This window comes from Mustela nivalis, assembly GCF_964662115.1.
Source record: "Mustela nivalis genome assembly, chromosome: 2".
Taxonomy (NCBI): Eukaryota; Metazoa; Chordata; class Mammalia; order Carnivora; family Mustelidae; genus Mustela; species Mustela nivalis.
The window spans coordinates 51,788,534-51,901,201 of record NC_139021.1 but is presented as its reverse complement, the minus strand read 5'-3'; the positions used below and the strand labels follow the sequence as shown (position 1 = coordinate 51,901,201).

Here is a 112,668-nt window from a genome sequence, read left to right as displayed (position 1 = left end):
GTTATAAAACAGTTGTTTCAGTTGATTTCCTCTAACCCACTTATTTCTTTCACTTAATGTAACAAGAGGTCAACCAAGCCTGGACTAAAAATGCAATTGTTTTATTTCCTGGGAGCTGATATTATGGCTGTTGACTGATAGTAGGAGTAGCTTGTCTAGGTAAGATAAAATACTAACTTGTTAGTGTGGTGTAAAAGGTTGAGCGCATTTGTTTCTGAGGCGGCGCAAAAGTGGTGTGCCAGGTCACCACGGATAACGGAGTGGTGTGCCAGGTCACCACGGATAACGGAGCTTCAGCATAAGAAATCAAGATAAAACCAGGTAACCTGGGCTCATGTCTTACTTTCTTGTTATAAATTGGCCTTAGGTCCTGATACTTCCATAACTGGGTTGTTCTGTAAGCCTGATGGAAAATTGTAACACTAGTTTTGCACTGTTTTGTTTGTCACCATAGCTTCTGTGATCTGCTTTCCCTGTGTTGTCTATTCCTCCATCCCAAGAGAAAGGATTCATTTGGTTTGTTATCACCTTATATAAAGAATTCTTACTAGGCAGTTTTATTCCAAGCTACTGCAAAAGCCATTGACTACCCGCAAGTTCAAGTTCAATTTGAAATTTAGTGCCTATGGAAATAAACTAATCCCCAACTCTGTTAATTTTGTGCAGAGTCTCAGCATTTCTTTCTGGTACACATGCCATGAATCCTAACAATAAGTTCCCTAAGGAATTATTTGCTCTTTCTGTCCTCGAAGGGGATATTATGAGTGTGGTCGTGGGAACCCAGAAGTTCCCATCTGCTACTTCATCTGATTTCCCTTTGCCCTTCTCCTTTTCTCATGAAAAGTAAATGAATTTCTTTTCTCTGAATATTCTATGCTTCTACTTGCTGCCATGTTTTGTGTATTTACTTCTCATCTATCAGAAAGCCATTCCCTTCCTTTATCACACAATAAATTCCTCTCATATTTCTGGGCTTGGTTAAAGCAGTACCTTTTCTAGGCTATCTTTCATGTTTATTCTGAGGCTCAAAAAAAACTTCATTTGCCATGGGGAAAAAAATTAAGATTAAATATTGAATAGTTAGTGCATTACTTATGATAGAAGTAGCTGCTATAACATATATTCCTCAAAATATATAACTGTTTAAAAATATATGATAAAAGTTTCTCCCTCGGGGCTCATTCATTCCGCGCCAGGCCTGCCAGACACCTGCGCTCTCCTTCAGCCGCTCGCGGTCGCCGCCGGCATGTCAGGCCCCGCCGCCGAGACCCCGTCCGCCATCCAGATCTGCCGGATCATGCGGCCAGATGATGCCAATGTGGCTGGCAACGTCCACGGTGGGACCATCCTGAAGATGATCGAGGAGGCAGGAGCCATCATCAGCACCCGGCACTGCAACAGCCAGAACGGGGAGCGCTGTGTGGCCGCCCTGGCCCGTGTCGAGCGCACCGACTTCCTGTCCCCCATGTGCATTGGCGAGGTGGCGCACGTCAGCGCGGAGATCACCTACACCTCCAAGCACTCCGTGGAGGTCCAGGTCCACGTGATGTCAGAAAACATCCTCACAGGTACTAAAACGCTGACCAATAAGGCTACCCTGTGGTATGTGCCCCTGTCACTGAAGAACGTGGACAAGGTCCTGGAGGTGCCTCCAGTCGTGTATTCCCGGCAGGAGCAGGAGGAGGAGGGCCGGAAGCGGTATGAGGCCCAGAAGCTTGCGCGCATGGAGACCAAGTGGAGGAACGGGGACATCGTCCAGCCTGTCCTGAACCCAGAGCCCAACACGGTCAGCTACAGCCAGTCCAGCCTGATTCACCTGGTGGGGCCTTCCGACTGCACCCTGCGTGGCTTCGTGCACGGAGGTGTCACCATGAAGCTCATGGACGAGGTGGCCGGAATCGTGGCTGCGCGTCATTGCAAGACCAACATAGTCACTGCCTCCGTGGACGCCATCAACTTCCACGACAAGATCAGAAAAGGCTGCGTCATCACCATCTCTGGCCGCATGACCTTCACGAGCAACAAGTCCATGGAGATCGAGGTCCTGGTGGACGCCGACCCCGTGGTGGACAACTCGCAGAAGCGCTACCGGGCGGCCAGTGCCTTCTTCACCTACGTGTCCCTGAGCCAGGAGGGCAAGTCGCTGCCCGTGCCCCAGCTCATGCCCGAGACCGAGGACGAGAAGAAGCGCTTTGAGGAAGGCAAAGGGCGGTACCTGCAGATGAAGGCAAAACGGTAGGGTCAACCAGAGCCCCAGCCCTAGGGGCCGCCCCACGCTGGGCCCGGAGGGGCCCCAGAGTCCAGTCATGTAGAATCCACCCCCTTGGCCAAAAACCCAACCCACACTGAGAGCCGGTGTCGTGTGAAGTGTTCGTCTTGCAGTGTTAACCTGTGCCCTCTCCCGAAAACCTACACACCAAAGCTTTATTTCTATGACTCCGGTGTAAGCGCTCCCGTGTTGTCCCTGCCGCCGAGGCGTCCCTCGGGAAGACGCGCGCGCACTACGGCGTGTGTAGAACCCAGCATCACTAATAAAGCTGCTCTTTGGCTGGAAAAAAAAAAAAAAAAAGTTTCTTCCTCAATCATATTAACTCCCGAAGAGAACGGGAACAATTCTCCTCAAACTAGTGATCCAGGGTGTGAGGCTCATTATGGCTTCTAGATTCACCATCCCTAACACAGCATTATCTGCATCTACTAGCGGAAGAAAAAAAAAAAAAGAGGGTGAAAGAGGTGTGACCACTTCTTAACAACCTTGATCTGGAAGTAATATCCATTACTGTCACTCATTTCTATTTGTAAGCACAGCTCAGATGGCCCAACCTAAATGTCTTGAGCTTGGGAAGCGTGGTTCCTGACTAGGTGGCAGTTTCCTGGTGACAAAACCCAGTGTGGGTAGGAAGCATACATGTTGGCGATGACAGCTATCTCTATTACAGTTAATATTCTTATGTTTGCAAATAACCTAAAACTCAATTTAAGAAAGCTTAGGCAATTAGGTTGTTTAAATGAAGCCATTCAGGGGGCCATTCTGAGACGCCTACGGAGAGCTACTGGGATAGGGCAACCCTGGGGAACTTCAGGTATAGGTCTGGAGACAACAACGCCACCACAATTACCTTTTGTCTTTGTTTTAATTGCTTACTAAATTTGGTGTTTCATAGTGCAGAACAATCACTTCCTACATGTGGTGGGGGAGGGAAATTAGCTCCAGGCTTAGAGTCTCCAAGTTTGGTGACTCCAGGAAAAACTGAGAATGTGTGTGTACCCATTTTGCAATGTAAATATCCAGGAACAGACTGGTCATTTTGGCTCCTGTGTTCCCCCTCTGGACCAATTACTGTGGTTACTGCTAAGAAGTGCTCTGATTGTCTAGGCGAGAGTCATGTGCCCCCCACCCCAATTTTAACAGTGGCAGGCACTATGATGATCGTTCTACACATGCCAGGGCTAAAATCAAACTCTCTAAAGAAAGGTAGGAGCTGATATTACCAAAGAATGAATAAAGATTTTCTGTGTAGGACAAAAAAAAAAAAAAAAAAATCTATTATAGAAAAGCTTTAAAAAAACAAACAAACAAATTAAGAATAATGAATTGAGAATCTGAGATTTTGTTCTAAAAATCAGTTTTCTAAAAAAAATCAGTTTTCTATGTTTCTCTAACTATAATAGTAAAATAACTTAAATTTGATAGTAATCTGAAGAAAACCTTCATTCTTCTCCATATTTATGTTAGTTGCCAAATGTCAAATTTCATTTTATTTGATGTTTCACTTTACCATACCATGAAACTTTTATAAGGGGCCATAATACGAGAATGAGATAAAAAATCTATTGTTCCAACTGCACAAGGGTCAGAATTAGTATAATTATATATTTTGATTTGCTGATGACAGTCATGTTTATATCTGTTGTCTTAGAATGTAAGAAATTTTACAAAAAGTGTATTAGGAAATAATATCACTATTTCATTTAATAGCCACTATTTTAACATTGTGTTCTCTGAATTGCCTTTGTTAAACTATGCCGCTAAGGACTTTGCAAACTTCTATACTGAGAGAAAACAGTGCTCCCTTAGATTCCTTTATTTTATTTAGCCATGTATAGTGGGATCTATGTAATACTTTAGCTTCCTGTTCCTGGAACTTTAGCAAAAGTAAAGGTGAAATGGACCTTTACTTAGACAAGGTAACTGGAAACAATGTATTTCTGGAAATTAAAATTGTGTTGTTTAGTAAATATTTTTCATTAACTAAACTATATATGTATCTATATTCTTGTGCACATTCTTGATTAGATTCTAGTTTTTCTGGTAGGCTAGCTGTATTCCCACCTATGAATCGTGCAAGATAAAATGTAGTTATTCTTTAGTTTTATAATGAGCATTTATTATATATTAGTGCCATTTTCTAATTCCTGGGAATAGTCTTAGTTTGGGTAGCTTAGTTGGTTGAGTGCCTGACTCAAGTCAAGATCTCAGGGTTGTGGGACTGAGCCCCACATCAGGCTCCACACTCAGCAGAGAGTCTGCTTGAAATTTTCTTCTTCTCTCTCTGCCCTTCCCCCTCTTGTTCTCTCTTTCTCAAATAAATAAATCTTTAAAAAAACATATGATCTTCTCCATAGATGAAGAACAAGGACTTAACAAAATTCAACATTTTTTCGTGATAAAAAGGCTCAAACAAACTGGGAACAAAGGCAATGTCCCTCAACCTAGTAAAAGGCTATATATCACAAGCCCACAACTAATATCATACTCAATGATGGAAAGAGAAAAGTTTTTTTCTCCAAGATTTGGAACAAGGCAAAGATGCCCACTCTCACCACTTTGTTCTTCATAGTAGGAGAAGTCCTAGCCAGAGTCATCAGACAAGATAAAGAAATAAAAGACATCTAAATTGAAAAGGAAGAAATAATACTATCTCTGTTTGCAGATGACATATTATACAGAGAAAACCCTAAAGATTCCAGTAAATAACTGATAGAATGAATAAATTCAGTAAAGTTGTAGAATCTAAAATCAATATATAAAAAAATTTGTTGCATTACTGTATACTAACAAATAAGGATCAGAAAAAGAAGTAAGAAAACAATACCATTTATAATTACATAAAAAATTATAAAATAGGAATAAACCAAGGAGGTGAAAGTTCTATACACTGAAAAATATATCGATGAAAGAAATTGAAGAAGACACAAATAAATGAAAAGATATTTCATGTTCATGGATTGAAAGAATTAATAAAATATACACACAATCCAGAGCAATCTACGGATTCAGTGCCATCTCTATAAAAATTCTAATGGCTTTTTTCACAAAAATAGAAAAAAGAATCCTAAGATTGTATGAAACCACAAATGACCCTAAATTGTCAAAGCATATTTGAGAAAGAACAACCTAGAAGCATCACACTTTCTCAATTCAAATTATATTCCAAGGCTATAGTAATGATAACATATGGTATTTTCATAAAAACAGATATGTAGATCAATGTAACAGAATAGAGAGCCCAGAAAAAAATCCATGTATATATAATCCATTGATTTATGACCGAGTATCCAGGAATAAACAATGGTGAGTGGGTAGTCTTTTCAACAAATGGTACTGGGAAAACAGGACAACCACATGTAAAAAAAAATGAAACAGGACCACTATCTTACACCATGCACAAAAATTAACTCAAAATGGATTAAAGACTTGAATTAATTGATTAAAAATTGATTAAAACAAAAATAAACAAGCGGGGCTAAAACCAACTAAAAAGCTTCTGTACAGCAGAAGAAATCATCAAGAAAATTAAAAAGCAACCTATAGAATGGGAGAAAATATTTGCAAACCACCTATTCAGTAATAGGTTAATATCTATAATATACAAAGAACTCTCCAAAATCAGATAACTCCATTCAAAAATGGGCAAAGGAGCTGAAGAGATATTTTTCCAAAGAAGATGTACAAATCGCCAACAAACACATGAATAGGTGATCAACATCATTAATTATCAGAATTACCAGAACCTTAATGAGATATCACCAACCACCTGTTAGCATGGCTATTATCAAAAAGACTAGAGATAACATATTTTGGCAAGGATAGGGAGAAAGGAAACCCTTGGGCATTGTTGGTGAAAACATTAGGGAGTTTCCTCAAAAAATAATAATAAAACTACCATATGCTCCAACAATCCCTCTCCTGATGTACAAAGGAAATAAAACCATTATCTTGAGAAATATCTCTACTCCCACAATTGTTACAGCATTACTCACAATAACCAAAGCATAGAAACAACCTAACTGTCTGTCATTAGGTGAATGGATAAAGTGGATGTAATATATAATATATAGATAAATATAATAATATAGATATGTAATTATTTATATCAGAAAGAATATTATATAGAGAAGAATAGTACATATAACTTAGCCTTAAAAAGAAGCAAATCTTTTCATTTTTGATAACATGAGTCTGAAGGGCATTATACTAAGCCAAATAAGCCAGACAGAGAAACAAATGCTGAGTAATATCATTTATATGTGGAACTGGAAGGAAAGAAGGAAGAAAGGCAAGGGAATGAAAGGAAGGAAGGAAGCAGGAAAAGAAAAAAGACAAGAAATGGAAAAAAAAAAAAAAGAAAGAAAAGGAAAGAAAAGAGAAAGTTAACTCACAAAAACAGAGAGTGAAAAAGTGGTTGCCAGGGGCCAGAGTGGGGGAAATAGAGAGGTAAAAGTGTACAAACTTTCAGTTATGAGTAAGGTCTGAGAATTTAATGTATAACATGGTGACTATCATTGTTATTATTGTATAACTGTATTTGTATTGTATCATTGAAATTTGCTAAGAGTAGAACATGAATGTTCTCACCAAAAAAGGGGTAAATATGTGAGATGATATATGTGTGAATTAACCTGATAAGGAAAATCTTTTACAGTACATATGTGTATCAGATCATCATGTTGTACACTTCAAATATATTCCAGTGATAACGTTAGTAAAGCCGAGAAAAGAAAAGGAAAAAAAAAGTGATGCCAGTTTTTCTCAACCTTCTTTTCATTATCACCCCTAACAAAACATTCTGGACATTTTTTTTTTCCTTCTTACCTGTACCCTCTATGAAATTTTAATATCACAGGTATTCTTTCTATATATTTTTTCATGTTCTGTGGCTCTTCAGAGGGCCATAAACCATTGTACTAACTAACAAACTGTCTTACACCCCCAAGGACTAGTTTTTTGCTAGTGAGCTCTGCCTTCAATGTCCTTATAATTAGTGGAATAGTGAAGAGAACATTTAATTTATAGTCGATTGCAAATTATGAAGGATGAGAATGCCAACTCCACCTTATACTATCACCCTTATTTTAGCAAAAACATTCGAATTCCTTGAATGTTGAATGCTTCATGTGTAAAATAGGGTAAGGTAAAATAATAAGCAAAGAAGGAAACAAGATGGAAAATAAGAATAAAAATAAGATAAGAATCTGCCTAATATCACCCAGTTGTTGGGAGAGCAACTTTTCCTGAGATAAGTTTATTTATCAAGATGGGACTCATCAGAAGATGGCCTATCAGCATTTTCTTAACAAAACCAGAGTCTTGACGTAACTGACATAGGGAGAACCTCAGATATGTGCACACTAGTGACGGGAACGTGGCCAAAAGCTCTGCATTTCAGTTGAGCGTGCAACCAGATGATAAGGGTCTTATGTGGAATTTGTTGAGATATAAAGGAGTACTCATGCCTAATGGAGTAAAAAGTCTCAGAGGGAAATCTTGGAATATTTTCTATTTGGGAACTTTGAAAACAAATCAAACATTGTTTGTCCTCAGTGAATTATTTGCAGTCAAGCACCAGATTGGATGATTGCAAATCATTCCTTCTAATAGCTAATTCATTGCTTTTCTATGACGAGTGTACTTATCTTTTGGCAACCTGAGATATCAATGTAAATTTTTATTTCTAACCATAGTTTGTTAAGTATGACATCTGTTCTTATAAAATTAGTTGAATTGGTCTAAAATAATTAAGTTGGTCTTACAAAGTTTAACTTTTAACTCCACAACTTCTGAAATAAACAATTTGTTGAAAAATAATAATATGGGGGAAGTGCCTATGTCTGCTGTTGGTTGAACAATTGATTCGTGTGGATTTGGCTCAAGCTCGGGTCTCAGGATGGTGAGATCGAGCCTGGCCTCCAACTACGTGCTGAGTGCAGTCTGCTTGAGATTCTCTCTTCTTCTTTGTCTGCCCCTCTCCACCTGCCCTCGCTCTCGCTCACTCACGTGCGCTCTCTCTCTCTCTCAAATAAATAAATAAATAAATAAATCTTTGGAAAAAAAAAAAAAACCAATAAGATGTGTAACATATATTGAGCTCATGGTGTATGCCAGGCCCCGGACTAGGTATGTTACAATCATGGTTTCTGATCCCTGCAGCAACATGAAGAATTAATAATACATGCTGTACCAGTAAGCTACCGTAGCGATAGTTATTTTATTGACTCCCAGTTCTTTGTGTCACCTAGGTTATGCTTGCTTAGGGTCACTCATGTGGACACAGTTGGTGAGCAGGTTGCCTGGGAGCTCTTTGGTCTCGGGTGCCTGGGAGCTCTTTGGTCTAGGGAAGCCCAGCTGGGATGCCTTGTCTCAGCTCCACATGGTCTCTCTTCCTCCAGTAGGTCGGCCTGGGCGATCGTGTCCCAAGAAGGCAAGAATGGAAGCCTGGGGGTTCCTGAGACCCAGACTCAGAATTCCCACCTCACTTCTCTTGCATTCTGCTGGTCATGGCAAGTCACAAGACTAGCCCAGATTCAGGTAATGTGGAACTAGATTCCACCTCTTGGCAGGAGAAATCTAGTAAACGCTTAATCATTTATTATTTATTATTATTTATTATTTATCTTCAACATCATCAACAGAGCATGACAAAGAAGTAGGGTAAAGAAATAAAAACTTGGTAACAATGCTTTGCATGCTGTGACCCAAACAGAAGAAAACAATTCTTAATGCTGAAATCTCCATGAGCTCTGAGTTTTAGAGATAAGTTCAACAAATATATTTGAGGTATGGACACTTCCCCCAAATGTTGCTTCTGTAATGGCTTATCCTATCAGGGGCAGTCAATAAGGCTAGACCCAGGGCCCCATGGAGGTTTAGGCAATGCTGGGTGCTCTGGAGCCTTGCTTGCCCCTGAGCCGGGGCTGTGTAGTGGGCCTACCTATGAACAGGAAACTACTGGGTGAGCCTGTCATGGGCCGATTACTTTGGAACAGTCCCCTTACCTCCTCTTTGTTTCCAGAGCTGGTAAATTATGGGATTTAAACAAGAGCATGGAAGATCAAATGAGCTTGGTACTATAGGGGTGAGGACATCTTCCTTCATAGAGGAAGGACGGAACAGAGAACAGTGGAATCTAAGAACTGCAAAAGTTCATGTGCTTTCTGCTCTTTTTTTTTTTTTTTAATTCTAATTTTGGGACTCTGGAAAAATTGATCCCCCTGATCGTCAGCTTCCTCGTTTTCAGAAATAATACATACTTCATGGGATTTTTGTGACCACTAAATAATGAATGAGATGAAAGTATCAAGCACAGTTCATGGCATTACCTGGTAATTGCTTTGACATGGTAATTATGAGTAGAATTAAATTAAGTTGAATCTTACTTTTCATAGATAGCTTAGACTGTCTCATGGAGCCATGGATGATATTATTATTAGTTCATTTATTCAAAAAATATTTATGATGCCACTTCTGCGTGCTGCAGACACTGTCAGATGTTGGGAAGACCAAGGTCTGTGATCTCAGGTTTGAGTGTGAAGCCTCATTTGCACAAGTTTGGCCACACAATTCCTGTGCGCATTAATATACGAGAAGCACAGCTGTACGGAATGTTAAGTGGCATCTACGGCATTCTACTCCATTCCGTACCTAAAGGTGTCAGGGGAGTGTCCTTGCACTTAAGAAGGTGGTACATCTGGGGCGCCTGGGTGGCTCAGTGGTTTAAGCCTCTGCCTTCAGCTCAGGTCATGATCTCGGAATCCTGGGATCAAGTCCTACATCGGGCTCTCTGCTCAGAGGGGAGTCTGCTTCCTTCTCTCTCTCTCTGCCTGCCTCTCTGCCTACTTGTGATCTCTCTCTCTGTCAAATAAATACTTTGGAAAAAAAAAAAAAAAAAAGGAGGTGGTACATCTGAGATCCAGAACTGAAAATGCAGAGGGAACCAGCTGCAGAGAGTTTGGTTTTAACTTCCTTAATCCAGCAGAAAGAAATTAGGTAAGACGCACAGGCCAAAGTATTGAAGAGAAAATAATGAGAGAAAAGCAATAAAAGCAGGGGCATGCATATTCTTGAATTCTTTCTCTCATCCTCATTTCCTCATTTGTGCAGGATATGGTGCAAGCTTTCACATTACCAACCCTACCCTGTCCTACAGTCCCCACCCCCGAGCCCAGCCTTGCCCTTTTTAGGGGACTTGTTGAATGAGTGATGTGGTTAAACACTTTTCACTGCTGGACATGGGAGGAGCTCTCACTTGCTGAATGTGCCTCTGTGGGTCCTCTTAAAAGATTTTTATCAATGACGTGAATGAAGTCATAGAAAGGAAGCTTTCACATTTGCGAAGAACACAAACCTGGGAGGGGGTGTTAGTTCTCCCTGAGTACCTGTTCCTCACCCTCTTACTTAATAATAGGATGTTTCTTGGGGACACCTGGGTGGCTCAGTTGTTAAGCATCTGCCTTCGGCTCAGGTCATGATCCCAGGGTCCTGGCATTGAGTCCTGCATTGGGTTTCCCGCTCAGCAGAAAGCCCGCTTCTTTCTCCCACTCCCCCTGCTTGTGTTCCCTCTCTCGCTCTCTCTCTCTGTCAAATAAATAAAATCTTTACAAATGATAATGAGAATAGAGAGAACATTTTTTCCAGCCTCTTTTGTAGGTAGTTTTGACCAAATGGCTACATTCTAACCAATGAATAAAAGGTATGAGAGGCAAAATTCTCTCCATAAAAAAATTGTTTCTCAAGCATTTATAAACCAAAGTGTTATATGGAATGGCACTTTGGGGCAGTCATCTTAGGCTGGAAACAAACTTCTTGGCTCTTTCCCACTTCCTGTTGGCTGGAGAGTGGATAGGACAGCCAAATCCTAGCGTTCATCTTGAACTATGAAGTGTTTAAGATGGTAAAACCAAGTTGAAGGGACCAGGGTCCCTGACCATGGTAGGATTATCACTGCAGGGCTGAAGTGTTTATCTGTGGTCTTTATTCACATAAGACAGGATTGTATTTCTCTGTTGTTTACAGTATGGTATCTCAGTGTCCTGTTACTCATAGCCAAATCTAATCCCAGCTAATCCAGAGAGCTTGCTTTCATACTAAACAATGAAATCAAGATCAAAAAGCTCTTGATGGACTGAAATGATAGTCAAAAGTATTGTGAAATAAAATAGAAATGCCAACACTTAAAGAACTAAAAAAACTGAGAAGAACTGGCTCAACAGTAATTCATATATACTAGGCATGAGTGTGTGTTAGGGGAGGGAAGCTGGCGGACACAAAGTCGGTACGAGTGGACAGTGTAATGAGACTTTTAAAGCTAAAGCTGTTAGGCTCAGTTAAATTGTAGAGACCAAGAGAGGTTAAGACTTTATTTTTTTTTAATTAACACATTTATTGATGCAAACATAGATTTAACCTATTCACGAGTAGACAAACATATGGCTCATTTGCATACAGATAAAAACAACTACCTCATTTTTATATTATTTTCCTAATTATATTTTTTATTATATTTTTTAATTTTTAAATTTCTTTTCAGCGTAACAGTATTCATTATTTTTGCACCAGCGTATTATGTCTCCATCAGAAAGGATGAATACCCAACTTTTGTAGCAACATGGACGGGACTGGAAGAGATTATGCTGAGTGAAATAAGTCCAGGTTAAGACTTTCAATCTTCTGTGTTGGCTATAGCATGTCTGGGGTATTGTGCTCACTTCTGAGCCCCACATTGTTCACAGTGATAAACTAGAGAGGGCCTAAAGGACAAACAACTGCATAGGGTCTGACAGTCCTATCACAGCCAATCAAAGGGCTTGCGAAGAATTAGTCCAGAGAATAGGCAGTGTAGGGAAATGGCTTCAGATATTCAAAGGGTTTTCACGGGCAGGACAGAGTATAGTTGTTTGTTTTTTACCCGCAGGACAGAGTACAGTTGTTTGTTTTTTTTTTTCCCAGAAGGCATACTTATGACCAATGAATGAAAAGTACTAGAGGCAAAATTCTGTTCTGTATAAGAAGTAATTTCTCAATAACTAAGGCTGTCTTAAATGAGAATGCACTGCTTTGTGAGGTGTTAAGTGTGATCATTCTAGAATCCTGAGTGCTAACCTTTATTTAGTGCATCCATGAGGCAAAAACCTTTGTATGTGTTATTTCATTTCGTCCTCACAAACCTGTGAGGCAGATGCTACTTTTACCTATGTTTTAAAAATTTGTGAGTTGAGGCTTAGAAAAATCAAGTAACCCACCCAGCGTTATCTGCCTGGTGAAAGGAAGAGGTGGGCTCTGATGTTGGTTTGCCCTCCCCTTCTTGTCCATTTATGGCCATGGTCAGGCAGGCGTGGACTGGGAGAAAAGGAGCTGGCAGGACTATGAAATTCCCGAGTTAAGCCACATCTGGAAAAGTCTCCATTTCTTTATCTTGGAAACATTTTCTTTTCTTTTTTTTTTTTAAGGTTTTATTTATGTATTTGGGAGAGGGAGAGAGATCACAAGCAGTGGGGAGGGGTAGAGAGATCCCCTGAGCAGGAAGCTCTATGTGGGGACCTGAGCTGAAGGCAGATAGATGCTTACCTGACAGAGCCATCCAGGCATCCAGGTGCCCTTTGAAAACATTATCTTAACTTTTAGTAGCAGTAATGAGACTCCATGTGGTATGGCAGAAGGAAACCCCACTGGCTTTGTCTCAGAGCCTATAGGTAAAAAGGGGAAATCATGAAACAAGTAGGGGAATGGATCAATACATGTAAATTTCAGTCCTGACTCTTCTACTATCTAGTTGTATAGTTTTGGATAAGACATGTAATCTCTCTGAACCTTAGTTTCTTCCTGAGTAGAATGCAAGTAATTACACGTGACTTGCAGGGTTGCTGTGATAGTGAAACATAAAGTGATCAGCTCAGGGCATATTGCAGGACAGATTCTCATAACTGGTCCTTTGTTGTCGCTGCCACTGGCATACAGGTGTCAGTATTTGCTGTAACTTGTGGTTAGAAAAAAATCAGATACTGGAGGTCCTCCAAGACTTAAGTTTAAACTCTTTAGACTACATAATATTTATAATGCATTAATCACTACTTGTCTAGAAATTTGGAACTTTATTCTTTTTTTCGAAAGAGAGGGGGAAGCAGACTCCCTGCTGAGCAGGGAGCCCTACATGGGGCTCAACCCCAGGACCTTGAGATCATGACCCGAAGGCAGATGCCTAACTGACTGAGCCACCCAGGTGCCCCTGGAACTTAATTCTTTGGGATGAAACTACATTTCCCAGGTTCACTCAAAATTAGGGTTCTGTTTGCGATTTAGGTTTTGTCTATTAGATGTCCTCATGCAAGACTTGAATTAGTGAGAAAATAAGTGGGGACAGAGACGCAGAGCAAGGACATGTCAGTGTTGTGGAAATATAAAAACAAAACCTCCTGCCAACTCAGAAAACCTCTCCACAAAGTTCTAAAGGAAAGAAGACAGAATTATTATTTTTTTTAAATTTTTATTTTTTATTAACATATAATGTATTATTAGAGACAGTTTTATGATTGAGTAAGCATAAGCCAGGATGTGATGTGAATTATAGACAATCCACTAAGAAATTGCAGACAAAAAGCAATTTTACCCTTCTATTGCCAAGCAGACACAACCCATGCCATCCATGTTTTCAAGGTAAACAGTAACTAGTCCTTAAGTAAAAGGACTGCATAGCACTGTTCATTATAAACAGCTGATCCTAAATTCACCTGGTAATTGGGGCAGCCACCTGGGGTTTGCCCATTGCCTTTACCCAAAGGGAAAGTAATCTCTTATATCCTTAAGACAGGAGGTAAGTTTGCAACTCTGAGCCAGGCGCCACCTGAAATTAGGCTCCTCCCCTTCCCCAGAAACTGGAAGATAGGGACACTGTCTTCCCTGATGATTATATTTCAAAGAATTGGTTTCCAAGTCCTTAAGGAAATAGTCCTGGGTTATAAAATTAACTAGAGAGATATTTTATTTTTAAAAAGAATACATACATTTTATTTTATTTATTTTTTTAAGATTTTATTTATTTGAAAGAGAGAGAATGAGAGAGACAGAGAGAGCACGAGAAGGGGAGTGGGAGAGGGAGAAGCAGACTCCCCCTGAGCAGAGAGCCTGATGCGGGACTCAATCCCAGGACTCCAGGATCATGACCTGAGCCGAAGGCAGTCACTTAACTAACTGAGCCACCCAGGAGTCCCGGATACATACATTTTAAAGAAGCAGAGAAGTTACAAATTTTCTAGAGCAAGGTCTCTAAGAAAAGGGAGAGGGAGAAGTGCTTCACTTTTTTCAATAAGAAGAATTAAATTTGTTTTTTCTTGTTTTTAATTTGCATCTGGCCTAAAACAGGTTGCCATGCAAGCATGGTCAAGTCAACAGTTCAACTAATCTCAGTCAACAGTTGTAGGAAATAGTTGTTCTTGCCCTACAGCATGACCCAAACGGTGGTCGAGTTGAGACTGCAGCTCCCTGACTTGCCGACTTCCTAATTATGACAGCAGAGCTCTGGTGGGCTATTTCTGCAGTGCTGATCTGTAGCATCCCAGATCTTGCCCCGCAAGGAGTTCATATTGCCCCTAACGCACTATATTAACTCCCTTTCTTCTTAAGTACCTGCTGTGTTATCTGTTTTTTTTTCTATAACTGAACTCCATCTAATAAAGCATCTAATAAAAATGATCATCTAAATGAGCCACAACTCTGTTTTAGATGAAGTTTCTTGGACAGTATTAGTATACATAGAAGATGTCTAGAATTTGATACTTCTGATGATTTTGCTAATGAGATAAATATTCTAACAGGCAGAAGTGGAAAAATTAGTATTACTTGTCTGTATTAATACATAAAGTTGTGGCAAATCTTCAGCTTTTAACATATTAGCATCTCCAAATAGGCATAAAATTTCCTTAGTGGCAACCAAGTACAGGCTGATGAGAGTGGTCCATTCTTAGTGCAGGCAATAAATGGGTGTGTGGCTGCAGAGAATTTAAAAATGATCATGAAATCAGCCAAATGGTCTGCTTTTGAAAATCACTATGTACAGGCAATTTGAACAGACTTCATAACAAACTACTCTTCCCAGAAAAACCCGTTTGTTGGTCTAGGTTTAAACAATTGTGGTTATTGGGGAACTATAATAATTTATGTAAGTGTCAGGGTGGCTCATTTTTAAAAAGATTGTGTTTATTTATTTGACAGAGAGAGCACAAGCAGAGGGAGCAGGAAGGAGGAGAACCAGGCTCCTGCTGAGCAGGGAGCCTGCTCTGGGACTTGATCCCAGGACACTGGGATCATGACCTGAGCTGAAGACAGATGCTTAGCCAACGGAGCCACCCAGATGCCCTCAAATTAGCTCATTTTTATTACTTACCCCTTCATAAACATTGAATTCTGGGCAGGAGTGTTTGAAGAATTCCTCGGTTATATACTTGGTCTCCAACACACATGTAGATTCAACTTTGAATCTTGGCGGGAAGGTTGTAACATTTTGAGCTAATTTGAGTACAGTGTCTCGCTCTCCATACCATTGAGTGAATCATGAAAAATGATGTAATTTTTCTTTTATATGTTAAAATCAAGGAAATGCAAATTAAAACTATAAGGAGGTAACAGTAAACCCCACCAGAATATCTAGTTTTTAAAGTAACTTATAGGGGCGCCTGGGTGGCTAAGTGGGTTAAAGCCTCTGCCTTCAGCTCAGGTCATGATCCCAGGATTCTGGGATCGAGCACCGCATCGGGCTCTCTGCTCAGCAGGGAGTCTGCTTTGCTCTCTCTCTCTCTCTCTCTCTCTCTCTGCCTGCCTCTCTGCCTACTTGTGATCTCTGTCTGTCAAATAAATAAAATCTTTAAAAAAAAATAAAGAAATTAGGGTGCCAAGTGTTGACAAAGATGCAGAGCATTGCTGGTGATCTCTACCTATTTGGGAAAATTGTTCTGTATCTACAAAATTTGAATATATTCATTTCTTATGACCCAGCAATTACTTTCCCAAGCAGATATCCAACAGAAACACATGTGTACACCAAACGAGAGTGAAGGATATTCGAAACAATGTCATTTGTGACTGCCTCATACTAGAAACATTTCAAACTTCTGTAAAGAGTTGAATGAATAAATCAATTGATTTATACAATGGAATAGTCCACAGTAATGAAGGAAATACTAGTGTACCCAGCCTGGAGCGATCTCATAAATGCAATGTTGACCCATAGAAGCCTTAATCAAAATGATACCCATTCATTTACATAAAATCCAAAAGCAGGAAAAACCCTTCTGCAGTATTAAAATTCAGGGCCATTCAGGCAGTTAAAATATGGCCTAGGAGGGCATGAAGATGTTTTCTGGGGTGGTTAGAATGCTCAATTTCTTGACCTAGCTGGGGTTTATATAGGTGTGTTCCCTTTGTGATAATTCAATAAACTGTACCTTTATGACTTTTATACCTTTCTGAATGTATAATTCAACAAAATGTTTATTGAAAAAAACATAGCCAACCATTAAGGTATAAATAAAAGATGTCATAGGTATTGCATTTTGGGGCTATATTATACAATCTGATATGGATGGGTTCATGGGTTTAGCTGTGTACATACAGACAGAATTTCCCTTAAGAAAATCTGAAACAAAGAAATCCACATTTACAAGACAAATAAACCAGGAGGAATGTTATTTATGTAGTGGTAAATGCATATTTTAAGAAACATTCTTTTATTGTGCATGAAAATGTAATGTGATTTTTAAATACTTTATTCCAATCCTCAGAAAGAATTCTATTACATTATTTTTCAAGTAAATTAAGTATTCTGCCTTATACCTCACCTCTATTTTTGTTTTACTGGCATATTTATTTTATGAGACTCTAATGAAACATCATCACCATCTTTAGTATCATCGTCATCGTTATCCCACTGCATTTTCATCATGCCCAACAGTAACAAAGAGCTTTCTCTGATTGCACAAGAAGCCTTAGAGGTTAGGGAGGCAAGTATCAGACTCACATGCTGCATTACCAAACAGGCTTGGACTGGCTGAATTTTTTTTTCATATCTCACTGCTTGTATGAGGTGAAATTGTACCCTATCAGGGTAGTCTCTCTTCATTAGCTCTTGAATCTGTTAGGTTTCTTGATTTCAAGCTCAGAGAGCAACTCCAGTCATCTTAAGTCAGGGAAGAAAGGAAGGAAGGAAGGAAGGAAGGAAGGAAGACAGGCCAGAATATATTGGACGCATATCAGGGGCTCAAGTATTAACAAGAGGCTGAAGCACCCATCTTGGAAAACTGGTGGTTCCAGCCAGCTCCAGAGACTTGGCAGCAGGAACCATGATGCAGAAACCATCTTAGTCTTTGGGCTGCTGCTGGGATGACTCCAAGATCCAAAAATATTGCTGTTCAGGATTCCACATCCCAGGAAGGAGACTTGATGGTCTCTTTTGATTTTATGCCTACTCCCTGAATATCCTATGGGACCAGGAAGGATCTGAATCCCTTCATTCCTGAGAGAAGGCAATCAGCATTGGGGAATTTCCCAAAAGGGACATTAGAGTTAAGAGCTTCCCCTAATGGGACATTAGGGTGCTGATGATGATCAAAGTGAAAGGAAGTTTGAGGGATGATGTAGGTAAATCAGACACTAGGTTATAATTAACTTGCCTTCACAGACATAAAAGGTTGCTTTCTGGACTAAGCTGATTTGCAGTTTTAACTAATGAAATACAATATATGTCTATATGTCAATTATTTTCCAGATTTAACAGGCTGAAAAGTAAACAGAACAACAGATAACAACAGAAAAGCTAATGGATATCTAAGAGAATATAAAATAACAATCAATAATTAAGTGGCTACTGGGTGTTTACACAAAGAATACCAAAACACTAATTCAAAAAGATGGATGTGTCCCTATGTTTACTGCAACATTAGTTACAATAGCCAAGATATGGAAGCAACCTAAGTGTCCACTGATAGATGAATGGAGAAAGAAGATGTGGTATATATAGTGGAATACTACTCAGCCATAATAAAGGATGAGATCTTGCCATTTGGGACAACATGGATGGACCAAGAGCATTATGCTAAGTGAAATAAGTCAGATAGAGAAAGACAAATACCAGATGATTTCATTCATATGTGGACTCTAAACAACAACAACAACAAAAAAAACCCAAAAAACAAATGAATAGGCAAACAAAAAAGTGGAATCAGACCTATACACACAGAGAGCAAGAGGGCTTGGGAATGGACAATATAGACTCAGAGGGCTAAGAGCTACAGGCTTCCAGTTACGGAATGAGTAAGTCATGGAAATAAAAGGTACCACTACATAGGGAATACAGTCAATTATGGTGACAGATGGGAGCTATACTTGTCCTGAGCATAGTGTAACATATAGAGATGTTGAATCTCTCTCATACACCTGAAACTAATGTAACATTGTGTGACAACCATATATATTCAAAAAAATTTAAAAATGACAAAGCACATCATAAGAAATTAATGCAGTGGGGCACCTGGGTGGCTCAGTGGGTTAAAGCCTCTACCTTCGGCCCAGGACATGATCCCAGGGTCCTGGGATGCAGCCCCACATTGGGCTCTCTGCTCAGCAGGGAGCCTGCTTCCCTTCCTCTCTCTCTGCCTGCCTCTTTGCCTACTTGTGATCTCTGTCTGTCAAATAAATAAATAAAATCTTAAAAAAAAAAAGGAAATTAATGCAGTGGCTAGGGTGCCTGGGTGACTCAGTGAGTTAAGTGTCTGCCTTTGATTTAGGTCATGATCTCAGGGTCCTGGGATCAAGCCCCATGTCAGGCTCCCTGCTCAGTGGGGAGTCTGCTACTCCCTCTCCCTCTGCCTCTCTCTCCACTCATGCTCTCTCTCTCCCTCAAAAAAATAAAATCTTAAAAATCTTAAAAAAAAAAAAAAAAGAAATTAATGCAGTGGCTACCATAGAGGCCAAGGCTGCTGCAGTGTAGCAGTTACAATGGTTCAAGAAAACAACTGGAATTTTAAAAGTGTGTATTTATTTGTTTGTATTTAGGGCTGGGAATTTGTGAGACTTCAACATAATATTCAATATGATCAAAATAGTTTTCAGTATAATCATGGTTGAGATAATCATGTCTATTATTTTGCTAGGGCTGTCGTGACAAAGTACTTAAACAATGGAAATGTATACGCTCACAGTTCAGGAGACCAGATGTCCAGGATCAAGGTGTTGGCAGTGTTGATTCCTTTCCAGGGCTCCAAGGAAGAATGACTTCCTTGCATCTCTGCTAGCTTTCCTGGCTATCTTTGGCATTCTGTGGCTTGTAGGTATATCACTGGATCTCTGTCTTCGTGTTCATATGGGGTTCTCTATGTATTCATGTCTGTCTCTGTCCAAATTGCCCCTGTATGTAAGTACAAAATTCAGGTACATGGATGGAAACCCTAACGACCTTATTATAATTTATCTTTATAAAGACCCTATTTCCAAATAAGGTCACATCCTGACATACTGGGGGTTAGGGTTTAATCGTATCTTTTAGGGGGATGTTGTTCAACCCTAAACATGGAGGATGCTTGTTATCAATCAAGAGCAATACATCATTTACAGTATCTCTTTCTGGGGACCAAAAAGCATGTTCAGCACTGTTTCATATTTAGGAATAGCTTGGTTTGTGAGAAGGTCAATGATTTTCCTAGGCACAAATGACAATGCTAAGGCTGCAGATAATATGTCCTGAGGTCTGACCTGGGTTGATTCTGCTAAGTTCCTAGTTTCATGTTTACTGGAAAATATGAAGTCCTCCCATAGAAAAATATTGGCTTTGTCACATGCTATTTAACACCTTTATCTTTGTGTCTATGTGTGGCACAAAGAAACCCAACTCATTTTTAAAATTTTTTAATTTAAATTAATTCACATATATTGTATTATTAGCTTAGGAGGTAGAGGTCAGTTGTTCATCATTCTTATATAACCCCCAGTGCTCATTACATCACATACCCTCCTTAACGTCCATCACCCAGGCACTCCACACCCCCACTCCCCTTCCCTCCAGCAACCCTCAGTCTGTTCCCCATGATTAAGTGTCTCTTATGGTTTGTCTCCCTCTCTGATTTCTTCTTGTTTTATTTTTCCCTCTCTTCCTTTGTAATCCTGTTTTGTTTCTTAAATTCCACATATGCATGAGATCATAATTTCTTTTCTCTAATTGACTTAGCTTAGCATAATACCCTCTACTTCCATCAATGTTGCTGCAAATGGCAAGATTTCATTTTTTGATGGCTGAGTAGTATTCCACTGTCTATATATACCACATCTTCTTTATCCTTTCATTTGTCAGTAGACATCTGGGTACTTTCCATAGTTTTAACACCTTTACCTTATTTAGAGACTACATTTCCTCGATATTTTAAAATATTTTATTTATTCATTTGACACAGAGAGAGAGAGAGAGTGAGCACAAGTAGGCAGAGAGGCGGGCAGAGGAAGAGAGAGAGGGAGTAGCAGGCTCCTGGCTGAGCAGGGAGCCAGATGCAGGGCTCAATCTCAAGACCCTGGGATCATGACCTGAGCTAAAGGCAGACACTTAACCAACTGAGCCACCCAGGCTCCCCCATTTCTTCAATTTTAATCTCAGTTGTCCAAGACTTCTTGCGTATTTTGCTCTTGTTAATAATTTTTTGGTCCTTAAATATATTATTGGTAGGAAGGATTCATAGGTTTAGAATTTAACAATGACAACTAGCATGTATTAAACCATTATTATGTGTCAGGAACAGAATAAGATGTTTATACAGATTATCTCATTTAATTCTTGACTTATTCTCAGTTTACACATGAAGAAGCTGAGGCTGTGGAAGGTTCCATGAAAGTCAAGATCTGAGGCTACTAATAGTGAGAGAGAATGTGGACTCAGGCTGATTCTGAAGTCCAGCTGTCATCATGCTACAGGACTGCTAATTAAACAGTTTAAGGAAATTGAGATTAGCCCCAAATTAGTCTTTCAGTTCCTTGCTCACAAAGGAGCAAGTTTTATTTATAGCCAGAAATTATCTGAAATGCTTGCTGGGCAGTAACAGCAATATTGCAATCAACTGTTGTGTGTATCTTCTGGAAAAGAGCTAGAGGAAAGGGAAGAAGGATGGGGAACGGAAGGATGGAGGGAGTCTAGCCTGTCACTGGGAAGTTTTTCAGCATACAAGGGACAGCATTGAGAGCACTCCTTTCCTCTTCTTCCCAGAAACTCAGGCAGAATGGGAGGACTCTTCCTCTCAGAGAGGGATTAGAATACCAAGCCCAGTGGCTAAACCTAACCAGCTGACAGCTGGCTAGAGGAAGTAAGAACAAATAAACCTCGGGGTAGAGTCTAACTATTATGTCAGAAGAACATTCTTGGGGTGCCTGGATGGTTCTGCCTTTGGCTCAGGTCATGGTCTCAGGGTCCTGGGATCGAGCCCCACATTGAGCTCTCTGCTCAGCAGGGAGCCCACTTCCCCCTTTCTTTCTGCCTGCCTCTCTGCCTACTTGTGATCTCTCTCTCTCCTCTCTCTCTGTCAAATAAATAAATAAAATCTAAAAAAAAAAAAGAAAAGGAGAACATTCTTTAGGTGCAGTCATTTTACTGTAAAATGGATTATTTTTTTTCTTTGGACCCAGATTAGCACTTCTCTGGGCTATTTCCTAGATGTTCAATGCTGAGAGATGAAGTTGTCTCTGCCCTACGCCTGCATCTCTCTAAGCTTCTGTTGATTTAAAGGGGGAAGATATGAGTGCCTCAAATAAACTGTTACCTTCTATAGCTGGTAATGGATGGGAGAGAAAAAAAAAAAAAGAAAGAAAAGAAAAGAAACTAAATCCTTTTCTTTCCAAAGGCTGGAGAGGATGGGGGAGGGAAGGCAGGCTATCTATCATAAAGTATTAGGTGAGCTTCAGCTGTGGAGTCAGCCCCAGGCTTTACCCAGGAAATGTGACACATCAAGAATGCAAGGGAATGCAAGAACTTCATCTCTCCATCAGGAGCACTTGGTGTTTGGAAATTCTCTATTTCAAAAAGCATCAGCTTAGGAGAGGCCTGGCTGCTTTCTTCATTATCTTTGCAACACAGCACATAATTTCCCTCCTATCCTTAAGGGAAGGTGACTTGCTCTTTCTCTCTCTTTCTCCCTGATAGTGTGCCAATACTCTGGCCTTCAGTAGATGGGCTTGAGGGCTATACAAAAAAATCCCTAACGAACTTTCAAACTTGTTTTTTTTCTCCTGGAATGTGCTGAGGTGTCCACGGCTGCATGCCATGTCAGATAGTAGAAGTGGTGTGATGATGACCTAGTTGGGTAGTGAATGGAGGATTCTCCACACCAGGTACCTGCCAGCCAACAGGACAGCAGGCTTGTCCCAGGGCAGCAGCAAGTTGCTCTGTAGGCCAATAGCAAGGCTGCAAAGTGGCCTGATGGGAACAGGAGCCAGTCCCAACCGCACCCCAGAGCTGCCAGGCCTGCCTGGCCAGGGAGGCAGAACCCGCCCTCATTGCTGACATTGCAGGGCGGTCCTCACAAAGCCCTGCCTGTTGGCTCTGGCTCCAGGCAGAGACCTCCCACACCTACAGATACAACAGAGGGACATGAATGTGCATTAGAAACTAAGCAAATAACTTAAGGGATTTTTTTTTTTTTTTAACCCTTGTAGATCTAGACCCTGACCTCCTTTTATTCAACTTCAAGGTATGCAAATAGGACAGACACCTTGCAATACTTTTCGGTCCTGGGCAATGTGTGCTAAAATAGCTCCCAGCGTCTGTGGCTTTTGTGGTCTGAATCTTATTCAACTGTCAGTCAGTGAGCAGGAAGTACGCAAAATAACTTTTATGTGGAGTCAGGAGGGGTGTGTGTGTGTGTGTGTGTGTGGCTTTCACTGCCAGGAAGGGCATTATGGATGAGTGCTCGCAGACTGAAGCCTGGGCTTCTCCCTTGCCTCCTGGCGCCCTTGACCTTATGCAAGCCTGAAGCCGGAAGTATCCTCGTAACAACCGCCAAACGGATACAGTGTGGCCCAACAGGGTTTCTTATGAATTGTCATTTTTACATCTTTAATTTGGAAATGCCTCTTAAATCTGTTAGGCTAACTGAAAAGCCATGACACATTCACGTCATGATATCTAAAGCAAGTACTTCGCGGTTGGAGGCAAAGTGCTGAGTACTTACAGCGCGACATTGGTATTCAGTAAGCGCTGTTGAATTTTCCAGCAGATCCTTTTCTTACTCTCACATTCTGACTTTACATTTATTCCCTCCTCCCTCCCAAAAAAAAAGAAAGAAAGAAAAAGAAAAAAAAAAAAAAACGGAAACAAAACCAGGACTGAATGTTTGAGTTACTATCATGTCATACTTCCAAACCTAAACTATTGGAATGGCTGCCTTTGCTGTGAGTGTTAAGAGGGAAGCAAAGGTAGCATCCACGTTCCTGTGTTCTCCCTCGGGGAAAGGGTATTTAACATCTCATCTTAACCAGCTGGTTCCAATCTACTTTGGAAGCCAATTTGTAGAAATAACCTCCACAAGTATTCATATATTCAGAAAACAAGTTTCTCTTTACCTTGGAAAATGAGAGCAGCCAAAAAAGAGTGGCATTTGGATTGTTTCTTTCTCTTCTGTGTTAATGTTTCGATGGAGGAACCACATGACTCCCCAGAAGCTGGTGCAGAAAACAGCACAAGCAAGTGTTGGGACAGGGAAGCATGCAGTGAAGTATGGCTGGGAAAATGCTGGTCACCGACTGCTGTTCTTTGTCCCAGCTCCTGACTCCCTGATCCCTGGTGGGAAGGCACTCTCTCTCTCTAACTTCCTTATTGTTGTTTTGTGTTGTTTAAATCACAGAAAGGGCTTTTTCCATCATGGTTTGCACATGGCATCTCAAAAACACCTTGTCTGGGTTCTCAGTATTCTGAAAGAGTAAGCATTCGGATGCCTTCATTCTCTAAGCAGATGTTCTCCAGTGTCTCCAGTCTCCAGACTCACTTCGTAGAGGTCCTAGATGTTGGACAATCTCTTGTATAGTGTTTAGGTTGAGGGACCACATTACTCTGAGAGGAGTGTCCTGATCACAGCCTTTGGTACACATTGCCCAACACAGTTCGCCTTCGGCATGGCGGGGCCTGAGGCACTGTAGCTGTTGCCCTGGAAGACAGTCACACACATGCCATGTGGACCGAGGAGCTTTCCCAAGGAGTCCTTGTTTCTAGGTTAGAGATCATAACTAAGTACTGAAACCAAAGGCTAGACAGACACAAGGGAAAGAAGCTTCCAGGAAATTTTTTAGAGAATAATTCTTGACAAATTCCTATCAGAGTAGCTGTCAAATTCATAATGGTTTCATCACAAATCTCGTCTCTGGCTCCAAATGTTTCAGAAATGCAACTCCTTTAGCAGCATCAGGGGCCTGGGCACTTGGCAGTGATTTGTTTATTTTTTTAATGTGCTCCCCACCATAAGAATTTGCCTTTGCTAATAATTATAAACCATAAGATATCAGTCACAGAGCAATTATAAGTAATAACCCAGAAGCTAGTTTTTATGTTGTCAGAAGAAGCAAGGAAATGTTAAAGCTTAATCTATCTGTGTGTAAGAAAGTCAGTGGCAGAACACACAAGTAAAAATGACTCAGGTAAAGCAGCAAACCACAAGCACTCAATCATATACAGTGTGTAAAACTCAACCCTAGTGTTTCACTTCTTAGTCTGAGATCAAGTTTCTTAAAGGAAATGTTCAGATACATGAAGGGTAAGAAAGAAAGTCATCCAAGGCAGGAGGGTGGTTTTTATAGGCAAGAGGGTTGCTACCAGTATTATTAAGCAGCTGCTACTTAACAAGTCTTGTTCCTAGCACTTTGCATATCTGATTTGGCACACTCATCTCAGTAACTCTATAAAGTTGGTATAATTATCTCTGGATTTCAGATGCCTACCATGGGGGAAGTTAGGTAAATTTTGCCAAGTTTCACGTGTAGTAAATACCTTTGGAGAGGCCCAGACCATTCTGATTCCAGATCCCAGAGTGCATGCTTCTGTGGCCCCTCTTCTAGGTGAAGGTCAAAGGCACTCAATAAAGGGGAAATGAGATCCATGTAGGACTGCCGGGCAGCTTCTTGAATGAATGGAGGGAAAATCTCACTGCTGGGCTACACATGAATTCTATTCACCTTTAAGCCAAGCCAATCCCCTGCAAAAAAACCACAAAACAAACAAACAAAAAACCCAAAACACCTTACTGCTGAGTATTCATACACCCAGTCCTGAAGTTCATGCAAACGCCAATTTCGTCTTGTTTCACTGACCTTGCTTAGCTTCCTGTCACTGTCTTTTGCTTCCTTCCATTCCACGGCTCCTGTCACACTTTTCCAGTTTCTCCAACCACGCCTTCCCTTATTAGGAGTTTTGTGATTCTGATTTTTGTGTTTCAGCTTCTGCCTTTCATTCTTAGATGTATGGAATCTGTAAGACAGGCCTGCTTACCACACAGATCTCTGTCATGGGAAAGACACTGTACTATGTTCAGAAAAGTATATTTAAGTCATTAGTAACTATCTGTACATTTTCCTAAAAGTTATTAAGCCATTGCTTTTAAACTTAGTAAAATCAAGGGCGCCTGGGGGCTCAGATGGTTAAGTGTCTGCCCTGAGTTCAGGTCATGATCTCTGGGGCTCTGGCCCCACCTGGAGCCCCACATCAAGTTCCAAGTGGAGTCCCACTTGGGGCACTGGCTCAACTGGGAGCCTGCTTCTCCCTCTGCCTCTCCCTCCTGCTCATACTCTCTCTCTGTCTCTCTCTCCCAGATGAATAAATAAAATCTTTTAAAATATTAAAAAATAAATGTGGTAAAATCATCATATTTAATTTTATTGATTTTATTATTATTATTTTTTTGGAAATCAGTAAATTTGATTCCTTGTCAGTTTGATCACTTGGCAACTCAATTCTTTCCTCATTTCCCAGCTAGCAACTGAGAAGTGATGGCTAAACCAGACTCAGCCCCAGTGGCTTCCTTCTAAATGTTAGACTGATTTCCAGGAGGTGGAAGAGGAATTCCTGCCCCTGGGGACACCATGGCAGAGGCAAGGGACATAAAGAGGCATTCCATCAGGTAGCTAGGAAGAGTGGGTCTAATTTTCTACAGGTCAGCAGGCTCTGAATAGTCTTGTTATTTTAGGAGAGCCCTCAGGATGCTTTCATTCAGAAAGAGGCAGAATTTAGAGGCATTTAAATCACTGATTTTCCTTTCCTTACAGGAGTCCTAGATGAATATGCTGGAAAGTAACAGTTTTAAAAGGAATGGTTTAACAACTTTTTTTTTTTCTTCTTTCTTTCTTTCTCTTTTCTTTTTTCTTTTTCTTCTTCTTTTTTTTTTTTTTAGAGGGGTAGAGAGAGAAAGAGAGAGCACAAGCATGGGGAAAGGCAGAGGGAGAAGAAGAGGGAATCTCAAGCCAACTCTGCCTTGATCTCATGACCCTGAGTTCACGATCCGGGCTGAAATCAAGAATAAAACACTCAACAAACTGAGCCACACAGGAGCCCCAGGAATGGCTTAACAATTTTTGAAAAATGTACAAACATAGTTAGGATGATTAAGTCTACTTTTCTGAACACAGTTAATATTTTGCATTTCAAATGGAAAATTTCAGTGTATACTGATTTTTGTTTCAAAATTTTATTAAAATTTTTTTTAAGATTTTATTTATTTGACAGAGAGATAGAGTACACAAGTAGGCAAAGCAGCAGGCAGAGAGAGAGGGAGAAGCAGCTCTCTGCTGAACAGAGAGCCTGATGTGGGGCTCAATCTTGGACAGAAATCATGAACTTAGCAGAAGGTAGACGCTTAACTGACTGAGCCACCCAGGTGCCCCTCAAAATTTTAAATATCTTGTTGGATTACTATATTGTACACCTGAAACAAATGTAACACTGTATGTTAATGACACTGGAATTAAAATGTTTAAAAATTTAAAATGTTTTCAGTTTGTTAACATTTCAGCACCTAAATTTTAATATTCTTCAGATTTCTAACTTGTTTTCTTATCTTTCTTTTATAATTTTACACCATGATTAAATATCAAATTAATTTAAACATAAATTAATCACAAATCATCCAATCCATTAAAGTATTCCCTTCTAAATATCCTTGTTTCCTTCCTGTTGATTCCAGAAGTTTCACATTTTTAAACTGATACTTTCTGCAATTTGCTACCCAAATTTCTGTTTCTGAAATTCTTGTTAGATACCAATATGTCAGCATTTTATCTCTGGTAGGACTCATGGCTAATTCTGAGTTATTTCATATGATCTTTAAATTAAATTTAAAATTTTAATTTAATGAAAATTCAACTTAATTCTAATTGGGAAATCAATTTTAGTTAAACTCAGAATTTTCTGTGTTTTAAAATTTAAACTAGTCAAACTAAAAATCACTTGCTAGAAATGTAAAGGTTGTCATGTCATTTGAGGAATTGGCAGAAAAAATACTAAATGTGCTTAAATTTTCAAAAAATAGTCACATACTGAATGCCAAAAGTGTTGATGGAAAAAGTGGTTCATATTGATACTTCCAGTGAATTCAAGATTTGCCACCCTTTAGCAAAGTATTAGGATTACTTTATCAAGTGGCCAGCCAACTTTAGTTTAACCAATACACAAAAGAATATATTCGATGATAGGCAATCAAAATCAAATATTTTTATTAAAACTGGTAAAAACCGCAGTTTCTAAATTTTGGTCATTCTACAAATTGATTCTTTCAAGAACAGGTTTCTAGTGGGTTTGCGTGCCTTCATCTCCAAGATCCTGTAGTTAAAAATACAAACCAGGGGCACCTGGGTGGTTCAGTGGGTTAAGCCGCTGCCTTCAGCTCAGGTCATGATCTCAGGGTCCTGGGATCGAGTCCCGCATCGGGCTCTCTGCTCAGCAGGAAGCCTGCTTCCCTCTCTCTCTCTGCCTGCCTCTCCATCTACTTGTGATTTCTCTCTGTCAAATAAATAAAAATAAAATCTTTAAAAAAAAAATACAGACCAGAACCTCAATTATAATGGCAACATTCATTATAAATAAACAGCCAACGTTGTGCCAGAAACTCCGCAGTAGTTGTCTTCCTTTGACCCAAACCACATTTTGAATTAGGTATTATCATTATTATTCTCATTTTACACAGAAGGGATCTGAGGTTCGAAGAGATTAGTCACATAAATTGCCCAAGGGAGGCAGGATTCGGACTACTTGTCTCAGAGGGCAGGTTGTGAAGCTGTGAAATGCAGGATGGAAACCATCCACCTCTGCCCTCGATCTGCAAGTTGGAGAGGAGGAAAGAGGCTGCTCCTACGTCACTGCCTATGTAGAAAGAGCTCAGCATCTGTGCAGATGCAGCATTGGGGGCAGATAGCAATGGGGCTGGGAAGATTTTCAGCCACCTGTTGAGGGAGGGGGAGTGGCTATAGAAGTGACACAGGTGATGGGCGAGGCCAAGGCATCCAGCTGGCATGGGTGCAGCTAGGCCCTGAATACAGTCACCTGACTGCTGGCCCCTGCCTCCGTTTCCCTCGTGAGGCCAGTATGTCTACTGGACACACAGGAGTGGGCTATCACTCCCGAGGGCAACCTGAAACTGGTTGCTTTCCGGAATCATGCCTGTTAGCCCTGAATGACTGTCAGGAAAGTAAGAAGTTTTCTTGTCCTATAACCTAACAACATACGATCGAAGGGCGTGTACAGGTCTAGCTCAGGAGATACAGCTCTAGGGGTCATCAGAACAGGAGGGATGTACATGGAATGGTTTTGACTGTCATCTAGCGAGCATTTCTTTGGGTAGAGCAGGATGAGATGTGTACGGGTTAACCTGTTGTGTGAGCCTTAGCACTTAATTTATTTATTTATTATTTATTTATTTATTATTTATTAAAGCTTTCACTCATTTATTTGACAGACAGAGATCACAAGTAGGCAGAGAGGCAGGCAGAGAGAGAGGAGGAAGCAGACTCCCCGCTGAGCAGAGAGCCTGATGCGGGCTCTATCCCAGGACCCTGAGACCATGACCTGAGCCGAAGGCAGAGCCACCCAGGCGCCCCAGCATGTTATTTATACAAACTAGCAAATACCAATCCTTCTCCTCTTCCTGGCACCTTCTATAACTTTCCCTAACCACCCTTGAGTGAATATCCTGAATTTTTCTACTCCAGTGACAGACCTGGGTGTAACCAGGGGGTTGTCACCTACTCTGTCATACTCGCCACACACATACTACTTCCTCTTTCCAATTGCAGCTTCTGGAAGAACAGGTCTGGAGAAGGAAGAGAAAGGGGACTAGGAAGATTTCCTTTTCTTTCTCCTTGAGATGACATGATACCATATCTACCAGATTATTTTTCTTTTCCAATCTTTCATCTCCTATCCTTCTCAGATTGAATGTCTCTCGTTAATGAGATGGCAAGTTTATATAGTTTATTTTTTAAAGTTTACAATTCAGGGGTTTTTAATACATTTACAAAGTTGTATAACCATTGCCACTATCTAAAAACAGAATATTATCACAACCTAAAAAGAAATTCTGTTTCTAGAAGTTCACGTTCTCCTCCCCTCCCAAGCCCCAAGTAATGACTCATCTATTTTCTGTTGCTATATATTTGCCTTATTCTGGACATTTCATAAAAATAGGATCATAACATGTGACCCTTTGTATCTGGCTTCTTTTACTTGGCATGATGTTTTCTATGTTCATCTATGTTGTAGCCTGTGTCAGTATTTCATTCCTTTGTATGGCTAAATGATATTCCACTGTATGAATACACAGTGTACAGTGTTTATCCATTTATCAGTTAATGGAAATTTTAGTTTCCACCTTTTGGCTACTGCTGCTATAATCCTTCATGTACGGGATTGTGTGGATGTGATTTCATCCCTCTTGGGTAGCACCTAGGAGTGGGATCGTTGGGTCATATGGCACTCCATGTTTAAGTTTCTGAGGAACTACAAAATTATTTTCCCCAGAAGCTACACCATCTTGCATTCCCCCTAACAATGGTAACAATGGTAACTAACAATCATTAGTGTGTTATATAAAAAATGAAAAGAAACTCTGTTAGTGACTATAAGACCAAAAATGAGACGGTGTTGCTTAAAAGGTGATGTAAGAAAGCATTTCAATTAATTGCATCTAAGTGTACAAAGTGTGATTTATACAGGCAACACTGAGCTAGGACATCCAAGAACAAAAAACTAAAATAAAGGATATCCTGAAATATTCAAGGAAGCTTCCTATCAACCTGAAAGATGACAATAGGGGGTTGCAAGGAAGAGAGAATTAAAATGCTTGTAAACTATTTTTGTTTTGTCAAAGTTCCTTGGGTTAATAAAGGAAATCTATGTAAATGATGGAGATCTCTGATCCATTTAGGAAATGGAAAACAATGTCCAATGATAAGAGTTGTGCAGATCCAAATTGACACAGAAGTGTTGGAAAATTCCATCACCATCTGAATTTTTACCCTCTCTAAGACTGTGGCAGAACATCTGCTAACATTTAGTCAGTGGAACACTGAATTGGAATGATGTAATCAAATATCATTACTCAAATTTTTACCCCCACACCCAGGAGGAATAGTCTTTCAGAGGTATTTTATTCATAGATAGAATCACCTGGAAAAAAAATGGTTTCTGAGGTAACTATGAAGAGGCTTGTTTTGATTACAATTACTTATTTGGGCAGCTCCGGGGCATTAATCTTGCTCTCAGGATATTCAGCATAAAGTCCCCAGAAGTTTGTAAGAATTAAGTCAGACGTATGATCACCCAGAACAGAATTAGGCCCCCAGTTAAGACCAGGGATGGTCTATAGGATGGCAGTTGGGTTTCTGGCTCTCAACCATGAAGATGAGGAACAACTTGGAAGACTTTCTAGTTATTTTCTGAGCCGGTTTTAGATCTGTCACACCAGCTTTATATAAGACTTTTATAAAAGTCCATTATATTTTGACTCACTACCCACATTTGTTGAGATTGGATTTCACTACATGTTAGGGTCCTAGAATACCAATGGCTTAAACAAGATTGAACTTTCTTTCAAGTAAAGTTCAGAGGTGTGCAATGCAGGGTTCATAAGGCAGCAGTGATCAGGGACACAGCCTTATCCCAGCTCACCAGGTTACCTTCACGTGCGTGTGCCCTTCTCGTCAGGTGCTGATGTCACATCTGTGCTCCAGGAAACAGTAAGGAGGAAGGGTGAAAGACACCAGCAGGTGTGCCGGAGCTCATTCATAAGGAGTATGAGAGAAGCTGTCAGAGGAAATGTCCACTTACATATCATTGGCCAAAACACCATCGTAAGCATATGACCACCCCAAACCACAACGGAGTCTGGGAAATGCAGTTTTGATGTCCTAAACCATTTTCCCAGCAAAGAAATGGATGTTTCCATTTTTGGTAATTTATCTCAATTACCATGAAGTAAAGGGAGAACACATATTGGAGGCAGACTACAATAACTGTCATGCCACATTTTGGAAGTAAAGTGTTAGTCTGGGTTGTGTAATGTAATTCTTCCTCACGTCCCTACATTTGAGCTCCAGTGTTGCCTCCTGCTTCCATTGTAACTGGCTTCATATTGGTTAGGGAGTAACTTGAAGATCCTGAGGGCTCTGGCTGTGGAGTCCGGAACTAGAGAGGGGTGCACTAAATGGAATGATCTCCGTGTAATGAGATTCCTGCTCGGTATCACACTACTAGTTTTGAATGGTTGTGCTCACTACCTGTGTACTCTTCCTGTGATTATGGGCTTTAGTTATTGAACCTTAAACAAATTACAAATCTAACTACTCACAAATCATCTTTCCACATAGATTCCTAACTTTGTTTTTTGTATTTACATGACAGTCATTTTTACATCACTGTTAATACTTGGGCTACTCCGCTCTGGACCTTTTGAAGCAGAAATGGTTCTTTTTTGGTAGATGTTAGAACTGAGTGAATAAGCCTTCCTCAGTGGAGATAGGGAGAGAAACTTTCGATCATTAAAATTCACCAATGGTTTAATGGATCATTAAAAGGAAATCTCTGTAGCCAGAGAGTTGGAAATAGATAATGTCGTTTAAAATAAGGGACTATAGGGGCGCCTGGGTGGCTTGGTGGGTTAAAGCCTCTGCCTTCGGCTCAAGTCATGATCCCAGGGTCCTGGGATTGAGCCCCAAGTCGGGCTCTCTGCTCGGCAGGGAGCCTCCTTCCTCCTCTCTCTCTGCCTGCCTCTCTGCCTACTTGTGATCTCTGTCAAATAGAGAAATACAATCTTTAAAAAAACAAAATATGGGACTATAGCTAAAAATACTGTATGGTATATTTTACAGTTGTTAAAAGAATAGATCTTAAAAGTTCTCATCACAAGAAAAAAGAAGTATATATGGCGATGGATATTAATGATATATTATGGTGGTCATTTTGCAATACATGTACATACCAAATGACTATGTTGTACATCTAAGACTAATGGAGTGTTATATGCCAATTATATCTAAATCAAAAAGAAATGAAATGAAATGTGGGAACATAATTACAGGAAATATGATAGTGAAACATCATAAATGTTGAAAGGAAATCTTGCTTTAGGTGCAGATTAAAGTAGGCCACCAAGCTAAAGAGAAGAAAAATAGTCCATTTAAACTATATAAATGTAAGAAAGATATTTTAGGAGCAGAATTATCCTTAAAAGTTATCCATCCAAATCTTTCTATTTTATCAGGTCACTGAGATGCAGGGAAGTGAGCTGGAAACACTCATGAAATTAATTACAAACCTCTTGAGAAAATGATTTCAATTTTTGCCACTATTGAATAAGAGCCACCTATAAAGGTAAGATTTTGGTCAGATTCTCACAAAGAGATACAAATAATTTAAAGTAATGTAAATTATTCATAAATGGGGAAAGTTATTAATGTAAATCTTGGAGCAAATCCTTAAACTCCTAAAAAGGAGGGGAAAGAATTATTCATCAAAATGACATAGTTCGGAGGATGAAATTAACCTTTAAATATAATATTATCTTATTTGTGTATTCAAAAGAGCCAGTCAGTATTCAAGTATGGCTACCTGACTACTTAAATTTAAATACAAAACAAAACAAAAAAAAATTTTACGTTCATCATTTATTCCTTACACTTTCAGTTTTCCATGTTTTGTTGGGAAAGATATCAATTTTGGGGTTAAAATCAAATGAGGAAACACCAACCTGGCCACCAGGACATCTATATTTAACAATTATAGGTTGTATTTAGTTCCATTTTCTTTCCATTAGCTGCTTCTTTTCAATATATTTTCCCAAAAGAGCACTTTAAAAATATTTCCTCTGCTTCTCGCTTTGATTGGGTGAGAGAAGAAAGCAATCACTGTGATTTACTTAAACAGACCACAGAAAATTTAACCATGAAGGAAAAATAATCGCTGACTTTTTATCATTTCTGCATCTTCCACAAAACGTGGAGAAAGTCAATACTGATTCCTGTCATTGCTTTTTATCCCTGATCATTATGCTCAGAAAACTTAAGCCAGAGCACTGAAGAGGTAGTTCCCGGTTCTTTTGAAAGGCGCCTCTGTCATTTTGCTGCTGTGGATATTGATCTGACCTTTAAATTTCTAAGTTGAAATGGAAGCCTTTATCAAGAGTTATTACTATAAGGTGATATTAAGACATAATAGCCTTTAAAATGCATTACCACTTTCTTAACAAATGTTACCAGGGTGGGAAAATAAAAGAAGAAACAAACACATTAAAAAAAAAAAATAATAAAAAAATAAAAGAACAGAGGGCATTCTCTAGGATTTGTGGCTGGTTCGTTCCCCCCCCCTTTTTTTCCTTCCTTCCTTCTTTCCTTCCTTCCTTGTAATTAATTACTGAAAATGAAAATCTGTTACTTAATTATTTTATAATATCAGTACATGCTCTGGCACCATCTTAAATGCTTGAAAGGATTAACAAGAAGAACGGGCTGGCAACTTGCTTAACTTATTTAAAAGACAGCAAGTGCTATAGGGGAAAAAACCACAAAAATGAACGTTAACTGGTTTTAAAGTTAAATTTCTGCTGGGCTATTATAAATTAGTTGAGCTAATTCTTCAATAGAGAAGGGCCATCCATCTTCATGTGGCTAAGTTCAGAGAGAAAAGTTGAGTTATATTGATTTTTGCAATAGTTGTGTGTAGATGAGGCTTATTTTACTTTGTTTTGAGAACCTTTTCCACAGACTCATCATGAGAACTCAGAATTAAAATCCAGTCTGTCCATTACACAAAGATGAAAAAAAAATCACAAAATCTCTGTTATCAATTAGATTTGGGGTACATATGTTTCATTGTAAGCATCCTGGACCCAGAACCTTTCTAGACACTTTGGGTAAAACCTTCTCAGCTGGCTTACTCATTGACTTTATATACAAAAATGCAAGAAATGCGACATTCTTTGTGGATGGGTTCAACTCCTTTAAACTTGTTCTTTCCCACTGACTCTGTTCTAACAGGTGTTTTTGTCTTTATTATTTATGAATGAGGTTATATGGTGTCATGGATATTGAGTCTCTCTCTCTCCCTCTTTCTGGAGCTTGAATTATTGCCTAATAGGGAATTATGAAATCATATGGATAGTTTCAGGTCTCAGAGATGTTTCTCCCTGAGCTCACTTGCTTCTTCCTCCATCTGTGCCTTACACAAAAGAAGAAACAGCCCAGAGGATTTCAGACTTAAACTGTCTCTCTGAAACATTCCTATGGCAGTCTCTTCAAGTTGGAAAAAATATGAATCTTTTAACTGGAGTTTGCCCTCACTGATAAACACAGGATTCTTCGTTTTTCCTTTGTGGGGGCTGCTGCTCAGATAAATCTTTCTTTGTTGCATTGGTTTTAATGACTAATTTTTGTTTGAATCTTTTTCTCTCTAAAAAGCAATCAATGCATAGCATAAAAACTTCAAGAACTATATAGTTTGCTCCCTTCTATTCCCTGAGATTCAGTCCTTTAGCTCATTCCCTGAGAAGGATGTGTCTAAGTCTTCCTATTACATGGAGAAAAAATTCCATTTCTCTGGAGTGCCTGAGTGACTCAGCTGGCTAAGCATCCGACTCTTGATATCAGCGCAAGTATTGACCTCAGTGTCCTGAGTACAAGCCCTGCGTTGGGCTCCATGCTGGGCAAGGAGCCTACTTAAAAAACAACTCTCATGACCTCTACTCTATCTCTTTTATTTGTTTTTTCTTCCTGCTCCAGGCACACACCCTCTTCTCCAGCCATACCCACTATCTAATTTCTTTCTTTTTAAAAATATATCAGGTATCTTTGACATATAAAAATTAAAAATAATTCAGGTGTACAACTTGATTTTTTTTTAAAGGAAGTTCTACATTCAACATGAGGCTTGAACTCACAACCCTAAGCAAGAGTCCCATGATCTACCAGCTGAGCCAGCCAGATGTCTCTCAGTGCCTTGATATCAAGTATGCATTGTGAAAAGAACACCACAATCAAGCTAAATAACCTATCCATCAGCTCTACATAGTAACCATTTTGTGCACAGGGGGAGGGGGTGTGATTTAATTCAAGATCTACCTTCTTAGCAAATTTCAAGTGTATTATATAGTATTGTTAACTATGGTCACTATGCTGTATGTTGTATCTCCAGTACTCTTTCATCTTGCATAACTGAAACTTTGTACCCTCTGACCAATATCTCCTCATTTCTTTCACTCCTGGCAACAGCCATTCTACTGTCTGCTTCCCTGAATTTGACTACGTTAGACTGCACATAGAAGTGAGATCATGCAGTGCTTGTGTTTCTGTGCTGGCTTATTTTACTTAGCACAATGCTCTCCAACTTCTGGATTGAGTCCTGGGACATTGCTTCTGGGTACTCTGCCCCTTGGGTCTTTGCTCTGGTGGTTGCCTCTGGTGGGAAGCCCTTCATTCTCCTGCAAAGTTTGCTTAGCCTTCCAGGCCCTGCTCAGGTTTTCATTACCACTTCCTTGTATTTGCCTCACCTATCAGTCTCCACCACTAAACTGTAAGATCTATGAAGGAGGAAGTTGAGAAACCCAGGCTCAGCTCAGCCATCAATAGCTGTGTGTAGCAGGGAAAAATGGTAAGCCTCTCAGTGCCTCCATTTTCTCAACTGCTACATTTTTGGGGGAGTCATCATTGTGCAAGGACCATGCTAATCTTCACTGTATCATCCCAGTGTTAGTATATGTGCTGCTGAATGGAGCACTGATTGACTACATTTTTTTTTAATTTTTTAAAAAGATTTTTATTTATTTATTTGACAGAGATGACAAGTAGGCGGAGAAGCAGGCAGAGAGAGAGAGAGGAGGAAGCAGGCTCCCCACCGAGCATAGAGCCCGATGTGGGGCTCGATGCCAGGACACTGGGATCATGATCTGAGCTGAAGGCAGAGGCTTTAACCCACTGAGCCACCCAGGCACCCCTTCACTACATTTTTAAAAACAAGCAGCCACATGTTAAAAGACGGGAAGAAAGAGTAAATCTTTCTAACTCTGTGTTCTTAAAGTAGGGAGATAGATCTCTCTTCCTCTGTAAATGAAAAGAAATATTCCAAGTAAATATGATGATTGTCCCCTAAGAAATGTAAGTTTAGTAGAAAAATAATGTTTATTGAAATATATGAACACTGGGAACTATAGATCTAAGTGATTAATATGAAATCCCAAGTTTCGTGGGCTATTTAGTTAATGGACTAAGACCTTCCATTCAAGCAGATGACTTGTAAGTTGGTTGAATTCATGAACTTTTATTGGTAGTCTTTCAAGTTCAGTAAAATCCTTTAAAATTTCTTTAAATAAAGTCCTTAAAAATATTGTTTATAACATGAGCTAGGTTTCATGCCCTCTTAAGGAGAGATTATAAGGAGCTTGTGACCTTATTTGAACAGTTAAAATACTCAGTATATAATCATCAAGATGCCTTTCTAGGAAAGAATTTCACTTAAATCCAGTTAAAGTAGACTTTAATATTCATAAGAGGATAGAATTATTATCCAGATAAATCTATTATGCAGAGTGTGGTGGCAAGAATTAAATAAAGCCCAGGAGAATAATTTTTAATGGAAAATTTTCCTTCAAGAACTGGAAATAAAAATAGGAATAATTTAACCTTTCAGGTCATGGAAGTGAGTTTATAAAATTCTCAGGCCACAAATGTTAAGGTAATTCACAGAGCAAGATAAAATTAAAAGAATCATTAAAGTTTTTATACAAATAATTTTGAAACCCTAAATAAATTCTGAAAAATATACCACAATTCATCAAAAAGATTAAAAAAAAATTAGCAGACAGATTTCCAATGAAGAAATAGAAAACATACAAAGTTGCTTCTGTTCCTTCTAATGTTTTCCCAGGGGAATTCCACAAAACCTTTAGAGAGCATGTAATTCAATGTTATTTAAATGGTTTTAGATCATAGGGGAAAAAAGTCCCTAAGTACATTTTATGAAACAAATATAATATTCAATATTATAAACTGTTAAGTCATCATTTGATAGATTCAAGGGGAAACAGCATATGATCATTATTAATAATCCCCCCCCCAAAAAACACTGAGCTGGCAGCATATTTTATGGGAAAACTCAAGAAGCATTCCATTGACATCAAGAAAAATTAAATAATGTTCACTGTCGCATTACAGTAGGCTAAAACATCAACCACTGAGCTTTTAAGAAAGTAAAAAGAAATGAGAGGTTTTGACATTAAAAGGCATTGAGAGGCAGAGAGAAAGAGTGAGCGGGAGCAGTGGTAGGGGCAGAGGGAGAATCAGACTCCTTGCTGAGCAGGGAGACAGACTCAGGGCTTCACCAGGACCCTGGGATCATAACCTGAGTTGAAGGCAGATGTTTAACTGGCTGAGCACCCCAGGTGCCCCTATCCGGTTCATTTTGAAAAATGAACATACCTCAAGCATATACTAAGACAAATTATTCCAAATGAATAGTATTTAAATGTAAAAAATAAAACAATAAAAATACAATATAAAAACTTGAGTAAACTCCTATAAAGAAGGGAGATCTAATTACAGACTCAAATCCATAAACCATAAAAGAAGAATATAAAATCCAGCCACATTAAAAAATAACTTCTGCATGAGGTAAAATATTATAAACAAATATTAAAGACAAGTGATAAACTGGGAAAAATTACTTGTAACTCACATTACAAAGGAAAGGCTCGCCTTCCTTTTACATAAAAACATCCTTGAAATAAATAAGAAAAAATAAGAAAAAAAAATAGACCAGGGAGGGGATGAACAGAGTTCAAAATAGGCAATATAAACAACATTTAGATTTGTGAAAAGATACTCATCAGCACTCATAATAAGAAAAATGCTAATTCAAACATTGCCACATTTGTAGTTTCAAAACATGGCCCCAGAATTATCGAGTATTCCTCCCATGAACAGATGCACATTCCTTTGAATCTAATGTCTGTAATTTTCTGACCTACAGACTCTAGCCTATATGAGAAACAGAGCAGACTGTGTAACAGAAGTGTTGCTGTGATAATATGGTGGTTTGTACTACCTGTCTCTTTCTCAGAGAACCCAACCACCATATTCTGAGGAAGGACAAGCCCCCCAGCAGACAGGAAGCAACAGCTAGCACCAAACTGCCAGTCAGTGAGTATGCCAATGTGGAGAGAGACTCTTCAGCTTTAGGTGAGCTGTCCTAGATAACACTGCATGGAGAAGACACGAGTTATCTTTATGAAGTTCTGCCGAGATTAAAAATTTGTGAGCAGATTAAATGATTGTTTCATTTTAAGCCATTAAGGACTAATTCAGGATGGTCTTTTGAAATTGGTAAGGAAGAAGTAAAACTTTCACTATTTGAAGATAACATGATACTATATATAGTAAACCGTAAAGGCTCCACCAGAAAACTACTAGAACTGAATTTAAGAACTTACTAGAACTTACTGAATGAATTCAGTAAGGTCACAGGATACAAAATAAATATACAGAAATATATTGCACTTTATATACAAACAATGGAGTAGCACAAAGATAAATTAAGAAAACAATACCATTTCTAATTTTGCCAAAAATAATAAAATGCTTAGGAATAAGTGTAACCGAGGAGATGAAAGACTTGTACTATGAAACACCAAAACTCTAAAATTATATTGATGAAAGAAATTGAAGATGACACAAACAAATGGAAAGATATCCCCTACTCATGGATTGTAAGAACAAATATAGTTAAAATGTCCATACTACCCAAGGCAATCTACAAATTCAACGCAATCCCTATCAAAATACCAGCAGCATTTTTCACAGAACTAAAACAAATAATGCTATAACTTGTGTGGAAACACAAAAGACTCCCAAATAGCCACAGCAATCTCGAAAAAGAAGAAGAAAACTAGAAATATGATAATCCCAGATTCCAACATATACTATAAAGCTATAGTAATCAAAAGAGTATGCTACTGGCCCCAAAATAGAAACATAGATCAATGGAAAAGAATAGAGATCCCAGAAATAAACCCATGATTATATGGTCAATTAATCTTTGACAAAATAGGCAGGAATATGCAATGGGAAAAAGATGGTCTCTTCAGCAAATGGTGTCAATATCAATATGTCAGTAGATAATATCTATAATATCAATAGAGTCAGATGTCAATAGATAATATATATTATATATTATATATATATAAACAGAGTCAGATGTCAATAGAAAATATCAAAAATTGGAAAATCTAGAACTGACTGCATAAGGCTATTATTTAGAGATAATAGCATTTAGAGAAGTAACTACTACAAGAAATAGGAAAATAATTAAAGGATGATTGTCTGTGGAGACAGGAGAGAGGACAGAAAAGATTAGTGAAGGATCCTCTGTTTTAGATTTCAGTATTTAGGTAGCTCAGTTGATAAAAGGGTCACAATCAGGAAGGAAATTCTCCGGATTTCACTTCAGGAGGCTGAAAGTCTTTCTTGAGGCTTAACGGTGAGAATTACTGCCTCCACCCTGATCAGCAGCTGGGTACTTCCAATCACCTGGTGCAATCAGTCTTCTCTGTGCAGCTGTGAAATGCAGTCTGAGGATCGCTGTGTATGCTGGCTTCCTGGGTCATAAACTGCTGAGTAACTTCCTTCACTGCTAAATTTTTTAATTCTTCTCTCTTTCTTTCCCTGATATCCCTCTCTCCAGGTTCTTGTTCTGTTATCTCTTTACAACTCCCAATTTATAAACCTGAAACTCACTAGCGATTTTTCTTGTGAAAGAGTTTTATGTGTTTCTGAAGGAAAACACTGGAACAATTTGGATTGAATTCTTGGAATTCTTGGAATCTGGTATTGATTCTTGGAACCTCTTGTCCTAGTGTGTAGTGGAATATTTCGCAAAGTCCAGGGGTATCTCCAGAACAGCAAAGTTCTTCAGAGTGGGTTTTGTCTTCTCAAAGGAGACACTAAGTGATGTCCCTACACGATGGACATTCTGGAATGATGATAGTGGACCAGAGACATTCGAGACTCGTATGTTCTATCCAGCTATGTGGGTCCACTGTTTGGATCTACAAGTATCAGCCATCAGCCTGACATATCATGCTGTTCAAGGGGGGAAAGACATAAACTTATTTTGCAGAACATTGTGGCAGTTTTAGTGTGACCAATCATCTTGGTGTTCCTGGGACCATAACAGTTTTAATACTGAGAACCCTACATTCCAGGAGGCCTCTCAGTCCCCCAAACACTGGGGTAGTTGATCACATTATGGTTAAGGGGTCTAGGGTAAAGCCAACTGCCTTGAATAAAATCCCAGCTCCATCACTTACTAGCTGTGTGACTTTGTCAAAATCACTTACTCCCACTTTTTCTTAATTGCCTTATATGAAAATGGGGATAACATTAGTACCTAATTGCTGGGATTGTAATAGTAAATAACTTAAGACATGTAAAGAACTCAAAATGGTGCCCGGCCTGTGGCAAGCATTCAGTAAATATCACCTAGTAGCACTCAATAGATATTTTTTTTATTTTTTTATTTTTTTAACTCTTTATAAAAGATTTTATTTATTTATCAGAGAGAGAGAAGAGAGCACAAGCAGGGGGGAGCAGCAGGCAGAGGGAGGGGGAGAAGCAGACTCCCCACTGAGCCAGGAGCCCAATGCAAGACTCAATCCCAGGACCCTGAGATCATGACCTGAGCCAAGGCAGATCCTTAACCAACCGAGCCACTTGGGTGTCCCTAAATATTTTTTAATAATAAAACCAGTAATAATATTACTATTTTTCAAGTAGAAAGATGCTTTATTGTAAGACAAAGGGAAAAGAGTTGTGTAAATAATGTTTTTTTGGAGGCTGATAAGGCCAAATGGGACCAATGGGTGTTTTGAAGTATCTGCTCAGTCAAAGTCAAGTATTTTCATGGTTACTCTTACAACGTTCACAGAAAGAGCTGTCAGGAAAAGCAGTACCCTTTACTCATTCAAACTGTAGACAAAACTTTCATCAATAGATGATATTAAAACTGCAAAAATAAAAATGACTTTCATATCTGATCTTAAGCTGTGAGGGCATGTTCCTGTTGTTGAAATTGGAGTGGACATCAGGTATTTGCTGTTGTCAGGAGAGGTAATAAAATATGGAATGCAGTGACATTGGGCTGGGTATCTTTGAGTTTGAATTTTCTCATATTTATCTTTTGGATATCAGGTACATCTATAGCCTTCTTGAAATTGAGGATTTTTTTTTAAAGATTTTATTTATTTATTTGACAGACAAAGATCACAAGTAGGCAGAGAGGCAGGCAGAGAGAGGGGGGAAACAGGCTCCCTGCTGAGCAGAGAGCCCAGTGTGGGGCTGGATTCCAGGACCCTGAGATCATGACCTGAGCCAAAGGCAGAGGTGTTAACCCACTGAGCCACCCAGGCGCCCCTGAAATTGTAAAAAAAAAAAAAAAAAAAAAGGTACTATAGGCACATGATTCTTTTTGTTGGGTGGATTTGTTTCTTTAATATTCAATATCTGAACATCCTTCCTTTCTTTTGTGTGTTCTCTATTCAACATCTGGACATCCTTCTCCTCCTTTGCTAATCCCCAGCATAGGGGCTTTGGTCCCACGCTTGATGTGAAGAAGCCAAACATTGTTTCCTCCTGCCCTGTTGTAGTGACGACGGCCGTTACCAAACCTTAGCCTACATGCATCAGGATCACAGAGAAAGCTTTTTTCCACAAGGAAATAGATTGCCAGGCCCTACCTCTTGGGTTTAAGAACTTACATTTCTAGCAAGTACCCTGTGTTATTGATATTTTTCAGGTAGGGATTAAAGAAGATCACACTTAAAGAACCAGTGAGCTAGAATGTGAGCACATGACTGAGGTCAAACAAAGAGATGCATCTGGTTGGGACTTGAGACAATAATACAAGCACAAGGTCAGCTGTGAGATTTTCTGTGAGCAGAGCAGGCATGTCAGGACTCCCCCTCTGGCAACACCATGTGTTCAACAGCACATATCAGAGTGGGTAAGAAGATAGTTCCTGGGAGTGACCTTGGCTGTCCAGCCTTCCTTGATTCTTGCCTGTTTCCTAATTCTCTCACCTTTCTGTCAGTTCTGTGAGCTGTCCTGTCCTTTCAATGAATCAGCCCTCTGGTAAGTTCACTGGTGCCAGTTTCTGTTGGATGCATCTAGAAACAAGGACAGAAATAGCATGACTGTCAATGAGCAACAGGGATTTGAACTCTTGTCTGTCAGGGCAAGTGATAATTGACTCTAACTGAATCAGTGCAGTGACCCAAGAATGTTCTGAGCACAACATGAGCACAGAGGAGAGAATTGGACTTAGCACTAAGTGCTGGGTAATTGTGGGATGGAAAGTAAGAAAATACATTTAGAGAGGGTGTTTAAGACAGGAAATAGCAGGACAACACTGAAGACATAAGTAGGAACGAGGTATTGGAGAATTCTGCATGCCCTACAAAGTGCATTTAGGCATTATTTGGCAATATTTAATTGTGAACATTTTCCCAGACTTCTCTGATCGTATGAATTACTCTGGAGATTCTAGAGTTGGGACACATAATTCAAATGTTTTTTGTTCTACCAAGAGAAAGATCAAGCATGCTCAAGAAATGTTGCCACAGACTATGAGAGTCATTCAAGAATTTTCGTATGGAAGTAACATGGCTTTCTAGACTATATTCTAACAGCATGAAGAGATAGCCTTGAGGAGTAGAAGATGGGAAACAGGCAGACCAATTAGGATGTGGTCCCAGTTATTGGGACAAGAAATGATTTTGGTCTCCACAAATGCAGTCCTAAGAAGGAAAGGGATTCAAAACCTCTCAGAAAAACAAAAAAAACAAAAAAACAAAAACAGGCTTCGTTGATGGGATAATACTCAGTTGATGATGGGATTCAGGGTGAGAGTGGGGAACGAGTCTACCCGGACCACTCCCAGGACTTCGATTTAGGTCATGGATTGACCTGTAAGTGTTGCCTTTTTTTTTTTTTTAATGTTCAGTTAGTCAATATATAGTACATCATTAGTTTTTGAGGTAGTGTTCAAAGATTATAAATGTTGCTTTTTAAAATGCTGGAGGCAAAACTAAGGTGTAGGGCAGAGCAGGGGAGAAAGACAGGGTCCAAGAAAGGCACTGGTTTCTTTCTGGTAATAATAATGGTTTGTAGAAGGAGTGGGTGCTGGGATCCTAGAAATGTACGAATACGGTTGCATAGACTTGTGCCAGTGTGAGTGTGTGCACGTGCGTGTGCATGCTGGGGCAGATATTTCTTAATATGAGTTCACAACACAATCCAAAGTTTCTATATGTGTCCTTTGTAGTAACACTGCAGTCAGGAAAAAGGAGCGAGATGTGGTCGCAGTGGAAAGTTTAGATGTGGGAGAAGACACTGCTGTGTGTGCAGCCCAGAAGGGTGATGACGATGTTGCTAAAGTCCCCATGGAAAGACTGTGGCCCAAGTGCTTGACCCCACCACAAGCTCTGTTGGCACTGTGGGGCTCCTATGTGATACAGTGTGACTCATCTGACTTTCAGTTCCTTGATCTGTTAAGAGGACTAATAAAGGAGGTAGTGATTCTGTTGTAACATATAATAAATTAGAATAAAAGAATTTACATGCACAATAAAGTAGAATATTCTTGTTGAGAGGGCTACAGGGTTGGCATATATAACATAAAAAAATAGTGCTCATCAGTATTGCCCTAGGTATTTAAGATCTATTTTCTAAACTTTGTTCTTCATTTCATGTTGTTTTATTCAAGCACTGATTTGGTACTGATGCATGTTATTATATTATATTATTATTCCTTAAAAGTTCTAATTCAAGAGATTCACACTTCCTTCTAAAATCCATACCAGAGAATTGAATAATTGGATGCTAGTCACTTAGTCTTCCTATACCTTTTACTATAAATAAGTAAATATTGAGGAAATAGCAAAAACAGTAAACATACTTGTATGGGGCTATGTCTCCTTTGACCTTCATATTCTTTTACAGAAGATTTTATCCTTCAACACACAATAACAGGCACCCATACAGCTAAAATGTGTTAAATGATAAAATATGAACACTGATTGTACACGGATTATACTTATTTAATGCTGACAAGATCCCTTTCAGGTTATTATCATCATGATTCCAGTTTCACAAATGAAGAAACCATGACTCGGTGAATTTAAGTCACTGGGACAAGGCTACACAGTTAACTACAATTTATAACCAGCTTTTAAATCCTCATCTGATTTCTACCAAGAGAAAGAAGAAAATAATTACCTGAGAAGATTTGCATGCGTATCTTCCTGGTAACCAGCTCGCCGCATAGCTAAGCATGTGCCCGTAAGGAATGCTCTTCATTCCAGATATTACCTAAAGCATTAGAAAGATTTTTTTTTTTCCTTAGAGATAGAAAGGACTTGAAAAAAATGTTTTCTAAATCAGCTGTTATATATTTGCTACAAAGAGGAGTGCTGATACACACCCATTTCATATTACCATTAAATCTTAAGTCCCCTGCTTGGAATTGGGAAGAATTGCTCTGTTCTGACATTTCTGGTCGTGAGAAAGCAGTGAGCTCATGGAGCATCCTCCACCTGCCGCCCTGGTCCAGATGCTTCTGTTCTCCCATACATTTCCACTATCTTCCCTCACTCGACACACAGCCGGCCTCCCGTGCTTCCGACACCCTTGCCGTCACCTCAACACACTTAAAGAAGGTTCACTCCTTTCAATCCATTCTACCTTTTTCTGCCAATGTCTCCCCTTCCCCTGCTCCCAAATGTTAACTTGGTCATGTTATACTTCTTCTTGGAAGAAGCAATTTCTTTCTGAGAATATAAACTCTTTAACATGACTGGATACTGATAGATTAACCTATCAACCGAGAAATATCTATGATTTTTCCGTTTCTTAGTTTCTCTTAAAACATTCCTATAAGGAAGATAGATGTCAGATGTCTCCCCAGTTGTAAATTGGAGAACAGAGGTGAATTGCTTTCCAAATGTGATGGAACCAAAGGCAAATTATATTTCTTAGTCTCTTGTTTTGCCTCAAAAAAGCCAGATGTTTTTAGTCATTTTTTAATCATTTTGACACATACAATAAATAACTCTCACATGTGCCACATACCCCCACATGCATACTTGTAACATGTCGAATTGGTGGCTTTTTATGAAGTGTCCCTTTTCTCTCCTATTCATGAAATTCTCTCAGAGCATGCATTGAGTGAGAGGTGGTGTCCAGGAAAAGAGGGCAAACATTACAGATACAGAGGTAGACATCTGTCTAGGTTCTGACACCTATAGTTGTAAGACTCTGACACAAATTATTTAACCTCCTCAAGGCTTAATTTTCTTATCTTAAAAATGAGGACAATAAAACATAGGTCTTAGGGATTTAATGAGAATGCAACAAAATGTAAAGTTCTTAGCACATTTGACACATTATAAGTGTTCAATAAAGGGTAGACTTAAAATGGGGGTGTTCTCGTTTATTTAGAAATTTCTTGTCGGAGGCTTTGAACTCTACTGGAGGAATAATTTCCTCACAACACAACCTCCTCATAGACCATGACGTAGCCATGTGTGATGGGATCACTTTCTACACAATACATCATTAAAAGACTTAAGTGGATGGGGGTACCATCTGAGTCATATCATATAGACTGGCCTCCTCCAGACTCAGGCGAGCCCAGAAAAGAGGTGCAGAGTGCAGTAAAGATGTGGTGTAGCCCCTCTGCTGTATAGCACCCCACCCCAAGACTGCTAAAAACAGAAATGTGACGTCAACCTGGATGGTGAATCACTGCAGTGAGAGGTTCCTTTGAATAAAGCTTTTGAGAAGAACATTCTCTTATATTAGGACTTCATTCTGGGGCTCATAGATATTATACAAGCATCTAAGAAATTCTTGCATTTGCTTGTGCACTTCCTGAAATGTCACAGATTCTGGAATTAGTAATAACAATACTCAAAACTGTGAACCAACATTTGGCATCATCTAGAGGCAGATTCAAGTCTCCACTGCTTCACTTACTAGCCATGTAACCTCGAGTGAATTCTTTGACTTCTCTGAATCTCTTTCCATAGCTGTACAGTGAGAATAATAATAGCACCAACTTCAAAGGCAGGGAGTTTGAGAATTCCATGAGGCAATAGACATAAAATGTTTAGTGCAGTACCTGGCATATTCAACAAACTCAAATAATATAAATCCTCATCTTTTTCCCATTTGAACTCACTTTTCTTATTTCCTATATGATCTCACTTGGAGACATTCTTATTTTTGTACCCACACTTATCCTCCATTTCGTCTCCATACCACACTCACTCTTTCTGATCGCTTGTGTTCAGAGAAGCTGTGTCTACAGCAAAGAAAATTCAGCTGTGGGATGAAATGGAGTGGGAAGGATGACAGAGGACCTAGTGTTTGGATTTCTTGGATGAGACCTAACTGGGAGGTTAGTTGGGAAATGTAACCAACACAATTTGTTATGCTAGGAAGAGATCTGGCCAAATGGAAGGGACCACAGGGACCAGGACAGGGGAGGAAAAGCCATTCTGGCTGGTTCTCAATTCAGAGTTCTCACAATGATCATCAGGAGCAAACACTGTGTTCTCACCGCATTCTGAGAACCTTCTAGTATGTACGAGAGAAAGATTCTCTGAGTGCTGCTGCTTGAGCCTTCCTTCCATGCCTGGGAATGTCAGCAGGCTATTTGGTATGATCTAAACCTGATTATAATTTGGCATGTATAAACCACCTTCTGCCCACATGATTTATCTTAGACTTTGCAGTGATATGGATTTAATAATAACATTGGGATGTTTCTAGGTGAGACAGGAGGTAAGAGTAAATGACTTGTTTAAATTAAAGAACATATGTTATGAAGATTATGAGTACCAAGCAATTTATAATGTATCTGGTATAGAAAGGAAAATCCTATGGAAATTTTAATCCTCAATTACAGTGAATTCAGTATACCACTAAGAGGGCCTCACTCCTCCCTTTTTCTAAATTAATTAATGCTGTCCTCGTTTTCCATAGAACTGAGTGGCCGTATTTTGTTCAGCTTGCCTAACAAAGCAATTGCAGACCTAACCAGTGCCTAGAGGAATCCAGCCAGCTGCTGGAAAACTCTGTGATGTTGCAGGATATTGGACACAAAACCTGTGATTTCTGGGACCATCAGGAGAGATGCCAAAAGATGTAACAGCAGATTGTGGCCGAAATGGCTACTCAGCACCATGCCTTTCTAGCCTCTCCTAACATATTCATCTTTTCCCTTCCACTGACATCCTCCCAAATGCCTCAGAAAAAGACACTCGCACACATACATTCACCTTAATATTTACACACTTACTATGCTTCTCTACCCCTTCTTTAGTCACCTCTTTTGCTTAAAAAAAAAAAAAAAAGTAAGCTTTAGGTACCAGATCCCTATAATATTATTTTTTTCTTCTGATATCTAAACTTATTAACAGATAACTATGTATGAATTAGTAGTTCAGGAAACTAGAAACTTCATATGTAAGAAGTTACTCTCTTGGGTTAATAAAGATTATATAAGGCAGAGAAATCGCCATGAAGCTGAAGAGATACTTGTTTCTTTAGAATGGTTGTCTATTATAATTCTCCCTAAGCCATAAGCCCAGTGAAGGTGAGGATTGTGACTACTTTTTCACCATTGTATTGTCAACATTTAACGTAGTGCCCAGTGGGGCATCTGGGTGGTTCAGTGGGTTAAGCTTCTGCCTTTGGCTCAGGTCATGATACCAGGGTCCTGGGATTGAGCCCCACATTGGGCTCTCTGCTCAGCAGGGAGCCTGCTTCCTCCTCTCTCTGCCTGCTTCTCTGCCTACTTGTGATCTCTGTCTGTCCAATGAATAAATAAAATATTTTTTAAAAAATAAAAAATAAAAATAAAATAAAATAGTGCCCAGTGGGGACACCTGGGTGGCTTAGTAGGTTAAGCCTCTGCCTTTGGCTCAGGACATGATCTCAGGGTCCTGGGATTGAGCCCCGCATTGGGCTCTCTGCTCAGCAGGGAGCCTGCTTCCCTTCTTCTCTCTGCCTGCCTCTCTGCCTACTTGTGATCTCTGTCTGTCAAATAAATAAATAAAATATTTTAAAAAAATAGTGCCCACTAGATGGTGAGCACTCAATATATATTTGCAAATGGCTCATTTCAGGGAGCACCTGCTGCATGACAAGCATTGACTTAGGTCCTGAATAAGATGAAGCCTCAGTATTAAAGGTCTTCATGGCATATAATGAGCTGTGGGAATACAGATGAGGAACAATGGCCTCTGCTCTTGAGGTGGTAGTGGAAGACACAGGAAATAATATGAAAAGGATTTAAATTTTGAGCTAGACCTGGACGAGTAAGTAGGAGTCCCCCAGAGAAAGTGGGAGAGTGGAGAGAATACTCTAGGCAAAGAGAATGCTTGATAATGCATTTGGGAACCATATGTGAAAAGTGTGGTTAGAGGACAGGCTCTATGTGAATAAAGCTTTGAATGGTGACCAGAATTTGAATTTCATCCAGTAGAGGGAGCCATTTAGGATTTTTGTCAGAGAATCATAATTCTGGACTCAATGTGAGTGAATGGATGAACAATGGAGAAGCTGGAACAATGGCGCCTTGTTTGGTAGATATTTCAAATGTGTTTGAGGGAGGAGAGGAGGGCCTGAATGAGAAGCCAGTTGATAGGATTGGTTGGACAGGATAGTTACAGGTCATGGTGTGGAGCTAGGATTAACAAAATTCAGCTACTAATTGAAGCACAAAAATAAAATAACTCTCTCACTTAAAAGTTTCTCTATGGAGGGGCAGCTGGGTGGCTCAGTCGTTAAGCATCTGCCTTCAGCTCAGGTCATGATCCCACGGCCCTGGGATTGAGCCCCACATCGGGATCCCTGCTCAGCAGGAAGCCTGCTTCTCTCTCTCCCACTCCCCCTGCTTATGTCCCCTCTTTCACTGTGTCTCTCTCTGTCACATGAATAAATAAAACTCTTAAAAAAAAAAAGTTTCTCTATGGAGTGATGTGCTTAGTCAAGGGACATTTATCAAGACAGCAAATGGAAAAGTAGAAACAGTTGGGAAAATGAGTACAGTTTAGGTTTATTGATGGTGCCAGCTTTGAGAGTTTCATGATGACGAAAAATAAGCAATTGGAATGTGGGTCAGATCTCAGAAGAAATGTCGTGTAACAGACAAAGTCAAGAGTGATTGGCTTTAGGGATGCCTGGGTAGCTCAGTCCACTAAGCATCTGCCTTTGACTCAGGGTCCTAGGGTCCAGCCCTGTGTCATTGGACTTCCGGCTCAGTGGGGAGCCTCCTTTTCCCCTCTCCTTCTGCCCCCTGCCCTCCCCACTTTTTATCTCTCTGTGCATGTGTTCGCTCGCGCTCTCTCTCTAATAAATAAATAAATAAATAAAATCTAAAAAAAAAAAAAAAAAAAGATTTGCTCTAGAGGTGACAGTTGAACTCTTTGATGAGGTCACCAAGGTAGAATTAGCAGATAAATAGGCAAGGAGACTAAAGATGAAATCTTGGGAGAATGTCTCCATTTAAGAGTTAATAGAGAAAGGAAAATGAATGAAAGAATAAAGAAGAAACTGTCAGGAAAAAAAAACAAAAAACCAAAAAACAATAGTACACAGTAATGGAAACAGGAAATTTCAAAAAAAAGAGGGAAAATCAAGTGTCAAATGTTGAAGAAGCCTGAAGACTTAATAGCACGAGTCTGGTAATTAGAAAGTTTTAAATGGGTAACTTTGGAAACTATAGTTAATTGGTGATGTGGAATTCAAATTAATGGGAGTTAAGAAACAGCTAGGAGGTGAGGAATGAAGGTGTTGAGTGTTTTGACTATTCAATGAAAATTTTAGTAATGGAAAAAAAGAAAGATCTGTCAAAAGCCCAATAAGGTAGCCATGTCTGAGAAGGTTTTATTAAGACTACAGAGAAAATTAGCTAGGAAAACTAATTGTCAGAGAGGAAAAATTTGAAGATTCCAGAGAGGAAACATCATTCGGGGAACCATCCAGAGGAAAGAAATAAGGAATTGGAGTCTATTGCTTGGGCCTTCAAATGATTAAATTCATTCTCTCACTGTTTTTAGATGATGGAAATTGTGAATTCTCTGAGGTCCAGAAATAGTAAAACTTCTCTAGGGAATACTCATTAGATTACAATTATAAAAGAACCATGCCATTTTAAGGATTTGGAGGTGGGGGGCTGTGGCTGAAATTTCAGAATACATGGGAATGCACTCAGTCTATCTTGACCTGAGAAGCTGGCGGCCAGGACTTGAGTGAGCACCTCTGCTCTGACTAGCTTTCCTTAGCCTTCCCTGTGGCCACTCCACTTCTTAGACTAAGGAAAATAGCTATTTATAATACAGCCCATTCAATTGGGATCTGCAGTAGAATAAAGCTAATTCTTGGCTAGTGTAGTTGCAAAAAAAAAAAAATAGCCATGTATAATGGGCATAGGGCGGACTGAAAGATTAATAAAATCCTGAACATGTTTCTTCTGGGTCTGTGAATAGAGCTTGGCATGGTAATACTGGAGAACAAATGAAAGCTGTGTTTCAAAAATTAATCACTGGACCAAGAAATGCATTCGTCTGGCTTGCAGGTAATGTTGAAATACATGGCATTTTCCCTTCCAACACTCTTCTAGGAGAAATGAACAAAGAGAGGGTGCTGATATTTGCATTCAGTTAATGTGTTTGGCTGTAGGGAACTCATGAACTCAAAGACAGTAATAGCTTTAGCAACAACTAGATAAAGAATGGGTTTGGACAGTTATCTGATGGGCTTCCCACTGGATTAGACTTTGTTTTTCAGAGCAACTGCTGCATTCTCATGGAATATATTTCGTGATGCTTCTCTAAGTGAAGCTCTTTGTAGAAATAATCACTTTCAGTAATTAAAATACCTGATGAATATCAAAACCATCAGGGCAGCAACTTGTACAAACAAAACAGGGAGGTCTAAGAAAGTACAAGTTTTCTACTTATAAGCCAAAGGGAAAGTTTCAGATGTATCAGAATTAAACCCCTGGCTGTTTGAACAAGCTCGATGTTGCCTAGGTTGCTAAGTAAAGAATGTCCTGAAGGAGAAAAGGAAGGAATGAGTGCCTTGCTAAGAAAAGTATTTTGAATCTGTTTAAAAAAAAAAAAAAAAAGTGGCCAGCATTTCTGAAGGTAAGCAGGGGGGGAAATCAGTAAGTAGAAAATCAATAACATAGGGTTCTTGGTGTTGTGTTTTTTTGGTTTTCTTTTCTTTTCTTTTTTTTTTTTTTAGTTTACATTATACAGGGCTGGCCTCTAATTTCAGACTCCATGAGGTATGGCTTGTGAGTTACAGCAGGGTGGGCCATACAAATTTGCACCTGAAATTAGACCCTCATCTTTAAAGATGAACAGAGCTGTTCAGAAAGAACTAAAGATCTAAGCTAAAAGGCAATGCCAGGTATCAAAGCAATAAGAGCGCCCAGATATCTGAGGGTTGTGTCCTCTTTATCTTTATGTCCTTAGAATGTTGTATAATTTTCAGTCAATATAGAAGTCACTGAAAAATGATTTGTTGGCTGAATGAAGACCAGGTAACAATGATGCTATAAACAAGAATGCTATAATGTAATGATGGGGAAGTCCAGGAAAAGAAGTGCTCAGAAATTTAGGCAGATGGTATTAGGGAAAAGTCTGTTAGGAGACAATGGAAAACAAACCTAGGTAAGGGCTCAGAGTTAGGACCTAAGTCCTATGAAAACAGGACTAGTCCTAGAGGTGCTGATATTAAAAAGTTGCCCAAGTTGCCAAAACAAGATCCAGGTCTAGGCAATAACGCAAAACACCTGCATAACTAAATTGTAAATTCATTCAACAATTGATTATTGAGTTACTTTTTCTGTGACATGTATACTACTAGGTCCCAGGAATAAAGCAAAAAGAGGCAAAGATTCCTATTTTCATGTAGCTAAAAAGAGGGGATGAATAAAAATAGGCAAGAAAAGTATATAGTATGCTAGCTGATGTTAAACACTTTAAAGAAAAATAAAGCAAAAAGTGTGGATAGTAAGCATTGGAAGGATTGTGATTTTAAATAGGGTGGTTGGGGAAGACTTAGATAAAGTGGCATTTGGATAAAGACAAAGAAAATAAATGGTAATGGAATGATTCACCTCAAATCTGAAAGACGAGTAGCCCAGGGGAAGGACACAGAAGGAATAGCAGGTGTAAAGGCTCTGAGACTCAGAGGCTGGAGTAGATCCGGAATTTTCTAGAAAGCAGGGAGGCTTGTGTGGCTTGAGGGAAGCAATCAAGTGGGAAAGTAGTTGGTGATGAGTTCAGAGAGGCAAAGGGAGGGCCAGATGAGGGCACACCATGTAGGACTTTGTGGAATTGGCCTAGATGTGCTGAAATCGTGCATCCCCAAGATCAGAACTGTTCCTCAAGACCAAGGTCAAGTTGAGTCTACTGAGATCTTCAAATGAAAAGCACTTCTATGAGGTGTGAACAGGGTTGAAACAGGTGGGTCCCAACAACTAATTTTCAGGGGGAAAAATGCACTAGAAGCAATATATGTCATCAACAATCTCCTCTTCTGGGGACCTCTCCTGTTGTCCTCTGACCAGTCCCCAAAGGAAACATTTTTTGTCTTCTTTCTGTAGAAAATTAAAGAATTATCCTTACTGACTTAATATCAAGCAAGAGTCATTTAAGTTTGGGCAGACTATTGATCTGGTTATCCTTAGGTAGTTCCCTATTGGCAGCTACCTTTGTGAGCAGTTACTGATGTCTAAGCAAAGCTCCCCTTTCTAGAGTCTTTCCTCCTTTGTGTATGTAAGTATAGGCAGTTTATTATACACATATTTATAGTTAATTGTTTGTTGAAATTAAATTCCTAGTATAATTTAACCTTTAAATAAAGGTAATAAAAGCAAAATGAAGTCTAAATTTAAGAAACTTAAGTGATTTCCTAATTTCCAACTCTGTGCCGTCCACCTCTCACTATTATCCATTGACTAAATCAGTTGCCAGGCAAGACCTGACCTCTACCTGCTGGAAAAGGGACGAAGGGAGTTTACAAAACTGGATGCCCATTGGAGGTATTTTTAGCCCCATTTCTACTTGCATAAACTTACTGGGCTGGTTCATTTTTAACTATTTCAAAATCCTGAGCACCCTTGCTTCCATCTGGAACACATTTCTGTTTCTTTACATAAATGATAAACAGCGAGGGAGTGGTATAGATGGTACAAATTGTTTTGTTCCTGACCCCTCTCCCCCACCCCCAGAAAACAATACCTTTTGGGCTGGGGAGGACTCAGAACTCTCTAGGAATTAAGTTGTATCCTATTTCATATTCATCATAAGCCAAATTCGGGCTTCCATGAGGCTAAAGCTAGTTGTTCAGCCGCTGCTTAGCGCAGCTAGTTTATCAAACTGGGTATTGTGCAGTCTAAATAGAAACAAAAAGCTTTTTTATTTGGGCAGTTCTCATGGGAGCTCATTGAATTTATTGTGATATTTCTCTTTATACAGAGAGGGACCAGCTTAGTATCTGATAATAGATCAGCACATTTATAAATGCTGAATGCTGAGCTGTGGGCCACATGAGAGTGGATACAGAATTTGTAATTATTTGGCTTTATTAGCCTTCTGCAAGGATGGAGACGGAGTAATGAGGCTTTGATCTCTTCCCCAGGGGCCTGGAATAGCTGTGACAGGCAAAGGTAGGCCAGTCCCTGGGGGTGCCAGCCAGAGAAGCAGTTGCTAAGGGGCTGTGCGGGCAGGTGTTAGCACTAAATGTGTGGATTCAGAATGGAAGACAGAGCATGGAGGACACAGGTCCCCTAGTGGATTTATCTGCACTTGAGCTGACAGATGTCCCCATCACTCTTGGGGCAACATATCAATATGGCGGGAGAGGTGGTGGTGAAGATATAGCTACAGTTGGAGAGGAAGGCAGAGATGTGGGAATTGTTCAGGAATCAAGAGTCAAGGCAACTGACTCTTTACCTGAATGATGAGACTGAAAATCAGGGAGAGTTAAGAGATCAAGAGACAAAGTGCTAGTCACTCAGAGGCAAGAGGAGGTTCACTTCCCTGGAAGTGTCATACCAATCGACAGTATAAAGTCATACTTTTTGGCTATTAGTTGTAAAACCAAACCAAAACAAAGTACACACATATACAAATTTGTTTAGTGAGGTATAATTTACATACAGAAAAGTGCACATGTCTTAAGTGTACAGTGTGAGGAATATTTCCAAACTAAACCATTCATGTAACTAGTACCCAGACCAAGAAATATCAGGATATTCCCTTGGGCCCCCTTCCAGTCATTCTAACTCCCATTGGAAACTACTATACCTCCTAATAGTGTCTATCTGTTCTACTGGTTTCGCATCTAATGTAAATGGTAGTATGCTGTATGTGACCTTTTGTGTGTGCTTGCTTTCACTCAACATTATCTTTCTGAGATTCACCCATATTGTTGCATGTCCTTTGTTCTTGTTGCTGTAGGGTATGCCATCATATGAATATATCACAATTTTTTTAATCTATTCTACTCTTTAGTAATGTTTGCACAGTTTCTAATCTTTAATTATTAATAGAGCTTTCATGAGCATTCTAGTACATTCTTTTGGAAATATGTGTGTGTTTTTGTTGGGTGTATACCTAGAAGTGGAATTATGAGGTCATAAGAAAGTATATGTTCAACTTTGATAAATACTGCCAGTCCTTTAAAGTGTGGTTGTACCAATTTTTGTCTGTTTTTTTAACTGTAGATGGCACAAAAATTTCCACTTAGCCTCTACCTGAAGTACTTCTTTTCTTCCTTCTTGTCTGAAAGTGCCTATGTTTTGAGTAACAGCAAGGCTTTTTGCCAAGTCCCAAGAAGTGAAGACCATAGAATAAAAGAAAAGGGGAAATTAAGGCATAGGCCTGAGCATTAGAAAATTACCTGAAATTGTCATACAAACCTGGGCTCTGAAGGCTCTTTAGCTTTTATCTCTATCCAAGTAGGAGCCCCTATTTAACTCTTATAACCACCCAAGAATTTGACCCATGGGGCACCTGGGTGGATCAGTCAGTTAAGCCTCTGCCTTTGGCTCAGGTCACGATCCCAGGGTTCTGGGATGGAGTCCCACATTGGGCTCCCTGCTCAACAAATAGTCTGCTTTTCTGTCTGCCCCTCACCTAGCTCTCAAGTTCTTTCTCACACTCTCTCTTAAATAAACAAATAAAATCTTGGAAAAAAAAAAAGAATTTACTGTAGTTCTCACTCTCCCCAAAGTTCCCAACTCTTTAATGTTCCTTCCCCTAGTCATCGAAGATGGATCTCAGAACCCCCCCCCCTTTTTTTTTCTGTTTTGTTTTTTTAAAGATTTTATTTCTTTATTTGACAGACAGAGATCACAAGTAGGCAGAGAGGCAGGCAGAGAGAGAGGAGGAAGCAGACTCTCTGGGGAACAGAGAGCCCGATTCGGGGCTCGATCCCAGGACCCTGGGATCATGACCTTAGCCGAAGGCAGAGGCTTTAACCCATTGAGCCACCCAGGCTCCCCTCTCAGAACGCTTTGCGCATTAGGATTTGCACATGCAGCCTCTGAAGTTAGCCTTCTTGTCATATTTTTTCAAGGTAGGTGACTGGTTTGAATTCTACAGTTGAGTTAGGGACACGTTGGTTAATGAGCCTTTTAGGGCTGTCTGTAATATAACTTGCAAGTACATCACATCACACTTCTAAGAAAAGCAATTGCAATAACTCACTGTTTTTTAAGTGCTGGGAATCTAGATGGATAATAAATTGAGAACCCCTTGCGTTTGTGGTTGTGCAACAAGATTCAGTATTCTTGGTTTCAAATCACTAGAAACCACAAAATGAATTCATGGTCTGCTGGATGCTGTCTAAGGGGCCAACTGTATGAAAGGTAGAGTGATCAGGTGTGAAAACACATTCCCAGAGCCCTCAGAAAAGAAGGCAATGTTGATAGTGTCTGCAATTGGCTGTTGAGCAGGGAGCCGAAAAAGCCCTTAGGCTAGTCTCTGATTGTACAGATTTATCTATTAGCCTCCTACACTTTATCTCATTTCTCACAGAGAAGGGAGCTCCACTGTATAATCTTCAACTGTTTTTCTGGAAAAAGCAGTCCTTTATGACATTGAGTAATGCATGCCTTTCCCAAGGCTGGAGCTCCCTGCTGAATATGGGGACAGTACACATGTCAGGTTTGTTTGATAAACCCCAGGGTATTGAAGGGGCAACTATCATATTAAATGTTTATTTTACTAAAACCTCCACTGCTGTAGCCCCTGTTATATTACCCTCATGTTCAAAGTTACACAATACAATTACCTACTGACCTGCAACTATTAAAAAAAAAAGAAAGAAAGAAACTTACTAAATAGAACTAAATAGACCTGCAACTATTAAAAAAGAAATAAAGAAAGAAAGAAAGAAAGAAAGAAAGAAAGAAAGAAAGAAAGAAAGAAAGAAAGAAAGAAACTTACTAAATAGAACTAAATACAAATGTGTCTCCATTGGATAGACCCCTAACCACTTCTGAGTTATTGGAGAAGACTGCTGCCTGGGAATCTATATGTGCTTGGGAACAAATGCTTGAAATAATATAATCTTTTGTTCAAATTTTATATACTGTATTCCCTGCGATTTGTTCTATTTATACCCATCTATCTTGCATTAAAAGACACTCTCTGGGGATAGGATTCTAGGAAGATGGTGGAGTAGGAAGCATCAGGATTCCATGTACCCACCCAGACAATAACACTGGCAGAGTATGTCTAATGCAAATATTTTGGAATTCTGGAGTCTACTGAAGGCTTAGCTTGGTAGCAGTTACCCAGCCCCAAGCCCTCAGCTCCCAACCCAGGGGCAGGCAGGTATACATGTGCTCCTGGAGCAGCCTGCATAGAGTTTTCAGGAGCCTGGCTAGGAATTAAGACCTTGTCCTCCAAATACAGGAAATCTGATTATTGGCTGCTCCTTCTGACCTTAGTGGTAGAGTCCCAGAAGCAGTCGGCCATTGCTGTTGCACCTCTTCACGTGGATGCAAACCCCACCCCCTCAGGCCAAAATGACTTCCAGGGGATTTAAAAGACCAGAACCTTCCTCCCCTATCCTTTTATTTTTCTCTTTTTTCTCCTTTGGGAGCCAGACAGGAAAGATACTCAAGAGAAACTGCATATATGAGAGAAATTAGAAAGTTGCCACTTACGCCCAGAGAAAGGCACAGGTTCAGAAAAAAAATGAAGAGACCTTAAATTTACACCTTAGACTGATCTGTGGTACAGAAACACCCTACAATAATCTAAACAAAACAACTACTCCCCTTGAAAAGGAGAGGAATCAGATTTCCAAAGGTACCGGCCCACTAGATTCAGGTGTTCGGTTTTCAACAAAAAAACTATAAGGCACACAAAGGAATAAGAAAGTATGTCCCATTCAAAGGGAAAAAAATACATCAATGGAAACTTTTTCTGAGAAAAGCTTGATGGCGGATTTAATAGATACTAGATAAATTTGCTTACTGAAAGCTGTCTAAAAGATGCTCAGCTATGGAAGACATGCAGAAAGTAAAGAAAAGCAATGTATAAACAAAATAAAAGACAGAAATAAAAATAAGATAAAAAGATAGAAAATCTAAGAAGAATCCAAAAAAGAAATTCTGGAATTTCACTGAGTTGAAATGAAATAACTGAAATGAAAATTTCACTAGAAGAATTCATAGGCATATTTGAGCAAGCTGAAGGAAGAACCAGTGAACTTGAAGATAGGACAACAGAAGTTATCAAATCTGAGGAAAAGAAAGACAAATGATTGAAGAAAAGTGAAAGAGCCTGAGGGACTTGTGGGACACCTTCAGGTGAACCAATATGTACATCTTTGGAGTCCTGGGAAGAGAAGAGAAAGACAAAAAGTCAGGGAGAATATTTGAAGAAATAATGGCTGAAAACTTCCCAAGTTTGATGAAATACATGAATATAAATGTCTAAGACTCTCAAGAAACTCCAGGTACAATAAACTAAAAGAGACCCACACATTATAATCAAACTGTCAAAAGTCAAACACAAAGAAAGAATCCTTAAACTGGCAAGAAATGACTCTTCATATACAAGGGATTTTTTTTTAAAAAAATTAACATATAATGCATTATTTGTTTCAGGGGTATGGGTCTGTGATTCATCAGTCTTACACAATTCACAGCACTCACCATAGCACACACCATCCCCAATGTCCATCACCCAGCCACCCCATCCCTCTCACCCCTCTTAATGAGAGAGTGAGAGAGAGAAAGAGAGAGAGTGTGAGCACTAGCAGGGGGAGTGACAGGGAGAGAGAGAAGCAGGCTCCCCACTGAGCAAGGAGCCTGATATAGGACTCGATCCCAGGACCTTAGGACAATGACCCAAGCCAAAGGCAGTTGCTTAACTGGCCAAGAGTCCCACAGGGGACTCTTAAAAAGATAATCATTTTATTTCTCATTATTTGGCAGCCAGAAGGCAATGGGCTGTTATATTTAAAGTGCTAAAAGGTTAAAAAAACAGCAAATAACTTTCCACCAAGAATGATATACCTATCAAAACTGTCCTTCAAGAGTGAAGGAGAAATTAAAACATTCCCAGATAAACAAAAGCTGAGGAGGTTTATTACCACTAGACCTGACCTAAAAAATCCTCAATGGAGTCCTGCAGGGTGAAAAACAAAATACAAAACATATGGCACGTTAGACTATAACTTGAAGCTGCATGAAGAAATAAAGATTGCCATAAAAGTTAAAAATGGACAGTTATAAAAGCTAGCATTATTGTAACTTAGGTTTATAACTTTACATTTTATTTTTTACATAATTTAAAATATTAATACAATAAAAAATCGTTTGCTTTTGGGCACACAATATATAAAGATGTAATTTTGTGATATCAACAACTGAAGGGTTGGGAACAGAGCTGTAAAGAAACAGAGTTCTGGGGCACCTGGGTGGCTCAGCAGGTTAAATGTCCAACTCTTGGTTGCAGCTCAGATCATGGTCTCAGGGTCATGAGATTGAGTCCTGCATCAGGCTCAATGTTCAGCAGGTAATCTGCCCGAGATTCTCTCTCTCTTTCTCTGCCCCTCCTCTGCTCATGCACACATGTACACTCTCTCACTCTAAAATACATAAATCTCTTTAAGTATTTATGCTTGTATCCCAAGCAGAGTTTTTGAATGTTACTGAACTTAAGATAAATTCAGATTGGACTTCTAACATTAGAATGTTAAATGTAATCCCCATGGTAACCGCAAAGAAAATAGCTTTAAAATATACACAAAAGAAAATGAGAAGGAAATTAAAATCTTTCTCTATAAAACAACTAATCATAAAAGAAGATAGTGGTGCAGGAAATGTAGAGAAAATGCTATAAGGCATATAGAAAACAAATAGTAAAATGACAGAAATAAGTCTCTTCCTAGTAATTAATTTAAATGTAAATGAATTAAGCTCTCCAATTGAAAGAAATTTTCAGAGTGGATTAAAATAAATAAATAGCCATGATTCAATTATATGTTGTCTATGTGAAATTCACTTTAAAACCAAGGAAACAAATAGGTTAAAATTGGAATAATATGAAAAGATATTTTGCACAAATGATAATTGAAAGAAAGTTACATGCAACAGAACATTTTTCAGCATTAAAAAGGAAGGAAATTCGGACACATGCTACAATATGGATGAATCTTAAGGACATTTTGCTAAATGAAATAAGCTAATCAGAGAAAGACAAATATTGTGTAAATCCACTTAGGGAGGTACTTCAAGAAGTCAAAATTAGAGACAGAAAGTAGAATTATGGAAGGAGGGAGGAATGGTGAGTTATTATTTAATGAGTATAGAGTTTCACTTCTGCAAGATTACAGGAGTTCCGGAGATCGATGATAGTGGTGTTGCACAACAATATGAATGTGGTTAATGCCACTAAATTGTCCATTTAAAAATGGTTAAGATGGGGGCTCTTGGGTGGCTCAGTCAGTTAAGCATCTGCCTTCAGCTCTGGTCATGATCCCAGGGTCCTGGGGTCGAGCCCTGCATCAGGCTCCCCGCTCAGCTGGAAGTTTGCTTTTCCCTCTGCCCTTCTCCCCTGCTCTGATCTCTCTCGCTTTCTCAAATAAGTAAATTTAATCTTTAAAAAAATGGTTAAAATGGTTAATATTATATGTATTTTACCACAATGAAAAAATGAAAAAAAAAGTTACTCTGATTTTTTTCTTAACTTTTAAATAATGGATATAATTAGCCCTTTTGCAGATAACTTGTACTGAAGAGTTTAGTGGTAAATGTAGTAGCAGGCTGAACGGATTGTGTACTGACCCCAAGATGAATTTGTATAGAAGCTTTTATGAACATATCTTGTCATCAGCTTTTCGTGTGAATATTTTGCTCTTTTCCATAAATTGTAAGGTCCCAAGGGGAAAATAGTTTATATTTCTGGTTAACTATAACTCTGGTTATGTGACATTTTCTTGCTTCTTGAAAAAATTGCTAGAATTAATAGTCAAAATATGCTTTTAAAAACCAACCATGGAACTTTTGCTGTGTACTTTATATGCAAAGAATGGAATTAAGGAAATAACCAGAGACAGAATCCTTGACCTTGGGGAACTCATATTGAGCTGGTGCATGGTTTTAATCAGAGGTCTTCAGTTTCAGTGACAGAAACCCAATTGAAGCAGACTTAAGGAAAATAAGGAATTGATTGTTCAGCTCCCTGTGGACATCCCCTCTGCTCTTAACCCTCCCATTCTCACTGGCTTGACGGCTGATTTCTACCACCTGTGACTCTGCCTGCAGGCTTTTTTGGCCTTTTATAGAATAGGCTAGAAGTGCCCTAGAATTAACAATTAGAAGCATTCATCAACCTGCGGTGGAAGTTGGTGAATGAACACGCCAGCCCCCTGCTTGTCAGGCAGTAAATGGAAGCATGTGTTCTCTCTCAGTCCCAGAGTGCTCCGATAGGATGAGTTCCAGCTGCCCAAAATGGCGGCTTGCTTGATAATACACACTTTATTGACTTTTTCTCTTCCCTATCTCACTTCCCTACTCCCCTACTAGTATTTTCTGGGATCCATCCCTAAGTAAATCATTTAATAATCCCTACCTCAGACTAGTTCTGGGTGAACTCACACTAAAATAATTGGCTTTTCTAAGTGAGAAGACTCATTGTAAACTTCAGACAGTCCTGGATCCAGGGGTTTGAATGATGTCAATGAGAGTTATTTCTCTCGTTTGGCTCATAAGTCCTTTTCCTTATTCTTACCCACTGCCTTCCATGAAGGGGACTGAATTGTTTCTGAAAGCCCAGATGTAGGCCATATTCTCTCAGACACACTAACCAAAGAAGAGGTATTCTTCCTTTTTTCTGATGTACCTGAATTCATTGCCCTGAAATTAGTCCATACATAATCCTAATTTAATCGTAATGGGGAAAGGAATGAGATACACTGACTAGATTACACCCGGGCGAGTATCTACCTCTGGAGCTGGAATGGAGTCAGGGCGAGGTACATCGTATTCCCTGCAAATGGAGAGACGGGTTTTCCAAGGGAAAAGCAGGTCGTTGTTTACAGAAGAAAAAGATAATGGATGATAGAAAGATAAAAATTACAAAGAGGCAAGATATTTATATTTAATGATAAAGTACAAAGCAAATATGGATCTCAAATATGTGACCTTAACAGGGAGGATTATTAGTCAGGGTTTGGGAATGGCACCGGGCAGGGGAAGGGAGCGTGTGCTAATGCTTCTCAACCAGTTGCTGTGGACTGAAGTGTATCCTGCTCCTCTGATTGCCAGTTCTTATTTTGAAACCTATTCCCATTGTGATGGTATTTGCAGATGGGGCCTTTGGGAGATAATTAGGTTTAGATAAGTTCAAGAGGTTGAGGCCCTCATGATGTGATTGGTGCCTTTATAAGAAAAGATACCAGAATCTTCTCTCACTCTTTCCCTTTCTCTCTCTCAGTCTTCTTCCTGCTCTCTCTTTCTCAATGTTTAAAATACTTTTAAGGTGATGTGATGGAGATTGTGGAATCCACAAAATACTTTGATGTACTTCTTATCTCTCCCTGTCCTATGTATGGAAATGAAAACCTGAAGGCTGTTTCCCCCAACAACCTGATGACTCCCTTTGGTGCCTGTCCCTCTTGATTTCTCAGGTCAATATCTTTGCTGAAAGTGTTATGATAGGAATGTTTGTGTACCCCCAAAGTCCATATGCTGAAATCCTAACCCCCAAGGTGATGGTATTAGGAGATGAGGCCTTTGTGAGGTGAATAAGTTATGAGGGCAGAGATCTCATGGATGACCTTGTGTCTTTATAAAAGAAGCCTGAGAAAGCCCCCAGAACCTTTTTGCCATGGAGGCCACGGTGAGAAGACATTGGTCCATGAGTAAGGGGGAGCTCTGAAGACACAATATCTGCCTGTGCCGTGATCTTGGACTTCCAGCCTCCAGAACTGTGAGAAATAAATGTTTCCTGTTTATAAGCTACCCATTTTATAGTATTTTGTCATAGCAGCCTGAGCAGACTAAGACAGAAAGTATATCAAATTTCCTAGCATCAGAAACTGTTCAGTCACTTATCTGTTAAATGGGGAAACTAATACCACCTGATAAATCTATTGTAATACATATTAAATTACCTTATATATTTGTAGCTCATTTTCACTGGAGAGTTGTCATGCCCTGTATCGAAAAACACAAGTAGAAAATCCGTTTCAAGGCAAAAGTAGACATAAAATATGCTTACAACAAGAGTAAAATCAATTGCCATGATATGAATTCGCACTTGACTTTGAACTTCTTGGTTGTCAGGGCAAATGGGGAAGTCAGTGGAGATTTAAAATAGTATTTTTTATCAAGTGATCTTCAAGGGAGATTTTATGTCTGGGTATTTGGTTTGTGCTTCTGTTTCCTAAGCCCTGAGTCGGTTTTGTGTGCTGAGCAACTGGACAATGTTCTTACTGTTTATCATCAGTTTTTACAAATTTGGTTTTATATATTCAAACTATATTCCTGCATTATCTTTGAGCCATAGTCCCATTCTTTTACAGTCCATACGCATCCATATTAATGTGGTTGATTACTTGGTGTCTTTTCACAAGTGCAGAAATATGTGTTATTTGGCTATTCTGTGTTAGCGCAAAAGGTAATTTGGACCAAGTATTAGAGATAGCCAGTACTCTATTTAGATCCAAAGAGACACATTAGGATAATCAGAAAAGTAGATATTCATGGTCTAAGTACCATTCAGTATAATTGTATTCATATAGACCTTTTTTGTTTTTAAGTATAGTATAGCTAAAATGCCATAACAGAAGACTATAAAATCTCAAATACTGAAATACTGATCTTTTGTACCGGTATATCTATCTACTTTGTGTGTATAAGGAGGACAAATTATGTATTGGAAAAGGAAAGGATCTGGAATTGGACAGACCTGCATTTAAGTCGTGGCTCTGTCATTTATGAACTATATAAACTTAGGATGTATAACATTCTCAGATCTCTGAGCCTCAGTAGTCTGCCTTGTCAAGATGGTTTGACAACACCTCTCACAAATTTGCAGGGATTAAATGAGATAATGAATTTTTAGCACCTGATAGTACACAGCTCAATAAATATTTTTAAGTGAATAAATGAATGGGCCCTACTAGAATATAATTGTGATGGTAGCTATGATGCTTTTTTAAGAGACAAATATTGGCTAAGGAGCAGAAACAGGTAGAGAATGGCAATTAAATAATATAATTTCAACAGATCCATAAGAAATTAGTTTGTTATCGTCAAAAATATCTTTAAGAAGAGACTACAAGAAGCCTAATTTAACTCAAAATGCTTGGCATAGCCCCCACTAGTAAAAATTAGTCTGACAATTCATTTGCTACTTTGCAGCAATTAAAAGGAGTTAGAACAATTGATTTTGCTCAAAAAGAAATAAACACACAATCATAAAGAAAGCTTCCTTTGTGGGAAAAAAGTGTAACCTTTTGCTTCCCTGTCCCTCTTGGGTATAGAAAATATGTTTTTGGTGGCTTTGGGCCATTTTACTTTATTCCTTATAGGGAAGAAATGAACTAGAAAATTTTTTCAAAAATTCTGGCTTTTCTTTTAGTAGCTAAAACACACTTGTGGTTTATTTCTTCTCAAGTATCTGATATATAGATATAGATATAGATAGATATAGATCTATCTATATCTATATCTATATCTATATCTATATCTATATCTATATCTATATATATATAGGCAAATCCACTGCTTTAAGAAGTAACAAAGTCATTCAGGAAAGTCTGATAGTAAAAGACTAAAGGCAACCCAAACAAATACAAAAGACAAAAACTAAAAAAGAAAGAAAGGAGTGTCATATTTATAAGTCAAATGAATTAAATAAGGCAATGGAGGGAATTTTATAGTGATAAACATTATGATACACAATAAAGATTTGTATGCACCAGTTAACATAGCATTGCACAAATCAGAAGTTTAATACTATCAGAACTGCATGGAGAAATAGACAGAGACACAGTAGCAGTAGGCTCCTGTAGCACATGGCCAATCAATGCCTCAAAAAACTCATAACGATATGAAAAACCTAAGTCTGTGAAACAATCGCAAAAGTTAACCATCAGTTTTACTACAGAGAAAATCAGGATAAATTTCCCAAAGGTAGAAAGAACACAGAGAACATTAATTGATCAGACTGTAATAAAATAGAAATTAATCACAAAAAATACTTATACAATAATCTGCATAGTCTGATATTAATATAAAATTCAGACAAAAGAAGAAATCAAACCTCACACTAAAGAATCTCTATAAAATATTGTTAGTAAAACTATATGCACACGAAACTGTAAGATAATTCTAAAGTGTTTAGGGGGAAATTGCCTTAACAGTGACATGGGTAAGCAACAATAAGTTAAAATGAACAAATGAATCATATAGCCAATTTGAGAAATTTTAAAAATAAAGGAAACTAGAAACAAGCAGAAAAAAAAATATTAATAATAAATGCGAAATTTTAAAAATACTTGAAAATGGGAAAATTAACAAGTTAAAGCTCTGGTTATTTCCAAAAATAGGACAAACTAGTACTTAACATGTTTAATAGTTGGATTAAAAATGCTTAAGATAAGAAGTAAAAATGGCAATATAGGGGCACTTGGGTGGCTCGGTTGGTTGTGTCTGACCCTTAGTTTCAGCTCAAGTCCTGATCTCAGGGTCATGAGACAAAGCCCAGTATCAAGCTCTGCATCAGTCTCCACACTTAGTGTGGAGTCTGCTGAGGACTCTCTCTTCCCCAACCCCCACCAAAATAAATAAACCTTTAGAAAAAGAGAGAATAAAATACAAACACAAAAGAATAAATAATTTTGTAAAATTAAGTGGGTAAACAAGGAAACTAGGAACTACTAGAACTGGACCCCATAAAAAAAGACTATCTAAAAGACCAGATAGACAAAACAGAGAAAATTGTCAAAAAGTGATACCTTACCTCACACACTTCTAATGTGCAAAATGTTATTAGGTCCAGACATTTAGGAAACAGATATCCCCAAAGACAGGAAAAGTGTTTTGGAACATGGGAAAAAGATGGAACACCTCCAAAATCTTTTCATAAAGTCAACATAATGCTTACAACCTGACAGAGAAAGATCTGAATAATCTTATAATTATTAAATGGAAAATGCTATTTACAAGTCTTCCATAAAATTTCCCATAAAGAAAAATTTCAGTTTCAAATAGTTCCACTGGCAAGTTCTACCAGCTACTCAAGCACATGACAAACATCTAACAAAAACATTTGTAGAGCATGAGAAATAGGGAACATCTCCCAATTTGTGAGATTAGCATATCCTTTATGCAAAACCCCAAACAGTATAAGAGATATGTATTTTAGATCAATGTCACTCATGAGTTCACATGTATAACCTCAAACAATTTAAATAAAGCAACGTGTCTCTCTCTATGTGTATGGGAAACACTCCTACCCTCCACTCTGGTGCTTGTCAAAAGTTTGTGTTAGACTGCTTCACTTTTATGAAAGACCTGCATTAGTACCTGTTTTCCCAAAGAGGACTTTTTTTCTTTTTCTTAAAAAGGTGAAAAGTGAAAGTAGCACTCAGCCTTTGTTTTGCAGTGAGCCATTATAGAGAGCTTGCACTGGGGCAGCAAGAGTGACCTGCCAATGTCCTTTCCTGGGAACAGACTCATCATCTCAGCATCAAGCAGCCATAGCTTTGAACTAGGTCTGTGGGCATCTGTGCTTTATTTTGATGTATTTTATACATTCTTTAGCAAAAAAGCCTGAGAGAGGCTATTCTGGGGATCTGGGAATGCTCAAACATTTTTCCATATGAATTTCTGATAATTGCTTCTTTGCTTTAGACCATTTTGACTTGCAAGGGTTTCATAGGAATCTTTGACTCTCAGATAGCAGGGGGAAGCCATATATAAACCATATATACAAATGCAAACAGTTGACCATTGAACAGCTTGAGGGTTAGGGGCACCAAACCCTTGTGCAATAAAAAATCTGCATATAATTCTTGATTCCCTAAAAACTACTAATAACATACTGTTGACCTGTGGCCTTATTGATACCATAAACAATTGACATATACTTTGTATGTTGTATGTATTACATACTGTATTCTTAAAATAAAAAAGGCTAGAGACAAGAAAGTGTTATTGGGGTACCTGGGAGGCTCAGTCTATTAAGTATCTGATTCTTGATTTTGGCTCGGGTCATGATCTCATGGTGGTGGGATCAAGCCCCGGGGTCGGCCTCCACACTCAGTGGGGAGTCAATTCATTCACTCTCCTCTTCCTCTGCCCCTTCCCCTGCTCATGTACACTCTCTCTCTCAATAAATAAATATTTTTTAAAAAGAAAATGTTTTTTAAAGAAAATCACAAGGAAGAGAAAAAAACACTTACAGTACTGTATTGGAAAAATTCATGTATAAAATGGACCCACACAGTTCAAATCCATGTTGTTCAAGAACCAACTATATTTAAAGCATTGCTGATCAGTCAGTTTCATTCAAGGAATGCAAAGTTGTTTAACATTAGAAAATTCATTGATGTAATTCACACTTTAGTAGATGATCATCTCACCCTATACAAAAAATATGTCTAATAAAATTCAATGTCCAGTCATGATTACAAAAAAAAAGAAAAGAAAAAAGGGAAAAGCTCTTAGTAAGCCAGGAATGGGGAGGAAACTTTCTTAACCAAATAAAGGGTTTCCAGAAAACCTATAGCCGACACCCTACATAACGGTGACATATTGAAATCACTCCCTTTAACAAAAAGAATAAAGTAAGGATACCTTTTACTACTATTCTTCCTCAACATTCTCTGCTGATTGTCCCAGACAATGCAGAGTGATAAGAAAAAGATATTAACAAACACGCAGATTAGAAAGATTGGCCCCTTGTACTTAGTGTGGCGTCTGCTTGAGATTCTCTCTCACTCTCCTTCTGTCCCTTCCCATCCCTGGTCTCTCTCTCTGTCTCTCTTTCAAATAAATAAACCTCTAAAAAACAAAACAAAACAAAACACTTTGAAGCTATTATAATTAAGGCAGTATGATACCAGTCAGATAAGGGAGAGGCGAATAGAAAAACAGAGCTGAGGAGAGCTCACACATATTTAGACAATGGATTTATGATGGTGTGGCTAATGTAGATCAATGAGTCAAGGATGTACTCGATTTTAAGGTAGTTGAGTTTATCAATATTTTTCTGATAATGTTTGTGCTTCTGGTTTCTAGTTAAGGAAATCCTTTAAGACTGTAATAATAATATTCTATATTATCTTCTATAAGTTTTATAGTTTTCCCTTATATTTATGTCCTGAGCCTATTTGAAACACATTTTGTGCATGATGTAAGATAGGGTCCATTTTTAATTTGTTCATTTGTTTGTTTTTCTGCAAGGGAGAATTAATTGTTCCAGTCTTTCTTTGCCTCACTGATTTGCAATGCCCATCCTATCATAATTAAGGTTTCCACATATGTGTGGGGCTCTTCATTCTGGTTTACAGATATACCATAGACGAAGGACCTATAGGGTTTTATACTAAGTGAAATAAGTCAGACAGAGAGAGACAAATATTATATGACTTCACTTATACGTGGAATCTAAAAAACAAAACAAACATACAAACAAACCCATAATTACAGAGAACAAACTGGGGACTGCTAGAAAGGGGGTGTGGTGGGGGCATGGCAAAATAGGAAAAGGGGATGAAGAGATAAGAAGAAAAAGAAATGTAAAGATTCCTTACACAATTAGTCATAGAAATGCAAATTAAAACTATTTCCTGCCCACTAAGTTGTCAAAATTAAAAAGGCAGATAGTATCAGGTGTTTACACAGATATGAAACAACAGATGTTCACCCATTGCTGGTGAGGCTGTAAACTGATAAAATTATTTTTAGAGAAGTTTGGCACTGCCTAGTAATTTTGAAATTTCTGACCCAGCAATTCAATCCCTAGGCATATTCTTCAGAAGAACTCTCCCACATATACGCCAGGAGGCATCTACAAGAATGTTCACGGCAACATTAATTGTTGACTAAAAACCTGGAAATAAATCAAACACCTGTCCCCGATAGCCTAAGTAAGCTACGTTAGATTCACACCATGGGAGACACATAGTGTAGCGAAACCAGGTTAACTCCAGTTACGTGAATCAATGGGGATAAATCTCAGAAATGCACCATGAGTGAAAGAAACAGTCACCAAAGAATACATAAAGTATGAAGAATAGATTATTTAGGGATATAGACAGTAGTGATGAAACTATAAGGAAAAGCAAGGGAGTGATTACTTTTTAAAATGCAGACTGGTGTTCTCTGGGTGGATTGAGATGAATCAGAGATGAGATCACGGGGGTTTAACCTGTATGATGGGAACATGGCTTTTTGTCAATTGCTTATTCTTTGTACCTATAAATTATATGATTTTTCATATAGATATGATACATTTGACAATAACAACACTTTCAAAAAGGCAATAACTATAATAGAATATGATAAATGTTACCTCACAATTATTTTAAAAGGTATCATGGAAGGAAATTAGAATAATGGAACAGCCACTAAGAAAGAAAATCAAGGTTTGCAGCAGGCGTGGTCAGCCAGGGCTATCAGGGCAAAGGGAGTTGGATGGCTTTGTGGTCTGTGCAGGGACACTGGGAGAGTCAAGTGACCCGCCCTGCTCACAGAACAACGGACTATATGGTCAGAGGACACAGGACCGCAAGTAGTCCTAATGATGCTCTGACGATTTTGTTACCTAATTTTTGCGTGTGTGGCCTTCCTGAGGAAGACCTTCAGAGTGCACTTACTAAACTATCACTCTTCCTTTATTTCAACAGAATTTCAAAACAAGTTAAAAGTCTCACGTTCACAGAATCATTTTCTTTCTTTTTTTTTTTTTAAAGATTTTATTTATTTATTCGACAGAGATCACAGAGTTAGGCAGAGAGTTAGGCAGAGAGAGAGGGGGGAAAGCAGGGTCCCCGCCAAACAGAGAGCCCGGCATGGGGCTCAATCCCAGGACCCCGAGACCATGACCTAAGCCAAAGGCAGAGGCCCAACCCACTGAAACACCCAGACGCCCCTCATTTTCATTGGTTACATTTTCACTGGACGGTTTTAGATACAGCCACCTCAAATTTTCCAACAAACATCTCCAAAGTATATCATAAAATCGGTTCTTTCTTATATTTCCCCAAGTGTGGAGACTCTTCATTTTGTTGTTGTTGTTGTTGCTGACGCAAAGTTACTCCCTCATCATTCCTATATTTAGTCATTTATCTCCAGGGCTCTCAGCTTGGTTTAGTTTTTGCAGGAAGTAAAGTCAGCTCCTCCCCATTTCCTTGAGATTGCAGTAAACTTAGTTTGATCTGTATCAGAGGAATATTTAACTGAAAAATTTCCTTCTCAAATTAAAACAAAAAAAGAAGTTTATAAAATCTCAGTTGTTTTTCTTTTTCCAAAGACAGGTTCAATTTGGTACAGGATTTGTTTTTTGTTTTTGTTTTCTTGTAAACAATCTGTGTGCCTCAACACTATCAGTGAAGACATGTAGTTACTAGTCTTCACACAGCAGCTTCTCAAGGATTCTCCAACACTGTGCCCTGAAGAAGAGGGTATGAATCATAATTCTATCTCCCTCTGTCCTGGCAAGCTATCGCTCTCATCCAAATCATTTGGTACAAGGCAGTCCATCTGACTTCACTTATCCGTCATCTACTGTCTGTGGCAATAGCCTGATTGTCTTGGACTCCATTTATAAACCATGGGTTCTCATGATACTGGAACCATCCTGGTGATTCAGCATCAGGCCTTTGTTGTGTCCTTAATTTCATTCAGAAGTAGGGTACAGATGCTGTGCATACTGACTGTCAACTCCTTAGAGCCTTTTTTTTTTTTTTTTTCCTTAATTCACTTAGTCTTAGCCTCTTACTTTTCTGGGAACTCTTTTGAGATACAATGAGCAGAGTAAACAACAAGGAATGGAACTAAGCCCACATTCTGATTCTGAGAAAACCCCTCCCCCGTGGCAAGAATTCAAGCATGGGGGTGGAGTGGGGAGGAGAAAGAAAGAAGCAAATTGTTCCACCAGCTCTACAATTTTGAAGAAAATTAGACATTAGCAATAGAGATTCTTTTAGCCCATTGGGTCCACATAGACACACACTTCCTTTTCAGTGGAGGATTCAGGCTATCTCTTCAGGGCAGATTAGCTGACATACTTACTAAACTCCAGCATCCATACTTAGTCACTAACAATTGTCTTTGTAGCATGGACATCATCACTGTCCCAGGAAAATCTGTCAGGAAAGCTTGAATTGGTCAAAAAGGAAAACTTCTCTTCATGATTTCCTTCATTTGATGCTAAAAACATGAATAGGTGATTTTAGTCTCTGGGGCTATTTACAAATAGCCCATGTCCAAAGCACTTAAGAAACAATGCGTAGTTATCAGGAGTCCCATCATGCTGGTCATAGAAATACACTTAAAATAGTCTCTGTTATTGTGTTGCTAGGAATCCTACCAAAAATTATTATGAACTAATGCAATGGAAAAAATGTAAACCAGACACGAGAAATAAATTCATTCCATTGGTAGGCCATATGTTAAATCCGGAGAAGTCTAAATAAAATCAGGCAATGAATGTGATGAAAAATGAAATTTATCCAATGCATAAGAACCAAACTACAAACTTCCAAGTAGAAATCTTAGAATATGAAAGTCAGTGCCTTACTTTCTTAAAGCTCAGTTTTGGGAGCTATTAAAATAATAAAATATAAAGACTGATTTTATTAACTTATACTCTATTAAATTAAAAAACACAGCTCTTTGCCATATTTCTTAAATGAACAAAACCAATGCCATACTTATTACCCCATGCTGTTATATGGAATACCTTAAAGATTCCAGTTTTAAAGTGTTTTTAATTCCTTTTTGGTTCAGTTTTGAGTTTCTACTTGGGGGAGAATATAAGATAGGAAACATTTGCTGAGTGGCACCAGTTAAATGCAATCACAGGTTCCAATGCTAGATTAGACATGGAGGTTAGAGACCAGGGGGCAGGAAGAGAGAGTAGAAAGGAATGAATGTGGTTAGAAAGGGGAGGGGACACTGAAAAGTATGGGCCCAGAGATGTAAGCATTATGAGGCAGTGATCATTTTCGAAGGTTATTTAAATTCCTAAAAAGTTGATCAGGAACTGTATGAGACTGCCTGTGCAATTACACTGCCAGACTTCCCTTCTCCCCTGGTAAATTATGGGATGCACAGTCTTTTTTTGCATTTTACTATTTTTGGACAATAACAACACTGGGGGTGTGTTTTGATTCTGCAGCTGTGGGACCATTGTTCTTGTCCACTCGATGTGATGATGGATACGGAGTTCAATTGCCATGATCGTGATGACATCTGGCAGGCAGCTTTAGAGAGACCTCTGGGGTATGCGTGACACAGGACATGTTTTTCTGAACCAAAGGGAAGCACGTCAAGTTTTTGTTACCTCATCTTTTGAAAAAATGGCCTGTAGGGATACAGAGAGTGACTATAACTAAAAAAAATGTATATTGAAAGAGCTATGGGCTGTTTGATTACCAGACACAGAGTAGAGGAGTGTATTTGTCATAGGGAAACAGAGAAACTGTGGCATTGCTGCAAAAAAAAAAAAAAAAAAAAATCCAAAAGAAATGGAAATACTTGCTAGTGTTGCTTAAAAATACTTAATAAAGTGAAAGAACTTTAGGCTTTTTTTCATTTGGGAAGGCACTATTGATCTATTTGTTTGAAATGTTAGGAAAAGAATAAGGACCCCAAACTTCTTCTATTTCCAGTTTCCTGGATTCATACTTGGTACTGGCATGAAATCAGCCAATCTACAGCTTTAACCCCCTCTCAATTGAGACATTCTAGATAGAGCTGGCAGGAGCGAGGACTCATTTCACATATGGGACTGCTAAATGGATTTTTACAAATGTCTGATATCTCATCTGCCCCCCAAAGACCTCTCCTACCTAATATAAATCCCCAATATTCGTATTAATAATGAATTAGGTAGGCACATTCCCTCTATACCGTCACTTGACCCTCTCTTATCAGTTTATCACAGAAAATACTTTCTAGGAGAAAAGAGGATCTTATCCAGCCCTGTTGGAAAGGTTGGGCCCTGGGCCAAAGGGTGATCTCAGTGCATGCCTAGGAGGAGAACAGGGGTTCCAGAGGTCCTGGGTGCTGAGATCCTAAATGCTACCAATCGTGTTTTGCATAGTTCCAGTTCCTCCATTGCACTTTAGTAAACTATAAATTTTGAAATTCTGTATTATTCCAGTCTTTTTTTTTTTAGTTATAGATATGGATTTTTCTTTTTAAAAAAAATTTTATTTGATTATAGTTGACGAGCAATGTCACATTAATCTCAGGTGTACAATATAGTGATTCAATACTTCTACACATTATGCTATGCTCACACGTGTCGCTACCATCTGTCCTCACACAACAGTCTTACATGATTATCGATTATATTGCTTACGCTGTGGCTTTTATTCCCATGACTTACTCATTCCATAACAGGAAGCTTGTATCTCCCACTCCCCTTTACCCATTTTGCCCATCCTCCACCCACCTCCTTTCTGGTAACCATCAGCTTGTTCTGATAAGTCTGAATAAGTCTGATTCTGCTTTTTGTTTGTTTATTCATTTGCCTTTTAGATTCCACAGAGCAGTGAAATCATATAGTATTTGTCTTTCTCACTCCGACCTGTTTCACTTAGCTAGGTCTATCCATGTTGTTGCAAATGGCACAGTCTCATCCTTTTTTATGGTTGTGCAATATTCCTCTGTGTGTGTGTGTACACCATATGTATACCATATACATCCACCTTATCCATTCATTGTTGATGAACACTGAGGTTGCTTCCATATCTTGGCTATGATAAATAATGCTGTCATAAACAAAGGGGTGCATATATCTTTTCAAATTGGTGTTTTCATTTTCTTTGGTGAAATACCTATTAGTGGAATTATTGAGCCTTTATCAAGGCTTTCTATTTTTTTTTTCTTTTTCTATTTTTTATTTTTTGAGGAACTTCCTACTGTTTTCTACAGTGGCTGTACCAATGTGTATTCCCACCAACCGTTTATGAGGATTCCTTTTTTTCCCACATCCTCAGCAACACTTGTTATTTTTTGACTTTTTAAATTTTAGCTACTCTTGCAAGTATAAGGTGATACCTTGTTCTGGCTTTTATTTGCATCTCCCTGATGGTTACTGATGCTGAATATCTTTTCATGTGTCTATTTGTCATCTGTATGTCTTCTTTGAAAAAATGTCTATTCAGGTCCTCTGCCTATTTTTTTCTTTTTATTAACATATAATGTATCATTTGTTTTAGGGATACAATTATTTGGGTTTTTTTGGTGTAGAATTCTATAAGTTCTTTGTATATTTTGAATATTAACCCCTTATCCAATGTATCATTTGCAAATATCTTCCTTCATTCAGTAAGTTGTCTTTTAGTTTTGTTGATGGTTCCTTCACTATGCAAAAGCTTTTTATTTTTATGTGTTCTCAACAATTTGCTTTTGCCTTAGGAGACATACCTAGAAAAATGTTGTGAAGGCAGTCTGCCTGTGTTATGTTCTTCTATGGTTTCAGGTCTCATATTTAGGTCTTTAATCCTTTTTGAGTTTATTTTTGTATAAGTCGTAAGAAAGTGATCCAGTTCCATTCCTTTGGATCTAGCTGTCCATTTTTCCCAGCACCATTTAATGAAGAGACTTTTCCCCATTGTATATTTATTCCTCCTTTGTCAGAGATTAATTGACCATATACTTGTGGGTTTATTTCTGGGTTTTCCATTCTGTTCTATTGATCTTTGTGTCTGTTTTTTGTGCCAGAACCATACTGTTTTGATTTCTGCAGCTTTGTAGTGTATCTTGAAATCTGGAATTGTGATTGTGGTACCTTCAGTTTTTTCTTTCTTAAGATAGCTTTGGCTATTTGAGGTCTTGGATTATTTGTTCTAATTTTGAAAAAAAAAAAAGCCTTTGATATTTTGATCAGGATTGCATTGAATTTGTAGATTGTGTTCAGTACTATGGACATTTTACCAATATTCTCTAATCCATGAGTATGGAATTTCCGTTTGTTTCCTCTTCGATTTCTATCATCATTGTTGTATAGCTTTCAGAGTACAGGCCTTTCACCTCTTTGGTTAAATTTATTTCTAGGTATTTGGTGGGGGCGAGTGGGAGGAGACACCAATTGTAAACAGAACTGTTTTCTTAATTTCTCTTTATGTAGTATATGGAAATACTAGTATATGGAAATACTACCATATATTATATGGAAATACTACCATATATTACTCCAGTCTACGAAGGGGAAATTTCTCATCAAGTTTTGCCCCTGGGAAATGAAATCTAGTCATTATTGGGGGGAGATAGTAAAGAAACCACACAGTACTATTTTAGTTCCTGAAAAAGCATTCCTGAGCTTGAGTTTCCATTCTGATAAGAAGTGGCCAAGAGCCAGTTTATTGGTTCTACACTAGAAACTCCCAGGTCATGGAAAAATTCCAGAAATGACAGTTTCTTCCTGCACATTATCAGGTATGGGCTCCACCCTGCTTTCTGTTCAAACGGTTTAGTTACTGAAAACACACACAAACACACTCACACCCAAAACAAAACAAAACAAAACAAAACAAAAACTGAGAAGGAACATGTGGACAGCATTTGCTTGCCTTCTCACTAGGCCTTAATTGTATATCTAAATGGAGCCAGGGCATGAAATTCCCCCAGGTGGATGCATCATAGTGGAGCTAGAGGGTGAGATATTGAACAGGTGCATAAGCGAGGCATTGAAATGGTATTGAGAATTTTGTGAGTATAAATAAATATATATATGTATATATATCCACAAACATACATGTATATATGTATATACATAGGTACATATAGTATGCGCTCTTTCTGTGGGAATGAGTTCCTATTTTTCGTCAGCTTCTCAAATAGAACCATTATCCTAGGAAGGTTAAGAACTGTAGATTTAAAATTTTGACAAGTGACTGCTCTGAAGAGAAAGGACTGTAAAGGGAAAATTTATAATGGAGAGTTTAATAATGTCATCTGGTGCAATACTGAATAAAATGACACTAAAATGTACAGTCATCATTAGTTTGTGGCACCTCGCCAACACACATGGCCCCTTCGATCCTGTGTGGTATATGCAACTATGTGTTGATGTAATTTGCACAATCTGGGGCATTTAGGAGATGGATGCTGATCAGCTGCCTTTCCGAAGGTCACTTCTCTAGCAGGTGTCAGGAGTGTTTTTAAAGATCATAGCATGACTTAAGGGAAGAATTTTGGATGAAATAAAATTCCCACTCATTTCATGTTCGTTTAAATGACCACCTAATACCTTGCACTAAAACATGAATGAATTATTCTAGCAACTTAACGCCTCCCAGACCTGTTCACTTGTGTTGGTTTTGATGATTAAAAGAGAGCTGGTAGGGTTTGAGCAGAGGTGCAATGAGGATATTGATCAAGCCCTGAATAAAGTTACTTTATGATATCACCCTCCCATCTTTCCCCCAACATAACATTCAGTATTCTAACATAACATTTCGTGATTATTAGACCCTTGAACTGAGGTTAAATGGGAAAATAGTATGAAGACAGGAAATAACTTACTATCTATGTTTGTAAAACTACTTAATGGAAAACGCCAGCACCACCAACTATTTTTTATTTAAAAAGGAAAAAATAAAATTTCAGAAATTAACAATTACTTATTAATATAAGCTTTATTGTAAGTAAAAATTTCCTACTAAATCATTCTATACATGTGAAATAAAACATAGCTTCTGTAGGTAGCATAAATGTTAGAAACTTCAAAATATACAAGTTTGAAAAGAAAATCATTTTTTTCCAGATGGTCAACTTTGACCTATCGGGGTTTGTTGACTATTGGTAGATAAGCCAGAAGCATTAAAAAATAACAATGTTTGGGGTACCTGGGTGGCTCAGTGGGTTAAGCTTCTGCCTTCAGCTCAGGTCATGATCCCAGGGTCCTGAGATCAAGCCCCACATCGGGCTCTCTGCTCAGCACAGAGCCTGCTTCTCCCTCCCTCCTTTCTGTCTGCCTCTCTGCCTACTTGTGATCTCTGTATGTCAAATAAATAAATAAAACCTTTAAAAAAATAACAATATTTTGAACATTTCACTCTAATGCTGTCTGTTATTCAATAATTAGAAGCATCACTAATGTGGAATGGTTATTTTCAACAATTGTATTTAATAAACATTCCCTTACCACAAAATATAGCTTCGTTTCTCCAACTACTTTTTTTTTTTTTAAGATTTCACTTATTTATTTGACAGAGATCACAAATAGGCAGAGAGGCAGGCAAAGAGAGAGAGAGAGATGGGGGGAAGCAGGCTCCCCTCTGAGCAGAAAGCCAGGTGCAGGTCTCGATCCCAGGACCCTGGGATCATAACCTGAACTGAAGGCAGAGGATTTAACCCACTAAGCCACCCAGGCACCCCACTCTCCAACTACTTTTATCAAAGGCTTTACAACCTAAATACTGTGTAGATAAAAATGTTTACTCAGCAGTTATTATGTGATGTTATGCACTACCCTTCAATGGCAACATACCTTAGCTACTTAGTTTCCCAAGATAAATGTGTTTTCCTGACAATTCTTCATTTAAAGAAAATCCACAAAAGATAAGCAAGAAGCCAATTATGATCATTATTGTTACTGTGTTTGGCTCTCAAATTGTATCCTGTGTGCAGAATGAATAGAGTGATATGTTTGAATAAAATGCTAAATAAGTAACAAGTTGTTAAAGAATGGGGATTGCATGGCTGAGATGACATTAAGATAAAGGTATTAGAGCTTAAAGAATTGAGGGGGAAAATGCCTCTTGTCTAGTAAAAAGCAGCAGTAGGTTTCTAAGAGTTTCTAAGCTTTGCAAGATCTGGGTCAGACGTAAGACAAAACTCCCACATACTTGTAGTTTCAAATGTAGGAATAATGATATATAGTACTTTAAAGTTTACAGAATGCTGTCAAGCACATTTTTGTACTTGACCCTCACTACTGGCTTTAGACGTTTTGAGGACAGCATTTCTATTTCAGTCACTGTTGTTTTCCCTGTGCCTCCTAGAAGCTAAGCACTCCGTAATTTCTGCACAGATAAATGAAAGAAAGGTCAGGCGATTGGTGAAAACCGCCCGTGTGTAGAGGAACTTGGGTTCACTCTTGACTTTCTGATTCCAAATCCCTTGTGCCTTTTATAATTTTAGCTTTCTTTCTTTTCTACTGAGAACTAGTCAAATCTCTGTCTTGTACATTTTCCTTAGATTTCAAAACAAAATCTTCTGAGTTCTTTAGAATTCATAACCTCTCATATTATTTAACAGTGAAGTTAATAATTTAAATGCAGTGTCACCAAACTTTCTCCATAAAGGGTCTGTTAGTATTTTTAATCTTTTGTGCCATATGTTCTTTGTTGCAATGCTTCAGCTCGACTCTTGCGGGATGTAAATAATCATAGACAAAAAAGTGAATAGGGTGGTAGGGTATGGTTCTGTTCCAATAAAACTTTATTTATGAACACTAATATTTTAATTTCATAGAATTTTCTGAGTCACAAAACATTCTTCTTTTGATTTTGAAAAGCTATTTGAAAGCGCCGAAGCTATTCTTGGCCCGTGGGACCAGCAAAACAGGCAGCCGGCTAGGTTTGGTTCCCAGTTCTGAGTTTGCCCATTCCTGGTTTAAATAATGGTGGGAAGAAGGGTTCAACTTCCCTGTAGAGAAGTTAATTAAAATCAGTCTGACCATGCCTATGTTTGGGAATTTGTGTATTAAGGAAAAGGATATTTATTTTCATTTTCTCAGTGGTTTCTATTTAATGCTAACTCACTGGCAGCAAGTTGTAAAGCTCTTAATGGTACAGCATTATATCCTTTGGGACTGAGTGACAAACAGTGAGTAGCAGGGTGATCGTGAGAAAAAGAATTTTCAAAGTATGCTTCTGTCCATTTCTACCATTTGGGGATTTGAACTTGGTTCAAGATGCTGTCAATGTTGAATCTATCCAGGACTATAGGAAAGGAATGGCTGAAGGTACAAAAGGAGGGAGCCTGGCTGGCTCAGTTGGTTAAGCAACTGCTTTTGTCTCAGGTTCCAGAATTGAGTCCCACATCTGGTTCCCTGCTTAGCAGGGACTCTACTTCTCATTTTGACCATCCGCCATGCCATGCTCTTTCTCTCTCAAATAAATAAGTAAATAAAATCTTTAAAAATAAAGAAAAAATAGAGGTACAAAAGGAAAGTTTTCCTACATAAAAACACAAAACATACTATGTTTATTATTATTTTTGTTTTTTAAAAGATTTTATTAATGTATGTGACAGAAAGAGAGAGGAAGAGAGAGCACAAGCAGGGGGAGCAGCAGGCAGAAGGAGGGGGAGAAGCAGGCTCCCCGCTGAGCAGGGAGTCTGAAGTGGGGTTCATCCCAGGATCCTGGGATCAGGACCTTAGCTGCTTAACCACCTAAGCCACCCAGGCACCCCAGAAAATACTATGTTTAAAAAACAAAATATTTTTTTATTTGAAAACGAATGGGTCTATCCTGGCATGTTTACAATCAACACTAAGAACAAGTCACAAAAACTAATATATGCTTAGGAAAACATGTTCTGTTTCTAGAGGGCAATGAGGAGTCTATTCACTGAAAAGGATACCACATGCTGCCGAGGGGAGGAAGGAGTGGTGGAAGAAGAGAGAGATTTCTGAAGTTAAAGGGACAAGGAGACCAGGCTTACCTGATGAAGAAAGAAAAGTGCTGGTTTTTTCCTGGGCTGTGAATTGCAGCTGTACTGTTAGACATGCTTGTTAAAATGCTAATGCCCTGTCAGGGCATGACTATAAAATAACCTGTGTGAAATTGCATGAAAAATGGAAACTGAGGAGAAGAATCTTTGCATTCACAGTTCTCTGTGGTTAGAGGAAAGCGGAGAAGAGAGCGAGAAAATTAAACTCCCAATCATTTCATTACGAGATCCCGACTTCTTGTCAGTTTCAGGTATGTTTTTCAGTCCTATTCATTCACTGCAACTTGCAAGGAGCATAAATTTCTGTTATCTTGGTGAGGAAAATTAGAATCTGAAAAGCCGGAGGCCTCAGTTTTCAATTATTTTCCTGGTTCCAGGGAGAACACAGCTTTTAGATTAAATAACAAGCTGCTAACTTGACAATGGCTTGTTATCCTGTTGAAATAAAGAATTGTTCTACACATGGAATGGTAGTACTATGTTCCAGTAAAGATCTAGTTAGCCATTCTTGTGGAAAACCTACATCTTGTGTGGGAAACCAGCAGACATCCCCTTCAGACTGACCTTTGAGCTCATGTAAAGACTGCCTTCATTCCCGTCCACACGTCAGGGCAGGCTGAGCTCTCCCGAACATTCCTGCTCGTCTGACCGCAAACCTTTGTAGTGGTTTCACTCGATAGGGGGTAAGAGATGAAAACATGGCAAGACACAAGGACTTTTGAAACACTCAGCAGAGTCTGAAAAGCTGCTTGCTCAGTACAAGGTTGATATTTAATTTTTGAGTGTTTACTTGGTTCCTGTATGTAAAGCCTCCCCCCTTCAGTGTTGATTTTGGAAGCCATAGACATAGTTCAGATTAGTTCAGATTTCTTCTTGCCATTTGCAGATGTTCATTTCTGAAGAATTAATGAAGGCATATTTCCTGTGTGTGTGGTAAAGGTTTCTGTTGTGTCCCCTTTCTCCTTGAACTAGAATATTAGGCTCTGACTCCTGGGCTTTGTCTTCTCGAGCAAGTTCTGCGTCTCCTCAGGAAAGACTTCATGAGCCAAAGAGCATTCTCTCCATTTTTGTGCAAGTTCTGAAATGGGTTAAAGGAGAACCATCTATTTGGAGAATGTCCTATTCAGTGCTCAGAAGGCCACACACTGGGTCACAATGACAAAACACGATGGTTTATGTTGGCTTTACCTTTAATTGCTTTGACACATTGACCCACCAAATATCTTTCAGCTTTTTCACCTGTTCAATGAGCTGCGTTTCTATCAGAATAGGCTTGGTTTTGCTGAGGTAACCAATATGCCCCCAATTTTAATTGTATAGAAGAGTGGAGGTTTTTACATGTCTTTCATGGATTAGCAGGAGACTTGGGTCCGAGTAGTCAGCCCCTTAGCAATTTAGACTTATTGATTCATGAGATGCTACCTAAAGCAACCAACCCCTGCTACTAGTATTCAGTTTTTAAGCCTCTTCCCAAGACCTCGAGTTGATTAAGTACATTGTTAGCTTCCAATTTACGTCAGGTGAGGATTTACTAAATGTTTTGCTGCTGAAAAACACAACAGAATGCCATCCTTTAGGTCTCCACTCTAGTTTCCTTATGAAACACTTCTTGCTTCCCAAACCAAAGGTATATATTTCAGTATGGCACACTATCCAAGTTGTATGTACTAACTTCTACATTCATCGGGTTAGTACGAATCATGCTGTGACAGTGAATAAGAACCAAAAAAGTTAAGGGATGGAAGACAGCAAAAGGTTAGTTCTCACTCAGGGCACATGCCTTAAAGTGCTGGTTGGCCATTTACTCACTGCAATCCTCAAGGATCCAAGCTCAATGAAACCCAGCCACTATGCTAACCACTTGGTTGCTGCTATACCAATGAGCAAACAGAACTCTGGAGACTCTCACACCAGCAATGAAGCACACATCCTGAGAGAATCCCATGTTCTTTCTCTTCAGAACTCAGTGACAAAAAAAAGTCCCACTCCCTCAGCAAAATGCTTGTTGTGGGCCCAGATGGAGCAACGCTCAAATATCTATTGAAAAGCCCCGATGGCGATCACAAGCTGGTCCCTTCTGGTCATAAAAGTACATGATGATATTATTTCCAACTATGGTTCCAGGAAATCTTTGGGTGATAACCCTATGCCGTGGAATGATAGTCATTATGCATGCATAAAACATTTTCACATTTAAGGAAATATTCCTGGCTCTGTAAAGGCTGTGTAAGTTTCAGCACCTGAGTAAATGAAGATAGCTAACCGTGACTCTCCCAGAAAGTATACTAACTCTGTTTGCATTCAGCTCATACCTCCCTAGGTACTCCTTTTATGGCGTGCCTTCTCTGGGACAAACATAGTGAGTTCCAGGGAAGCCTGAAGTCAGGCCTAGAAAAGTTACAGCACTTTCAGCTATTCTTCATCCAGTGGGTTGGCTCGCATTGACGGCAGTGAATTTGCCAGCAGCCAGTTTTCCACTTAGCTCCGTTTCCCAGAAGTTCCGAGGGGATTGCTGAGTCAGCTCTCAAGAACAGAGGGAGCTCTGTTTGGCCATAGTGTCAGTTTCTCTGATTGATGTCCAACCCGGAAAACAATATACCTTCGTTGTGCAAAAGTTTGGAGGCCCATAGTTTGAAGACAAAGATGGCTAGTATAATGGATAGCTAGGGATATTCTCCGGTTCTGTCATCCTGCTGTCCTTGCGTTGCAGGGAAATGGACATGAACAAGAAATGAGATAAAATAAATGTCACATGCAGGTGGTAATAGTTATTAAATTTCAGGTAAAAATTGAAAATTTCTTCCCCAGATGTGTCTCCCCAAGCTTGCAGGCAAAAATAATGCAGTTAACCGCTTTCAAAAGGACAAAACACAGCCTCAAAATTGGGGGAAAGGACAGACCAGGATGTAGTAATGTATTTGATGTCCCTGGGGCCAGAGCTGTGACCTGTTTTGGAATCTTCAGGATCCTGAAATCTAACACATTCCTGACTTATGATCACCTCTCACAGAAATTTAGTCTTCCAGACTAGGAGCTCTAGAGTCATCTTCGACAGCCTGACTCTACAGCCTTTCAGCTATAGAACCGTGGGTAATTATTTAATCTCTCTGTGCCTGCGTTTCCCCATAAATAAACACGTTATTAAAGCACCTAGTCCATAGTAAGTACCTAAGCCACCTTAGCTTGTGGGTTCAGAGATCATTAGTTTCTGAGGGATGATAATATCTAGAGCAACATTACTTCTAAATTGTGAATAAAGGGAAGTTCTCAAAGTTTATTCATTTAAAGATGTCCTTGGAACAGATAACAGCTCCTCAAGAGCTTTCTGCAAAGGTTTGACTTTAAGAGTCTCAGTATATTTCTGTGTTCCGAAACTTAGAAGGTGTGATCACAAAGAATCACATTCAGAATTCTCTGTATCCCAGAATATTCCAAAACACAGAAGTCATGTTTCAAATACTTGTCTCAATATTTTTTTCAACCTTCTTTAGGAGAAAAGAATTTTCCATTACTGAAGAGCTGCCCTCCACATTGAAACAACTCCTCATAATGAAGTCTAATCTAACTTAGAATATGCTGTCTTAAACTATTTTCCAGCTCTTATGAAGTAACTCCATGGCTGAATCAGAGATATCTCTCATTCCAAGACATAATCAGTTATTGTCTTTTTAGAAATACCCACAGAATTCCAGGGAGAATAGAAGATTGGGGGGGGGGGCGCGAGAGCAATTTGAACTTAAAATCAAGTAATCTCTTTTACTTAAAGTTTTGTAAAAAAGAATCCTGTGTAGGCATATTTTGTGAGAGAATCCTGTGTAGGCATGTTACTTGGAATGTAGATTTGGCAGCTGTGATAAAGAAGATGGACATTTAACATTAACTCTTGTTAAAGTCTAAGCTACACGGCAGCTTTCTCCACAAAGTCAGCGGGAGCACCAGGTCCCTTCCTCTCCTGGTTTCTTTATCTGTAAGAGCTTGCCCTCATCACTATGGTATAAAACAATGCACTGCCAAGTCCTCATTTCAGATACCAGGAGAGAGTTAAAAGAGAAGGGAGGGCACACCCCACCTCTTAATGATGTGTCCCCATTAGAGAAGATGGACTACTCTCACTCCCACCCCTGTTGGCCCGCACTGGGTCACGTAAACATGGGAGCCGGCAAATGTGATCTTTATTCTTGTAGGTCAAGTGCTCAAACTAGGAACTGAAAGAAAAGAACATATACTGGAGGAAAAGGAATAGCCTTTGCATGGGTAGGAGACAGAATGCTGGGCAAAAGCTCTGTACACATCTGATAGCCACAGTATTTTATGAATTACTCCTTGTATCTATGTGTGCATTATGAATTAGAAAGTTATTCCAGATCCCCTCTGAGGAATCTAGGCTGTCTGTGTCTAAACTTCCATAATTGCAAAATGGAGCGATCACATTAACTATAAAAAGGCTCAAGATATATTTGCTGACTTGATGAATCTTAAGTCAGAATTTAAAAATAAGTGAAATAATCTTTAGTGGGGCACCTACGTGGTTCAGTGGGTTAAGCACCTGCTTCTTGATTTCAGTTGAGGTCATGATCTCAAGGTCATGAGATGGTGCCCTGCTTGGGTTCCCATGGAGCTCTGTTGGAGATCCTCCCTTTCTCTCCCTCTGCCCTTCCCACCAACACATGCTCACTCACTCTCTCTCTGTCTCACTCTTGCTCTCAAAAAAAGGAAGGACTAAAATCCTTTTTTAAAGAAAACTCAACAATGGAGTTAATATTATTATTATTTTTTTAAGTGGGCTCCATGCTGCCTGGCCTTGAACTCACAACCCTGAGATGGAGACCTGAGTCGTGATCAAGAGTCAGTCACTTAACCAGCTGAGCCATGCAGGTGCCCCAAGTTAATATTTCGGAAAATAGTTGATTTTTTGTTATTGCTTATAGCCAGTGGTTAAAAATTGATTTTTTTTTCTTTACCAATACCAATATCCCTTAAATAAAGGTGTCTTGTTTCCATTTTAAAGTAAGATTTCAGAATCAAGGGGACAATTTATTTCTCAAATTTAGGAAATGCTTCTTAGGCTGTAAAAGCCATGTTGTATGATAATGAGTATGTATAGGTAAAAGAAAGTTTGATGAAAAATTTGGGTTCTGTTTGAATAGTAAAGAAAGTGAAGCCAGAAAATCTTTAAAGTCTTGACATCAGGACTAAACAAATAAGGAAGAGACAAATGTCCAATCACTCATTAAACATATATTTATTGAGCACCTACTTTGTTCTAGATTAGAAGCTGGAAATACAAGGATAATAAAGGTAGACGAGATTCCTGCCTTCAAGCTTTTGCATGCTGGCAAGAGAGACAGGGAATAAACAAATAAACATAGCATGTAATAATCGATAAGATAATGATAAGTACTTACAAAATAAATAATTAGTGTATTTTGATAAATAATGGGGCATCTCCTTTAGATAGAGTAGTTGAGGAAGGTCTTTCTAAGAAGGTAACATTAAAGAAGAGACCAGGAGGATAAGCCACCAGATTTGGAAAGTGGAGGGAGAAGAAAATTTCAGACAAAGAGAACAAAGATCTGGAACAGAAAATATGTTGGCATGTTCAGTATAAATCGTAAGGCTAATAATAAGTGCCAATATATTTGTTTGCAGTGTGAGTCTCTGATAAGTATCCATGGTTAGAATTGTTACCTATACCACTTCATAGTTAATTCTTTTTATTACTTAAATAATAAAATTTAAAAATAAACGTGATGTGATGAGCACTGGGTGTTCTACGCAACTGATAAATTATTCAACACTACATCTGAAACGAATAATGTACTATATGTTGGCTGATTGAATTTAAAAAAGATAAAAAATAAAAATCTTTTTATCTTTAAAAAAGATAAAAATAAAAATAAAAAAATAAAAGATAAACCAATAGGTATTTATTATGGGTATTTAGGTATTGAAGTTTGATGGCCAAGAGATAATATATGCAAGTAGAAGCCACTACAATGAAGTATTCCAGAAATGAATAGAACAAATTACTAAAAAGAAAAGAGCAAAATACTAGAACACGATTAATTTTAAGTTTATTTGCGAACTCCGGGCTGTTGCCAGTTTTTAATTGAGTACTCCTAAAAACAGATCTCACTTGAATTTTATGGACATGCTGTCACTCCCATATTTAGCTGGGGATGTGTTTACTTTGTAATTGGAAGAATTATCCATTCCTAGCTCTGCTGGATTTAAAGCAGGGTTGTTTTCTCCATCTTGAACACAGGGCTCTTGTCCAGCTCGAATCCCCAGGGGGAGGCGCACATCTATATCGGGAAATCCCATCGAGCTGAGCACATCGCCCTGGCCTCGGCCCTTCCGTTCTTTCAATACATCCCCCCTCACTTACAGAACAGATGCTTGAGATATGGTTTGCAATCATGACCACCCGTTTTGTGTGCTGACCCTTTCTTTAAATATAGAGGAAAACATTTTGCAATTTGTTATCAAGAAGGTTTGCATTCCCAAATTTACTCAGGAACATCCTAAGTTGCCAAATCATCTTTTCCCCTGAAACTCTTCAAAAGGAAAACCTATAGAGATTTGGGGATGAAATTTTTTTTCCCCAAAGATGTTCTAATTCTTTTGCCTTTTAATGGATGATCTGCCCAAGACATGCATAAAGAACCCCTGGGCACAAGCGCTATGGCCCATGGAGAAGATATTTGACTTTCCTGGCAGCTCTGTCCACAGTGGCACGTGTGCCATAAGCACAAGATCAGGGACCAGAACCAGCAGTGGCTTTGGCAAAGAAATTTTCTTAGAAAAACTTGCCTATCTTTTCCTAATGAGGAAATTTTTTTTTTTTAAAGTGAAATTTTTCTGTTTTGGAATCATAATATATAAGCTTTGGGGGGAAAAAAATTACACAGAAGCAGAAAGGTACTTGTAATGCAAATGTGGCTTCTGCTTGGAAAGAAATCTTTTTAAAAACCACAATGGTCGTGTCACATCTGATTGACTGATGTGAGTAGTATGTGGACCAGGTGTAAAGGGGTGCCACACGTTTCCTGGGGGACCTATGTTGGGGCTGTGACTTGCTGGCTGCCTCCCACTGGTTCCTGCTGCAGAGTTTGTGAGAATCACTGGCCCGGAGGGTGCTCTCCCAGCACAGACTGTCCTCCTTGCTATGATTATGTTTAGCTCCTAATCAGGAAGGGACTGAATATCTTTTAAAAAGACAGTCGATGTGTTTGTATACCCTGGTGGTCAAGGAATGAAATTTTAGATAAGGAGGTTATGGATTACATAATGGATTTTCTACCAACTTTTTCCAGCGATTTCCAGTGATTTCCACTTCTATTATGTGTGATTTTCACTTCTATTATTATTCCAGTGATTTCCACTTCTATTATGTGTCCTGAATTTATTCTCCCCCCCTGCCATTTCTGTTTTTAGATCTTCTGTCCGCTCATCCTGGTGCAGTAGCAAAGGATCAGTAGACTTGGAGTCAGAACACTAATATGTGTGATTTGGAACAGGTCGCTCGACATCCATCAACCATAATTGTCTAAATTATAGAATGAATTCTAACACTCGCTGACCTCTCAAGGATACTGCCAGTATCAAGTGGATTTGATTATGAAAGCCTGTTGTAAATTGTAAAGAGTTAAACAAATGTTAGTTTTTTTCTCAGTTGTCTTACTTTGGCTTGGGGGAAGAGGGTTCATTCTTGATTGTGGATTTTTTTGGATGATATTGAAGATAATAAACATGAAAACATCGAAAGATATCCATGTCCTGTTTCCCCATCAGCAGGACAAAGTCTGGATTTAAGAGGATGCCCGATATACTTTCATGTGCACAGGAATCACCCAGACAGTCTTGTCAAATACAGATTCTAATGTGCAGATCCGAGTGTGGCAGGAGACTCTGCATGTCTTCTGTCTCCCAAGGGAAGCTCATGTTGCTGGTCCCTCCACTGCACTTTGAGGACCAGTGGATCGGAGAAGGGGGTGAAGGGAGTAGGTGATACAGGTAAAGGGAGTGATGAAGACAGAGCCTACCTCTTGGTAACGTATCAGTGAAATGAGTTAGCATAATAGTCACTTGCTAAGAGATCTTTCTGTTAATACCGTTAAGGATCTGAACATGACTTGTTCTGAACCAACCACATTTCTTGGGGAGTAATTCTAGTGGAAGAGATACAGGTAAGAAACTGTGGCCCCACTCAGAACATGCCAGCCCTGCTCAGGATCTTCTACTTACATGGTAAGAAACTAGAGAAATTCAGTTTGTAAAAGAAGTGGTCCGTATTCTGCCAACTGGGAACCGATCCAATGCTGATAAGATCATTAGCTCCTGTGACCCTAGCCGTATTTAAAGAGTATTCTCTTGGGACCCTAGTATAACATGTCTTGATTGGACATTGTAAACTAACATCCTTGTCATTCACATTTAGAAGCAAATGACTTCCTTCTAGCATTTTCACAGCCATTTGGTAGCCTGCCATGATATTATGCATTGTTCAGAATAATTTTCCATGTTACTGAGGTTGATTCCCCTGATTTATAGCTATTTGTGAAAGTTGGCTCTCCAAAGGGGTAGAAAAGTCAGGAAGAAAATAACTTTATAATAAGCCACTCCAAACAAAGAGCAGATGTGAAGTTCTTGAAATACGTTAGAATTCCATAAAGGAAAAGGCTTATGATATATTGCTCTTGCTGACCCAATTCAAATATATAGCTATTGAGCTTCTCTTTCTTGACACACAGCGATATCTTGACTCCTTGTTAGTTACTAAAATAATCACTCCTGGAAATGTGCTGTTGTGATTTGCAAGAAAGGTACACAGGCATAACCTTTGTTAGGCACTATTCTCAGAGCTTTGCTGCTTACCTCGTCACTCCACTTACATTAGCAGAATCTTGGTTAAAATTACCTATAGAGGAAATACAGAGAAATATCTGTTTATACCAATGGAATAATACACCAATATTACCAAAGATCTGGGAAGCCACTTAATCACAGATTCAGAAGGACAGCAAAGTCCTATTATAGGGTAATATACTAATAATACCAATGGAATAGTGAGCATCCTTTAGTAGAATTGTGAAATCTACACTGAAAAAAGAAAATCAGGGAAGAACTAATTTTGTTGAGTGAATCTCAACTATATAATGAGAACTCTAACTTAGTTCTCTACTTTTGTTTATTGTAGAGTTTTTAAGATCATTAATATGTAGAGTCAAAGAAAGCAGAAATACTCAATGGTTTGGTTCCATCATTTATTTCCTATTTCCTTTAAAAAGATTTCCTGGGTGGCCTCAGTTGGTTAAGTGTCTGCCTTTAGCTTGGGTCATGATCCCAGGGTCCTGGGATTGAGCCCCACATCAGGTTCCCTGCTTGGTGTGAAGCCTGTTTCTCCCTCTCCCTCTGCCCTTCCCCACTACTCGCTTACTCTCCTGTGCTCGCTCTCTCAAGCAAAATAAATAAAATCTTGAAAAAAAAAAAAAAAGATTTCTTCAGGTTCTTAGCTAAGTGTGGCTAAAGGGCAAATCTGTGTCATGGTACAAACTATATCCAAAAGAGTAGTTGTTAGTGGTACCCAAATCCATTTCAAGTTCAACATTAGACTTTTATTGCTCTGGAATGATCACTTTCAACTACAAGGATTTTTTTTTAAGATTTTATTTATTTATTTGACAGAGAGGGAGATCACATGCAGGCAGAGAGAGAGGGAGAAGCAGGCTCCTGCTGAGGAGAGAGCCCGATGCGGGGCTAGATCCCAGGACCCTGAGATCATGACCTGAGCTGAAAAGGCAGAGGCTTTAATCCACTGAGCCACCCAGGTGCCCCCAACTACAAGGATTTTAAAGAAGAGTAACAAATTCTCGGTCTTCTAGCCTGTAATTGCTCAGAGGTCAAGTACTGAGTCTTCACCAAGTATATTTCTATAGTTTTAGCTTTCTTTGTTCTTCACTACACAGAACTTAGAGTTCTTATCCCTCCAAAATGCATCTGGGACGCTTGCCAACAACTGTTTTCCAGCAGCGATGGCTTCTCCCTTTCAATGTTTCATCTGACTCCAGGGACTAGGGACTTTGCTGTCCTTATGAATTTGTAACTAAGTGGCTTCCCATACCAATGCAGTTGGGTAAAAACAGAAAAGACCCATACTGAGTATCATAAGTGTATGCACTTTACCCAAAAATAGGGACTGCCTGTTCTTTCAACACAGGCAGATTTCCTATGTACCTATATAACCCTGAACTTGCCAGATCTGTTTGATCAGGACTGGTGACTGGTCAGAGAGCAAGCAAGAGACAGTCCTGAGCACGAAGACTCCCTGACCTTCTAGTCTGTGCACAAGGGCAGGGCAAGGAATTCACTCTATTTATTAGGCCCTCCTGGGCCACACAGCTGTCCTAAGGGAAATGTAGATTCAAGTGGTTTTAAGAATGCCCCAGCTATTGAAATGCCAATGAAAGAACCTCTAATGGGTCTCCTTAGCCCTTCGGGTAAAATTTTTTTTTTTTTTAAGATTTTATTTATTTTTTTGACAAGAAAGATCACAGGTAAGCAGAGAGGCAGGCAGTGAGAGGAGGAAGCAGGCTCCCTGCTGAGCAGAGAGCCTGATGTGCAACTGGATCCCAGGACCCTGGGATCATGACCTGGGGCAAAGGCAGGGTCTTTAACCCACTGAGCCACCCAGGCACCGCCCTTCGGGTAAAATTCTTAAGGAAGGAGAATGGATTACATCACATAGCAGGTTCAGTGTTTATGCTTAAGGTTCAGTGTTTATGCTTCCTTAAACCTTATTCAAAGAACAGGACACTCATTACAGTTCTGTTTTGGGTTCTCAGTTAACCTCCCTCCATGTGTTTCTGTCTTTCCCTCCCATCTAGCTTCCTTCACCCTGAGGAGTTAATTAGCTTCTTGAAGGCTGGGCCTTTTCTCATTCATCTTTCATGTTTGTTGAGTGAGTGAGTGACTGCCCATTGAATTAGACTGGGATTTGCAGAGCAGAGTGCTTGTTCAAGGTGGTATCTAATGTGCTGTGATTAACTATTACTGTGTAGAAAAGAAAGTATCCCCCCCCCCCCCCAATATTCATTGAGATCAAGAAAGCAGGGTGGGTGGAAGTGTTTGGTATTCTTGTGGCTTATGCACCATACTTTTACTTTCTGGAGTACACACCGCAAATAATTGAATATTCAATATTGCCTGCTTCCTCTTTTCTCCAGAGAGGAGAGAGCCCCCTTTACCAGAATGGAATTATGTTCCTTTCTCTTCATCTGGGAATCAGGTCTGTTTTTACTGAGGAGTTTTTTCAAACACCTTCTCTTTATTGCTCACCCACTGATTCTGATAACAGTATCACCCATTGATACTGTGGTTATCTACTGATAACCACAGAGTTTTGACTGAAAGGAGGAAATGATGCTTCCATTTAGACATTTGCTAATGGTAGAATGATCTACAAGTGATCTCACACATCTACCAGCTGAATCAGCAAAACAGATAGAAAGCAGCAGGAAGACTATGTGGATCTCGTGAATCCTACAGGAATTCTAGATTCAGTGAGTCATAAATACAGTTAACAAATACACAGAGAACCAAAAGTGTTTCCTTCCTTTTCTTATTCCCCGTGTCTTCTCCACCCAAATGTTTTTACACCCACATCAGTAATTCAAAAATCTAAAATCAACATGAATTTTATACAAGGTAAATACAGTGTGTACAGTTGAAAATCATGGATCTAATCTATTTTCCATGTTACAACAGAAATAAATCTTAATCATATTACTAATTCATGGACTCACCTATTTTCCATAATTTCTAAATAAGAAAATCCCTCAGCTTTTTTATGGAACCAGGAATTTAACAGGAATCCTGTTAAATCAGGTTTTTAGTCATCCCTGGGTTATGCATGTGACTTATCAGAGAACAGAAAAGCAGACAGATTTCCTGTTTATAGTTTAACATTCCAGACCTAACCATTTCAAGAGGAAAGAAGAGAAAGTTCGACGTGACGGCATATTTTAATGTCATCTCATTGCTTCTCGTTGTCTGTGAAACTCCGAAACTAACTTGTGTGACACCTAGCCCTCTGTTTTCAAACTCAGCACGGACGGAGGCTGCGTGCACAGGGTAGTATGGCGGAATTGTGAAGTGGGGCTCATTCATGCCCGTATTTACTCAGCAAATGTTTATAAAACTCTGCTAAGAATCACCTTCCACCTTGAGCTGGAAATTTTTTAAATTAAGAAATTCAAATTCCTTCACTTGAGCTTTCAGTCAGAATTAGAGATTTAAGTACATGGTTATATTGTAGTGGAAATACAGTGGAGGGAATTCTTTATTTTTTTTAAATTTTTTATTTTTTATAAACATATTTTTATCCCCAGGGGTACAGGTCTGTGAATCACCAGGTTTACACACTTCACAGCACTCACCAAAGCACATAGTGGAGGGAATTCTTAAATTCTTCTCCTTGGAGGTCGGTCAAAGAAGTTAGCATGGGATCCATGTCTCTTGAAGATGATGTTGGGTGGGAAGCAGTGTGAGATGGGGAAGGGAAAAGATATAAATGTGTATCTCTGTCCACATGGAACTTCTAGAAGTTGGGGAAGCAGGTAACTAATTAAAATAGAAAAGTTCACAAACATAGTAAGATTATTTCAATATTAAAGAGCCAGTCCTATTAGATACGATGATATAAAATATAGAAATAAGTGAATTTTTTTTAAAGATTTTATTTATTTATTTCACAGAGAGAGAGATCACAAGTAGGCAGAAAGGCAGACAGATAGAGAAGGGGAAGCAGGCTCCCTGCTGAGCCCAATGCAGGGCTCAATCCCAGGACCCTGAGATCACAACCTGAGCCAAAGGCAGAGGCCCCACCCACAGTACCACCCGGGTGCCCCCAAATAAGTGAAATCTTAAAGATCATCTAGATCAGTCCCTCCTATTAAAGCTGGAGAAACTGGAGATTTGCAATGGAACTGAACTACAGAAGGTCAACCAGCTACAGAAGGTCAAACAGGATTCAAGCCCATGACTTTAAATGCTGAATAATACACCAATTAACAGCATCTTACAGGATCTGCTTCCTTTTATTAATGGAATGATGCAAGGTTGTAACACATTCAACTTTATTCAATTCTTTTCTAACATCTAACCATTTAGGAGCCTGATAAGTAATAGGAAAGCTTCCATATAGTCATTATTTGGGATACTTCTCATGCACACACAGACACACACAGACACACACACACACACACACACACATAACAAAACAAAAAACCTATATGCTGAATAGAAGGATTTATATGTGTGATATAACAATAGACATAATAATAATATTTTACATATAAATAACGCATTACACTTTATATAGCGCTTTCAGATGCATGAAATATTTCCTCCCGCATCAACTGTGTGAAGTAGCCATTATTGTCCCCCTTGTACAAATTAGGACATCACAAGTGGCAAAGCCCGGCTTCAGATCCATGTGTTCTCGCTCTGCTTACAGGATTCTTGCTGTGACACTCCTACTGCCTCTCTAAAACATGAAATAGGCAATAGATGCCTTGCACCTTCCCATATCAGTCAAGCATTAATTAAAAGTCACTGGGACCTAGCACTTTCCTGGAAGCCTTCATGGACACAAAGCAGTTTTAAGATTTGGTGTCACCTTTAACAGCAAACTCCCACAAGTTCAGAAAAAAACATAAAACCAATGAAGCACTGAACTATTAATTAGTAGAAGTTTATTGTGTACACACCAAAAAGACAGTTTGCAACCAGGGACACCTAAACCAAAACATGGAATGATGCTCAGAGGTATGTTGTTAGAACGCAGTTCACATAATCTGGAGGCAGTAACTGTTTCCTCTTCACAGCAACTGGTTACAATATTAGAATCTTCTTAAATGAAATGGACTTGTTCAGTGGCTATTTCTTATCAGTTTGGGGGTACAATTTAAGTTCTGCTTATAATCACCACAGGCATAAGCTTGAAGCAACCCAGGTCAACTGAGCCTCCCTTGTCTTGCAAAATGAACTAAATTAAATTTTGTTTATATGGCTAAACTGGTTTTGTTTGCTCAGGGAAATTTTGAGTCTGGTCTCTGTTTGTGTTTAATTTTAACATTGCAGTCTAGGGGTGCCTGGGTGACTAAGTCAGTTGCGTGGCCGGACTCTTGGTTTCAGCTCAGGTCATGATCTCATGGGTGTTGGGATCAAGACCCACACTTGTGCTCTGTGGAGAGTCTGCTTGAGATTCTCTCCTCCTGCCCCTCCCTGTGACCCCCTCACCCCCACCATCACCGTTTGCTCATGCGCACTCTCTTTCACTCTCAAATAAGTCATAAAAAAACAGTGCCATCTAGCTGAGGAAAACAGGATTGAGATGAATGAAATATGGTATAACATAGGATAGGTTTAATAAATATCCAAATTTTTAGGTTTGGCTGGCTTTAAGTGCACTAAGTATTCACTAAATGCCAAATTACATCAAGAAAATACAGTACAAGCCTACCAATGATTTATTTTTGAAGTTTTAAACCTGAACTCTATCATCAATTTCATCTACATTATCTTATTTTTTAAGGTTTTATTTATTTATTTAATGTTAGAGGGAGAGAGCAGGAGGAGGAGCAGAGGGGGAGGAAGAGGGATAAGTAGACTCCGAGGGAAGGTGGGAGACTGACATAGGGCTCCATCCCAGGACCCTGAGATAATGACCTGAGCTGAAATCAAGAGTCAGATGCTAAACTGGGCAAGGAGGCTCCCCTACACTCTTTATCTTACTTAATGTAACTTCCATGCATTGACATTGCATTAATAACTTGAAAACAAATGCAATTATAGAAAATCAAGAATAAGCCTACTATAATGCCAAATTCGGGATTGTGCAAAAATTCTTGTTTATCTTAAATTCCCACAAAAGAATAGTATTATTTGGCCATAATGAGTGTGAAACTTAAGACTTTCACATATCTAGTTTTCAAAGCCCTTTAAGTATAGAAGCATCAGTCCTTTGGTGTTGTTGGGACATTCACTTTGCAGCAGCAGACCTATTAGAAGTGTTGCCTAGGGGCCCTTGGGTGACTTATTGAGTTAAGCATTGACTCTTGATTTCCATTCGGGTCACAATCTCAGGGTCATGAGATCAAGCCCTGCATTCAGCAGGGAGTCTGCTTAAGACTCTCTCATCCTCTCCCTCTGCCCTGCCCCTCACGCTCTTTTTCTCAAATAAACAAATAAATCTTTAAAAAAAAAAAAAAAAAAAGAGGGGGAAAAAAAAAAAAAACCTGTTGCATTGCAGTTGCTTGCTAAGGGGAAGATTTTAGATAGTGTCCAAATCCCAGTCAGGTAACTGAGATCTAAACACTTGCATGTCATCACTGGTATTTTTAATAGACAGCAAAATATGAAAGTTGCTATTTCAAAAATTAGTCCCGTACTACATTTTCTGAGAGATTTGAACTTCTTTCCTAAATCCTGCTGAAAAAAAAAAAAAATAGTTTCTCTTTTGCAGCAGTTTTAGCATTATTTTATAGCTTTGTTTTCCCTGTTGCTCCACATTTTGCTATTTTGAAAACTCGACTTTTCCATATGTCATGGATAATGGCCAATTGCGTTGCCTTCTGTGGAAATAAAGATAAGAAGTAAACAGTTGCTTTCCTAATAAAAGACTTGATTACATCTGAGTTGATTTTACCATAGTATTTTCACTACGTACTGTTATTTAGTGTCATGTTGGGGACATTTAGTACTCCTGACGTTGATGACCTTTCACTCCATTTTAGTGGATGGCAATGTGATAATAGCCTACATTAAATTTCTAGCTTTGGAAGACTTTGGCACAGTGGTCCCCAAACTGGCCACACATTGGAATCACCTGGAAAAATACCGACGCCTGGGTCTCACCCGTCACCCATACACTATGACTTAGTGGGTCTGTGGTACAATCTTGGTATTGGCGTATTTTAAAACTTCCAGATGATTCTAACATGCAGCCACATTTAAAGAGGTACCACTCAGTTTAGAAGAAGTATTCCCAAAAGCCAAGCCAGAGTAACTTAGTAAAAAATTAGAAATATTACAGTTAACACGAAACTAAAAGTGTTATTGGTAAAATCTACATACTATGCTATTTCTAGGCAGTGATATGCTCATAAGTAGGTCTCTTGATTGTTTTTATGCTTGTATAAATAATGTTTTTAATAAATTTAGCCACATGGTCTGTAAATCAATATCAACAGCTCTGAGATCTTGTGAATTCCCTTCATTTTGAGGTGTAACGAAGTAACCTATTTGAGCATCATATATGTTACTAGGTAAATAATAACAAAAGACATTTCCCTAGGGCTTTTCCTATGCCAAGGACATTACATATTTTAATTTATCTATCCCTCACAACTCTTTGAAGAATGTTCTATTATTATCCTTATTCTTACAGCGAAGGAGCTGAGGGGCAGAGAATTTAAGTAACTTGCCCAATGACACACAGCGAGTAAGCAGCAAATTGGAATCTGAACTAGGTAATCTGACTGCTCTTAGCCCCCATGTTCTCCCAAAAAGAACTTTTTGTTCTATCAAGAAGAATTGAGAATCAAAATTATATTCTAGACTGTTTCTGAATACTGCAGAATACTAGCTCCCTCCCCTACTTCTGGTTGTTCAAAAATCTTTTTCAAATCTAGCAACATGTAGCACCTGATGAAATGATCATTTTGTCTTTCTCATTATTAGTGAAGTTCCACTTTTCCTGTTCCAAAAACAGAAACTGCTTATGACTTTGGTATAATAGAGCAATTATGTTTATTGAGGAATACATTTTATTGCAAGTCATATTATTACAACCTCTAAAAATAGCACCACAGTTTTAAAACTCTCCTTTTTTATGGGTTTATTTGGCTGGAGCCAAAAAAAATAAACAAAAAAACCACACCTCAGTTATGATGCCTCTCAGACACGTGTTGATCAAATACCCAGGGGCAGAGAGGGACTTGGCCAAGTGGAGCTAAAAAAATATATTCTTTTTTGGTTGGAAATAACTTTAAACTTGCAGAAAAGTTGCAAAACCAAACTCTTACAAAGAAAAGACATATTAGCTTCTAGTCAGATTTGTCTATTAAGTTTTACCCGCGTTTGCTTTATCAATTGCTCTCACTAGTATATATACACGCAGACAAATACACATACATTTTTTTTCAGTTTTTAAAGTAGATTGCATATATTATGGCCTATTACCCCCCAATACTCCAGGGTGTGTTTCCCAAGAATAATGATATTCTCTTGTATAATCCCAGTATACTTCTAACCTAATTTGCCATCTATATTTCAATTTGTTTTTTACTGGATTTAGTCATCACATATTTTGAATGTAACTTAATCTAGAAAATTTCCACAGAGCCTTTCTTTGACTCTTATGACAATTACATTTTTGAAAAATTTTATCAACACCACTCTCCTCCTCTTTTTCAATAGAACATTCTTCATTTGGAATTTGTCTCATGTCTCCCCATGATTAGGGGAATCCATACGCACAGATGGGGATTCGGGACTGAAAGACTACATAAGTGATGTTCCTTCTCAGGGTATCACAATTGAAAACACAGGTTTTTCTGTCCCTCTTTGGAGATGCTAGGGGTGATTCCCCAGTCAAGGAGTTGTCTAGTTTTTCCATGGCATAAACTGTTTTTTCTGCTAATAACTAATGAGCGATCTGTGGAGAGATACTTTAAGACCAAAGTAATATCCTTCTCCTAATCTAAATTTCCCTCCAGATTTAACATCTACTGGCAATTCTTGCCTGAGCCAATATTTACTGTGATAGTTGGAAAATGATGACTTTCCATTTCTAGCACTCCTTCCACATGTACTGGTCAGCCCACAGCATTCTGCTATAAGGAAGACTCTTCTCATTCTCCCTGTTATCGTTATGGATTCATGGATCCTTATTTTTCCTTCCATGGTTTATAAGTTATGATTTTTTTCTCAATTATTTTACTTTTTAAAACTGTTGCAGTTTTAACTAAGGGAAACACCTCCAAGCTGGCTTCCATATTTTTGGTATTCTTCTATTATTTTTTTAAACACTTCCATCCTTTCTGATGTAATAAGATATTTTAGGCTCATCTTGTAACTACCCTAACCCCACATTAGAATTAGTTGTTTCTCCAAGGAACTCTCAGTCCTTTTAGTGGGTAATGACATTGGACCCCAAAGTCTGGGAAGCAGGCGGATTCATTCCTACTGAAGTGTCATTGCTTCTAAGCTCTTTGGGCAGATAGATCTGGGAAATACTTGGGTGTATATACACATACACATAAATACATGTGTATATATACCTCATAAATTCATTTGCAGACATGCATGCACAATTACATACACATGTGCACATATATATACACATGCCTTAGAAACCACAAATTTACATCTATCTCAATCCACTCTCACACAATTTATTCTTGCCTTCCTCATTCCATAGTTGCATGTTCCTCTTCCACAGTGAAAATCCTGGCCCCTAAAACACCAGCACATTTGTCATTTGCTCCAACATACATCTGAAAGAGTTTCATTATTACTTGGGCACAGTAGTCTCTATTCCTGCCTGTCAAAAATCAACTAGACCCAGTAATTCAATGCCCAGTTATTGACCCAAAAGGAAGGAACTCATATGTCCTCCAACAACCTTGTATGAGAATGTTTACAGCAGCTTTATTCATCAAAATATGTTTGGCCAAAACCTGGAAACAGCCCAACTGTCTTAAGAGAAGAATGGAGGAACAAACGGGGTTATAGTCACGCAACAGAACACTACGTAGTAATCAAAGAGCAAACCGCTGCTGAGTGCAATGATATGGATGAATTTCAGAAACACTATGCTGAGTTTAAAAAGGCAAACAGAAAGAATACATAATGTATGACTCCATTTATATGAAATTCAAGAACTGGCAAAAAATAATGTCTAATGGTGCACTTTTAGAGATTTTATGAGAAACAGACAAGTTTCTAACAGCCAGGTGTGACCAAGTAGACAAAATAGAGCAAAGGTTTAGCAAATGACCTTTCTTCATTCTCTACCACTTTGGGGCTTTGCACAAGTTACTCTACACTCTTTCTTCTTTTATAAACTGGAGATAATAATAGTATCTACCTAATAGGGTTGTTATGTGAAATTACATTAAATATGGCAACACGGCACATAAATCGTTTGGTAGAGAGTCAATGAGCTTGGCACACATAAAACATACAGTAGCTGTTAGCATCGGTATAGCACCTGTGTTTGTACATTGCCCTTCACAGGTATACTGCTGGTCCCTCATTACTAACAACACTCAGGAAAGCAATACAGCAATATACATCGGGTTTTCCATATTCTTTAACTTACTAATCCCTTTCCTAGAAAAAGTATCCAGCACAATCAGGTACATGCATAAAGGTAATTTTTGCACAATAATGTGATAACTCCAAACTGGGTTAACTTAAAAATAAAACCATTACATTATAGAATCATAGTAAATTATGGTATAGCACCTGTTGAAATGTGAAATAATCTTTGTTAAACTCGCAAAAAGCAGAAGATAAAACAATATGAGCTCTGTGGTTGCAGACGAATACGATATGTTTGCGTGTACAAGTGATGGCTCATACTGTGTGACCTGGGAGCAGCTGACTTCCTCTTTCAGGGTCTAAAAAATTCCCTGGTTGTCTTTTCACTTAAAAAATGCATACCTTTTTGAATTAAAAATAACCTTTCTTTGTATAAAAACCCACACATTAAAGAAAAGTATAATGGAAAACCCAAATGATAGAAGCCAAATGACTACTTGCTTCTGGTGGCGGTGGGAGAGGGCAGAAACTGACTAGTAAGAAGCCTGAGAAAACTTTCTGGGAGTAAGGAAATGTATCATTATCTGGATCAGGATGTGAGTTATATGGGCGCGTGCATTTGTCACAATAGATTGAACTCTACCCTTAATATCTGTGCATTTCACTGTCCATAGGGAGTGGAGGCTGCTCTCTGCCTGAACTAGAACTTTGATCTAAAACAACCCCTTCTTGTAGTTTCTCCCACTTCCCATCTTCCTCCCCATTGACTTCCTTTTACGTTACTTGCTTTACTATCCTTTCGGTATACAAAGTACAACATAAGTTAGAATTTCACAGCTAATTAAATGACATTATCAACTATTTAGCTGTGGCCAATATACATACTTTAATACAGTAAGGAAATGCATGCAAATTGAAAATGTTTAAACAACACTGAATTTTAGATTAATCCTCACTTTAGGCCTTTACCTATCTCATCTATTAAGACAAAAGCAAAAGCAGAGAAACATATTGCAGAGCAGTTGGGGCCTTGCCAATGAAAACCGTTGATTTCCAACATAAAATGATCAAATATCACTTCAAGGAGGAAATGATTTTCTCAGACCTTCTCATAAATTCTGGTGCAGACCACGCCCTTCATTTTACATTCCTTGAGAAAAGAGAAAGATTCATTGAGTATCTAAAACTCAAACTAGGGAACGACAAATTTGCACATAGCAACAGAAGATAAAAACAAGCTCATAAGATTAAACTTAGAAAGGAGTAGAACATCAGTATGTCAAGTCTCTGGCAATTTGGAATTATGACCGTCGAAACAGGAGAAGCAGTTTTGACATCATTCTATGTTACTATGTGGAAGAATTTTCTTAAAGTGACAAGTTTTAATGCATAATTTGCATGCATTTAAATTCACTAAAAGTGGATTTCAAAACTATATGCGTATTTGCATCATCTGAGAAACATTTAAAGATACTGATGGTTCCTTCTATCCCAAGAGATTTGCATTTAATTAATCTGTGTTGAGAGCCCCATACTGGTGTTAACTCCCCATGCAAATCTACTTTGTAGCTAGGGATAAGAACCTCTAAACTAAAGGGAAAAAGAACATTTAAAATGACATGAGTCTATGTTCAGTGTATGTATTAGTAAGCACAGAAGCTAAAACAAGAAAACTACTAGATGTCATCACAAGTAACCCTGGACATTACTCTTGATCTGCTGACTAAAAGGTCTCCCATGAGCTGAGTTTAAATCACTAACACGGTGGAGTCCAAGTTACTTTGAATTCTTGGAAGCAAAAGACTCAGATACCTACAAATATTATGTAATTGAGCCATTAGGCAGGTTTGTTTTGCATTTATAACCTGGACTTGCTTTTCTCTTTGTGAGTCCAAAATAGGGAGATTCAGCCATTCTTTCTTTGACTTACTGTTATTTTATTTTATTTTTTTTTTTTTGGTGTTGTTACTCCTAAAATAACACATGAGCTTTGTTGTTTCTAAAATCTTGGATCTATACTTGAAGTGCTATAGAGGAGTCTTCAGGACTGAAATATTGTCTAACCACTAGCTCTGACTTTATTCTTAGCCATTCTTTTTCATGGGTATTGCAAAGAAAAAAGAATACTTTGAAAACAATGTAACCAATTTCCCTATTTAAATACCATTATTTTTGTATTTAGAAGCAAAAATAATCTTACCACTACCATTTTCCCATCCACCAGCTTTCTTTTTATTGTCGTCTCTTTGCCATCCCATTTCTGCACTTGATTCAACGAGCCTCTTGACAAGGTCACGACGCTCTGCAATGACAAGCTCACATAATTGAGTTGCTTGGACCGTAGTTGATTAAAGAAGCAGTTCGTTTGGTATCGAACTGTTTTCATAATAGACGTCTCATGAAGAACATTCATTTTCTATTCAATTTAATTTAATGTATTTTTTTAGAGGAGGCTCCACACCCAATGTGAGGCTCAAACTCCCAGTCCTGAGATCAAGCAAGGTGTCCCCAAGGCACATTCATTTTTTTTTTTAATAAAGATTTTATGTACTTCACAGAGAGAGCACGCACATGCGTGAACACAAGCAGTGGGAGCGTCAGGCAGAGGGAGGAGCAGGTTCCCTACTGAGCAGGGAGCCCGATGCGGGGCTCAAACCCAGGACCCTGGATCATGGCATGAGCCAAAAGCAGATGCTTAACTGACAGAGCCACCCAGGTGCCCCAATTTTTAATAGAATGGCATAGTCTACTCTTTTGAATACTAACAGGAAGTATCTTCTCAAGCCGGAGAATGAGCTAACTTTGAAGAGAAACATTAAAATTTACCTTTGTTTTCCTGTTGTCGGCTGTGGTTTCTTCAAATTCCTGACCTAACTTAAAGGAGATCTCTGTATTTTTAAATGTACTCTCAGTCCTTATAGTTATAATATCCCCTTTCTTGCTGATGATCACACGGGGTTTGGCCAAATTTCCGAGTTTTCTGGTGGCTAACCCCACACCTGAAAATCAAGAGAATGTTAGAATTATGTTGACAAGGAGATGTATCTGTAGAGACTACACCTGGCCACTTTCTATCCTCACTTGTTCATCTGGTTTGGAGACGGTGCGTAGTATGACTGACTACTGAGGTTCTCCTCCCATGTTTCACCATCTAACGGAAATGCGTGTCCATCGACTTAAATATTTTAAGTTTATTATTATAAGAGTAATATCTGCAGATTTTAAAGATAAACATGTTTAACTTAAATAGTGCAAGTTAACCCCTTTTACATCTAATCCCACAGTCTTTGAAAATCACCAGTGTTTTGTATGAATCACTCTAGAAATTTTAGTTTTTTACATATAAATACTATGGATGTTTTTAAAATGCAACTATAACAGATACACACTGTTCTTTGATTTTTTTTCTCTTCAGTAATATACTGTGGATATAGAAAAGAACTCTTCCCACATCCTTAATAGAATCCTATTTATGCAATTTTATTATGGCCCCTAAATTAACTGGTGGGAAAAATCTATCCATCTCCTTTCAAGATCTCTATCATTACATGTAATCGCAAATAAACTAATTTTAAAAATTTTTCCTTGTTTGGAAAAAAAAACAAAATTAAACACTCAAGTTTTATTACTACTATTACTAAGACTATATACATGGAAAAGGAGAAATTACTAAGACTAAATACATGGAAAAGGAGAAATGTCAAATGAGAGCAATAAATGAAGGGAAAACTAGTTTCATATAAATATATGAAAATATATATTCTATATAATCTCCACAGTAGAGCCTGAGAACCTACACTATATCGAACCCTGAGGTGATCTTATGCATTCTAAATTTGAAAATGACAGAATTAGGGAGTCTGTCATTGATGCTCTTGTATTTTTCTTCTTCCTCAGCTGTAAAGTCAAATCCTTAAATCCAACCAATCTCACGGTACGGATCTGTCCCCATAAGTTCTCATAGTTTTCTAGGCAACGTAACATGATTTTGCTCGTTTTACCTAAGAATACAACTCTTCTCATAAGCTTTCTATGCAGGTAAGTAAAATTACAGGCCCTTTGTCAAGCATAGAAACCTGGGTCATTGGCACCACTTTCGATTATATTTATATAGCTCTGGAAATTTCCAAAGACAATTCATACCTGTTGTGCTCATATCATGGAACATTCCTAGAAATAGTATAAAATAAAGTTGATAAAACTAAGGACTGGATTTTCCATCTTCATCCATCACTTCAAATACAGGAAATTCTGATGTTAGCCTAACAGAAATTAGTGTAAATGTCTGGTTTAGCTAAACATCAAAATTTTAAATTGAGGTTTTCTATTAACTTCAATTCCTTATCTTAAAAGCATTTCAGCTGTTATAAAAGGAACCAGAGGATGGGTTGCCTAAGCCTTTCGGATTTCTTTTCTCTGAAAGCAAAGCCCTACTGATACAAAACTACCTTTGAAATCAGTGGGAGCTCCACACAATTAAGCAGCTCTTAGGTTAAAATCTATTACAATTTCCACAAATGAAATGCAGTAAATTATTGGAATGACCAAAGAGATTAATTGCAGGAAAGGATTATAATTCAGCCTGTGCAAACCTCCCCAGACTCCTGGAAAAGGAGTTAGAAGGAAATAGGCATGCAGCTTTCTCAAAAAAGGATCTTCTTAACCAGAGCTACAAAAAACATTTCTTACCCAGAGCTTTCATGTAATCATCAAAGTGCTCACTGGAGACAAGTTTCCAGGTGCCCAAGAATTTGTTGCTCATTGTGATGGAGGAGAATTCAACCCAGTTCTAGATGAGATTCAGGAGACTCAGATGCTGAAGGCTCAGAAGATTCTTTTCAAAGATGTCCAAAGCATGTGACTCTCACAGAGACCCAATGGGGAAAAGCAGTATCAGGACTGGGCAATGAATTATCCATTGGGACAAAAGAAACCCCCACATAATGTTTCCTTAGTCTCCAAAAAAAATTTTTTTAAAGATCAACAAGAGCACTATTTGAACCTTCAAAAAAAAATTTTGGTCAATCTTACATTTTTAAGAAGTGCTTAGTCTTTAATGCTTTGGAAAAGACTCCATGAATTGAATCCTATACCAAACTAAATTATATTAGCGTGAATGAGAGAGAGAGAGAGAGAGAGAGAGTGTGTGTGTGTATGTGTGTGTGTGTGTTTAGGCATCTTAGTCACTCTCAATCCTGAGTCTGCACAATTAAGAATTCTTATTGAAAGAGAAGAAAGAAAGGAAAATGTCCATGAGTATTGTGATAACTGCCTCAAATATGTTGTGGGAGAGAAATGCAGGGAAGCAGTGTGAGGAAGTATTCATAGGTAAGGGAGGCTTGGCATAGTTCACATATCCCAGGCAGGCAGAGTAGGCAGACAATACGGTCAGTCTATTACAGCAGAGCACAGAAATTGTATTCATGGGATGGATAAAAAGTAGCGCTAGAACATGATGTGGCTTTGGCACAACAAAGATTTTCATCTTAAAAAAAAACCAAAACTTAAGTCCAAATTGAGCAGGTTCTTAGTTAATACAACAATTTTGAGTTTAAGCCCTTTAAAATAAATCTTCAGTTTTATAAAGAGAAGGATTTTCTATATAAATAATTCTAATGTATACTGAGAGGTCGTTGTGGGCCAGCCACCATGCCAAGTGCTTTTTACGCATTATTTCATTTAATTCTCTCAATATCTCCAAGAGTTAAGTACTATTATTACATCCATTTTACCAATGAGAAGGTTAGGTAACTTGCTCCCAGGACTTGAATGAGGAGAGGCAAGGTTTGTACGTGGCCTTGTTCTCTAGCCCGGACTTGGGATTATTATCTTACATTGCTCCCTTTACATCACATATGCGCAGAGGCCTTGGCCAAAGGTCAGATGATACTGACATCACCATGTGACTAAACAGAGATATTCATTTCTGCCCCCAAATCAGGAGAGGTAAAAGTCATGAGATGAGGCATACAGGCTACTATGGTACATCAGAGCCCAAGTCTTTGACTAGACGGAGCAGATATAAAACTACTTCAAACGTAGGTATTGCTCCTCAGAATACCTTCTTGCTGCCATAACTTTTCCTAGTGGTTTTTTATATTGCCATCAGTCCTGACTGTGAGGTTGTAAATATTTTTACACAGGTTGGCTCTCTTCACAACAATGGAATATTTTCCCATGATCAGTTTGCTCATTAACAGGTAGACCTGCTGGCCTCCTGGGCTTAGGTTACCAATGTCAGAGGTGAGCCATAATGATTGCATTTATATTGTTAGGGTCCAAGGTGGGTCAAAATATGGAAACATACACTGTGAGTCCAAGTATCACCTTACATTACTCATGCATGGATAATCAAAGTGGGAATGAAACAGTGACTAGAAAATTTCCTCAGTTAAGCAACTAACCCAGTCCTAGGCCCAGGAGAATATAACTGGATGAAGGACATTATACTCGGATAGAAGAAACAGCTATGAAGAAAAAGGGGCTTTTGATTAGAGAATGTATTATTTTCTTTTTTTAAGATTTTCCTTATTTGAGAGAGAGAGAGAGAGAAAGTGGGAGGGAGTGGGAGAGAGAATCTGAAGCAGACTCCACACTGAGTACATAGCCCGACCCAGGCTCAAACCCACAACTGTGAAATCCTAACTGGAGCCCAAACAGAGTTGGTTGCTTAACTGACTGAGCCACCTTGGTGCCCCAAGAATGTGATATTTTCTTATCCAAAACACTTAATAAAAATGAATGATGGTATCATTTTGTCCTCAAAAAAATTTTTTTTGTGACCCTACTTTATTGAGAAGTGTAACATTCAAAATTTAGGAGTTCTGCCTAAATCTGTAAAGGACTCTCAAACCACCCCACTTGAGGTGATCCCTTGTATTCAGAGGGACTGATAAAGGAGAGTGGTATGAGTTATCAGCAGTCCCTGATTGTTCATGGGCATAGCCGCGGAGTCAAAATATAAACATTGAGGGGCGCCTGGGTGGCTCAGTGGGTTAAAGCCTCTGCCTTCAGCACAGGTCATGATCCCAGGTCCTGAGATGGAGTCCCGCATCGGGCCCTCTGCTCGGCAGGGAGCCTACTTCCTCCTCTCTGTCTCTCTGCTTGCCTCTTTGCCTGTTTATGATCTCTGTCAAATAAATAAATAAAATCTTTTAAAAATATATATATATATATATAAACACATTGAGGGGCGCCTAGGTGGCTCAGTGGGGTTAAAGCCTCTGCCTTCCGCACAGGTCATGATCCCAGGGTCCTGGAATCAAGCCCTGCATTGGGCTCTCTGCTCGGCAGGGAGCCTGCTTCCCTCTCTCTCTCTCTGCCTGCCTCTCTGCCTACTTGTGATCTCTGTCTGTCAAATAAATAAATAAATAAAATCTTTAAAAACATATATATATATAAACATTGAGCTATGTATTGGCAGGGCTTTTAACTTTGAAGCAATTTTAAACAAAGAAAAGAATTTCTGTTTTAGCATATCAGCAAGGTACCTGCCTGCTGGAATGAACCAGATGTATCCAGACAAAGATAAAATGCTGAGGCTGGTATGTGAGTCAAAGGCCCAGATCAAAGCAATGAGTGAAGATCCACACTAAAGCCGGCTTGAGACATTAAGTCAATCCTAGCTAAGCAAGTATCCTAGTGAAAAAGAATGGATAATAAACACCAGAACCATACTATCACTAGATAGATTTACTTAGACTTGAACTAAATATTTATAGTAGTAGTAGTCTGTTTATAGCATGGATTCACCTTTCATAGATTTACTGCCTATGTAAATTCTCATGATAAGGCAAGCTACTTGAATCATACACTGAAAAGAGCACCCAGAGGTCCAAACAAAATAAAGAAAGCTTGTTCTTTATCATATATCATGTAAATATTCCTCACACCATTGTCTTCAAGCTATATCCAGTTATATATTCGGAAAAGTGATAACCAGACATCCTATAGTAAATAAAGAATTCATGATCATCCAGTTGAGGGCTAAAGATCTGACTCCATTCCTTTCATTCATTTAATTGCAAAAATATTGAGAGCCTACTAAGTTCTAGGCACTGTTCAAGGTTAAATATCATTGAATAAAATTCCATGCTTTTTTTGGAGCTTACTTTCTATAGTAAAATTATTATACTTGTAAAATAGAAATACTATGATCATAATTGGTAGCATGAAAAGCACACCAAATGATGTGTTATTATAAATAAAATGGGCATTTTAAAAAATAATTGAATAAACAAAAATGGACTTCAGAATTTTCACTTCCTTATGAGAGATGAATTAATTAAACTAAATTTCCAACTATGACATCTTAGAAAAAACAGATTTTTTTTTTAATTCTTCAAAGCTCCAGAGAGATCAAAAAGCAGAGAAAAATTAAGGGTCTAGGATTTGGGTGAAAAAGGCAAGGCCAGAGAAACAGTTGCAATATTTAGGGCTACTGGCTAATGAATTCTGCAAAAGGCAGATGAGAGACAGAAGTGTGAGGAATATTTTTGACCGTGTTATAAGGTGTAGGGGAAAAATGAAGGAGAATCCTGGTTAATCATCATGTTTTGGTTTCGGACTTTGAAAGGGTGCAGCATAGAGAAAAAGGTGAATTAAATAGGCCTGTGCATATGTCAATTCAATTCTTAAAAATAGTTTAGTGTGATCTGGTTAGCCAGTGAACCTAGCTACCAGTCCGAAACAAACTCTTTCCAAAAGAAGATAATGTCATCATAAATCTAAATTATCACCACAACTTTTCATGTACACTGTTAATCAAATCAGAAATAAATAGAAGGCCCCCTGAGTAGCTCCATCAGTTAAGCATCAGACTCTTGGTTTTGGCTCAGGTCATGATCTAGGGGTCCTGGGACTGAGACCCACATAGAGCTCTGCCATCAGCATGGAGTCTGCTGGAGATTACCTCCCTCTTCCTCAAATTCTCCCCCTGTTTATGCATGCTCTCTCTCTCTCTGAAATAAATAAAATCTTAAATACATAAATAGAGCAAAGAGATAGGAAAATATGTTCAAAAAGCAAAAGAAACACGAGTCCACAGAACTAGATGATTGACTTAAGAAGATATTAATAAAAACAGGCATATTATGGAAAATATCATCAAAACCAACATTTTTTTAAAAAGACTGACAAAATTGAGGGGCACCTGGGTGGCTCAGTCAGTTAGGCATCCAGCTGTTGATTTCAGCTCAAGTCATGATCTCAGGGCCATGAGAGTGAGCTCCCCATCGGGCTCCATGCGTGTGGTGAGTCCACTTAGGGTCCTCTCTCTGCCACTGCCCCCCACCACCTGCTTGGACGTGCTCACTCTCCCTCTCTCTCAATAAATAAAAAAAATATTTTAAAAAGAAAAAGACTGATAAAATTGGCAAAACATTTAGCAAAATGGACTATAAAAAAAGGCAAAAGTTATTGATTGCAGGAATAAAAAAGGGCATATCAGTGTATCTTAGTTATTAAAAAATTATAGTTACATAACTTACAGTAATTAAAAAGATCATAAGAAAATATGAGCTACTTCATGCCAATAGATTTTAAGATTTAAAAGCAATGTTATAAATTCCTTAGAAAACACAAAATGTAAATACTCCCAAATCCATTATTATTGAATCTATCATTAAAATTTCTCTCACGAAGATACCCCAGCCCCATAAAGTTCACCAAGGAATCCTTACAAATATTTACAGAAAAAAATAACATCAATGTTACACAAAATCTCCCAGAGAATAGAAAAGAAAGTAGTAATTTCCAACTTGCTTCTACCAGGATCTTTGCACATGCTCTTCTCCTTTCCTGGAATGTCTAACCACTCCCATATGGTTAATCCTTAAACCTCAGTTCAATTGTACTTTCCTACCTTTGGGTTGACATCCTTTAGATTTCAACTCAATCATCTTTCTTAACCTTTTTCTAGTATAACATCATTGAACAGTTACTGCAATAGCAATTTTTATTAATTTTGGATATCATTTAATTAATATGTATATCACCCACTGAAGTCTTGATTCCATTTACACAGGGACAACATTTGACTTTCCTCATGTAGTAGCCCAAGTCCATAACACCATACATGGACATGGTCAATAAATATTTGTTCACTGACTAAATGAAGAAAATATAAGATTTTCTACTTATGGGAGTTATTGTTTGCATTAACTCATATAATAAATATTATGAAAGCATCTAAAATTTGTGCTTATGATCAATAATATATATCAATAATATATATATTATTATATATATTATATATATATATATCAATATATTGATAATATATATCAATAATATTCTTCTCCTAAACTTCCTTCCCTCTTCTACCTCCCCTGCCTTTTCTTTGTTTCTTTTTTCATACCCACTGGAAGCACAGAAAAGACATTGGCTGTGGGTCATATCTAAGTGTGAAATTTAATTACAACACTCATTCCTACATTTGGTCATGCTTCCGGTCAGTTTTATATATATATATATATATATATTTTTTTTAATTCTTTTCAGCGTAACAGAATTCATTGTTTTTGCACTACACCCAGTGCTCCATGCAATACGTGCCCTCCTCAATACCCACCACCTGGCTCCCCCAACCTTCCCCCCCCACCCCCACCCAGAGAAGGGAGTTGAGGGAAATTGGAGGGGGAGGTGAACCATGAGAGACTGTGGACTCTGAAAAACAATCTGAGGGTTTTGTCCAGTCAGTTTTTTTAAAAGCAGGTGATTCTTTCCATGTTCAAGGATGACATGATCGTAATACACCACTAGGAAAGCATATGTAAGGTAATTCCAAGATTCATTGTACATATTCTCACCTGCATGCATGCAATTAATACAAATTTATTGAACTCAACTAACATGGGAGGGAACATGGTGAGTGAAGCAGCAACAGTTCCTGCCCATATGGGTCTTATATTCTAGTCAGGAAGACAGACATTAAGAAAACATTTAGAGACATATAAGAATATCCAATTATTATTTTCTTTTTTCCCTAATTATTATTCTCTATCACTTGCAGATGGAGGTGGTGAGGATACCATAAAAGAGCCAATGAACCATTATTATGTAGAAAGATCCCTTATGGACTTGTTTAGGCACCAGATGCTATGAGACTGATGATCGGATTTATCGTCAGAACTCAGCCACTGAGGCATCTGGTGACCCTCCTCCCCCCCAACCACAAGGAAGCTATTTGACAGAAGGTGACAATGGCACTTCAGGCCAGATATTTCCTATTACAGGTTTTGTGTGTTTTTCTCTAAGATGGAGAACACTGAGATTATAGTTGCTTTCTTAATGCAAATCATGTCTTAGTCACCAGTAGATATTTGACCTTTTGGTTGCTATGGTGACAGTTGCTGTGACATTTATGCTGCCCAAAGGTGGTTAATAGCTTTCTTTTGTTGAATGTCAATAAAGAAAGGGAAGTGGTTTTTTATTCCTTCAAACAATGCATTTAGCTTTGTTTTTACTAGACTGCAACAGACATGGCCTCTTTTTCAGAATCTAGTCTAAGATTTCAAATCATTATTCCTAATAGAACACCTGAGAATTAAATTTCCTCATTCACTGGGGAGGAAATAGAAGACAATTTCTGTATTTCCATGTCTTTTGTTAGTCTTTATAGCATATACAAGCTGGCCACAGTTTTTCTCTTCTATTTGCATTTTTTCCCTCTTAGTGAGAAAGTGACATTCACAGCGTTAAAGAGGCTGTACTTTCAGGCATTAGCATAAAGAGCCATAGCAAATACTTTTGAGGACTCGGCCATCTGCTCCCTTACATCTGATGGGAGAAAGAAATCCCTGAAAAATAATTCATCACAAAGCATAGTAAGAAGCATTTTTGTGTCTAGCTTTATTTCATAAAGAACAAATATAAACCCATAAGAGTTAAAGTGATTTTCTAGTTGTGTGTTATATAGGTAACCTACTTTGTTTCCTACTGTATTTCTTGATTATATCTTATAAATGTTTTCAATAATTGAGATGGTATAAAGACCTTGATCTCTCATTTACGCACATATGTACACACATGTGCACACACACACACAGTATTTTCTCTAAACGTTCAATTTAGAAATCTTAAGACTTTGGGATTAGATTATTTCCTGATATCTTACCCTAATTTTCCATCTACAGAACTCTGTGAAGTAGACAAACTCCCACTTTGCGAAGGAGAAAACCAAAGTAGAAAGCAGCTCGCGCATGCTCACATAGGTGTTCACAGCAGAAGCAAGATTCAAGTCCTACTCTGGACATTTCTCAAAGCCCATTTGTTCCAGGGCACTGAGGTTCATCTCTGGGGTACCAGACAAGTCCCGTTCTAGCATGGGGTGGTGTCTAGATGGTTCCTCCCCAGTCTTATCCCTCTCCAAAAATTACACAGGGCCTAGATATCAAACTTTAAAATGGACAAACCATACTTTCCCTAAACTTCAATGTAGAAGTCTTAACCTATAACTTTGAGATTAAGTTATTTCCTGATAGTTCATCCTAATTTTTCATCTACCCTTGGTTATTATCTTTGGAATAGTCACTTATCTTTTTATGGCCAGTGAAGAAAATCATGGACTTTTGTGTGTATTGCATTTTTGTGCAAGAAGTACGAAAATTAAATACACCAAGAATGTTCAAATAATTTTGCTGGTGATTTACTAAGTAGTTTTGGGTACCAAAAAAGAAAATCTGGTGAATTATTCTTTGGTAGTAGTATTAATCATGATTTTAATATGACTGATCTTTCGGTAATTAATGCTTTTGGACAAACTTCAATGTGGATTTGAAATGTGATGGAATTTGACTTACTACTAAGTCATTTAGGTTAAAAATATTCAAAAATAAAATATATTTCCCTGTGTGGTTTATAAAAACTACTCTCACTTCCTTTTCAAACCCCTTTGGAAAGTGAATAAATAATGGTTTTTTAATCCTCAAGTCACTGTAATGAAAAGTTCCATTATTTCCAGCACAAGTTAACAAATGTGACATGCTATTTTATAATCACAGATAGATGACGATAAAAATCCAGTACAACTTGACAAATATGGCATGTTATAATTTACTTA

At 38.5% G+C, this 112,668-nt stretch overlaps 1 protein-coding gene, 2 long non-coding RNA genes and 1 pseudogene across 4 annotated transcripts; 2 read left to right on the top strand and 2 right to left on the bottom strand.

Moving 5' to 3' along the window:
* The first annotated feature begins 1,138 nt into the window (after positions 1–1,138).
* On the top strand, positions 1,139–2,569 carry LOC309860454 (cytosolic acyl coenzyme A thioester hydrolase pseudogene; annotated as a pseudogene). Its single transcript has one exon. The product of its transcript is annotated as a cytosolic acyl coenzyme A thioester hydrolase pseudogene (transcript).
* Positions 2,570–36,671: 34,102 nt separating this feature from the next.
* LOC309859051 lies at positions 36,672–80,974 on the bottom strand. Its single transcript, XR_014308508.1, has 4 exons — positions 80,844–80,974; positions 45,080–45,172; positions 42,883–42,969; positions 36,672–36,856 (listed from the first exon to the last, which is right to left on the bottom strand). It is a non-coding gene; the product is annotated as an uncharacterized lncRNA (long non-coding RNA).
* Positions 63,219–88,016, top strand: LOC309859053. Its single transcript, XR_014308510.1, has 3 exons — positions 63,219–63,339; positions 85,547–85,614; positions 87,717–88,016. It is a non-coding gene; the product is annotated as an uncharacterized lncRNA (long non-coding RNA).
* A 12,453-nt stretch (positions 88,017–100,469) lies between these two features.
* Positions 100,470–104,745, bottom strand: LOC309859031 (myelin P2 protein). Its single transcript, XM_082719432.1, has 4 exons — positions 104,298–104,745; positions 102,435–102,607; positions 101,809–101,910; positions 100,470–100,758 (listed from the first exon to the last, which is right to left on the bottom strand). The coding sequence occupies exons 1-4, from the start codon at positions 104,368–104,370 to the stop codon at positions 100,708–100,710; spliced, it is 399 nt and encodes a 132-aa protein (XP_082575558.1). The 5' UTR covers positions 104,371–104,745; the 3' UTR covers positions 100,470–100,707.
* Between the last annotated feature and the right edge of the window lie 7,923 nt (positions 104,746–112,668).

What these genes read in the sequence shown, in the direction of transcription:
- LOC309859031 (XM_082719432.1), bottom strand. Translation starts at nt 104,370, where the DNA reads ATGAGCAACAAATTCTTGGGCACCTGGAAACTTGTCTCCAGTGAGCAC. An exon ending in TGATTACATGAAAGCTCTGG is followed by an intron (nt 102,608 to 104,297) that starts GTAAGAAATGTT and finishes CTTGATTTTCAG; the next exon opens with GTGTGGGGTTAGCCACCAGA. An exon ending in TGGATGGGAAAATGGTAGTG is followed by an intron (nt 100,759 to 101,808) that starts GTAAGATTATTT and finishes TCTTTTCTCAAG; the next exon opens with GAATGTAAAATGAAGGGCGT.